Source organism: Vidua chalybeata, chromosome 1, assembly GCF_026979565.1.
Source record: "Vidua chalybeata isolate OUT-0048 chromosome 1, bVidCha1 merged haplotype, whole genome shotgun sequence".
NCBI classification, from domain to species: Eukaryota; Metazoa; Chordata; class Aves; order Passeriformes; family Viduidae; genus Vidua; species Vidua chalybeata.
This window is the reverse complement of record NC_071530.1, coordinates 24138194-24282372: the sequence shown is the minus strand read 5'-3', so window position 1 is coordinate 24282372 and position 144179 is coordinate 24138194. Positions and strand designations below refer to the sequence as shown.

Here is a 144179-nt window from a genome sequence, read left to right as displayed (position 1 = left end):
AAGCAGACTTATCTTAGAGCAAGACTATCACATAATCAAATATTTCTCTGTTCTGTCTAATCTGGTCTAGACCAGAAGAAAATCAAGGACTCAAGGAGAAATTAACATAGCTCCATGCTAAGGAATCAGAATGCTCTATATATGTGATATAAAGAACTTCCCTAAGGATGAAGGAAGTTTTGAGAAGATAATCTGATAATTCTATGAGACACTTTATGTGTGCTTTTCACCAGCTTTTCAGGAACTGTACAATTAGCCTTTTTTTTTAATCACACAATTTTTCACCCATTCCTAAAATTTGTGTACTGACAAAAGACAAAAAAAAGTGCTAGACAATGAGTCATCACACAGAGGCAAAGATTAGTGATGACAACCTATGCAAATGGCACTATGAACCTTCTGTAATGAGAGGCTGATGAATGATAACATCACAGAAAAAATAAACTTGTTGATTTATTCCTTACATTAAGGTAACACCTGTGAGCTGTAAAACCATGACCCCACTGTGTTCAGCACATAGTAAAGACTCCCATCTTTGGTCCAGAATGCCTTGTATCAGTGATATCTCATAAGGGCTTCAATGCTGTCAATAAGCCTGGCTTGTATCACCCCAGGTGTCTTACTACTGATCTTTCATCTTTTTCTTCAGCAGTCATGATGAAACTGTTCAGCAACAGGTATCAGGTATCAAAAATGCTCTAGGCATTATCTATTATATTACCTGCAATCTACATAAATTACTTATAATAGGTATCATAGGTATGAGTGACACCTAACATCCTCACTATATCAGTAATTTGCCATTGAAAGGCAACATAATGGTTGTATAAAATACATGTACATCCTTATGTATGTATCCTCATGTAACACCCCTTCTGAAAGCTGTCATGCAGGGAACTGTAGAATTGTGGACTAAGATGAATATTTGAAATTCAGCTCTGAAGAGACAGAAAAAACACATAAGCTCTGATTCCATGACACTTGTTAGGGAGAAAAAACCCCCACAACCCCAAATACTAAAAATCAAGCAGAGGACTGTGTTAATGAAGAACACTTTTCAAATTAAAAGGTAAACACTGATCCTCAAAGTCTCACCTAAGCAACTGGCTCAGCTTGTTTTGAACAGAAGCCTCTCAGCCCAAAAGGAGACAAACAGGAAAGGGTCTGGAAACCATAAAATTAGCTCTCCTGAAACACTAAGGACCAGCTTCTATTTATTGTTTGAGGAACAATTTGACATTCAGTATTCTTGTAATAAGAAGTTACTGACCTGCAACACTTAACTACTGTGCCTGAAGCTCTCCATGGGACGCTGAGGAAACAAGAATCACACAGCTGGAGAGCTGCAGTCACTGCCAGAGCACAAAGGGGAACTCAGCTTAAAATGAGATGACAGAAAAAATGAAGCCAGGAGTACAACTTCAGAATGGAAAGACTTCCTGGAAAAGCTGAAATACAAAATCCAGTTGGACGTTAACAGTGCTGCTTCAAAATTGTGAAAGTTGAGCTGTTCACAAGAGACACTTCACTTGTTTGAGTAATGCAGTGTGAGATGTAATGTCACTGATTCTCATCTCATGGGCTCCAGCATAAAGAAAACTGCCTGATGGAGAAACTGAATAATTTTCAATATAAGGTTTAATAATTCAAGCAAAAGTTATCACCTAGAAGGACACAATTTCATTTGTTTTCCTCACAATTAAAAAAGAACAGGTGTAAGAGCAGTCAGGAAAACACCTGTCTGCTACAACTGGGAAAATTAGAAGGTGAGGCTGTTTTCAAGTCACTCAAGACAAAAAGCAGATCTCAGGCATTCAAGAGAATACTAGCGATAAGTGATTTAAAATTTTCCAGTAGAAGATAAAAGCAACAAGAAGGAAAACACAATGGAAAAATACTCAATGGGTTGGCAAGTGGAAACTTGCAAAGATTAGAAATGAGTGTGGGTTTATTTGAGAAAAGTGTACTATTCAAGGTAAGATACATAAGACTTTTTTTCTCTAGAGAAATAGAGGTATAACAGGCAGACCAATATCAGGGCTAACAGAGATGGAAGTGGAAGAGAAAGCCATTGGTTCTTCCCAAGACTACCCCAGTTACCAGGATTGTCCATGAAGGGAAGAATTAGACCTTCAAGATAGAGGATGTACTTGTCTTGGAGTGCAATATAATGAGACCAAGCTGTGACAATGACAGATACATACACAAATTGTGCTCTGGGAATTTACAAAGAGAAATCAAACTACATTCAATTGTGAATATGACACATTAGGAACCAAAAGGTATTTATCACTGTAATAAAAAAAACTGCTTCCAGACTTCCAAGGCCCTTCATGACTTCGAACTCTTTGATTAAACTGAAAAGTTTTCATCTGTGACCTCTGCCCTCAAAGTAGAGCTTACAGAACTCAGTGTGTGGTCCTCTCCAGGAGTCATAGAGTGAAGGGCTCTGAGGACACAGAGTACTTGCTTCCCTATTTATTTTGGTTTTTAATTCAAGCCTTTGTAATAAGTCTGCCACCATTTTTCCTGAACAGATTTTTTTTTCTTCACCAGGAACTGGGCCTTAAAACAGAAATTCTGGAAATATGTCCTGCTTTTGACTGAAGCATACCTCAAATGTACTCTTAATAATAACCCATAATATGTACTCTCTAAATATAAGAATATAGTAATGTGATAAAGTATGGCATATACTTCTCATGGCTTATTCCTAAATGGAATAGTCTCTTTTTGGTGTCTGAAGCCTTTTTTTTTAAGAGCTGTCATCTACATATCCTTTAAGTCCCTTGATGTAAGATAACAACAGTGGCATTGTCTTCCCATTCTTCCTTAATCCTTACAGGGTTTTTCACTTTTGTAACAAAATTTAGCCCCTAATAAACTAAAATATTACTACTTCTACATTCCATATAGATTTTTATGTATTCATACCAATATGTATGCAGTACCTAAATTAGCCTGCATAAGGTGTTTGTCTTTTCAGTCTCTTCTCAGAGGTACAAACTTTTTCCTTTTCAACTAATTATTCATTTATTTATTTTGATAGAGAAGGGGAAAAAAACACTTTAATTGTGTCCTGGTTTCAGCTAGGGTAGAGTTACTTTCTTCTCAATAGCTGTTACAGTGCTGTGTTTTGGATTTAGATTGAGAATGGTGTTGAAAGCACACTGATGTTTTTTTTTTTTTTTTGCTGTCATGTTTATCGTAAATCAAGGATTTTTTTTTGTGTCTCATGCTCTGCCAATGAGGAGATGTGGAAAAGAAGCTGGGAGGGAGCATAGCTGGAACAGGTGACCCAAGCTGACCAAAGGGATATTCCACAGCATAGAAAGTCATGCCCAGTATATAAACTAGGAGGAGTTGCCTGGAAGGGCAACTGATCTGGATTTGGGAAGGGGTGTCTGGCATCTGTCAGTGGGTGGTGAGTGAATTCATTGTGCATCACTTGTTTTTTCCTTTTTCATTTTAATTATTATAAAAATTTACAGTTGTTACAGTATTTTAATCATTGAACTGTGTGTGGTGCTTAAATTCCATCTGGGCTTAAATCCCAATAAATGGCCATAAATTGCCTGGGAACACCACTCTATCTTAGACAAGAACAAATCTGTCAGACATTTTTCCATGTGTAATAGATATGCTATTATTGCAAAGAGTTAATGCTGATTCGCCCTATGACTGATGTTACACGGAAAGTTACAGTGTTCTGCTGTGACCTTATAATATAACAAAGCTTTCAATTGACACACCAAGAGTGGCAGACAACTTAAAAATCATCATGCCTCTCATTATGTTCTGTTCCAAGCTTTCTTAATTGTTTCATCAAATGCCCAATACTTGTATAACAAGAAAAAACTGTCCTCCCAATGAAAAGTACATGGAATAGCAGTTCTTATCAGATACAGGTGGAGGCAAAGTAGTCATAACAATACACCAAGGCTATTACACAAGGCTGTGTAATAAACTAAGGCATCCATAGGCTGCAAAGTAAAATAAAACTGAATTAAATAATAATTGACACATGACAAAGCTGCCCAAGATGTCTTAGGGAAAGTGGAAGAGAGTATTTCAGAGCTTAAATATTTCAGTCAAGAGCACAGAAAAACTCTTGTAATATATATTTGACAGTTGTCAGACACTTCATTCTTGGTCCAATGAATCTCCTGACATCCTGTTGACGTGCTTAGGCCATGATCTGTGCGTATGCCTCAGAAAGCTGGCACAGTGCTATTCGTGTGCAGCTCATCGGTCTCACAGCACACACCAGAGACATCTCCCTCATCACACCTCTTACAGCAGGGTGGGCTATTTTGCTAAAATCCTGTCCTTTGGACATCAGGCTTTTCAGGCACAATCTTACAGAATGACAGAGGACACCAGCCTGAGGCAGGACAGTCGGTAATTTCAATGTCTCATTAATTAGAGCTTTAACTTGGCTATGAGGGTGGGCCTAATTGTACATAGTGGCAAAAATGAGGCAGTAATTCATTGGACTACATTAACATGAGCCCAAAAGACATCAGGAAGGGAGTAGAGAGTCCAGTCTCCCTACTAGAGTCGCAGGCTCAACTTTTCTCATCTCATAGTAGGTGCTAAAAGAGTTTACCTAATTGTCTTTCTTGACTATAAACTGAGCTTAGCATGATTAGCTTAGATGGAAAGTATTATACCTAAAGTTAAGCAAGATGAAAGCCACTCCTAGTTTCAGAGCTCAAGAAACTTGGTGCCTGATCTATGCTTAAAACAATAATGTTTGCTTCAAACCCACATGCCTTCCCCTTTTCTACAGCCATGCACACTTACATTATTTGCTGAGTGGACATCCTCAGCTCCAAGTTCTCATAAACATCCAAATCTTCTCCCTGGAAGGTATTCAAAATACTCTGATTACCTTTCGTAATAATAATAAAAAAAAACTCCAAAGACAAGACAGGGTGGAAATTCTGATCTCAGTGTCTCAAGAAGCAGAGAAAACCCTTGAATGATTCTAACAGCTGTTAGAAATGTTAAAAGCAAAATAGACAAGGAGCTATTTTCAGCGGTAAAAACAAACCCATGGCTACTATGCAGTTCTGTAGTTGAAAGTTTCAAAGACCCAACAGCCTGAAAAAGAGATGTTTTCCAAACATCTAAACTGAATAAACTTTTATTCAAAAAATCCCTGCTGAAGCTTGTCGGTGAATAAACCACAATTTACCTTGTTACATTGTATAAGTTTGTCTTTGCGTAAACTGCCATTTAAGGTGACTGTGATTGTCATTCTGGCAATCTCCTGCTCCATCCTCTAATGTATCTTGCTCTTTAACAGCCAGAATTTTTTAAAGTTAATTTTACATTTAATTATCAGTCTAATGTTAATATATTCCTGTAGCAATGCTGCAGTCATTATTGCAAAGTATATTTTAAAAAGAAAACCTATTTCCTAAATACGTAATGATCTACCACCCTTTTAAATTATTTCTATTATTAGGCAGCCTTTGCCTTTATGATTTGTTTTACTAACCATGCTTTGCTTCCACTGCAACTTCTCGAGCAGTTGCCAGAGTTTTGTGAAAAGCTAAAACAAATGTGTATTCCAAATCCCTACTGGTGAAGGATTTCTAACATTTTGTGCCATGTAATTCTCAAAGCAGAAAGTTCTGACAGTGTTTCTTTTTCCATGTCTTTTTTTCTTTGAGAATTGTTCTGTGACTTTGTCTTACACTACAAACAGTATGAGGAGGTTAGGAATTCCTTTCTACGTTCCAAACTCACTCCACACACCAGTTTTCATCCTGATCCAATTACGTTGCTGCTTAAAATTCAGCATATTTTTAAGCATTATTGCTATACTGGGATGACTTTGACTATTGTCTCTGTATACCTGTGTAATACTTCCCACACTTTTTAAGCCTGTTCAATTTTTTAAAAAATCTTCTCTCAGATAAAAGGCAGGGGAAGTTTTCTCATGATGGCATAAAAATCTTTTCTTTAAAGACAGTGAAAAAGAGGATTCAGTCAAACATCTTGGTTCCTAAGTTAAAAATGAATTAAAGAAAATATGTTGCTTGTTTTAAAGATTTCTTTTAAGCAATTTCTCTTTCCAAAAGTAGGATTTAAAAAAAAAAAATATATCCAAGTTCTGACTTCAGCTCAGCCATATAGCATGCAATATATTCATGAATTGCCTTATCACTTGAGAATTAGGTTATGCTTCCCTAGCTAGTTTTAAAAGCAGCAATTCTGAAAGTCATAACTCTTTCATATTCTATATTTATTTTGAATAGATGTCTATAAGTAGAGCTTGCTCTGATTCTTTATAATTATTGGACCTGATCCCAGATACCTGAATAGAGTCAGATGTAACTTTGACTTGCTGTCGGTCTTAAAAAAAATGATGATTAATATTTATAAACTGAAATATTAGAGATGCTGATGTTAAAAAATGCAAATATAGATTATAATTAAAGTACATCCAAGTACAGTGACTTTCAAATACATGAATGTTTCTTGCTTCTAGCAGAAATTTCTGGGGTTATTCACCATAATTAGTACTCAGTGACAGCAGAGTAGCACAGTGTACTCTGAGAGCTGATGTAAGGTCAGGAGTGATCCCATTGAAGCTGAAGAAAGCAAGGATTACATGATGTCCCTTTGAAGAAGGAGCACGGTAAGATTCCATACACTCAGACTCTTGTATTTCTAAGTCACCTATTAGCAAATTAAAAGTCCCCATTCCTACTAGAAAGCCCGGTAGAGAAGCCCCGTAGAGAATGGTTTGTTAGTCCAAGGCAACCCAGTTCAAGAATCATTACTGACTAATCTTACCCATTCATTAAAAGAAGTTTTCAGAGCACATAGCAAAAGGTAGGTAGCTTTTTAAAAGTGACAGTGTCAGGGGTTGTACACCTATAATAACAGAAAGCTGCTGGTCTTTATTGCTATTTGCTATGTTTCCCAGGAGATTTTAGAAAAGCTAAAGACACTGATAATGCATCCACTCCTCTGTGTATTAGGAAAAGAGGAGGGCTGGCTGGAATAAACAAGTCTGAGATTCCAGAAGAATAAATTAACAGTTTTTCATCAGAAAGACTGTTGCAAACTGTCATTACAGAATGAGGCTTGAAAATATTAATTTCAGCCATTCAAAATGACAGTGACCTCCCTTTCCTGGAGACTGCCTTCTGTTTCCTTCCATACAGCCAAGAACACCTGCAGCCTTGGCAGCCTTGTTCAAATCCTCTTGGGCTGCCACTTCAGACTTTTTGCTCTGGGGAAGGGCTGTCTTGAATGCTAAGGCTGGCTCTACACTATATAGCAGCCTGCTTCCTGAAGCTTCACTGGGCTCCTGGGGAAAAGTAAAAGGAAACATCATAATGCTGCAGAATATGCATAATCCAATAGAAAATAATTTAATTGGAATGCTCTTAATCAGCTTTAATTACAAGTCCCTAGAGTACATTACAACACAACCACAGAGCTAATTTTATTAAACCCTTGGTATTTCTGGGTGAAATGTACTATTACTAGGCTATACTAATTGAAGCCCAGGCAAAAGAATCTGGAACCACTACAGAAACATCCACAGGAATATGTAATTCTTCTGTATGAAATGGGGTTTAACCAGATTCTCGCCTAATCCTGTGTTGACTTTTACTACTGAGTGAAAGCCACCTGTGAAAGTAGATGACAATGACTTGTGAGATGTAATAGGAAGCCAAGTACTCCTCAAAGCAGAAGGAATTCAACCCTTCTCTGAGCATCTGGCCCAGTAGGATCAGCAGATCTGTATTCTCTCTTTACCTTCAGTCACATCCCCAGTCAGTCTTCACATCTCTTCTGCTTGTAGAGGCCCCATGGTTTTGAGGAAATGCTAATTTTTTTCACTCTTCATAATTGCTTTGTTCCTGAGGAGCTTCATTCACAGTCATCTCCTGCTGCAACATGCCCAGCAGTGAAACTTGAACACATACTTTGCCATTAGGACTCCTTTATTGTAGTGTGTGTCTGTGCGCACCTGTGCAGTAAAAATAGGCAAATAGGACCTGGCAATGCTTTAAAAAGCAGATATGGAAAGAGAAATGGGCACAAATTTCCACAGCATCAGAGTCTGCAGTTTTGCTTCTCACACTGTTTTCCCTAGGTCATCAGCTCAAAATAGTTGCTCTCTGCCCTTTTCACCCTACCTGTGGGCAATCAGCAATACTACTTTTGCAGAAAGAGGCATCTCTGAGCCTCTGTGAAAAGTGGAAATCCTAGGAAACAGCAGGATATTTCCCAGGCATGAAAACTACCTTTTTTTTTCTATGGGAAATAGAACCAGAGTAATGGTGGTAAACACAGGAACTCATTGGAAAGGCTGAATTCAACTTATGCTGGAAAATGGAAAGAAAACTGATAAATTGGACTTTTCCAATAAGTATTGTCAGAAAACTAACAACTGCAGCACATAAATGTGGAAATGAGATTTAACTGAATAGCCCCATATTCTCTGAAAGTGCTCAGTACCACATCTCCTTGCTGTTGTAGTGTACAGCTACGCAAACTGAGCAAAAAGGCTTTGTGAATTTGAAATGGGAGTTTCTGTTTCCTAAACCTAAACCTGGAGTTTCTATTCTGTATTTTTATGTGTATTCAACCTTCCCCCTGAAGTTATTCCCATTGGATTTTACCTATAATGTATTCATACTGGGAATTGTTCTATTGGTTTCACCTTATCTCTTATTTTCCCCTATATAACCTGTAACTCAACCCCTGATCATTGTCACTTGTACGTGCGGCGATCAGGCAAATACAACCTACTTTGGACTGCACAACAAGTGTCCAATCTCTTGAGTCTCTTTATCCCGGTCTTGCTCGCGCTCTCTAAACAGCTCTGTCCGTATCAAATGAACCAACAAAGGTGTTTGTTGCTTCTCTCTGGCTGCTCCCGGAAGCGCCTGGCCAGAGCCCTGGGAAAGAGGAGCCAGGCGAAAACAAGGAGGTCGGAGAGAAAAGAAGCAACACTTGCCAGATGTTCCAAACAAAGCTCAAGTCTTCAGGTAAAATAAGCATTTGAATGTAGAAAGACCAGGCACAAAGGAAAGTAGGAAACCCAAAACACGCACAAAAACCAGTTTATTAGGTGTCCAGAGGGAAAGAGTTGTTTTTTCATATTAAATTGGGTTGGCTTCCTGCTGCCAGGTTAGGGGGTCATGCAGTATTATGGAGAGATAGGGAATTAAACAGTAGATGCAATGCATGCTTTAAGTCTAGTTCTTTTAGACCTGCCTGAAAGCAGCCCTCTGTTCTCATTTTGCGTCTTTGGCTGCAGGTTTGTTTAGCCTCTGGGGAAACAAAGAGATTGCATTATGTATAATTAAATGAAGTATAGCAGAGTCAGTACTGCAGCAAGGTCCTGATCCAGAGCTAATGAGAAGCTAACTAAATTAAACCAAATAAGTTTGGAAACAATACTCATAATACAATTATTGCATTTTAAATATGAAAGGGAAAACTGCACCATGGGGAAGGGATTATAACACTGGTAGTGAATGCAATAAGATTTCAGACAATGGTACCTGTTAAACCATTGGATCTTGGATAACTGTTCACAGCACCCATATTTGAAATGGCAATATTTCACAAGATAGACCAATATCCAAGGGGGACTGTTTTCAGGCAGCCTGAACACATGGAGAAAACATACACAGATGTTTTATTAATAAGAGAAAGAATAAAAGCATGGTGTGGTCTCCTCACATCATGTATTATTAGCATGGGCTGCTGCCTCTGTGGACCTGATGACATCTCAGCTTTAAAAATGATACATCTAGAATTTTTCCCCACCCCCAGTGCTTTATTAATGAGATTCTCTATTTAACCATTTTCAGATAGAACAGGCATAAAATTCTAATCAGCTGTATACTGAACCAAGTTACTCTGTGTTATTGACCTTGATTTTACTTTGCAGATGAAGTGCATGTGTTTTGTTCCAGCATTGAAGCTGTGGTGAAAGCATCATCGGTCAGCTACTGGAAAACTCAAAACTTTGCTATATAAAGACCAGACTAACACAGTTTATGGTGCTATTAACAGCAAGGACAAATCAGACACTACCTTCAGTTTCCACTAAAAAGTAGATTTTTCTCCTCGGCTGAACTTTAAATAAAAGCTGATGTCACACTTCACAAAGGTCTAAGTGGGAGGTTCTTCTTGCAATCAAGGTTATCAGTAGTAGAGTTGTGTTTCAAATGAAACTAAATACTGGAGGACAAAGAAGATAAAATCCAGAAAACTAGCCCAGTTATACTCTATATTTTATCACATAGTGCAAATTTTGATGTCAAGGAAAAAAAATCAGTTCCAGTATAGACATAATTCTGAATTCCACTGTGCTCAAATTATATCCACAGCAGATGTATCACTGGCCAAAATATTAGATTTACTGCAGTCTGCCTCCACCCACTCTCCAGCTAGATGTTTCTTCTGCAAAATGAAACAAAGAATGTAACACGGCAGAACGAAATTATATTCCAGTGGGGAAGATGTTACATGCTTGTTTGGGATAGTTCAACTCAATGAACACTCAAGGCAATTAAGAATCTAATATTCAAGATATATTTGACCACTGTACAAACTTATTTTGCCACAGTATATGTAAATACTTTTTAAACTACTAAACAGAACCTTTTTGAGAAGTGTTTTCTTGTTTTCTGTCAGAAGAGTGGTTCATTTCAAGACTTTCTCCACCAACATAAATCCCCCTTTTCCGCTTACATAGTCAACACTATTAACTTTTTCTTGTTCTGCTTGATGGTTAGGAGTCAAGGAAATGAAATCAAACACAGGAACAATTCATTTTACTAGGACACAAAGTATGAAGTGCCAGTCTCCGGTATTCAAGTGGTATTGGCGTGATGCATTAAAGCAAAGTGTTTGGGAGAGAAAGAGGAATTCTAGTCTCAAGTCCTCATCCACTTTTAAGCAGAAAATTCAGAGAGCAGTCCCCAGGTTTCTGGCATGCCTGGACACAAAGTGGGCTGCTGAGAATCCAGCAGCAGCCTCCTGGCTCCCTCTGCCACCTCCAGACATTGCAGCATATACATTTCTGTGATGTTCACATTCCAGCTGTGCACTGATTCCAGGCCTGCTATAACAATTTAGGATTTGATCTTGAATTGTTAGAAGCAAATGTTTTCCATTGGATGGAGGCTTCATCGGGCAGCAATGAAACATTAATACAGAGGTTAAAAATGATCCTTGGAACTTTATGTGCTGTTAACTTCACTTGAGGCTGAATAACCTCAGGGACAAATACAAATGTCACTTAGGAAGCATGTTTAAAATAAGGCACAGTAACAAATGAAATGCGGTGTCTAAAATATGAACAAGTTTAATTCAGATGTTTCTCTCCATTAAATCCATGCTATTCAGCTTTCCAGTTAGCTACTTTTATACCTTGGCACCATAGAAAGGCCTATATTTTTGTATTCCCTAAAGCTGCACAGAATCTGGATGGATAGAGCAAATGCTATATGCTTCAAAATTACTAACTCATGCTTCCTAAGATATATAGTATGAGACCACTACATGAATATAATCATTCACTTCTCTGAGATTTATTGTAAGCTGTCAGAAATAGTATCTCAAAGTCAAAGACGACTTATACTTACTCCAAGTCTTCATATAAAAAATCTTCTACCAAGTATACTGGTAGGTTTCTTATCATTATGAATGGACAAAAATTGCATTTCAGAGATCCCAGCATTTTAGAATCATTAGATAAATTAGGCAACAGAAGAACCTGTCCTGTCAAAGACAGAAAAATATCTGGAAGTTATCCTTCTTCAGAGCCAACAGGAGCTCCTTTCAGAGTGTTCCTCCTCTCCCCCATCCCAAATAGCATCAGATACTCCTCAGTGTCAGGCCCCCAAAACAAACTTTCCAAGAACCTCCTGAGTAGCCCGGAAATTGGTTTACTTACCTAGGACTGATTCAAGTCACCAATGCCCTTCAGGTACAGAATTAAGCCTGAATCTCCTATAAATGTCAAGTTGTTGGCAGTTACAAGTAGCAGTTTTTTGATCAAGCTTCTTAGAGGCTATATAGAGGGGGAAAAATTGTAATGTAATGATTACTACACTTATTTTGAAACATGATGTTAAGAGATACCTAATTAAAATATAGCTGTCAATTACCTTTGTAGGCATTACATAATCATTTGATGTAGCAGTTCTTTAAGATAAATACTCTTGAAAATATTCCTGAGAAGATAAATATTAACTGCTCCTGTTAAAAACATCCAACATGCATATCACCAGGAGGGTTCTCTGGATAACTGTAAAATAATAAGCATTGTAAGATTTTCTTTATTCTGAGACAGTTCACTCTGTTGGCTGTACTATGAAGCACCTGGGAAGCTGAAACATTGAAACAGAACCAGTCTCATAGGCCTGTATTACTTTTCTCTGCAGATGTCTTCTGGAAGGAAATGATTTCTGCAGTGAGAACAGCTGTCCCCATCTTGGAGAAGCATACCTTGGAATGCTCTAACACACGACAGAAGACAGTCTTCACGTGTCTTTGTACTAACTAGTTTCCCTCTAAATTCAGTTTTCCTAGAATGATGCAGTGGAAGAGGCCAGAGAAACTTCATACAGCTGAGGTCCTCTTTTATACTTCATTGCAGTGCAAAACAGCTCAATGTGCTGGCACCAAGCCACAGTCCACATTCAAATTAAAGAGAATTTCTCTGCAAGACAGAAGTATCCCTTTTATGCTTACTTATTTCCTTCAGCTCAACTTCTACAGAAACGTTGCAACTCAAGACTGATGTGGAAACATTAAAACTCAAGTACAGTTTCTGGATAAATGCTCATGTTTTGTAATGTTCTCTTTGAGAATCTTATGCTGAATCACAGGAAGTGTTGCTAGAATAGAGCAATACACCACCAGAAGGCACACTGGACCCAGAGCTTTCTTAGAAAGCTTACAAGCACAGGATTTAACACATGAAGAAAGGTGCAAATATCACTAAGATGAGAGAGAGGCAAGGAGAGGGAAGATAGATCTGTACAGGCAACTATCAACAGAGACGACTGAACAGTTTCAGGACCTGTCTGGCTTCTTTGAGTCTAAAGTTAGACTCTTCATTAATCTGTAATAATTTAATGTGAGATGCAGTTTTCCAACTACAGCAGACTTTCCTTTAAGGACAGGAGTTCATTACAGAACCACAGGATCAAGGAATGGGTAAGGCTGGAAGTGACCACAGTGGGCATATGGTTCAATCTCTCTGCTCTAGCAGGGTGTCATGGTTTGACCCTGGCACAATGCCTGTGCCCCCATGAAAATGCACCTTTCCCAAATGAGTGCTGTGAGATGCAATCAGGAACAGAGCAGAGCAGGCTCAAGCTTAAAAAGAAAGGGAAAAAATATATTAAGCTACTACTACTATAATAAAAGACAGAATTCGGAATGAAAACCTTCCAAAACACTCCTCCTCCCCCCACCCAATTTCCAACAAAACACAGTGAGAAAACCCTGGATTCCTGATCATGTTACCACCCTTCACGTAACCAATTCTTAGTTCATCAAGGGAGAGAGGAGTCTCTCCTGTACCACAGACCCCCAGGAAACACAACTGCAACCCTTCTGTGTTTCCATGCCACACATGGCAACCGCCCGGAGAAAATCTGCCAGTGTGACACTCTCCTTTCCATGTCACAGTGCCCTCACCACCCTGCATGGACAGACTGCTCATAGGGCTCCTTTAAGGACGCTTTGCCACGGATCAAAAGAACAACAGTTCAGGTTCTCATTTTGGGACCACAGTCCCCCCCATTTTCCTCCTCCTCTGGGGCTGAGGGTCTCAAGAACAGAGATCATCTTCTTCCTGAAGACAGAGGGCACCACCACACCCTCCTCAGCTTTTCTCTGTTCACTCCATTCCTGTGCTGGTAGTTGCTGAAGCAGGTCTCTTGGCCCACCATTGCATCCCCCTAAAAATGCAGTCTCTGTTGCAGGAGAAATTAGTTCAGTGTATGGCTAACAAGAAAAGTCCAGCCAAAAGCCACTCCATCATCTCCCCCCACCTAGGAATCTTTTCCCCATCTTCTTCTGACATCTCAGGTCCCAGACTATCTCTTTTCTCTTCCAAATCAAGGAGAAGTAGTGTTTTGCAAAGCTTTCTTTTCCCAGGAAATGCTTAAAAGTCTCAGACTCCCAGGACGGCTGAAATCTCTGCCCAGAACTCCAACTCCCACGGCTGGGCACCTTCCCCCCTCCACCTCCTTCTCCTCTGCCTGTGTACTGCTGGCACAGTCTCTGTCTCTTTCACTCTCGCTCCCTTGTGGGGGGACAAAGACATCTCTGTCTCTCTCCACCCTTCCATCTGCAGGAGCCGGCCTGGTTCCAGTCCCTTCACACCCTGGCCTACCTCTCCCAGGCCATGTGCCTTCTCCAGCCCCACCCAGCTTGTGGCTGGGCAGGGGAGGTCTGCACTGCACTCTGACCTGAACCAAAAGAGAGTGTTCCCCTGAGCGTTCTCTGCTTTTAACCCCCTGTGTTCTCAGAGGTGTGTCCATGCCTTCAGTGATCACTCCAAGTGCCAATATCCAAACCTGACCACTGATTGGTTTGACCCCAACTTCCTGAGAAAATTCCCTTCCATGTCAAACCATGGCACAGAGTCGTGCTAGAACACAAGGCACAGGACTGTGTATAGATGGTTCTTGAATATCTCCAGTGAGGGAGACTCCACAACATTTCTGGACAACATATTCCTGTGCGTGGTCACCTGCACAGTAAAGAAGTTCTTCCTAATGCTCAGGTGGACCTTCCTGTGCATCAGTTTCTACCTGTTGCCTCTTGTCCTCTTGCCTGGCACCAGAGAAGAGCCTGGTCCATCCTCTTGACACCCTCCCTTCCAATACTGATAGACATGGATGAGATCTCATCTTGTCAAAGCTGAACAGACTCAGTTCCCTCAGCCTTTCCTCATAAGAAAAAGGCTCCTGTCCCTTAATCATCTTTGCTGCCTTCTGCTCAACCCGCCCCAGCAGCTCAATGTCCCCTTTCTACTGAGGAGCCCAGAACTGGACACAGCACTCCAGGTGTGGCCACACTAGGGCTGAGCAGGGGGAAGGGATCACTTTCCTTGACCTGTTGTCAATGCTTTTCCTAGTGAACAGCAGGACACCATTGGCCTCCTTGGCCACAAGGGTGCTGCTGGATCATGGACAGCTTCTTGTTCACCAGGACTCCCATGTCCTTCTCCACAGAGCTGAAGTACAACAACGTAACTCAGTTAATTATACTCTTTGACTGAAGTAGATTTGGCCTATTATGAAAGGTTTAAAAGCATGGGTGTTAGCAGCTACTGCTCACCATTAGATGTTTCCTTTATGCAACAGGAGAATTACCTGTTCCTTTAAAGTATGGTGGGCACCATACCTGCCCACTCCCCACTTTTCTCCTGCTCTATATGTGTTACGACTTATTTAAGGGCTTGTTACTTGACTTGATTTCATTTGAAACTATGTGTTGAGAATCATTAAAATTAACATTAATAAAGTTTTTTCTTCAAACAAGAGAACTTCAGTACAGATCAACTTTGGATCTGTTTCATGACTAAACCTGTGCTTTATTGTGTGCAAGGGATACATTTCATGGACTAGCATTATTCCAGAGCATCTAGGCAGTCCATGTGTAATGGAATGCTACAGCAAGAGCTCTTCAAATAAAATATACATTGAAGCTCTCATTGGTCACAACCAGTAGCAGCATTTAACAAATGCTCCAGAGAAGAGCATTTATTTAAGCAGATCTGCAATATAGATGCAGACCCAGGAGGATAATGCTGTCCTGAGTGGAGACAGAAGATCCTTACAGGGACTCCTCAGTGCTTTGTAGAACTTGCACCTCTGATTCTTCCTTTTGCCTTTCCCCTACTTCCTAATAAAAACTGCAAAAAACTTCTTTAGAAAGATTGCTACAGAAAGTATTGAAAAATGGGAACTTCATTATCAAAAACAGGCAAATTGAATCCAATGGGCAAAAGCTGCAGAGTACTAAGTACCCAATAACATGAGATGAATCAACCTTTTCCCATGAGCTGAGAGAAAACTGAGGAAAGGCCCTTTGCAGAGGTTACACAAATATGCTCCTACACAAAAAGCACTTACTCATTCAAGATACATGGTTTGGTAGATAACAAGACATTACCATACATAATTATCACTTGCATGCTCAAGTGCCTATTTGTTTAGGCAGTCATTACACACACAGAAATAATTTGCCTACATGCAACTGAAATCCTGTTATCTTTGCTCTTATTTGTGGAGTATTTCAGATATTTATTTGCTTAAATTTCTGTGAGGAATCTTAAACAAACATTCACTGTTTTGTAAGAAGCATAAGATTAAAATACCAATTTTCTTTTGAATTATTTCGCTTAAGACTCTGAATGGTTTATAATTTCTAAGATGCCTCAGCTGATACATGTCAGAAAGCATTAAAAAAAACACAAATCAAGACAAAACAAAACAAAACAAATAAAACAACAACCCCTTCCCCCCCAGTATTCTGTCACCTCTAGCACATAACTGAAGGGATGAAGGATCATTACACTATTAACTGATCAGGAACTTACCACAAGAGCATGTAGTTGTAATTCACAAGCAGAAATGACTTTAAACTGAGAGAAGGTAGATTTAGAAAAGATATTAGGAAGAAATTTTTCCCTGTGAGGGTGGTAAGACCCTGGAACAGGTTGTCCAGGGAAGTTTTGGATCCCGAATCCCTGGAAGTATTCAAGGACAGTTTTGATGGGGCTCAGAGCAACCTGGTCTAATGAAATGTGAAATGCTCATGATTCTATGTCAATTAAGAAACAACTTCTCAGGATGTGACTGAAGTAGAGTATATGGAATTTTGGACTGCAGCTGTGTATTTATGTTCTGCTGAGTTTACAAATACAGTAGTGCTCCACTATAAAAATACTACAGTTAGTCTTTAAATTTGGCATCACAACTATTTTGTTGTTCTACAGTGCAGCTAGGAAGAAAACAGCTATTTAAATTCAAGAAAGAGTTGAACCAGTAAAACAAGGCAAGTTAAACATATTTTTAGCCACTAGCAGAGTGACACTTCATGTCCTTCTAGTTCCTGATGGGGTCAAAACTTCCACAAGAGAATCCACTGCACTTGCATAAGGTCCACAGCTCGTGCTGCTCTTAGCTACCCAACAATGGATATTGGTATTTTTGTTTAGAGCAGCTAAGGAACATATTCTGCTCCTTAAGTGGCCTCTGCTAGCATTGCTTACACCATTAGTATATATATAAAGCAGTTCTAGAATTAGAAATACTGTAATGACTTTCATGACACCTAAGGTTTAAGAATTAGGTGAGGAAACAGAGCACTACTTTTGTACTCGCAGGTCGGGAATATGGATTTTCTTTATGGGTTATTTATTTTGCTGCACGACTGCTCGTCCCCTTTTGTCTTTTGATTGATCTATTAGATCTGGAATATTTTTAAACTTTTTTGGAGAATCAAGTTTTGTGAGTACCAAGACCTTCTCTTCAAGTCCTATACTTTGCAACCAATAGAACACATATCTATATAATGTTGACTGAAAAAAAGTAATTTTACCATAAAATGGTGTTTACTGATGCAAAGTAAGCCATCAGTGATTCTGCACACTCCTAATGGGCCTGCCTTGCCCAGATGCTGAGCACCTTAATCTGTTAGCTATGCTTTCAGTGCTTGGCATATAAAAACCAAAATAGACCAGGTGTTTCTACTCTAAATAGACACTAACAGCTTTGTCAACCATCAATGAATCTCAAGGGTGTTTTATCCTGATGTCATTAGATTTTGTCTCAATTGGCAGTAAAATTGAGGACTTTCTGGTGAAATATACTTGGGCCATTGTTTTGAAAGCTTATGGAAATAGACAGCCACAGGGGACTGTTTCCCAGAGACATTTGAATTGTTTCTCTTAAACAGTTTGGAGGAAACTGTTAATCTCAGTAGCTTTTTCCCACTTCTGGCTACAGTGTGATCATGAACTCTGCAAATAGTCAGTTACAATTGCCTTGCCAAAATATGTTTTGACATTTGAACTGCTTCATTGCTTGAACTTCTCTTTTCTTTGTCTTACAGGCGATAGAACGAACCTGAGAGCGATCTCTGGAAAGTGCAGTTCAGATGAAACAACTGCTGAGAGCACAATCAACCTAATGCTTTTAGTTGAGGTTGCATTTGTTACAGAGTGGTGAGCACAATGAAAAATCATTTCTTCATGTAGGTTTCAAGCAAGGCACCTTTAAAAAGCTAGAAAAGCCAGATGATGACTTGCAGCAATCCATGCTTCAGCATAGAAGGGGGAAGCACAGAAAAAAACCACATTCTGATAAACAAGCAAGAAGTTATTTTGTCAAGTAGAGGCTTGTCTACAAGAGTGTTAATGAGAAGTGGGTAAGTACAAGATGATGAAGTTCTGCTCTCACAGGAGCCTGTGGGAAGTCTTGAATTTGGATTTGTAGTTTCTGATATTGACTGGACTGAATTGTGAATTGTAGCTGTAACTGTGCTAACTGTAAAACTCATCATGGTGAGACTTTTTCATATTTGACAGAACACCAAATATTATGAAAATTAATATATTTTGAAGTAGGAACTCTTTAATTATAGTTTTACATTGTTGCGTGCTGAGAAGAAATGACAGCTGAAGAAACAGCAAAATTGTTTACACGAACAGTTAAGTACTACTAAAAATTACTATGGAGATGCAAAACATTGCTTCCTTAATATGAGCTCAGTAGGCTATACATACCATTCTTCAGAAAAATAAAAACATTCCATTTACCAGCTCTGCAAGGTCAGCCACAGGCCATACTGTCCAATACTGGCACAAAACCTACAACAATTAATTTTCAGCACAGTACATAAATGAGCTGATCTAAGTACAAGCTGATTTCAAGGATTCCAAATTGACATTAGCCTCTGTGATCCTCTGGATTTGAAGAAAACATAGTGATGTTTTGTTATGAGCTCTTTAGCAAAAGAACACACATGGTCTTTCACATGTAGAACATACTCCAACACACTTAGAGATCTTAAAAAAAGCAACCTATTTATTTCCAACTCTAAGTATTTTTTAAATGAAAAATGGATCCATGAAAGCTGATGCACTTTGCTAAAAGTATTTAATTCTAGTAAAATAATAAAAACATTGGAAGAGATGTTTTGAGGTCATCAAATACATAATTTCTGAGATTTCTGTAAACCAGAATTCAGCTATTTTAGGTTTCAAACAGTTGTTTCTTCTGTAAGTCAGACTATAATTACAACTTACTTAAGAACAAGGTAAAAAGGTTAAGCATTACATGAGGCAACAGTTTTTTGACCCCAAATCATTTTTTTCCTGCCTCTCAGTTCTGGAAACCCTTATGCATCTCTGCCTCCAAAATGAGAAAAGGAATATAAAAAAAAGCAAATTTCCCTCTTTAAGACCAGGTCTGTTCTGCTTCCTTAAATGTCACTGTGGAAATGCTTACCCTTCACCAGTCTGTATCCAGGGGTGCTTTAAGAACCATTTTCTACTTGCACCAGTGGCTCTGCTTCTCTAATTTATCCCTTCCTCTATCTATCTAGGTTCCTGGTCAATACAAGCTTCTGCCACATCTCCTGGATTTCCCATAGCCTTAATTAACCTTTTATTTATTTCCTTCTGGCTTGCAAAGTATCCAGGACTTCATAATTACACTCAGGTTTAAAAAGAGCCAGAGTCTACATGTTTTCTAGCTGATGGCTGGGAGGGTAAGCACAAAGCAAATGTTGAAGAACATGATAGAGGACGGTGAAATCCTGCAGTATACCAGGAACACCAAATCAAAGTAAGGCCACATGTATTGCTCTGTCTTGACTAACAACAGAGGAAATCACTTTCCCCTTGAGTTCTCCCCAGAATAATTCATCAGCTTCTTGCTTTGCTAATGTGTTTATAGACACTACATAGAGCTGAGTCAGCCATGGTCCCACTGCTAATCTTGAGGATTACTCATGGGTTTGAAATCAACAGCAGAAGATTCTCTTATGTATCATGAACTTTTCCTTTACACATTAATCACTTAACAATCATCTAATTAGGCCCCAAACCACAGTGGATTCACAGCCATTGTTGATTAGAGCAAATGAAATCAGATCTTTTCTTTGCTTGCTGAGGGCATGCATGTCTCACTGCAGGCACACCTCTGCATGCCTGAATTATCATGGGGTGTACGTTTCTAAGCCACGTTTTATTTTTTATTCATATCTAGTTGAGGTTAACAAAGGAAGACTTTCAGCAAAAAAGAACAGAGAAAGACTTTATGAAAAGGCAGCAAACAGAATTAAGCCTCATTAGCAACCTTCAGTTGAATTCTTCACCCTATATTCAGTATTCACTTTATTGTTTTTACTGGAATCTTAAGACATGAAAGCATATAAAATTAATGTCTTTCAGTTTTATTAAAGAATGCACAAATTATGCTTAAGCAGTCCAGAAAAAATATCTGGTTTGAAGTAGTCCTTTTTCCCTAATCACAGATAATTCAGCTTATTTGGTAAAAGATGGGAACTCTCTGTTTCTGAATTTTATGCTATTTTTTTTCTCTGTGACATTTTAAATAGGCCTGAATAAGTGATTTGTGCATTATGTGCCTTAACTTACTGCATCCATAGAACTTGTACCAGATACTGTAAGTAATATTCCACCAACACACTACTTGGACATACTGCAGACATTAATCAGGTTATAAAGCTGGAAACCACTCTTTACTTCAGGCTACATCAGAACGTCATGAACACTGAAAGTGTGAGTCCAGATTTTGTATGATTTTTGTTTACACCATACTCTAGAGTCAGAATTGACATCAACTAGTAGTCAGCTGAATCTAGTGCAGACTGCAAGTTATGAAATTTGGCAACAATTCATTTGTCCTATATCCCATACTGTTTTCTGGTAATAGAGAGGGAAGCAGTACACCTAGGAGGGGAAAAAAATACAGAAAGAAAACTAAAATAAAACAGGGTTAAGGCTTCACCTTCAGCCCTGGAAACTCCCAGCTACAAACAGCTGTCTTAGTTTTAGACACTTGGAAACTGTCGGGAGACTAACCACTTCTCACACATTCCTGTGACCAAAGAAGAGCAATCATAACACAGTCACCAGATAACCACAACATTGCTGCCTCTGATCACTGAACAGGTAAGGCTGGAAGGGACCAAATCACAGAGCAGGTGAGGAACCCCAGCATAAGTTTGGTAACTTAGTAAACTTAGCACTTCTAGACTTACACCATATTACTTCTTGTGAGTTCTTCAAGCCTTGCATTTTTCCTCTCTAGAGCAACTATTCAAAAAAAAAGCAGAACCATGTGGCTCTTTACATGTATTTAATTTACCTGCTGTTAGCTCCTAACAACTTGCTAATAGACCCACCTTGGAAATCATAAGCACATTGATGAGAAAGTAAATAAGCTCAGTAATCACAAACATGCACCACAATACTCAAAGGAAAATCACAGGCTATTTTATGGATTCATAAAACATACACATGGACAAAATCCCAAACTCCCAAAAGCTGGACTATATTTTAATGGTTTCTCATTTAAGTTAAATAACAACAATTTCTTTTTCTATAAAAATAAAAATCAGCTCCTGTAACCATCTGGTATTTCTACAACATTTTAAATCTACAGGAGGATGTTTCTATAATAGTACTATTCATTTAGAGTCAGTCACATGGCAGAAAACAAAAGCACTACCTCTATGAGGTTTTCCAATGCCTCTCTGTTTCTGAAAATAAGACATCTCTTTTGAAAGTGAAGGCTCCCCATATGGTAGCTTAACAGCAGATTTTTTTAAACATAGTTACATGAAGAATGATTTTTTAATAGCTATTTTCACATTTTTCTTCACAAGTGTCATACCTTTAGAACTTCCCTTACCCAAAGGTACAAACATTTATCAGAGAAAAAAAAACTTCTGAGTCAAACTTTACTTAAAATTTATTATATGCCCACAGATTTTGGAAGGTGTTCAAGATCACAATATAGAGAGCTGCCAAATTTGAAATATATTATTTGGTGAGAAGGAAGTGGAAAAAAGTGGTGGATTCAACCAAATTAGTAAATGTTATTCTCTTTCAGTGGCTGATAGAAAGATGTATTGTTTTTATGGAGTATATTTCTGACTTTGTGAGAAGATACAGTGTTCTTGATCCCAATTAGGATTTTTTTTTTTTTTGCATTCAAACTTTGAGGTATTGTACTCTTCAAAGCATCTATTTTGCTTGTTTTTTATTAATGAGGTCTCAAGCCCTGAGACATTGAAGACAGCCATTTTTTAATTACAGTGAATTGCTGATATATACCCCAAATTGGAATGAAGACTATGTATGAGGTGACTTCTACATCTAGAAGGTTTCTTCAGTGTGACTAAGGTTTCACCCTTCCAGCAAATCACTTTTTCATAACTGAAATCTCCTGTCTTCTTAATGATTATTCCCTATGTTTGATTCAGCCTATTAAAAGTCAGAATACCAAAAATGATACCTGTAGTCTATAAGCAAAAACTTTGTCAATATCAACAGGAATTGCTAAGAGAAAAGTGGGAGGATGGAACCTTTTTGTGAGCTCATTAGCTAATATTTTCAAACTACTGATGAAGCAATGATATTTTAGTAAATAAAATCACACTTATTGGTAAACATGTCCAGAAATCATTCGAAGGACAAAAACACACAGAGGCAGGGAAAAAAAAAAAAGTAATTACATTAGAATCACTGTAAAACCTACAACTGGTAATATGAGATTAAGTATTCCATATAGCAGTCAAAAGAATTAGCCACATCAGGGCTGCTTGTCACATTGGCTGCTTGTCAAAAGTCTAATGTGTCTGATCTCTAAATTGAAAAATCCTGAGGAGGTCAGCCTTGTCCAAGCAGAAATGCTTCTGAAACTGAGTAGAATGACTTAAGAGCCTAGAGGACTGGGGGCTTAGGAGTTTAAGTGTGTGCATTATGAGAGAGAAGCTGTGGAGAGGTTCTTTGACAGCTAAATATTGCCTAAATCCTTCTTTCAGTTGTACATGTTGTTTTTTGTTATATCCCTTATTAAACTTTTTTTTTCCCTACCACAATGCAGAAATACCAGGGTTTCTTGCATTATTCACACAATGTGAAGGAAATTATTAGGACTGCAAGATGTTTCAGACATAGCTGCAACCTATCCTATGTAAGGACTAAAGATGAACCAATTCACCGCATAGCAGCTCCAGCCTTCCAAGCACCTGCAGGCTCAGACGCTCACGTCAATGTGTGATGATGCATAAGCAATGCTGTGTGCAGTAAACTTGATGGTCACTCTGAGCAGACATTTAACACTCTACAAAATATTTGAAAAAGGCCTCAAAAGTAGTGAACCCTAGATAAATAAGGTATAATTTACATTTACAGCTGAGAAAAGCAGTGATCTTTCTGACAAAGTATTTGTAAACATTTACTTAGATACTCATATATGAAATACATATGTCCTTCTATGTTGTAGTGTGTTTTGTTTGAAGTTCACGTCTGCCCCCGTTCTCCTCCTTAATTCCCTCCTCTCTCAAGCTGCCAATCTTCCCCAGGTCCTCCCTAACCCTCTCCATTTCAAGTTGTCAGTCCTCCCTTTCCCCACCCCTTTTCTCCAGAATGTTCCTTGTCAATCCTCCCTATCCCTACCCTTCCTTCCAGAGTGTTCCCTGTCTATTTTGTTATAGTCGACACCCTATTTGTTACTTTGTATTATTCCACTCCCCTACTTCTCCTGATAGGTTTATAATAGTTTATTCCCACCTTAGAACACTCCTCAGCTTTACCCTCATTGGTTAATGTTCCTGTACCCCTCCTCCTGAGTTACTGTATAAAATTTCTGTTCACCCCCCGCCCAAGTCTTGTCTTGGGGCTCCATCTTGTCCATCCCATAAATACACTCTGGTTTCCCCCAAGACCTGTGTCTTCGTTATCTGTCCTTGCGCTGAACCTGCCGATAGCTGGGATTGCAGAACTCGCAGGGGGACGGTCGCACCCCTGCACTCGCCGCCCAGCACACCCCGTGACGGCGCGCTGCAACACTTCTACATTCTTCCTGTGTTCTGAGATGGCACAGATTAATTGCCCTTGAATGCTGAAGTCTGACATCAAGAAGCAATACTGCAATAGTTCTGTAAATCACAGAAGAGAGATTTGCAGCCTGGGCCCTGAGCAGATACAAATAATAAATCAGCTATGATTCCTGGATTTATTGGACAAACACTGAACAGACATTGAAAAACCACACAATGTAAATGAACACAAACCCCCAATATTTAGTGGACTCAAACAACATATCTCTGATGTGTAAAATAGTGAGATATTAAATATTAATAGAGGAAAGAAAAGGTATTTCCCTTTTGACTCGGCAGCAGTAAAAATAAACTTTATTCAGCATAAATGAGAAGATTAACTTTTTCACTCCTCTGTCTAGGGTAGTACAATCTATGTTTATAATTACTTCTGTCTGTAGATTTTTAGGACTCTTTAGCACACTTGTAGTTCCACATCCTTTCAACTCTCCATAGGTAAATATATGACCTTTGAGGTGCTCGTTTTCATAAACAATTATTGTTGCCTTTCCCTTATGGAATACTGACTAGAAAGAGATTTTTCATGGTTTTGTTAATTCTCTTTTAATCATTCATAAAACTACTTCAGAATATTATTAATAAAATTCAATTTTTATTTATTCAAGTACCAGTTTGGAGCTTTTCCCTCATTTTAAATGCATCTGTCAAACTAAATTATATTCCTTAGTTTTTTGTGAGTGACCTGACAACAGCCCCAGAAACACTTTTCACTTGCTGGACATACAGCCATGCATATGTTGGTTTGCAGACTGCTTGAATGTATAGGTCACACATATAGGAATACAAGCAACCCTTTTTTGTCTGAGCACAGAAATTGCTCCCAGAGCCTCCGCTATGGTTCCTGTGCAGTCATGGTTGCACCCTCACTGCTGCTGCTGGGTCCAGCATTGCCTTCTCCTGCTTTTTGTGAGTCATTCTGCAGCACTTAGCTATCACTTCTGAATGTGTGTGACAGCTCAAGAGATTACACTTGTGCAATTTCGAAGACTAGTATATTCATAACTAACTGAGAGCATAGCCCTTAATGAGTTAAATTATATGGTCAGTGCTGACACAACCACAGGATACTCCACCTCACCCCCTAATCTTTGGACTGGGGGGTACTGCACCAGTTCTGCCAGTTTATTTCATAGGAGGCATGTGAGTTTTCATCAAGATTTTTACTTCTAACACTTCCACTGACCATGTGGATCTTTGCGGTGCATGGATCTTTGAGAGTCAGCAGATGGCAATTAAACAGTTGTTTATGGGAGATAACAGACATGTCCCTGCTAAGATAGTATACAGACAGTATAAAAGGTCCAAATCTGTCAAGTGAAAGAAAAGGTGCTCTAATTCTGTGCTAAGAAACAAACAGCCTAACAGCTGGACTTCCCCTCTCAATGTGCCATTATTAAATGACAAACCCAACTGACATAGTCTATGAAAAGCAGAAAATAAACTACATACAATAGAATTGTATATTAAGGGCTATTTATTTTTTCATATTGAAGAAATTCTCTGCCCTACAATCAGTGTTATTTCTTGATGCTGTCATAAATTGCTGCTAAATAAGTTTTTGATTGTCATATTTGTCTGGTGTAATAGATGTGTGCAAGCTTTCTATTTTTTGCCATATTGACTAATACAGACTCAGTATTAAGAAAGCTGTTTAGTATCTCAGATTAAGTGTTTTCTAAAAAATAGATAAAGCATCCAGCAAAAACCAAGTGAAAAGTAGAGCATTTGAAATGAAGCAGTGAATTCTGTCAGCAAACTGCTGTGTGTTTGATAAAATGGCTGGACTGGAAATATAATTGAAAACTCAAATAAAAAATAGAACTGCTTATGAAATTCCTCAGCAGATTTCTCCCAGTGAAACATATAAAACACAGTAGGAGGCAAATATTAAACTTCAGACATAACTGAACCATTCCAGTGTGTTCACTTGAGATTCCAGGATTCTCAACCCAGACTCTCAGGTCTGCTCTGTACAGCAGTCTAATCACTGTGTATTTCATAGCTCTCAAGTAGTCAACAGTGTCCTTGAAGCTTTCTCAAAAATGCTAAGCCTGCTTTCAGAGTGCTTGTAAGAGTCATTAAGAGACACAAGATAATAATTATCTCCATCCTTGGAGACATTCAATACCCTTCTGGACATTGTCCTGGCAGCCTTCTGGCTGTGAGTCTGTTTGAGCACGGGGTTGGGCCAACTGACTTCCAGAGGTCCCTTCCAATTTTCGATACTTAGGCAAATTTAACATTACCAATAACTTGTAGTACTTGATGCAGTATATCAGCTTATCTGGGAACTTTTCATATTGAAGATAAGAAATGCATCAACATGACATTTTAACAGTGAACTAACAACTTCTTTAAAAGGCTCACAAAAATGTTAGAAGATAAATATTTTATGAAATAATAACTATGAAGCAGCACTGGCTTAGCAAGACTTCTGTAATTGTCAACTTCTAAACTAGCTATGGTTTGCTATTTTTATGTATCTTGACAGAAACTATAATTCATTTAACAAAGTTCTCAGCTTTTCTGAATCAATAGTTTAAAAGAATGAGTAAATCTTTCAAGAAGGCATCTAGGACAGAGTCCTCTATTCCTCACAGAAGAGAAACGTGTCTGTTAGAATTGAGGAAGGTGTATAATTTCATCTATACTATTACATATGTACAAGCTAAATACTAATACTTGGATCTGCTTCACATCAGACATATTTCTTATCCTCTTTTGGATCCTCTTTCAGCTATTTTTTTCATTTCAGGATCAAAATTCTGTGCTCTTTAGGGTCTTAATACCTTTTGGGTCAGAAATTCCACCCAAGTTGTATAACACAGTCTAAATAAAAACTGTCCAAGAAGCAACAATTGCAGATTTTAGTGAGGTAAATCTACTGAAAGACATTGAGTAATAACACCTTACATGACAGTATGTGAGAAATTAATAATCAATGACTAAAGCAAATTCAGAGCAGACACTCATTATAAGTCTTTAATAGAATAGATAAAATAGCAAATATTAGCAAATATTCAGGACTATTGAAGGAAGAAAGAAGATTTGCATTTCTATTTGCCAGTCTACCAGCTTTCAAATAATTCAAAGTGAAAGTTTTCAAGGATTTTTTTTATTTCTTTCCAAATCTTTATAAGAGCCAGCTACCACTAAGGAGCATGAAACATTAAAGTTATTAATTTTAAGTCTATTTCCATTTGCAGTAGGGTTTTTCCAATCACTGAGGACCTATTTAGAAGTGTGATTCTTTTTACTTGAGAGGAAATGCTCTGAGAATGAAAAAAATACTTCACAAGAAAAGAGGGTACTTAGAAGAGATGTCCTTCTCCATCCTTGGCACTCCTGAAAATGTTAGCAAGGTCTCCTTTCCTGCCTCTGGTGGAACTCAGCTGATTCTCCAAGTCATACTTTTCAATGCTTCCCAACATCCCCAAGTTATTTCTTGTACTTCCAATCTTGTACACTGTGGTTCAGGTTAATTTGCATAAACTATTTCCATTTTTGGGACATATTTATAAAGTCATTTACATAGCTGACAACTGCATTTCAGTGAAAGATTCAGAATGTGGCTTTTGATCTCCTGCTAATTGAGGTTAGAAAGGCATTACTGATGTAAAAATAATAATGATACCCTGCAACTCAGTACAAACCTACTAATAAATCAGCTGTGGAAAGAAAATAATCTTTTCAAATCCATTAAATGTCATTTAAAATCCTCGTTAGTATTCCATTAAATAAAATCTTAACTGTCGGTGCATTATGGTCTCCTAGAAAGAGGTTTAATTGTTTTGCTGATGATTCACAGTATGTGTAAACAGTTTTATTTGACTTCAAGGTAATATTCTCCAGAGTCTTAGGAAAAAAAGAGCTCTTAAATGATTGAAGGCAGTGAGTTGCACTATTTTAAAAGCCTTGGTTAGAATTGATTACTATCTAAAATCATATAAGAGATGCCTGAAAACCAGTTTTGTACAAACCAGTTCATTAAAAAACATCAAAGTTAAGATGTAACAACTCATCTAATTAAACTCTTAGCAAAAGACACCCCTAAAGGAACACATTCTCATTTTCAGCTGCCTACAATATTCACATCCCTTACGTGTGAGTGTCCAGCAGGATTCAAAATCTTTTGAGAATTCTGTTGGGTAGGAACAGTTGAATATCTCAGCTCCCTCAGAACATCTACAAAGCATAATTTCCTTGCTCTTGTATTTGTACTAACTATGCACAAGCCTTTAAGTAATTTCCACCCCTCCACATATTTTCTTCTAGTCTAAAGAGATCTCGCTCCCTTCTTCCTCATCACTTCTCTAGGACAGGAGTCTAATCCCAGGAGCCCCCACTGACACTGGACACTGCATTCTGTCCCTGAATCCATTTGAACACAAGCCCTAGCTAATTGCTGTCGAATTTGAAAAGGCTTCTGGCCTTATTCTTCATTGCTCACAGGGAAGCTTGGAGTAAACTACGTCAGGCAGCTCCCAAGGTCCCTCTCTTGCCCCTTCCTTCTCTCTCTGTTTCTTGGGATCAGCACCAAGGCTGCTGCCTGACTTGGCCAAAAGTGGAGACAACAGGTGTGCTCATCCCAGCAGCCTTGCCATGAGCACCTGAGCAGCTGATGCTGAAGAAGCTCAGCCTGAAACATGAGAGAAATGTGCAGCTCTTCTGTCTTCAGTTCTCCTCCTGTAGAAAGCCCTTGCACCTGTCAGCACATCATGGTGCAGGGATCCTTCTGAATGCTGCTGGCTGCTCCCCTCCCTGCTGACAGTGCCATAAGGGAGAGATTAATTTCCTCTTTGTGACAATCACTGGGTGGGGGATGCAGGAAAGGTCAGGAGAAAGCTTTGAAAAAAATCAATTAATAGTATACAATAGAACAAATCTGCTTTTTAACTGTCTTCATCTAAATTTTCAAAAATTCTTATGAATTTGTTAAATGGTGATTGATATCAAATATTTCTTTATAATTCCTAAAATGAGCTTTTGCTCCATAAATTATGTGATTCCTAAGAATAAATTCTTATTATCAGTAAGGGCACACAGAGAATTTGCATCTATTCCATAATAAAACATGACCTTGAAGAGCCTCACACAAAAGCTTTTTGTATATGGCTGTTTGGTGATGTGTGTGAACATGATTTTGCAAACTTGTCTGCACATTCTGTGTCTTTTTCATAAGACTGGAAATTAGGGTGCAACAACATCAAAACAAAGTGTATAGCTTCTTTTATCAAATTTACATTATTTCTAGCCAAAAAAATTTCTACTTTATTATAAAGACTTTTATATAAAATATATATTTTATATACTATGTTATATTAATGTATTTCTATTCAGTTTGCACTTCTATATGTTTTTTCCTCCAAATGGCTTCCATGTGGCATAAATCTAATGCTCGCAGTATTAGATAGTAGTCTATCTATCCTAGATAGATTATCTATCCTGGATAGTAGGATAGAAGGATAGTAGGATAGAATACTCCAGAGGTTATAACCATGGAGGTTATAAGAGTTATAAGGCATCTAGGAGAGCTGTTGTGCCTTTCTATAAAACATACAAGATGAACCATATAATCTGACTCTATTGTAATACAAAAAAGGGTCATTCCTCTCCCACTGACTCTGAGGAAGGAATTATGTCTCCCTACAGATCTCCATAATAGATGAGGTAATTGTTTCTACTGCAACACAAATAGTGGACATTATTCTTTCACTGACTATGAATAACATTTTTCTTTCCTAAGCCCCATTTCAAGGTATTAGAGCATATTAGTAAAAATGATTAAATAAACCTCTTAACATTGTTGGCAAGAAATTAACATTTTAGTGACAGGGAAAAAGAGGAACAGAGATGTTTTTGGCTCCATCCCAGAATTTATGTTGCAAGCTTAGAATCCAATCATCCTCCCTCTCCATCCTGCATATCACATTCCAGGAACATTTTCTGAGCTGTCATTTGCACTTTGTCCTGCAAGAGAAATGAGGAAATACTGCCCCTTTCCCAGCAGCAGCATGTGGGAGTCTCACTTCTCATGTACCACCATGTTAGCAGGCACAAACCTAGAATTAGAGTCAGACCTGCTCTCCTGGCAGGTCACCAAGATTTTCTTGGAGACTTGGCCCAGGATATTTTGTGTTTCCTATGATTAATGAAGACCATGAGTCATATCCAAGAGAGGTGGATTTGGTGCCACATGCGCATGCACATTGACTTGCACACACATGACACAGGCTGGATATGTCACACTTACATCAAACTGCACACCAGCAGTGGCTCCAGTCCTCCTGTCTGACATCTGGCACAGGATGAGCTGACCTGTATGTGCCAAGCAAATGCTAGGCACAAGAACCAGGTGCCTCAGACCTGCCTTTTTTTGCTGTCTGGTTTTGCTGGTTTTTCCAGGCTTCTTTCTGTTACTAATTTCTTAAGAACTGTAGTCTCTGAGAAAGGCCTGCAGCAATTTGGACAATGTTCTCAGGCATGTGGTGTAATTCTTGGGAATCCTTGTCCTTGTGGGACCTGTCCTTGTGGGACCCTTTTAATTCAGGATATTCTGTGATTAATATACACTCAGTCACATTGTCGTTGGTCATGATTTGTCAAGATACAGAAAACTGCATCTTGTAAAACAGGATCATGTGGCCAGAATCATCCCTACTTTTGCTGTGGTCTGTGATCTATGCTGACCTATGAAAGAGGAATGTGGTGTAAAGTTTATACTGCTGACACCAGTGAGCAGGAAGCCATCAGAGGAAATTTTGAAGCCAGATCCATGACCATGTATCCTGTCAGGAAATAGGGATTCTAACAGGGGTACTAGTATACTTCATTTAGTAATTCCTAAAGTATAGCTTTTACACATATATGGAATACATAACTTAAAAGACAGTCATATTGAATAACAACTTTTAATGAACGAGGTTATCCTAGTAATCTCATTTAAAGAAAAATTATAACTAAAGATTGATGAATATGGAATTCAGATATGCTGTCTACATTTTCTTTTACACCAGTGGGGTATATAGACATTCAGCATTGCTCTAGTAAACTAATATTTGTATTTTAACTCTGTCAATTTCCAACAGAAGTACAAGAAATTAGCATTTGGAGTCAATTCAGAAACATCACTCTGAGTAGAGTTTGTTGTGTCTAGTGTCCTCTCCATCCTTCCAGGAAAATATATTCTCTAGAAACCACCAGCCTGACTCCTCTGATTCAGGATTTCAGGGAAGAGACTTGGATAACAGGGTCCAGTTAAATAGTTGGATTCTAAGTAAAAGGACTCAAAAATACCAACCTATATTTACTCGGCTATGAATAAATACAAATTACTCAAGGATTATCTGAGCAGCAGGGATATCAAATGGTGTTAACTAGGGTGGACAAACTGAATAAGGTCTCCTTGGCAAAGCATAAAAGGGAAGGAAAAAGTGTTTAAGAGTCATGCTTAATGTGTCACACATCAAACAGTAGGGAATGGAGTTCCAGCAGAACAAGGCCAGCACTGAGGGTAAAAGACACAAGAGCAGCCCAGTAGACTTCGAGCTGTAAGCCAGGACCCAATCCATAAGAAAGCACCAGCTGGTGGACCTTGAACCAAGGGGCAACCCACCACTGGATATGGGCTGGTGGACCTCAAGCCATTCACAATAGGATGCAGGTTTTGTGCACTTGAACTGGGGATAAATGGGGTAGAAACCTTTGACCCCATCCCTAGACCTTTTGCCTAACACGGTCCCTAAAGTGACAGAGGGTAGTGGCTATTGTCCAAGTACAGGTTTCTGAGTACAGTTGGTGTCAGTGTAGATGTGGTGCATGTGGTGGCATAGATGTGTAGAATATAATTTAATTTGAGCTCATAAATCATCTCCTTTTTGACCACACAAGTGATGATGACTTTTCAAGTTATTTTCAAGTAAATATTACTTCTGTTAGTGAATGGTCTGCAGGAGATGGAATCGTTCTTCATGGATGTAGCATACAATAGAACCTAAGTTTGATTTTAGCTACATTTACAGAAAACCATGAAGAGAAACTATGACTTTTAATTCTGAAACATAGTGCACTTTCTGCACTATAATTACTTCAGGCTTTGACCCCATGCCATAAAAAATGATGTAATTTTTTTAAAAATTTCATTTGAAGTTAGATATTGTGCTCAGATTTTCAGTAAGTTAAAACAGCTTTCTCTTAGAAGTGCATTGATGCATCTTTGTGGAGAACAATGTTACACTTTCTTCCAGTTTGCTACACTGCATCAAACAAACAATATAAATACAGAAATTACATATGTATTCTTGTGGCCCAGCATAGCGCTATGCAGAAACACACAAGAAAACTCAGAATGAGCCACCATGGGACAGGAAGTCACATCTTCCCATTAGCACTGTGCTCTGTCCAGCTCAGATAATTAACCCAGCTGCTGCAGTCCATGCAGCAGCCTAAGAAAATGATCTTTATAAAGGTGCTTTGAATGGGCAATTTGCTTATAATGGTCTTTCTGGAAAACAGATGGCTTGCAAGAGCTTTTGCAGATTTATGTTCAGGCATTAGCTTCTCTAATTATTCATCAAATAAATTGGTTTGTGCATAATTTGTTGACTCGTGAGGAGACTAAAGAGAGTTCTCTTAGGGATGAAGTACATGATGGTTTGTTTTTTCCTTCTTAAGTAATTCTTCAGTGGCCAAACACAATAGTAGAACAAAGCTAGCTCTAATATCCAGGAATCTTGATTCACGTTCTCAGTTCTGCCTTGGTGGACAAAAAACCAAGCATGATGTCTGCTCCATTTGTCTTGAAAATATCCCATAGGGAAGTGCTCTGCAAGTCTGCAAAATAGCGCTCCCTTCACTGAAATTCATCGTGCTCAAAGTCTCTGCTTTTATTGAATTCTCTGCTTTAACTGGTGAAAGCCTTTCCCACATATTTGAAAGGTCAAAATAAACAACACAAATCATCAAATTACTAGTTAATTGCATCTTATGGAGGATTGGGACTGTGTGCTCCATTCATTTTTTCTACTAAAATGAAAAATTACTTTGACTTCCACTTTTTATTTTAAATGTATTAGTCCTCCTCTTTAGACATTACAGTTATTAATGCTCAGGCTTCTGCCATGGCTCTGAATTCTTATCACTCACTCAGCTGATATTGTTACCCTGTCAAAGCTGACATCAGAAATGGTACCTTAATATTAGAGAAAGAAGTCATGACTGGAATTATTCATAGATTACACAGCATACACTACTTGGGAGATAAATAATCAGCAGAGGTGTTTTTTTTTTAATAAAATTTTATAGCCTGATCCAAAGTCAATACAAAAATTCTCCATGACTTCAGTAAATTTTGATTCTAGCCCTATGTAATGAAATTTAGGAGGGAGACAGCAGTTATGTCCATAACCTCTCTTCTTTATTTTGATGTAATTTAACAGCACTGACAAGAAATTTATAAAAATACAGCAGAGATTTCTGGGTGTGTTCCCTGCAGAATCAAACAGGAGTCAGAGCAGTTTACAATACTAAAAAGCAACTGAAGGAGAGAATAAGAATAATCACAGTATTTTGCAACTAGGTAAATTATAATTAAATTATATGGTGCATGAGCTAATATAAAGCTCAATGCTTCCTTAATACAACTTATATCAAAGTGAGAAGAAAGATGTCTTCACTGCTACAAATTTTAAAAGTGTTGTAAAGGTGAAAAGGACCATACTTTCTCACTAGACACTTCTGCTGATGGAACTACAGATATTGTTTCTCTTTCCCCCAGGTGGTTCTTCACTGATGATGTGTGTCTGAAAAACCAAGCTTCCTGAGGGACCTCTATTATGACTGTAAAATGGAGATGGTACTGAAATCAGGAACAAGAAAATAGTGTGGAAAGTGTTCCATCACAACTTTATATAAATACAAACTGGAAATTTTGCTCTAAGCATATTTCCTGAATTGTAAAATGTTCTGATAGGTTTATGTGATTTTTCAACCTGTAATCATACACATATGCAAAGCTATGAGATACGAAGTCTTTATAGCTACAAAGTGTATGGAAAGCTTAGGATGACTAGGCAGGGATAAATACGATTACATATATTCAAGGAAGCTCCTCCGATTCCCAGCAACAAGGTTTTATAAAAGATAACAGGAGTTCTCAGAATCTCATCCATGTAGATATCTTCTTGGTTATCTTCTAAAAACAAAAGAAGGCTATTTTGGCAGATACTTTGTAACTGTCTTATTAAAATAATATAATAAAAAAATAGAATACAAAATGATATTAAATGCGTCCAAACCTTATTCCAGAAGGAAGGTGCCAGCTATGATGGAATTGCTTTAAGACCAGAAAGAGCCATGGTTCTCTTTGGCAGTATTTAATAAAGTTTTGAATCATCATGATGGGTGACACCAACAGGTTTGTTGGTACTTGCAGTGATTTACATATGGTCTCATGATTAAAGAATTTGTGATGACTGCACACACTATTCCTCTGGTGACTTGGGTGGTTAATTCTTTTCTTTTCAAGCTGGATGGCAGTGAGCAGTAGACTCCTTCAGCCATTTAAAGTCTTACAGAATGTGTGGTTTCACACAGTATTTGATTTTCTTGACGGCATTATTTGGAGAATACAACCAGGAAGAACAAGGCTTGTGACATACTAAGCCCACTATCAGTTTTGTCAGCTTAACAACATGGGAGCAAAGTCCTAAATTATTTGACTGGGTTTGTTGGAACAGAGCATTTTGAGAGTTCTCATTTGCTAAATAGTCTTAGAACAAACCAAGATATTAATTGGCAAGGATACTGATGAAATATGCTGACATTACTCTTTTTTGAAGATACTGAAGCTTACTAAAATAGTCTGTTGCCTTGTGCTGCTTCTCTGTCAATAATGTCTTAGTTTTATTAAGAAAAGCCAGCTGCTACTTAATTGCACAATGGATCAAGGTTTAATTGCCAAGCAGTTTTTTTAAATAATTGAAGCTTACTGCTTAACAAAACATTGATTGAAATATTTGATACTAAACATTATATTGTGTGATATCTGCTTTTCAACTTGCTAATGATGCCTGTGACTAGTCATGCTGTTTTCACAATCTATAATTGTTGAAAGTAGTAAGTTAATAATGAAGACTGTAAAAACCTGTTTCTAAATGTGTAAAAGCGCTGAAATTCTTGTTACTTATTTAATTAATTGATTAAAATCATGTAATTATTATATCATGTTAGTAAGAGTCATGGGTTTTCAGTTGTATATTGGAAGACTGATTTTACAGGATGTTCAAATCAGATAATCAGATTCTCTGTGTTTGTTTTTGTTTGTTTGCTTGTTTTATTGCTTTTGCAGTGGAGTCATGGACTAATCCACTAATAAAATCTGTGGGCTGTTTGCTCTATAAATGTATCCATCTAGTTTAATTTGAGTCAGTAAAGAGAACCAGTAGAAGTCAGTAAAGAGTCAGTAAAAGTGGTAGCAGTGATAGGACAGCTGGTAGGACATGTGGAATGCTCTTCCTATAAAAGACATAATTTCTGTTTTTTTAATGAGTAAATTGTTCACTAACATTTTGGGGAAAGGTGACTGACATGCACATTGCCTCGGCAGGGTCTCTGACAATGACACACCTGCAGCAGGCTACTACTAAAAGACTGTAAAAGCATTGACAAGACAGATAAGCTTGTAGGCTTTATTTATTTTTTTTAACATGCTTTTTCTCTTCCTGTATGTTGTCACTGGTAAACCAAACATTGATGAGTCTCTCATTTAAAACCACTTGCTGACTACTCATTTAGGCTTCCTGGCAGGAAGAACTGCAGATGCCACAGAGCAGCTGCAGCCACACCTGCTAGCTACCCATGCACAGCTGCTTTGCAAGGCTGAGGAGTTCAGGGCACAGTCTCCACGTAGGGAGCTGCCAGGGAATGGGCCAGAAAGCCAGCAGCAGTACAGTTAATCACATCAACAGAAAAATTGTATTTATTTCACAGATGTGTTCTGTGAAATGATTAACATGAATACAAGCTGTTCCATGGAAATGTAACATAAACATAGCAAATGTTAATGACACCCAGTTGACCTCTGTGTGCAGCCTCTGCTGTGAGGCGGAATCGCGATTTCCTTATTGTAATGCCAGGAGATCTACAGAATTAACTTTCCTATGAGGTACTTCCAGTGTATGAAAAACCATAAATTCAGTATAACTAAAATGGATTTGAAACATTAATCATGTCAGTATCATTTTCATGCTTTGCTGTAAGAAACTGTGGAATTAAATGTGATATTTATAAATCACATATAGACTCAAGATGTTATTTCACAACATCATAAGGAGATTGTATATCTATACACTATCTATACACATCTATGTGAGTTGTGAACACCTTACATGTGGTTAATTGGGATTTTATTTTGCAGAAAATGTAAGTAAAAATGAAAAATGAGCCTCTTAACATGAATTATAACTACAATCCTTGTCAAGAGATATACATTTTACCTAGTTGTGTATAAATCCATGTTTACTGAAAAATTGAAAATAAGTCATGTGGGAACGAAAAAGGTGACACATAATATGCAAATATTGTAAAGACAAATCTTCTCATATAGCACTCTCACCAAATGCAATAATTTTCTTGCATAATGTATGAAAACAAAAATGTAAATAAAATTACACTTAACAAAGAGAGAGAGTCAGGCTAGCTGCTATGAAAAGACATTTCCTAAAACTTCAGTTTTAACTTTCTAATTACTTGTTGCATAGATTGTCACATTACACCTTCTTCAAAAATTGTGATGATGAGGATATTGCTCCTAACAGAGTCCTAGTTCAAATCTGAAGCACTCAGGAAGGAGGTTTTCTCAGAATCTGTTCATTTTTCTGTAAATTTTGCAAATCTCAGTTTTGCTGCTCTAAGCAGGTAATCCTTTAAGAGACCTCTTTACACCAGCAAGGTAAAAAATGGGCAGACTGTGAACTTCAGGTTGTTTTACCTCAAAGGGCTAAATCTTTGAGCTTCAATCTGGTGATAGCACTTCTCCCATCTTTGAAACAACTGATGCATTTCCCTGAACTGCTGTAAATCAAGTCTCAGGTTATCAATAATGGCAGCTAGCAAGTTCCTGTAAGAATTGCTGAGTTCCAGACAGAATCCCATGGAGATTAGCTTCACAGTGAGCACTACAGGGAACAGCTCTGCAGCTCATTTCTTCTCCTTGGCCTTCTCTTCTGTTTTAGATGAGCAAATGATGCTGTACTTGAAATTTTTGATAAACTGCTTAAATTATCAAAAATTAAATAAATAGTAATTTTCTGCATTAACTAACTTTAATTTTGTAATGTTGTTTGAGACATAGGCATCCAAGGGTGATCATCCAATAAATCAGCAGCTTCTCAATATCTGTCCAGAACTTGGACAGATACAAGACTAAGGTCTCAAATGCACTTCCACAAATGCAGAGGAAAGAAATGCTGCAAGTATTTGTGGGTTTATTCACTGGAGACTTGGGATGTCTTACAGCAATTACTCAGGTCAGCAGGATGCCAGCAGGATGCCATGGGCCTTCTTATTGACCAGAACTATTTTATTCTTCCTTCTACAACTCTGCCTGCCTAGGTGAAGACTCCTGCAAGCTCACTGAAGAAGGAGCTGTGGTCTGTATTTACATACCTTGTACAATGCAAGTAGGTGCTGGTCCAATAATGAGTCCTAGTTCCTACCAGAAGACAAACACCAGAGCAATTAATGAAAAGGCAGCCTGTTGTAGTTGGAAAGGCAATTCAGCTTCTTTGGTCCAGTGGATACCACGTGAAATAGAAAATTCTGAATGAACTCAGTGGTGTTTGCTTTACATTGGAGTACTCGTAAATCCTTCTGGTATCATCCTGGCAAATAAATTCAATTCACTGGTGTAGAGTGAGACACATTTTTCATATAAGCTAAAAAAACCCCATGTGTGCTAAAGCATTGCAAGGGGTTAAAGAATGAAGGAGAAATTGTCTTTGAAAACAAAATTTAAATCATTCAATAACAATGTAATCTTCAAGTTTCCAGTCTAAGTTTCTGTATGCTGCAGTGGCACGCTTGTTACTTCTAAATAAACAGTGGAGGGAAAAAAAAAAAAAAAAAAAAAAAAGAAGTGAAAAGCTCCTCTTAGCACTTAATTTTAATTTTCTTGGCATTCTGTTACTGCCCTCGGCCGGGACTACAGCCCCCAGCAGCCCTCGCGCGGCTCCGTCGCGCCCCGGGCGCGCACCCAGCGGGCCGCGCGCGCAGCGCTGTCGTGGCGCTCGCGGGTGAGGGGTGCGGGGCTGCCGCGCCAGAGGCCGCCGTGTGCCCGCGCTCCCGGCCTCCTCCTCAGCCTCCTCTTCTTCCTCCTCCTCCTCGTCCCTCTCCTCCCGCGGCAGCTTAGGGTAGAGCCATGAGGCGCGCGGGGCTGGGTAAGCGCGGCGGCGGGGCCGGGCAGGGCCTCGACATGGTCCGGGCCCGGCCCCTGTCAGGGCTGGTGGGGAGCGGGAGGCGTGAGGGGAGCTGTGCCCTGGGTGCAGGGTTGTGGCAGTGCTCGGGAGCTTTGGCGGGGAAAGGCCGTCACCCCTGCCTCCGCCTCTCCTTCTGGCCTAGCTGGATTTACGGAACAGCGCTAGGGTTTGTGATTTGTCATAGAATCATACGATTTGGTTTGGAGGTGACTAAAAAGACCATCTAGGTCCAACCCCCCCACTTCCCCCCCCCTTCCCCCCATTCCGTGACACCTTCCTCTCGACCAGGTTGCTCAGAGGCCTATCCAGCCTGTCTTTGAACGGTTCCAGGGATGGGGCATCCACAACTTCTTTGGGCAGCCTGTTCCAGTGCCTCAGCACCCTCATAGTAAAGCATTATTTTCTAATATTGCATTTAAACCTACTGTCTTTCTATTTGAACCCGTTTCCCTTGTTGTGCCACTACATGCTCTTGTAAATAGTCTTGCCCCATTTAGTTGTGCTGTTGTTTAGTTGTTCTAATACCATGTTAGTTTGAGCTGTGTTCCCATGGATTGGCAGATTTGTTGTTCTTCTGTCAAGTCCTTTCCAAATTCAGAAATTGTTCGTTTGGGTTTTTTTAAGTACTTCTCTATGTTTTCCTGCGATGTTTAGTTAGGGAGTAAAAGACCAAGAATTCCAACTGTTACAAATTTATTACAGATAAAATCTGGTGCAAATTGAGAAATCCTTGCAGAGTTCCTGCTGAGTGTTTTGAGCAGTTTAGGCCTCATTTTTCAGCCAGCAGTCATGTTGATGACTAGAAGGAAACTTTGAACTCCCACGTTGTGTTCTACAACCACGTGGGTGCTGTGACGGCACTGTAAAGCTCAGGAGATGTTTACACCTCTGAAATGTATGACTGAGCTCTGGGGCTTCCTCCTAGAAAGTATTTAGGGCTAAACCAGGTGTGTCTGACACTACCCCAGATTTTCTTCTACACTTCAGCTTTGTATTGTGCAGTAGTGTTTTCATGAACTAAAACAAGTCGTGGGAACACTTCTTAGTGAATCAAGAGAGGTATGAGGAAGTGTATCATTAAGAAGTGGGCATTTGACAGTGCTTAGGTCTTCAGTCCTTTCCTTTGTCAGACTGAGGCTCCCTCTGGGTTGGAGTGGAGGCCACCCAGCTGTGTGCTGTTTCTGAAGAGGGGATGAATGTTTATGCAAGCAGTTCTGAAGGAAGCGTGCCTCCTGACTGTTGTGTTTACAGGTGATGGAGCAGCTGCAGGGAGCTATGGCTATACCAACAGTGGCTACAGCGTTTATGAAGAAGAGAACGACAGGTTAACAGAAAGTCTGCGTACAAAAGTCAGCGCCATTAAATCGGTACGTGTTTAACTGCAGCGGTGTCGCCACAGTCAGTAAATTCAGTTTCATTAATCAGGGAAGCAGTAGACTTAGTTTAAACCAGAAATTTACAACTGTGATGTGTTAACCTGGTTGGATGTCAGGTGACTGACTGCCAAAGTTGCTCTATCACTCCTTGGGTGGATGGACAAGGGAGGAAAAAGCACAATGAAAGGTTCATGCATCAAGATAAGGGCAGGGAGAGATCACTCACCAATTACCATCATGAGCAAAACAGACTCAGCTTGGGGAAATGGATGTATTGACAGTCAAATCAGTAGGGTAATGAGAAATAAAAGACTTAAAATGCCTTGCCACTACCTTTCCCTTTTTCCTGGGCTCAACTTCACTCCCAATTTTCTCTACTTCTTAACCCTCAGTGGTGCAGGGGAATGGGAAATGGGAGTTTCAGTCAAAAAAATTGTGACATGAAAACAACTCTTAGAAATAGCATGCTAATATCCTCTGAAGGAAAAGTTTGATATTCTTAGATTCTGATTCCTTTCAGAGATTGAGGACTTCTTACAAACAAGTCTAACTGAAAGACAGCTCTGAGATTAAAGTTGTGTGGATTTCTTGTTCTTAAAAGTTTAAAGTATTATAAAGCACATTCCAGTGAATTTTTTAGGCCTGAACTCACTCAAAGTCTTAGTGCTATTACTGTTGCTTAAAATTCGTTTAGTCTCAAAGAGAAATTAAACAGGTTTAGAATAAGAATGTGGAACAAGTTAAGGGGTAAAAAAAAGCTTTTACCTTTGTTACCAAATTTAGTTTGTTGTCTCCTGCTGTGGTATGTTACTTTTCAAAATCCATGTATGTCAACAGAGCAATTCATGGTTCCCCAAGGAGCCCTTTCTGGAGTTGTATCTTTTAGTGCAATGGGATAATCTTGGCATATGGAATAGCCTTCATATAATCTTCCAAGAAGCCTCATGTAAAATCAGTTTCACTCTTGATTGAAATGCATCAGTACCAGATAACGAGATTCAAGTTTTGACATGTGAAAACAAATGGGTTTTGGCTAATCCAAAGCATGGGGGCCTGGAGTGTGTTTCCCTGCAACCCGGGAGTTGAGCAGGTTGTTCAAGGCCAGTGTGCTGATAACAGAGGAATGGCTGCTAAGAGTCGGGCTCAGTGTCAGTTCTCCCCTGTTTAACCCCAGAGCTGCTTTAAGCCAAGGCTCTTTTGGCTGGCTCCCACCTTTGTGATGTTGCAGCTGCAGCTGAGCCTGGTCTCATACCTCTCTGATTCCAACCCTGACCTGACTTCACTTTCTGGCTTGACCTGGGACCTGTCTCAGGCTTCTGCCCAGGCTGTTGTTGGTCTTGGTCACTGTCTCAGGACTGGCTGTTGTGCAGCTTTCCTCCTTCTGTTCTGTGACACAAAGCAGAGAAGGGCTACACAAGTTCACTGAAGAAAGTCCTGTTTATAGCACAGCAGCAGCTTGTCAAAAGAGATGTGTTTGCAGGTTACAAGTGTCAACTCCAGCAACACTTTAAGTCAAACCAATGCTCATGGTTCTCTCTACTGTTTGCCAGCACTTTTGACACTTGTTCCAGGAAATGGGTAATTGCTACTTCAGACTTGACTAGATCTTGAGTTTTTAAAGTCTGTGCAATAATTCAAGTATGACATTATCTGGAAAAGGGGAAGAGGAGCATCGAGTACTTCCTGTGACTCTTTAGACTCTAGTCAGATGAAAAATCTTTTATTTCCTTAAGGGTTACTGATAGAATACTGTGCATGTTATTTTGGTTTTTGAAAATACCAGGTATTGCTTTCACTGGGGAAAATGCTAGTCATGTATTTTTGACTGGGTTCTATAGTCTATGTATTAACTAATTATTCATATTTAATACTTTTCTGGTTTTGTTTTTGTGTGTTTTTTTTTTTTTTTTATAGCTTTCCATTGAAATTGGAACAGAAGTTAAAAACCAGAATAAAATGTTATCAGAAATGGTAAGTATTGAATAACTAGCTTTCTTTAATTATAGGTCAGGATTAGAAGTTAATAATGTAAAGAAAGCATCCTGTCTTTTAGTATGGACATTGATATTAAAATGTTGGCAGCTTATTGTTGACTGTAACATGTGACTGATTTGTAAGCAGTATCAGTATTTCTGTTCAAAAAGATAAGATGTGCAAATACGTTACTCTTAAGGCACAATCAAGATCATTATGCTTCAGATAGGAGTATAGGTTCTCAATCAGCAAATGTCATTAGAAAGGTACTTCTATATTCAATTGTATTCAAGAATAGAGAAAGGAAGCAAAAACTAAGGAAATCAGAAATGCCTTTTTTGCTTACACTTTGCTTTGCCTTGAGGTAATAATAACAGTGAATAAATGGGTGAAAGTTTTTCATGGTTAATTTTTGCCTCTAAAATAATTTTAGTTTTGGAAACTTAGAAAAAACAGAGAAAACTATATTTAGTGAGCTGTAAGGGTATTTCTTTCTCAGAGTAACATGTTTTTTGCTCTTTTGTTTGCTTGGTTGTTTCTTTTTTTTTTAATGTAGGAGAATGATTTTGACTCTACGGGTGGACTGCTAGGTGCAACTATGGGCAGACTGAGAACACTCTCCAGAGGAAGCCAGACAAAGCTATTGTGCTACATGATGCTCTTTTCATTATTTGTTTTTTTTGTAATATACTGGATTATTAAACTGAGGTGATGCATGTTACCTCTGGTTGACATTGTATAATTTCAACTGTAGTCTTAGTTAATGAAGACATTGTTTTCAAGTGGCACATTTTATGGATAAAACAGTGAAATTGTTGTAAATTGCATTAACAATTAATGCGAAGTTATATATAGTTTTCTTAATGTATCAGAGTTTTTCCATCATCCCCTGTTTTGGGGGGATTATTTGTAAATATGCAGAAACAGCTAGCATAGCGGGATGGATTTTTTTAGGGGAAAATAGTTTTTAGAATTGATTGAAAAAATTCAAAGAACAGTGGTTATTTGAAAATGAAATAATTGCAGAATTTTGAGGCTTTCTTTTTCATTCTGCTTTTCATTCTGGGCCATGCTCTAAATTAGAGCTCCAGTTTCAGGAGTATAGTAATTTCAGTTACAGGAGCACAAAGAATATGTGGATCTTTCTAAATAGATCTTACCTGTAGAGTTTTAAAGGCTGGCCTGAAGCTAGCAAATGTAATAGTGGTACCCCTAAAAATTACTTTTGTGGTTAGATCTGATAATGTTTAAGTAACTTTAACTGCGTGTTTTGGCAAGAAGTTACTTAAAACTAGATTTTTTTAGTTTTAATTTAAATGTGACAGATCATGTTTACACATCTACTATTTTAAGCAAATGCCTTTCATCATTGGGACCAACCAATATGGACACAGTACAAATGTTTTCTTTATATTTAAAGTATTTAAAACTGAAATGATTCAATTGAATCACTTGAACTTTTACCATTAGTATGTTTACTTTTCAATTAGTGATAGTCCCTAAATCTACAGTGCATGATGTCTGAAATACAATGGCAGATATTTTGAATTTTATATTAAAGCATATTATGATGCATTTGTTGGAGGTGCAGTCACATTAAGGTACTTTATTTTGAAGACCTAGTTTTGGCTCACCAAGTAGTTTCTAATCACTGAGTCTATTATGTTGCTGAGTTTAACATTCAAAAAATTTTAAGTTTGCTAGATATTGAAATTGTATCTACAATTTTTGAAAAATTTTTTAAGAAATACCCTATGATGTGTTACCATTAATGACCAATTATGAATTTACAAATAAAGTGTCCTGTAGTATTATCATAGCTAGTGTTGTTTATGCACATTTTTTTCTACTGTAGAATACCAGTATATTTTTTTGAAATTGTGCTGTTTTTAAGGGGTAATTTTTATTGTTTTAATCAATAGTACTGGCTGCATCTTCCAACTTAAATGGCTTTTTTAGGAAGACTTTAAGTAATTATGCACAGTTTACATATTAATGCGTTTATTTTTAATATTTTTCTTAATAATTATGCCCACAACATGGTACATTTCTGCTGAAGTTCAGGCCTTCACAAGCTTCAGATACACTTAAACAGTTGTTTGTAGAATTCTACAAATGAAAATTTAACATTACTCCCATCACCAAAAGTTCATCACAGAGTGGAGTACCAATCCAAATTGATACGGATTTGGCAAAGATGAGAGCTAATTTTAACGATTGCTTGCTAAACGTGAAAGATAGGGAAGTAAGGCACTGTTCTGGGGTTTCATTATGGCAGGGAATAATTTGTGCCATAATTGTTCATCTTGAAAGCAAAGCTATACTGAAATGAGATGAAGCTACGTAGCTTCCATTCATATGGACGTTCTGTTTCATAATTGTCAGCTTAGATGCTGTGAAGGGTAGATAAAGCTTGATTAAAGAATATATTTTTTTCTGTGTGCTTAGCCCGGGTCATTGGAAAACGTAGGTAACTCACTGAAAAAATGGAAGGAAGGGGGCTGCAAGCTTTCAGTGTGCTTCATATCAACAAAAATTTGACACTGGAAAACACAGAGTGGTAATGGCGAAAGACCTTTACGTGCATTCTGATGGCAAAATTACTGATCTGTTTTCTGCTCGAAGCGTACTGGCTGCTTGTCACCTTCAGTGTGCAGCACAAGTCATGCTCTTGTTTTCTTAATTTTCAAGGAAGAGTGCAGATACATCACTTTCTTGGAAGTATGTCCATGTATTTGCATATGATGGAAAGCATGGTTTCGTCTGTGCCACCTCCTATTGACATCAATCTCAAGTCCCTGCAGAAATACAAAGGGTAGATTTAAACATTTGAATGCTGTTCTGATGGTGCTGTGCTGGACAGCTTGCCCAGAACTACTTACACATTGCATACGAAAACCACGTGCCACTGGCTCCTGGGCAGGTGGTCTGTGATGCTTCCCACAACTCCCCTGCTGGTCCTGTCCCAGACCTGTGGGTGCCTAAGCTGCAGTTGAACTGTAGGAGGATAGGGAGCTTTTCCAGGGCCAGCAGAAAAAAGCATTGCAGCAGTTGAATTTGCTTAACTGTGGTAAAAGAGTCGACCAGCACATGAGGTATTGGAGAATTGCACAGAAATGGTACAACTTCCATTCAAGGTTTTTAACCAGTCCAGGTTTTCCTAATGACTATGTAAGATCTGGTAAAAGCCTTATTAGCATTATATAGTAATGCTATACATGTTACATAGTATAATGTTGCAAGTAGTGTTGTATAGTATTCTGGTGTGGTTTCATGTAGTATTATAGAGCTTCTGTGCTTTAAAAATTAATGGCTGCTTCAAGAATATTTACTCTTTATTTGATATTTCTAATTACACTCATTTAAAACCTGCCATAACTGTCACTAAGTCATCCCTAACAGTATTGCCTAAGTTCCCTGTGCTAGCCAGAATGCTAACTACTGCAGCCTCGAGCAATTTTACTCACAAATATTTTACCTCAGGGGAGAAGAATAAAACACCGCCAATAAAACTACCAGAACAATTCTAAATTACCTCTACTTAGTAAGTAGATTCTACTTAGTAAGAAGATTCCCCACCTTCCTATGGACCTTGCTGAAGGCAGCAGACCAGGAACAGTGGTAGGTTGCTTGTTCTTAGTGCTGCGGTGCTATCTGCTTCGTCAAGCTGCAGAAAACCCCTGCCAATGCTCAGCATTTGGCATCTTCACTGTAGCAACAGCAAGTAACTAATCCTCAGAACTCCTCTGTGATGTCAGTAGAAATCCTCTCTCTGCAGCAGGAATCCTGGACACATGGGGCTTGTTTATATGAAATTATAAATAGGCAGTGCTAAGATCTGGCTTTGGTGGTTGTGTGTGACAGACAAGTCAGGCTGTCACATCTAAAGATACATCTCAAAAAACCAGAACACCTTTCGTATGTTTTGTGCTTGTGTGTATCTTTACAAATTTGCTGATTATATTTTTGTCTCTATGGGTGAGATAAGGAATATTTCTTACAGAATCTACAGCCAGGTGCTGATCTCTCCTCTGGGGAGACAGGACAGAAAGCATCCCCCTAATTTAAATGGATTAAGATGACAGAAGACACGAATTATTTTAATCCAGCAGCCCTCTTCTGGGAAGGAAACTTGCTTTCATCATAAGAAAACGAAACCACAGGATTAACTATCCTGCCAGAAACTCTATAAGGAAGCTGGGAAAGAGCTTCACATAGTGAAGTCAGCTTCTATATCAGTTATTTAATGTATGCTTATACTTATCTTATACTAATAATGCATCATTAATACAGCACGTAAATATTTCAATATATATATAAATATTGGAATATGATTGCTTTTGTAAGGGACATTGTTAGGCTACTGCTGTAAAGGCTTTTAATCTGGCACAGTAACATTTTGCTTTTGATTTCTGCATTACTGTTTTGTTGCCACGTGACAGAGCAGCACATCCTGAACTACCTGCAGGCCTGCTGAGGTGAGCACCAACCTGTGGTGGCAGCTTCCCCCTGACCAAGGACTATGAGGAACCAGCCTGCAGCACACCAGGCAGTTTGTGAATGTGTCATTTTGAGGGACCAAACCTCCAGCTACTTGTTGAACGTCATTGAATGTTGTTTTCTTTAGAGAGTGGGAGTTAACCTGAGGAAGGTGAAAAATCCAACTTATGTTTTATCCCTGTAAAACATTCCCTGTGAAGAGTTTCCTTACATTCAGGAAATCCCACGTGTCTGAAATACTCACTGTAGATTATAAGACTTCACTCAGCCAAATCAAGGGACATAAATGGTAATTAATCCATTTTTTAATGAATAAAAAAATTGATCCATGTTTTAATGAATAAAAGCAAAAAATTCTTCAATGTCATGTTAAAAAACTGCACTTAGGAGGGAGGGTGAGGAGCCATTCCCACCCACCAAACTCAGTCCAGGTGATTAATAACTTATAGTTAGTTAGCAACAGGAAAAAAAAAAAGCCCTCCACGCTGTCAAATTGTGTTTCCTATCTCCATAGAAACCATGTCATACAGCCTTCAGAAGTGTGTCAAGCATTGCTTGAAGGAGAAAAAACAAGCTCCCTTTAATCTTAGACTACCCTCATTTGAAGGATATGAGATAACAAAATTGTTCAGATGATTAGGAACCCTCTAATTTACAGCATGAAAATGTATTTCTGAATAGTGTCATCCAAAATAGACTGCAGTTTAACATTCCTTTGTTGTCTGGTGTTGACCCCTCTGCACCCTGAGTGACATTTGGACCTTAGCACAAGCTAAGCCATGTCTATTACCCTGCCCCTAAAACTTTTGGTCCCAGTTTTCCTGAAAATCAGGGCTGGTCCTTATCCCAGTCTGAGCTCTCCCTTGTATGTGATTTCCCCAGCCATAATGCAGGAACAGGTACCCATTCACAGCACAGGCAAAGTTTTAAGTCTTGAAATGTGCTATATGCAGCTCATGGCACACTAAATGTCTGTAGCTTCAATCTGGTAAAATGTGATCGTGTTTGCAGTTGTGCCTTCCAGTACCATTTATTACCTACAGCTGAGAAGCTGGGCCTGCGCTGGGAGCTGCTCTACAGCTACATTTTCCTCTGGAAAACCATATGGAATTGGATTGAAGCCCTTTCTGCTCCCAAACAAGCTGAGAGGAGCCTGCTGCACTATCTATGATGCAGGTGTCTTCACAAAGCTTCAAACTTCCTGCCAAAATAAACTAAGAAATTTTTTTTTTCCCTTTTCTGGCAGTGATCAGTGCCAGTTAGGCAAGGGGAAGAAAGTGAATTTTGGTGATTTAAGCCCTGGTTTCCCCTAGTAGCCTGGCATTATGGCAGCAGTCCCTCAGAGATGCTATTCTCTGCTTCCCTGGTTAGAAGGCCATTGGTAAAAAACCTTACCAAGGTTTGCATGGCTCAGAGTATCACTGCTTCCCTGGTCATTTATACACTGCTTCTTTTCAGCACAAACTGCACTTGATTACAAAACCTTTACCCTTTTTTTCTCCTAACTCACGATTTTAGGTTTTAACTATTTTGAGGTTTTATTACTGACAAGAATTTTCTCCAAAAAAGAAAAAAAAAGGTACTGATGAACCCTCAAGCCACAATATTTTGTGACATCTTCCATCTTCAGACTCAGCTAGATTACCTATAGGCTGTCCAAATTAAGGAGAATCTGAAGGTGGCTTTGTTCTAGAGAGAAGAGTTTGAGGTGGTGCCACTCAGTGCAGCAGATCTCTGACCAGGCTGGCACAGTCCACAGCCGTGCCTGCCAGTTCCCATGACCCTGTTCCTTCCCCCTCAGGGACATTCTGTAGGCCAAGATGAGGGAATGGGCATCACCTTGGCCTGCTCTGAGCATAAAGCAGAGTGTCAAGAATAGCTCTAAAGTCATCACTGCACAGTTACCTGCCTTGATTTGCTGTCTTAAAGGTAGATGTCATGTGCTTCATCTCCTAAATTCCTTCTCATCAAAGTCAAACAAAGTGGTAGACAGGCATCTGTCTCAAAGCCTCTGCAGAAAAAGGTGGAAACTGCAGATTTTGTTTCACAGATGACAGGAATTGGTATTAAGTCTTGTCTCAGCAGTTAGCTACAGACTTCAAATTGTTTTTGTCAGCAGAAATGGTTAGGTTTCATTTTGTTTGGTACAACCATAAATTACTATATTGAAATAAACTGATTAAACTCCCCAGTTGTCTGGACTCACTCACGTTTAGACATGCTTTGTAAAGAATGAAACTATAAAAAATGAAATAAAAAAATGAAACTGAATGAAGTATTTGAACTAACTTTTTAAACGTGAAGAAAAAAAAAATCTAGATGGAAATACATTACTTATTAAAAAATCACTTAAAATTATACTGAAGTTTGTTTTTTAACTATCCTCAGTTACAAATAGACCTTCATATTGCAATAACCACACGACAGTTGAGGAGAAAAATGAAAATGTTTCTTCTGCAGCTATACATTTGCAATGCTACTTACACTTCTATTTCACATGAGTAGTCAATGTTTTTCACTACTGCTTTCTTTTACAATGTAGCAAATAAAGAAATGATAGCACTCTCCCCATCACACTCCACTGGAGAAAAACTTGCAGTAAGAACTGGAAGCAGTTAGATATGGTGTTTAGCAGTTAATAACAATCTTAATTAAAAATAAACCTGACAAACCAAACTCTTTTAAGAAAACCGCATAAGGTCTTCCTAAAACAATTAAGTGCACATAATTACTATTAAGATATATGGATCACTACCTGAAATTTTTTAAAAACTCATGAAATCTGAAAAATTGCAATAAACTTGATACTAAAAGGTTTCTTTCCTCTATCTCTTATAACCTGGGTTTTTCATATAGATGATGGGTTTGTTCAATAATGGATTTTTGCCAAGTCTCGATGTCTTTAAGGCCTTTCAGACAGAGGAGAGAAAAATAAACAAGAATGACTCCAGGCTAGTTCTTTCCTTCTCCAGAATCCTGCTATTAGGGTACCGTTCGGAAAGTTCACTCTTTATGGGATTTATATTGGCTTGTATTTTTCTACGAAACCATTTGATATTTGGGCTCTAAGCTTTTTTTTTTTTTTAACCTATTCTCCTTATTAGAATCTGTACAAGCAAGACATTTACATATATAAAATCAACCCAGTATAGATACCTACATGGTGAAGCAGCTCTCTTCATGCTTTCTAGAGAATAGGTACTTAAGAAATGCCAGTTATTCTACAAAGTTCAAAATGTTACTAATTAAATGACAGATACGAATAAAATAAGTTGGCAGTTTTGTGCTGTTTCTGTTTATGATCTCTAACTGACCCTAACAAGTAAAATTCAGAGACTTCATGCACTAACTATGCGTTGTGCTGTATGTTCTTTGAGGAGTGAGTAACAGTCCAATGTGTCAAAGACTAACCTACATCTCTTTGGGAACTTCATAAAGATTATGCTACAAAAATGTTTGTACATTAGGACTAGATGTCCTGCTGTGCAATTATACTGCTGCTACTGGACAAACATCACAGTGACGTGAATGGTTACTCAGACTGCTGTACTAAAAAGAACGGCTTTAGGGAAGTTGCTGCTTTGCTTATTGTTACAGATTAACAAGATTCTATCTTGAACGTGTAATCATTTATTTAGATAAAACTCTCCTTTTCCCTTCCTGGACCTTTGGTTACTCAATGGTGGAATTTTACTGATTCATAGAAAATTTCAGAGTATAAATATCACACTGTCTTTAGCCTCATTTATGACAGTGTTTGTTTCAGAGGTAGAAAGATATATTTCTTTAGCCAGCTGGCTGTGTACACCAACAGGAAACACTCTGAATTTCTTCTAAGGAAAAATGTGACTGTGCTGGTATACTTGGAAACCACTCTGAAATCCAAACAGAAAAGCCCTGCTCACAGTTAGCACTGCTATACTGGGCTAGGAAATATTAAACAAAGCTATGTAAAAACATGTACACATTAAGCTGTACAGACTACATAATTTACAGTAAGTGCTGCGAAGACAGGGATTCATTTTATTCAGAGTGCCTACTGCAGTAGCTCTCAACATCTCCATCACCAGTGATGGTTGTTTAAATAAGGCTGTGGAAAAAATAACTAAGGAAAACCATCATATTGACAGCTGGCTTAAAACTACCATCATATAGCAGTCTGTACCTTTGTAAGAAAAATTTCAGGAGTCCACTTGTCAAAAATATTGAGGATCTCTTGGCTTACTGCAATAGCATTCTTGTTCATAAAATACTATTAAAAATAGAAAAAGTAACTCAACCTACCTAAGAAGAAACAAGATTTTTGCAGGTTTTCTCAAGTGTTCTGCTCTCACTTTACACAGGCACATTTATCAAAACTTTCAACTAACTGATCTGGCTAACTTTGGAGTAGGTATTATCTATGTAAGTGCTGAAAAGAAAGCTGTTACTGCAAGTGAATCCAAGGTCAGTTTTGATCCTTGTATAGAATATAAGACACTGAGGCCAGATACCAAGAAAACTGTTTCCTTAAGGAGAATTTTGCTCTAAGTAGATAGAGACTAAGATTTGAAGGGACTTCAATTAATTTGCAAAAAGGCCTCTGTACCATTTTAATGATATAACAACTTTCTGGAAGCAATTACATCTCTTGTATGTCTCACATGGTATCTAGTGTTGACTAAACGGGTGGAGACTGCTATCAGAACAGACTACTGCAGAAGCCAAGTGGGGAACTCCAGTTTCACACATATCCGGGGAAAAAGATAAAGCCAATTATCATTCATTTTAGAAGAAAGCTTCTGGTTTTATTTCTGTTCTTGTAATTAAGATTACAAGCACAAAAAGCAAAGAGAAAAAAGTCACTGCTGGTAGCTCTCAATTTCCCCCCTCTTTTTCCTACTCTGTGGCAGATACCAGAGGACCATCATGAAAATACTGAGTTTTCCTCTTTCATTTGATATTTAAGCTAACCTGTGGGCAGTTCAAACTTCCTAACTGTAATGCAAAGCCAAGATTTGGCTGTGTTCTGACACATGTCTACCCAAAGTTAATCGCACTGGGTGTCCTTGCATCCACAATCCACTCCAGTGACATGTTATGAAGCGGAACAAGACTATTCACACTGGTGAGAATCTTTTCAAGTAGGTGATTGTTTAACAGGACATTTAAGAGGCTAAATTTCAGTTAAAGCCACTTTGTATTTTCATCACTCCCTTACCTGTAAAACCTGCTCACAAGAACTTCACTGGTGAATCCCATTCCTCCCCAAAACTGGAGACAGCTATCAGTCACTTCACGGGTCAGACGACCTGCCTTTAGTTTAGCCATGGAAGCAAATTTTGTCACATCGTTGCCTTCTACATAAAGAGCTAATAAAAAAATAAGAGATAAAAAAGCAGTCACCCTGGAAGTCACCTATCCATGTTCCTTTAGCCTGACAAGAGTTTTTGCACGAAGAGAAGCACATCTGGGAAGCAGATGTGGGAGCTCACCTACGGTGCGGTGCAGCAGCGAACGCAGGAGCTCCACTTCGGTTGCCAGCTCGGCCAGGCGGAAGTGCACGGTTTGGTTGTGCAGGACAGGCTGGCCAAACACCTTCCGCTGCCCTGTGTAGTCAATAGTTTCTTGTATAATAGTTTCCATTGGTGTCAGGGCTGGAAGAAACAAAGCACAGAACAAGACATCATTTTAGCCAGATCTGTTTAGCTTCTTGTTGAAAAAGAAGGTTTTTTTCACATTGTACAACCAACACATTAGATTTTTTAAAGGAAATTGTTCTGTACACTCAGTTTGGGGTGAAGCTTCAATTCTGACAAAAGTCTGGTACTTCCTTGTACCTTGAAGACATCTACCTCACTTGAGCCTTAAACTGCCAAAACCTGGAAGAGAGGGAAGAGAAGTGGGTAGGAAAGAGGGAGAGCATAGAAAGCAGTACCAACATGATGTGGTAAACTTTATGCTTACTGTCTCATTTAGCTAGCAAAAGCTTGTAGCAACTATTACTTTCCATGCTACCTGTGCCCTGAAGGTTTGCTAAAATCCTGGAAAAAAATCTGAAGGCTGACAGTGTAGTGTGCTTGGTGAGGAAGGCTGCAGAAATGTAAATTGAAGGAAGCCTTCAGAGAGAAGGCAGAAACCTGTTCTGAGATCAAGGAACAAAATAGACTGCTTATTACATCTGCAGTCTGTGATCCCAGCATAGAGAAGAAAAAATTCACATCCACTTTAAAAAAGCATTAAATAATTCTCCTAATGGAAACAGAATGAAAATAGGATACTGCTGTAAAACAGGTGAGAGGGGCAGCAAACAATGCCTTAAAGCAGAGCTAGTTTGCTGCTGCTTTTTGTATAAACTGAGATGTATACCACTTTAAACAAGAAAAAAAGGCGAAAGTTTCTTTTCCGAGGCAAACCAGCCTTGAAGTGAATGACTAAGCTATCAGTCTCTTGCAGTATAGCTGGGATAACAGCAGATACAGAATGTGTGGAGAATTTTGTTTGGCAAATATGGACTCATGTTACTATGACAAGCAGCAGGGCATGATTTCCTAAATCTATCTGTATGAGAAGGGCCACATTTTCTCTTTTCAAAATGTGCATATCTACATCCATTTGTATTTAAAGTCTAAACCACAAAACTATGAATACGAAATGCAAAATAAACCCAAGCCTTGGACTAGTATGAAATCCCTTTTCCTACCTGACAGTTACTCACATGATAGTCCCTTGCAGGAGCCTGGTGTGGTTCCACATACCTTTTTGCTTTGTTTTCAAGATCACTGCTATTTAAATTTCATCTCTGTACTACTCTCCTGTGTAGACTCTGCATCCCACCAATTCCCCCTGCCATGATCATTCACCATAATTTCCACAGAGCACCACTTTTCACATGATGTCTCCACATTCCATAGGGTGATCAGCTTTTCTCATTACCTAAATATTGTCCCCTCCTTTATTATACAACTAACCTCAATGCTTATTATTCAGAAGAGCATATACAGTAATGTCCTCATTTCTTCTGTGTTAACACACTATGCTGTCACCCAAATTCTGGCTTTCTGGACAGAAAAATAAATTTCTGTTTTCAGAAACGTCTCTTGAATAGAAATACTGTCCTTCCAAAGGACAATGTCACACAACACTGTAGCATGTATAACAGTTACTTTTTTACTTGTATGTCTATGGTCTCCAGCTTGAGAAATGTAAAGAAAGAGCAAGGAGTATCCAGGTACCACTTGTCCCTTTCCCTCAGACTGAAATCTGGGAAGAATACAGCAAAGTCTGAGCTGCTAGGTGGGAAACTGAACAGTACATGCCAGTGCTAGGAGAGCAGAAGGGAGGTGGAAGGGATAAAGATGAGGGATTAATCTTGTGTTGGTCTGTCAGTGCAAGGTGCTCCAGCACGGCTTGTGTGGTTCCCAGCATCCAGCACCAGGGAAAGAGGACTGGGAAACAGCAAAGAGGAGGAGGCAGGAGCAAGATCAGGTGGGAAGAAACAAGACAGAAACTGTTTAGGTCCTGCTTGCAAAAGGTCTAAAGATCATGAAGGAACTTTGGCCAAACTCTGCTCAAGCTGTAACCACACATCATGGCTCAGACTGGGGTTCTGGGAAAACTGCTCTTACAGTGTCCACCTCTCCAATTCACTGCCACCTTCCTGCCCCTGCTGATCCATCCTCCTATTTCCTTTGCTGCCATTACTGCCCTTCTTCTTATTTCAGGAACCATCATTTGCACACAGAAACAAACAGAGGAATCTAAGGACTGTCCTGGGCTGCCTCAAAAGAGGCCATCAGGTCAAGGGTCGTGATTCTCTCCCTCTACTCTGTTCTCCCAAGACCCCATCTGGAATACTGCATGCAGCTCTGGAGCCCACAATACAAAACAGCCATTGATCTGTTGCAGTGAGTCCAGTGGAGGGTCCTGAAGATGATTAAAGGGCTGGAGCACATCTCCCATGAGGACAGGCTAAGAGTGTTGGGGTTGTTCAGCCTAGAGCAGTGCAGGCTGTGGGGAGGCCTTGTTGCAGCCTTTTGGTATATAAAGGGAGCTTATAAGAAAGATGGGGACAGAGTTTTTACCAGACCCTGTAGTATCAGGACAAGGGGGACATGTTCAAGGCCAGGATGGATGGGCTTTGAGCAACCTGGTTTAGTGAAATGCGTCCCTGCACATGGTGGAGGGGTTGGATGTGATGAACTTTAAAGGTCCCTTCCCAAACCATTCTGTGATGCTGATGACAGGTACTCAGAGCTCTGAGCACAGCTCTAACGTGGCAAAACTTGGCTGTGCAGCAAACAGCACCAAAACACAGCACATCATGAATACCATGACAGCCAACAGCCGTGTTCAACAAGATAACAGCACACAACACTTTGCCACTCATATGAATTCAGAGAAATGCCATTCATAATAGGGAACCCCCCTCTTTTTCTGAGTATTTGTTTCCTTTTCTTATACAATGTTCCCCACATCCTCAGACAAACTTAGCCCCATGGGTTTCAACTGACAGCACATTCAGGAAATGTCACTCTAGGGCAGCCTAAGCAACGCGTGGCCTACCACACAGCTGAGAATTGTGAAAGCACTTGAAGTTGCCAAATGTAGAATAATCTTTTCCTCGTATCTCCATCCAACTTATATTATTCCACTTGAAATTTCTGCTCACTGTAAAGACACTTTGTCTTGTTGCTGTTTCCTCCCAAAAGAAAAGGAATTAATATATTTTTCTTAGGTTGTGATTGATCACTCTCTAATGAAACGAACAGTGAGCTTTAAGCTGAGCAATCTGATTCTTAAGCATGTGTGTTGCCCATGCAAAAGGATCTGTCATCCTGCTTACTGGCCATGACTCAGTGGTGCTCATAAAACTGAAGTTGCAGGAGCAAATTGATGTCATTAGAAAAGTGCCATTCTGCTCTCACATGCACACTGAACTCCCTCTTTGTCTCTGAGCTAAGCAATTCACAACACAACTGTTTGCTTTTTTTGCCATAGCAACATTCTTTTCCTGTGATCAGTGCAACAGGCCCTCAAAGTGTTTACCAAGTGTCACAACACAGGAGACACGTGGCACCTTTTTTGTTTCAATGAAACAAGAAACACAGTGACTTTGACCAATGCCTTTGATGATATGTCACTCAGAAGAAGAGACCACACCTGGGAGCAAATTTTGCAATTCTAGGAAGTTAGTTTTCTATTTGTATTTTAAACCTGTTTGACTGAAAATAGATTTTAAAAGGAAAACAAAAAAAAAAGCGAAGAAAGATACTGGCCACAAAGAAAATAATTAATAAACAAAAAGAAGTCTAGAGCATGTGATACTTGAAACTAACAATACATAACCCCCCGCCAAACAAAGAGAAACAGAACAAAAAAACCACAAACACAAAAAAAAAAAAAAAAAAAAAACACCCAGAAAGGAAAACCAGAGAAGAATGGCAGTCAACTGCCTTTTCCAAGTTAAAGGAAGCAGTGAAAGTGAGGATCCCAGGACTGGTCCCTAAAGCATTTAAAAGCAGACTGATGATTTTCAATGTCACAGATATGAACTGGGAGGGAACAGAAATGTCCGACTGAGGGGTAGAAGTGAAGACCAGGATAAAACATGCAGACCTAATCCTAAAACTACTGAAGGCACTTAGTTTCACACATCTGAGCCTTCACCTGAGCAGTCATGGTTGAACATATGTGAAACTATTTACAGGACTGGAAGTTAACAACTCTAGATGCTGTGATACAACAAACTGCACCCATCGAGTACTGGGCTCCCTTCTGAACACTGATTTCTCCTTTTCTTGTTTACAATTGGAGATCTCTGAAGTTTGCAGCTTGGCCCAAACCATGGGTCTTGTCCCTGCTGCCAGTGCTTTTATGCATTTTATATCAGATAGTTGGAAAAAAGCAAACCCAAAGGGTCCAGCAAGGTTTACACAGTAGCTACTGCAGAAGGCAGCTCCCTCTCCTTGGTGAGCTCCTAGACTCTTCCTCCCTGCTGGCCCCTGCCTGGCCAGGAGGCAAGGAGAAGTGCCCTTCCCAGGCTGCTCATCCAGGGCAAGGGTTCACCTGCTCCTGCTGCGTTGTTTTGGACAAAAAAAAGGAATTGAAACCTGGTGTTCCAGTTCCTGGCAGAGCACAGCGACAGCCAGGCAGTTGTGCAAGACTGGACAGTACCGAGCTGCCCGTGGTTTTAGCAGGAGTGATCTAACCTGCCAGGCTTTGTGTATTGATGCTGTCAGTGCGCGTCACTTTTGCCTGGGGCATGACTAATGCTGCCGACTGCTGTGCTGCCTGGAGAGCCTCACTGCGGCCCAGAGCTTCTTATGCTTTGTTTAATTTAGACTTCAAACTGAGCATAAAAATGCACAATGCACATCCTTGCAGTCTGTATACACCTCAATTAAAGCAGAAGCAGTGGTAGGATCACAACTCCTGCTTGCCTGAGTCTGCAGTGACATCCTTGGCAAGTGTAACCTCCTGTCCTTTGCTAAAACTACTCTCACATGTACTATTTATCTCAAGCTGAACTAAGAACTTTGTCTCAATAAACTATTTTTTTAAAAGGCATTTGAACTCCAAAATATTTGGTCTGGGATGAACCCAAAGCAGTGAGTGCTTTTTTTATTTGTTCACTGAATCAAAACACCACTTCTTAGAATGCTCAATTCCCCAGCCACACACAGTGACAGACAGGGAATGCACAGGAGCATGAATACAATGACATTACTTAGACAACCCTGGAATCTAAAGAGGACCAATCTACTTGCAGTGAACCACATTATATTTAACTAGAAGAACCAAACACTGAGAGGTAGGGAGAAAGTTTGCAGGCTGAAAGTAGACAATTCAGACTTGGATCCAGTTTCCTGGAATATCCAGAATCCATGTAACCCAAATACATGGATTTGAGTACAGCCTCAGTTCTGAGTAACTTAAATTCTGTGACGACATAATTTCAGGGAAATGAATGTACCACTTATGTCCAAAGTGTACAGAGGTAAAACATCTGCAGAACAAAGCTTTGACATCCTGCAGGAGCCACTTAACTTTACACAGCTAATAAGTTAATTTTCTAAAATCCATGATCAGCATCATAATGCACTGTACTACAGGAAAAATCAGCATACTTCTCTTTCATGCTGATATTTTGATAGCCTTTGCACTATATTTGTAATAGACATAACATGATGCCATATTTTATTACCAGCAGAGTAGCACCAAGAAAAAGAAACAAGGCCAAAAGAGCCTCTGCAATGGCTCACAAACTATTTTCTGAATCAGGCTTTTCTACAAAAAAAAAGGAATTTTTCTACAGAAAGAGAGTATCGTCTGTATCCAGGCTATGATGGATTTAAAAAACAGATCCTAAAAGGTCATTGCAACTTACAAGAAAAGAAAAGTGCTGTTAGTCATGCCAAGAGTGACCCCTGTGTCCCTGCCTGGCGGCAGAAGCATGAACAATGACTTACCAGTGGCTACTCCCCACAGCCGCTCTTCTTGGAATTGCAACATCTGGTATGTAAAACCCTTTCCTTCCTCACCGATGAGGTTCTTGCAGGGGACTCTTACATCTTCAAAAAAGATCTGAGCTGTGTCTGATGACCTCATACCTAGTTTGTCTATCTTTTTAGCGACATGAATGCCTGAAGAGAAAGGCGTATGAGAAAGGCCACAAAAAATAGAAGCACTATGAATAAATACACTGTTTTCAGAAAGAGAAGTCTGCAGATGTGCATGTATGTTCCAAGACAACAGTAAACCTACCTTTAGGAAAATCATAATAGTATCCTGGAGTAAAATGGCCCAAATCCTATTTTAAAAGGGTTTTCCACTTTACTAAACCAGCAAATCAGAAACATTAAATGTAAAAGTCCGACTTTTCATTATGTCCCCAAATAATGAATATTTACTAGTCGTAATAATCTGGCTCCACACAGATCTTCAAACAATGCAATATTTGTTTATGTTTGATTTTTATTTAGCATTATAATAAAATGCTGAAATTCAATTTGGCAATATTTGCTGAGTGCCTGCACTGCTATGAAACAGTACACAAATATTCAGTAAGGACAAAACCAGAGCTATATTTTAAGCTGCAGCTAAGAGTATTTCTCCTGGATATCCTCTTCCTTCCCTCTCTTCATTTATCCTCCCCTTCCTAGCCTACACTGATTTTTTCTGGTACAGTGATCACTCTGAGTTTTCATGTATGTATGTTTGTGAGGAGGGTTTGCTTCCCCACAGACCTCTCTACATAGCACTGACTCTGACCCCACGTGCATTGGTCTGTTAAAGATGAACCTGGTTCATTCAGGTCTGGCCACATAAGGGTTCAGCTACCTCATCACTACCTCATCACAGGACTCCTTCCTGTTGTTTGTTTTTTCATAGCTACCAGTTCTTCCTTGCTGTTGTTCAGATGCAAGCATAGCTAACCCCTGTGCCATGAGAATTTAACAGGCATCCACTGTTTTCTCATGGCATTTCTCCTGTTTTCAGCTTTTATCTCCCTGTTGATCTGGAGCTAATTCAAATATTCAGGGTGAAAGTCAAGAATGTTTCAAAAGCAAAAGGAGGACAACAACCAGGCATAAGGATTTGTGCATAACAAGTTAATTACATCTGACAAGTCTGTATGTGCAGCAAAACAGTCCTCCAACTCAGCATATGTATCTTTGCCAGAAAACCACTACTTTACTACTCACGTACACGTTATTCCAACCAGCTTTGTGATGAGGAGGTATTCTATTGTTATTTTCCTCTTTATGCTTTTTCAACCCTCTACTACTCTTTGGCATGGCTCAGTAGAAGCTGGTTGGTCACCACACAGATTGTTCTGGTCCTTCTGTACTTGTTCGTGTCTTGCTATTCTTCACAGCTTTCAGAAAACATGTCTTCCTGAACTATACAGACATCTCACCCTTTACTCACAGGAGGCCTTCAGACATATGAAAATTACTTTGGTTTTGTAGGCAGAAGAAGTTGGCAGTCATTTCCTTAAAATTTACTCTCTCTGGCTGCACTAAATAAGGTTATGGAAATTTTCATCTCTTCACAGAGATGAAATACTGACAGTATTTACAAATGCCAAGACTTCTCTGAGAGCAATGTTCACATAGACTTCCACAAGTTCCACTCAAGATTTTTTCTCCACTAACCAATCTGTAAACAGATTATGTATTAGGAAGACTTGCTTTGATATATGATCAATGCAGGAATAAAATCAGGACAGAGGTATAAAAATTCTTGACTTTTGAATTGAAAATTATCCAGCAATTTGTACTCAGTCAGCCAAAAAAACATTTGTGGTTTATTTCCATATTAAAAACAGAGCTAAATAACCACACTGGGAAACTTAGAAGCCCAGATGAAATCTGGAACATTGTTTCCCATTGGAATACTGCTATTTGGTTTCCGTGTGAGTTGCAGAGATCATGTATGGTCTAAAGCCAACTGGCTTTATGCAATCACTGCTCCTCACCCATTTGAAGATGCACTTACTGCCCTTGTTAGTGGGTGGTTTAAAAGGACTCTCCTCAGGAAAGCACAACTGCTGCCAGTTCATTATTATATTGCTAAATCAATCCCATTGTTTACTTCCCAGATCCACATACAGCAACCACTATTGAAGAAAGCTCTTACAGGCTTAGTTAGTGAGCTAAATGTGCTGATGATTTCTACCTGTAATTCTTCTGGATTGGGTTGTGTGTTCAATTTTCCTGGGTCCAGCAGCATCCCCCTTTGTCATGCCCTACCAGCTTCATTTGCTCTTAATTCATGGTTCTCACCCACAAGGAGACCAAGCTGCATCAGTCTCTTCTGAGGCTAGCACATGGTTTACATCATGGAAGACAATCATACATAATCATCTCTTTGGCCACTATGGGGGCATCAAAATCTCCCTTCATGTAATTATCTTCCTTCTCTTCCTAAGGGGTACTACAAATGAAAAATTACCAGCAGAAGTAGAAATTCTTGGCCTAGATAACTCCTGGTGTTCATCTGTATTAAACAAATTACACACAATAACTCACAAATCTGAATTTAACAAGGCCAAGCACCTGACTTATTAAAATCACTGTAACAGCCATTTGAGCTACTTGAACCAGTATCATTGAGATGGATTGCTATTTCTCTGACTGGGCAGTTCTTCCCAAGTGTCTTTGATTTTTCATTTTCTCCCATTCCTCCAGCCTTCTGACAATCTCTTTTATTTCCTGGATTCTATCTTGAGAGAAAGGCAGTTGCTGTCTCCTGACACCATTTAGTGCCATTACAAATGGAAACAGACACATTTTAAATTGCAATCCAAGAAACACACTCTTTCTCTTTTCATGGTTGCTCTTCTCCTTATTAACTCCTCCTTGCAATTTGCTCTAGAGCTATCTGAGGACTCAGAGGACAAACCAGAGGGCAAAATAGTTACCATATCAGGGCTGCAAGCCATTTGTCTATATACCTTACACACAGACATTTTGCAACTTGCTAGATTCTCTTTCATTATATGAAAAATTCAGCTGCTTTTTTAAGACATTGTTATTGTATGAGAAGTATTCACCTAATTTGGATATCTATTGTGGATCCATGGTGCTGTTATCCAAACTTCCTTTATGAGAGATGTATTCAGCAGTGTCTGTCAAATCTAGACCATGATTTGCTTCAGCCCAGATTAGAGTGTCTATTTAGAAGAAGCAAATCCTACTTTGTCTATCCAATAAACTATCAATTGTTGAAATTAATAATTCATTTTCAAACTTGGAATCTTTTTCTCTCTCTTTTTTTTTCCTCACCACACTATATAAATACAAAACAACTTAGATTTTTAGCAAAAATACACCACAAATCCTTCCTTACCCAGCCATATAGGCTGGTGCCTGCAGAGGTGAGTCAGATATAACACATTTGCTCTCCATTGGGGTTGTTTTTGAGCTTTGACACACATACATCCACAGACATTTGAGAGTGCATCATTCCGTGATGTCCTCCAGACGCTTCCCGTACAGCCTTGGTCTGCCGCCCTCCATGGAGCACAATCTTTAGCAGACAGACATCCTTAGGATGTATCAAGACAGATGAGCTTCCTGAAAAATCTCACTTCTGATATGACTCACCCACAGAGCACAATCAACAGTCTTAATACTTCATTTCAAAGAGGTCGCCAATCTTGGCACTGTGACCCCTTTGGAGATAAATGTGTGTATCAGCACAGAAGAATTAAAACATGCATTTTGAGGAGAACAAATTTTGTTCCTAGGAAGACTTCTACACTTCTGCACATCAGAATAAGGTGTCTCAGACAATTTTTCTGCTCTACATCTATTTAATGCAGGTAAAGAAAGTCTGTGTGTAGGCTGTGATATCCAACATCTCCCCTCTCCTAGAGCTATGACAACTCGTGTCTTTTTGGAATAAGCCAAGTAGCTCAAAACTTGACTCTAAGTCAATTTTTGTGTATTTTATGTGCCACCAACTCTGGGTCAGCTGCTTTGTTGTTTTAGGAAGATTGATCTCAGAGAAGTACTGCATTTGCATTCTGACCCTTCCATGAAAAATCACAAGAAGGACTTCATTCATTTATCAGCAGATGGCTGACAAGTGAATTTACCTGGAAATTCAGAGCAATTCTGGCTGCAAGTTACATGTTTGCTCATCACTTCTCAATAAGGATGAAGTTCACAACTAGTGAAGCAGCTCAGATCTGTCTTCCATGAGCTCCCATTCTTGCAAGCCTATCTTGCATGAGCAGAGGTTCACTCCGTTCGCTCAGAACCTGCTTGATTCCCAAGGCAACTTACTTGTTTGACTTACTCCACACTTAAATTCATTTAAAAGACATTCCCTTAAGAAGCCCTCATCATCCTCTTTTGCAACACTGGAGAGCTGGGTTTTATTCTAATCCATTAAGTGAACATAGAGACATTCACTTTACTGCTACGATGGTGTTCCTACATGTGAAATGCCAATAATGGCACATGCTTTGTGTGTAAAATACTCAGAATTGAATGAACAAAAAAGCCCTGAGTATAAATATCTTGTATATAAATACATTAATATACATTATTCTAGATTTAATAACTATTAAATTGTATTAAATGGTTTATTTGCATAAAATGAACATTAATTAAAATTAAGTATTAAATATACTTTATATTATACAGTGCATAAATTAATATGTTGCATTTTTTAAACATTAAAATGAGTCAAAACTGAAAAGGTTTAAAAACTTTTGAACAGGTGTCAAAACTGCAAAAAATCCCCACCAGCACAATTTTAACTGCATCCTCTCTGGATGATGTTCTTTATGCATATAGCACTCTGCACTTGCAGATTACTCAGGAACAGACACTGTGTGGATGGCTACCACTGAAACTGGCAGCCTTAGCTCAGGAAGTATTTCTTCCATGTCTTCACCTGAATTGCTCGTCTTATTCAAAACTAAATCCCTGCTTCCAGGATATTTGAATCTTTCACTCCAGCCCACATTTAACTCTTAGACTATTTTTATAATTTAACTGGTAATAGTGCCCTGGTGAAAGGATCCCTTTGCAGAGCACAGCCATGAAACACTCTGAATATGCCTGCAATTCTCTTCAGCAAGCCCACCAGGCTTGAGAGGTATTTCCCAGGTTTGAAATCTCTAAACTCTTTATCCTTTTACTTTCATATGGCTATGAATCATTGCCATGAAAATGTATCTGAACAACTTCTCTAAATATATTTTTGGTTAAACACCTTTCCTTCCTGTATTAGGCATATAAAAAACACCGATAAAATCAAATGAGAAGACAAAGAGTTCTGTGTTATTACCAGGTAGATTCATTGGCAGACATATGAGAGATTTATTTAGATGGGGAGGTCCTTCGCTGGTGTTTGCCAGGAGGCACATCCAGTCTGCCTGGCTCCCAGACGTGATCCACATCTTACCACCATTTATGACATATTCATCGCCCTTTTTCACAGCTGTTGTCTTGATATCTATTTCAAAACACAGGAAATGAAGGGTTATTCTTGTGAAGGAGAGGTATATTGGTCCAGGTATGACTGGCAGGGTCACTGCCTTGCTCTCAGACAGAAAACTATTTGGTTCTTTCTCATACCCCCCAGTCCTATAACCCTTCCAGGCCATAAGGCAAAACAGTCTGGAAAACTCTTGGAAGGCAAGCCAGGGAAACAGGACCACTTCTCCCATATTCCTTTAGGTGGAGTCTTCATCCCAGTGGATGAGAGCAGAAAACTTCCTCGGTAAATGTGGTGGTCAAAAACTTGGGAGAGAAGCATCTCACTGTGAGGTGATCTATTAAGAGTTTCACTTACTGTGTACCTTAGTCCTGAGGAGGCCATTAATTCCAGAGTCATGACTGAAACAAACACAAGCCTCGGTATCTGTGAATGCATAAACATAAACCAACATGCACTTCCTGCATGCTCTTGGTCACCGTGCTGCAATACGGTCAAAGCTGCTAAACTACTGAAGGCCAAGTCTGAATGCACTGAGTATCTGGACATGAAGGAGCTCTAAACACCTGCTATTTATATACCCTGGCAAAAAAAAATCTTATTTTCATCTGCAACAGTTCACATCATGCTGCAAACAGCCCTAACTGCAACAGACAGCCAGAGAGAATCATTAGTTATTATTTATCCTCCAGCAGAGCTTCCAAAGGGCTCCCTTCTTTTCTCTGCAATTGAACTTCTCTGACAAGAACCCCAGCTGATGAAGACTCTCCAACAGCTGTAAGCAGGTGATGGTATAAGAGAACCCAACCACACTCCCAATAGCACCTGTGAATCTAACAAGACTATGAAATCCATGCAAGACCATCCACTGAAGGGGGATCATAGAGGGGAGAGATCCGTCGATCTTGGAGGGTAGGAGTCAGACACCAAGTGGAGTGGGCAGGCATGTTTAAGTCATCTGGTTACACTTTCATACACAATCACCTCAGTCTGCACATGCATGTTCTTCCCTAAGGCTCTAAATATAAACCAAAAGCAAACCCAAGTATCTGATCTTCATTTAGGAGATAAACAGGGACTGAGGTCAGCATGGCTGGAAATTTGTCTTGTTAATGAAGGTACAGGAGAAAAATGATGGGAGAAAATTATATAAGGTATAAAATAAGGAAGCATGGGATATAGCTATGGCTAAAGGAATGTAAGCAAGGGAAAGATATGGTAATCATGTGGATAAAACCAGCAGACACAGTGGAATTCACCCAATAAAAAGACTGTGGCAAATCTGTCCAAGGGACTTGATATGAAATCTGTATAATAATGAATGCCAAAAAGTTTAAGTAGTCTAAAGTACTGGCACTCATAATACATGGACACAGACATTGGACACTCATATACATGGAGACTAAATAATAAATGAAGGATGCACAAGAGCTGGAATAAGAAGTATGACTGTACTGAAACGGTAAGATGGGAGCATACACAGTGATTTACATCACACATCCCTTTGTTATAGAACAGCTACTAAAGAGATTAGATAGAAGTCCCATAGAAGGTCTGCAAAGGAACAACGAGCACTGTAATGTTACCACAAATGTAAATAGTTCTTGCAGACACGGCGTCACAGGGGCCTAACCACCCAAATACAGATCAAAGAACAAATGCCTTACTAATGAGAATGTTCAGGCACTCCAGATTCAATTGTTCAGTTTGCTTCAAACACTTGGGAAACAACTATTTTAAATGATCTTATGAATAATTGATTCTCTTTAATCAGAGATGATTAATAAAGATGATCAAATAGATACATAATATATAATATGTTTAAAATATAGCGGGCTTTGAAAACCTACTTAACAATTTACTATGGTCAAGTAGACTCAGGAATATGGCTATGAAGATAATTTGGAATATTTGGCTAATTATTTTCCCTGACAGGGCATATGTCTGGGAAAAGGCTACTTCAGTGGGTGCTCCATAACTCATTTTTGCAGGCACATGCCACTGACTCTTACAACCAGCATTTCCTGAGGAGCCCTTCTAGGGAAGAGCACAAGGAATCACCAGAGGTGAATGATACAGCTGATGCTATACAAGCAGCCAGGGCTGGTCACATCACTGTTCAAATCACACCTACTCAAGCCTCAATTTTCTTCTCCACTGCACTCGAGTCCAGCCATGCACTTAAATTGATTTGACTAAAGGTAAGGTTGGCTTCAACTTTTAAGGTCAGTATTACAGTCAAAGATAGGCAACACACATCCTTAAAGTAAAATATGAAAAACACATATCTGAAATTTACATCATCAGCACAGGAAATAAAAGACAACCCAAAACTTTAAAGAAATACCTTCATGTCTAACTGAATGAATAATCACTTCAAATATCAGGAAATTACTTGCAGGAAATGAACAAGATTAATCATACAAGTAAGCTACAATTTGGAGGTTAGAATATAAGTACTGGAGCAGGTTGAACTAAGTTAAATCTTTTTGATGAAAATCAACAAAATTAAAGAAGATTGTGGTGGCAAACAAAACTGTTTTAACCACAGAAATGAAAATAGGATAGGAAAAAAAATAAGGCATATAGAGGATACTTCATAAAAATATTTCACAAGAGATTACAGACAGAATCACAATTTGGTTGACAAAGCGAAACAAGAAAGACTATATAGAAACTGAAATTAGTGAAAACACAGGTTGCTGGTTTTGGCGATCTGCACGACCTCAAAATACTTTTGGAAATAAAAAAAGAATTCAATTTACCCATGGTATCTTATTTAAACCCAACCTGATTTATTATGAAATAGGATTTTCTAGAGAAAAATCCTATTGGACCCAAGCAAGTGAAATTAACACTACTAGGTAACTGTGAGTTAAAATTTGAAAAGATAAGAATTAGGACAAAAGTGGAAATGTGCATAAGGAACTTGGCAAAGCAAAAATTGCATCAGGTTACATAAAAAGAAGAAGTTCTGATGTGTAGGGAGAGTACTGGTTAAGCCCCTCCTTGGATATCAGCCTCTGGACAAAACCTACTGAATATTTGCATTAGTGTTCTTTAAAATTATAGGAATACACTAATTAAATTTGTATGTGACACATACTTGGGAGACATCACCAGCTCAGACAACTGAAGTATGGCCCAGCAAGAAAGGAATGATCTCAAATGTTCAAATTCAACATGGCAAGTACAAGCACTCAGACACAAAGTAGTAAAAGTGATTGCTAAGTCCTGCAATGTTTCAATAGCAAACTGGTAATGAGGATGATCCATAGTTAATCACAGGATACACAAGTCTGCAAGCTGTTGTGTAACATCATGTATTGGAGAGTAATACTTCTACCAGGGCTGGAAATGTATTTGTGCCATTATAGACACCATGTGAAATTCTGGGGTTTTATGCTCAGAAAAGACAGCCTCAATCCAGAAAAGCAGAAAGGCTGGATTCCACTGAGACAAAATGGAGCAAGATATTTATGTTGAAGAGGTAGACAAACAGCATTACTAGCTGCAGATACCTGAACATAACCTGAAGAAAGTGGATGTGTTTTCCATGATGTGTTCTTGTATATACCCACAGACTACATTCGATAAATTGTGGAATCGGAGTGAGATAGAATGAGACAATTTCATTCAAACTGACACAAATGTTTATGCTATGTAGTACCATTATCATGAAATTAAAGACACTTTCTGTATCATCTGTACTGTTCTGCTTTTTCTTCTCAAGCCAACTCTCTGCTAGTTTTGGTGCATGTGGTCACTACTGTGGACAATATAAAACAACTACACTTGAAAGCAGACAGGTGTTCCTTCAAATTGACATGAATTTTGTATTAGACTAATATACACAGTCCTTTTTATTACGTTGAATTTTGAATAAATTAGTTTAAGGCACATTTCAGTTCTCATGTAAACATTGTTTTTGTCTTCTATGTTCATACCACTTTCAGCAATTTTGGAACTGCAGGGAAAAATGTTAGAGATACCTTACTCTGTGTCATTCTTCAGTTTAAAATATACTGGCTCACATGGCAGAAACACGTCCCCAACCTTCACATGTGAACAGTTGCTATGCCCCTTCACTTCTCTTAGGGAGACAAACATCCCAATAGCATCAGTAAAGAAAGGAAGCACCAAGTGCAGTTTCAAACACCTCAGTCTGCTTTACAGCTTGGCCATCTGGAGATGGTGCAGAATGGTACAACTCAGAACACAAACTATTGTTGCTCATACCTAAGTTCTCCATTTAATTGCCCTTCAGAAGCACTGTAAGCTGGATTTGGCATTTATATCATGGATAAAATCTTCCAGGACAGGGGAAAAAGTATTTTCATTTCATCCTGCAGTGTGTCTCCAAGCTGCAGCATAGGTTCAGTAGATAATCCTCTTTGATTCCAAATTGGTTTTTAACTGCATTCATCTAAGTGTATCACACCACTTTAACTAGATGATAAACAAGATGCTGTTGAAGGAATATTTATGTTACTTATTATCTGGAACACTGAATCAAAAAAAAATTAAATTCCTATTTAGAATTTTCTGATAATTTTCCTAATTAAACTAGAGAGGCATTTATTAAAATAAATGATGTTGTATTTATTACATTAACAAAATTCAAATTTATAATTACTTTAATAAATAAATTATTAAGTGCTATTATAAGATGTATTATTTAAATCTTAATAATATTTCAATTATAACAAGCAATAATGTTGTTTAAATTATATTGAAATTTAATATTTTATATTTATTACTTATAATAATTAAGTATTATTAATAAGTACTCTTTAATAAACATGTCTATTAGAATTATGGAATTTTTCTTATGAACAAATTCAATTAACGCAGAAAGGAAAACAGCAATAAATTATGCAGAAAGATTTAGTCCCATTATTTCATTATCCACAGTAACGTTCTTGAAATCTGTCTGCTGCACCCTTGCTCAATCACTGGATGTTTATCTATTAGCCTTGAAAAAACAACAGAAGTTTGGTCATGGAGATGGATATAGGACTCCTCAGATAAAAAATGTCTGTCATACTTGGCAAGTTTGTCTGCAGAAAGATGTCTCAGTAATTTGTAAGAACACAATGTGGTCAACTTGGCCATGCTCTGTCCAACAACTAAACCTCTAAAAGTAATCACTTATCACTCCCTTTTCCATTTCATCATCAAAGGAAACATTTTCTTTTTCTACTGTGTCTGTTTTGATTTAATTTTTCAAATTTTCTACTGGCTCAGGCACTTCAGAATAATAGTTTCATTTGTCCTGGTTTCTAAACACATTCTTGCACTAAACCAAGAAAAAGAGTTGCATGCAAAGTAACTAAATCATAAAGACAATAGACTGGACATTGCAAATTCTTCATTAGCTCTAAATAAAGCAATCACCAATTGAGAGATATTTTTGCTTCACAGGAATGACAGAAGGGGCTGAGGTGAAATAAGGATGAACAAGAGGAAATAATTGTGAAAGTGATGCTGTCATTTTTAGAACAGAGAGGTTCTGTAGTTTTCCCCCACTCAGTGGAGAGGTCATTGTCAAGGCAGCCCAAGTTCTAATCCAGCTGAACAGGTTATGTTCCCTGTCAGTACATCTAGAGCTGCACGAGTGAAGGTGGCTGTGCAGCTGATGAGGTGTGGAGTGCTCCTGACAGCAGTGAGCCTGGACAGAGCAGGACAGCACTAGAAGAAAACTGGGGCCAGCATAAAAGCTGCATTTATCTGTTGTGCTCAGCCTATACAAGGTTACTCCATTGATTCACCTGACAGAAATGTTAAAATTGATTGCTTTTGGATGCCTGAGAAGTATGTGTTAGGTTCCTGGAATATTACTTTTTGCCCTCACCACACCAGACTTTCCTTCCTTTTGTTACTTACAAAGGACAAGGGCAAAGTAAAGAGTCAGGAAAAACAGATCCTTTCCATTAAAACATGAGGCTGTCTAAAACTGACAGTTTGCTAGGTTAACTTACTTGCAACATCTGACCCAGCTCCAGCTTCACTGATTCCCAAGCAAGCCACAAAATCACCAGCTATAGTTGGTACAAGGAACTGTTTTTTCAACTCATGAGAACCAAACCTGCAATATAACAATAAACATATAACAATATAACAAAATATAACAATATAACAAAAAAGATAGACTATTAAAACCCTATGGAGGTAAATTTTATTCAGAAGTTAGTTACAGATTTTGTTCTACCCACACAGAGATCAGAGATCAATTTTCCTATGACTAGGTAAAAACTGTCCCACAGCCAAAACATAGAATAGATACCCTCCAAAGCTGTGATTCAGTCTTTGCCAGAAGTGCAGTCACAATAATTTAAAAGAAGCTTTAAAAAGTATTCAGGTATCTTACTCCTACAGAAATGTGTGCTCTAGATGCACAAAATCTCTCTTCGTGACTGTGGCTTTAAAAGTTCCATATGTAAATAAACATAACCCCTGAGGATTCCTCTCAATGCTCCTGCACTACTCTGCAGCCATCAGGATGGAGGACCTGCTCTCTGTTTATCTTCTGGCTTTTGCACCATCTCTTTGCCAGGTTTTAGTGGTGACTGAAAACTTTTGACATATGATGGCCACCATCTGCAAATACCTGTATTTAAATTATTTATATTTCACATCTACATCTAAATCATGCAGACAAATCCATTAATGCTTCTTCCAGCTGTTCTTTTTATCTCCACAAAAATAAAAAGGGAAACAGCAAACTGTTGATGGTATTTTAACACAAAAATTTCCCTTGGCTGTATTTAAATTCAGTTAAGAGGCACATGCTGTTTTTCTGTTGTTTAGAAAACTGTATCCGTTCAAAATATGCTACATCTCATTTCATGCTTGATTTTGTCCTAATTAAAATTCACTTATTTCTTCTTTTCAGTGTGAATGGTGAGTTCATGGTCTAGTTTTCTTTCTTGTGCAACTGAAAAATTCCTTGGGTCATGAAATGTCTTACATGTCCAGGAATCCATAAATTCAAGTTCCTCCTCAGCCTCCTCTTTGTTGTGAGGCTTCCCAGGTCATCATCAGCACTCGCCTCCTTAGGCTCACTGAGGCCTCCTTCTAAAACCTTGTCCCAGTACTTCCAAAGGAGTGGTGCCATTCAAGCCAAGACTAAGTCATCCCCTCCAACCAACCCTGGCACAAAGGCCATGGGAGAGGAAGAGAACAGAGTGGGATCTGGCAGACACTTCCACTGGCTGCACACAAGGACTCAATTCCTAGTCCTGTCCCTGCTGAAATCACAGCAGCAATCCCAAATAAATACAAGTAGCAAGTTTGGAGGGCCTACTCCTTCCTCTAGCATACTGGAACAAAGTTCCCATGTCTGTTAGGCAGCATACTTTGTTTTTTAATTTTCCATGGGGCATGATCAAGTATGGCTAGCTGCACATTCACCAGTCAAAAAAAAACCCAAACAGCCCAACCAACAACATGGACAATCAGATTATGAGAGCAGATAGTGGTGAATTTTGGCAATGCTTTCTAATGCTTGAAACTTTGCTAACCTTTAGCATTTCAACAGAGGATTTTCATAGCAAGAACTTTGCTTAGAATAATATTTTTGATGTCTTTCTTTGTTTTGAGTTCCAGAAAACAGTTCAGATATTTCAAAAAATGTGGTTGTAGAAGATGCTATTTTGCAATTAAAAAAAAAATTAGTTGGGCAACACTATCTTCAGAAGATGGCGGGTCTCCATGCCTTGCAGGAGACAACTAGCTTCTTGCTGAGCTGCTAGCTTTTGTGTCAAAAATATGTCACTTTTGTAAAATTCTACCCATCTTAAATGCATCCCAGAAAAATCTCAGGTTTGCACAAATGCAATACCCACTTCTTCCTAGTTTAACAGCTCCAGAATTAGAAAACTCTGTTTTCAAGGAGATCATGCTCTTGACTCAAGACAGACACGACCATGTCTGCCTTCTGGTTGGGGCCATACCCCAGAGGATAGTTTCCTATGTGATTACCTGCGCAGCCTTAGCATCACCATAAAATATATTTCTATGCATTTGAGTATCCACACACACACACAAGTCTACAGTCAATGAATCTTGTTGATCCTATGCAACACAAAAATCCCAACTATGAGATTCTGACACACTGACTTGCATGAAAGTGGTTCATCTTTTCTTGCTCCATACTTTGTAACTAACATTGGTGGAATGTCATGAAAACAAAGACAGAAATTCCAGTGGTATGCAATCTTGTAATTAGAGGGTAAAGGAAAAGTAAAACCATGGCAAAATAGAGATGTAACACTTCTGCGATCCACACAGTTCTGTTTATATTTTCTAATTGTCAGCTGCAGCTTCTCTGCTTTACAGCAAACAATAAATCAGATAGTAAAACCAACTTTTTTGATATTAATTCCCAGCTATGCTGTTAACAAGGGTGGAGAAAGAATCAGTGATGAAATAGAAAAGCACTCTCTTCCCACTAAATAATAATCATTATCCTTACTATTTGCCTATGAACAACAGGGCGGGTGGGGGGGGTGGCAGGGAGGAAGTAAAGTTCACTGCCCACTGGTGAGATAAGCAGCTCTAAACTGATCTGGTACCACTACAGATGTGACACCCTTCAGGTATGTCTATAAGCTCTGGGAAATGCATATCATTCACTGCCTCAGCTAGTGGCTACTTTCTCCATTCTATTTGTAAACAAGCAAGGGCAGTATTATATCTGAATGCATTTGAAAGACCTGGCAGAAAGTTATGTTCCAAATCATCAAAGGTCAGATCACTGTGGACAAAGCATTTTCTATTTAGTTCTTAAATTTAGAAAGTCTTACTGCTTCACTTAGGGGACTCTGGGAATTACAGGAATCACATTCATGGAGTTTGTTTGTAGGTATACTCAACATGTGCTGGATGAATGCTGAACAAAGCCCAAAGTTATGAACGCCAACAAAGAGCTACAGAGGCTTTTTTAGGGGTTGATAGTTGATTCCCACATTATTGTTTGATTTGTGCAACAATGCATAATCAAGATGCAAAATCTGACTTATGTCTACAAACGTGTTTAGAATCCTCACAGTACACAGATACTTTTTAAGAAGCCATCCAGGACATGGGTGCCATTTGAATCCATGACCCAGGACAAGCAGTCCTGGGCGTGGTGGGGTCTTCCCAATACGCAGCATGAGGTAAAAATGCACGCAGGCAAAATTTCCTGTAGCTTTCTCTTTTCATTACCAGGTTTCACTGGGGGGGGTGGGGCATTGTACTGTATAAATAGCCAGTGGGATTGGCTCAGCAGTGGAGGAAAAATTCAACAATGCAGATACAAATTCAATTAAAGATTTCATCATGTTAACAACAATTTCACTCTTCTTTTCCAAGAACTTCCACTTTAGGATTTCACTAGCACAAATATGCATAACTTCACTGTTTTACTACAGCAGAACAGAGTAACAGAAGGCCAAAAAACTGCAATGGAACAAAATCCCATTTTCTTTTACCCACAGATTTTCTTTAAACCCCTGAATAAAGGGCTGTCATGGGGGCAAGGTAGCACTGTCTGAAGTCTTTTAAAATACTATTCTTATTCTCAGTTGGACTATAGCTAAGCCACTGTTGCAAGAGCCATACTGTACTCCATGCATTTAGCAAGCTTTTGGTGCATTACACAAAGGAGAAGAAAACTTTAAGAAAAAATTGTTATAGATGAGGCCTCTGAAGTCACACATACAGCAGGATAAGCAGATGTCAAAGGAATGAAGCTTATATTCCAGACTCTACAGTAGATTTACAGGCGTTTCCATTCAGAAAAGGAAAAAAAAGTCAACAATCCCCTGAAAATTATCAAAAAATCCCTAAAATGTTCTTCTGAGTAAAACTTCCCTTCTTGTTTATCTGTTTAGTGCAGAGAAATTCCTGATTTCAACATAATTATTAGAATTTAATTCCCACCCTCATCTTCCAGAATTTTAGGTGCATCCATATTCCAGGGGCAAACTGCTGGATCACCCAATTGCCCCACTCTAGTTTTAAGAACTGCTGTTATGACAGAGTATCTGCAAAACTCCTACATCAAGAAATTGGTAACTGTCACTTTTATTGAGGGAATAAAAAACCACAACAAATCAGATTATGAAAATGTAGGAGCCTGATTGATAGTAAGTGATTCAAATGGGAACACTGATATAGTGGATGAGAAAAAGAAAAAATATTAATTGCCTAGCATGGGCATGTTTAGGAAGCATGATATTTGTGCTACGACTTTAGGACTGACACCTTGCAAAGCTGGAAAAAGAGCAAGTAAATTATAAAGCAGAATTAGACTGATCCTAATCATTACAAGTAAATGCATCTTTAGTATTACTGCACTTGGATATAATAAAAAAGACAGACAGGAAAAATTGGATTCTGGAATTACATTTTTTTAATTGGTTGTGGTACCAAGATTTTGTGTTTGTAAACATATTATCTATTACTCAACAAGGTTTATGTTTTAACATATAATTAATATAACTCTAGCATTTAAAAAAAATGAGAAAGTGTTTTCTCCTCTAAAGCAAACTGAGAGAAGTGGAAAGTAGGTTCTTTCCTCAGGCATTACTGAGTAGCAACTAGACAGTAAATCTACACAGTATTGTTTTTTTCTACTCATGACAATTGGGTTTTAGGCTAAACCAAACTTTCTGAAAGTTACCTTGTAAGAGCAGGGGTAGCCATGCCAGCTTGCACTCCAATAGCCATGGGAATACCTCCACAATGGATATTTCCCAGCTCTTCTGCCACTGCAATATTATAGGAGAAGTCCAAACCCATGCCACCATATTCTGAGGAAAAAACAAATCTATTATTCTCATACTCTAGACTGGCATAAGCAACAAGAAAAACAACAACAACAACAAAAAAAGATGTTGCTACTGCAAGGACTTGCCAGCTGTAATTTAACTGCTAATTTTTAAGTATTTGACAATTACCAACTCCCTTTCACAAAAGCAATACCACATTATTCTCTACAATATTGAGAATTGAATTGAGAATGACACCTGCTCTAATTATCTATGTGCACATCGGGTCACTTCTGAGTATCCTAAGTAGCCTCATTACTTTTACTGGAAATAGAAGGAAGAAGTGACATGCTGTTGTAAATGATACCAGAAGGTAAAATTATTCTTTCCAACAGCAAGGTCATATGAACAAATCACACCACAAGGTAATAAGTGCTTTTATTTCCCCATGATAACTCCTGACAGCCGCTCTCATCACACAATGCAATCATCTTTCTCAGACACAGCAGTCAAGTCAGCACGGAGCGCGACCACACGCAGGTCGTGTTTCTATTCTAAATTACTGCTGTAGCTCAAAATTCATGTTAGACACAACCGCAGTACTGAATGCGTTTATTCCACACCCTGCACCCGGTCTGTGCAGTGATTAAAGCACTCTGTTCCCAGGGAGCTGACAACCAGGGGTGCTGGTCTGGTGCCAGCACAGCCCATTGCTGCCCCTCTCCCCTCAGCATTCCAATCTGCAAATTCAATTAAAGAAGAAATTATTCTTCACCTCATTCCCATGCCCAGTGCTGATAAACCCACTACATAGTGAAGCACAGAAAAAGGCTACATTGCTATGATGGATGAGGTAATTTTTAGCTGTATAAAATAGCTTATAGTCCAAAGGAAATATGGTGAGAAAGTGAAGGTTAAGGTTGCTACCTGACGTCATTAGTTGACTGAGCAGCTTTGATTAGATAATGCTGCCTCTTTTTTTTTTCTCTTAGATCCTTTGAAGACCAGCTAAGGAAATTTCAAATAAATAGATAAAACCCTCACCCCTCACACACACAATAAGGGGCAGATGACCCTCGTCTGTTTTCACTTGCTGACCTCAAACACCGAGTACACTCTTCATTGACCTGCTCTGAAGTTTTCAAAAAACACCATTAAATAAAGGTCAAAACATCACAGTGCATATAAACATGGAGCTTTGCATGCTATCATCTGTTTCCTAAACCACAAAAACTATCTTTTTGCATCCTTTCTTTGCTGAAAGGAAAAACACAATAGGAAAGTTTCCAAAAAACATTTCTCCTTAGGTCATACTGAATAGTTTAGACTGACAGAATTAAATAACTGCTACTTTTTCCAAACTTGTGCTTGAAAATAATGTTTCTTAAAAATATACACAAAATTAAAGCTCCTACTAGGAGCTTAAGCAGTATAATGAAACATATCAGCAACATGGAAATGTGTTTAACATAACAGATAATCTAATTTTCTTGCCTTCACACAGCCCCCATCAATAAATAAATGCTCTGAGTAGCAGTAAGGAATCTATGTGCACAATGATAGAGAATGTCTTTCTGAGCCCCAAATTCTTGATCAAGGTGGAGATTGATTTGTCAGTGCTGTTTGTGCCATTTTATCCCTGGTAATTCAGGTAACTTAGGCCGTGGCTAAAAACAGTTTTGTCCCATCTCTTTGGAGAGCTGGCCCTCCACACTGAGCCAGTGGTGTCACACACACAGCATCAGCAGGCAGTGCTGGCTACAAGCACCAAAGAAATATCCTTTTTTCCTCAGTTCCTAGTGGCAGCCTGGTGCTGGCAGACACACTGCCAGCACTCCAGGCAGCGATTTTGGGGCTGGTCCGAGCACATTTCCCTGCATGTCATGGGACTCAGCTCTTAATCTGAGACAAAATCATCAACCAGTCTTATTTCCATCTGCTTCAGTGATGATGATAAAAGTTTTATGAAATTAATGTTCAGTTTTTATTTGGAACAGAACTTGGGAATAACTCTTTTTGGAAGAGGGAAGAACTTTTTAAAATAATTGTTATTTGCAAAAAAGGCAATATGCTGGTGGTAGTAGGTTTGTATTCACCAGTCTCATCAACAAACACCACTTTCTGGAAGTACCTGTACTATGATTTAATGCTAATAGGTCAATTAAATTTTAATTCAGAAGAGCAAACACCAGGCCTAACATAGGAGTGAAAATTCTGGTGAAATTTTTGGTGAAAAATCCATAGTGAAAGAAACCAAATCAATTCCATATTTGATTGCTTTACAAAACATACAAACAAACACACACAGAATCTCAAAAAATAAACAGCAAAAAACCCACACCAAAAAAAATCCACATCAAGAATAACAAACTATATTTAAATATTTACAAGTAAAATATTTCTGGGGAAGGTAAATATTTCATGCTACTTTAAAATGAGATGAGGGACCTTTAGAGAATTATTTGGCTACATTACCATTTTTAATTTGTAAGAAAATTAAAAGAACAAAGCACAAAGTAGATTAAACTAGGCAGAAAGTCTAATGCACTATTGCTTTTATAGCTGAAAACAGGTAGAAAGAGGCAACTCAGCTATATTCAAATTGTTACAGTTTTAATGATAATAGCACAACTTCCAGCTGTTAAATGGCCTCATACAACATCTTATCCATTGTCGGATTTCAAGTTCTTTTACAAAGCAATTAAAATATAAGGCCCAAAGCAGAAAGCACAGAAACATACAAATAAATAAAGATTCTGCACTGCAGCCCATGGGCAGGACCCAAGCTGCAGGAAGGAAAAAGTGTGAGGAGGAAGGAAGAGCAGGGAGGATGTGCTATGGACTGACTGCAACCTCCCATCCCCATCCTGCTGTGCCGCTCGGGCTGGGAGTGAGGTAGATGAGTCAGGAATGAAGAATGGAAGATGAACCTGGGAAGAAGGGGGACAGGATGTTGGAACATCTTGTTTTAATTTGCCTTTGCTTCTCACTACACAAATATACTTTAACTGGCAGGAAATTAAAATAATTTTCCCCCAGACAAGTCTGCTTTTGACTGTGATGGTAACTGGTGGCCAGTCTCCCTGACTTTCCTTGACAGCCAGGCCTTGGTATTCTATTTTCTGCCCTGTCCTGTTGAAGAGGGGGAGTGAGTTAGTGGTTGGCCAAGATGAACCCACCACACCATGGTCAGTATATTAACCTACTCCTTTAAATTGGCTCTCTGCTTTTCTACTAATCACCACCATCATATTATTTGAACACTCCCAACCCACAAAACCTCCTTATTTTATACAGACCAGCAAATTTTTACATGTCATATTTGTAGATCCAGGCAGTAGAGTAGGAATCCAAAAGAACACAGTGAATCTTAAAAAACATTGGTTTTAAAAGATGCAAGTGTATATTCTACTAAATCTGACAATTTAGGGTATCAGGAGTTTTACATATGAATTTAGGGCAGACGGCACAGACGATGCCCAAAACTACAAATAAAAGAGCAAGACATGATCTCCAGGTGCAACATGTCAAAACAGAAGCACTGCTGAGAAGACCAGTTGGAAAAACAAAGACAAAGTCTATGAAAAGGGAGTCATAAAGGCAAGCAAGAAGCTGAAGTCTTCCATATAATCATTTCACTTTTGTGAAGACCGGAGCATTTCTTGCCACTTGTTCAAGATCCCTGTTCAAATATGACTCTGTTCCATGATAAGACAGGCTTGATGTCTCTAGTCAAAAATCTGTAAGAGTTTACAAGTGTCTCTATTTGGAATTTGTTTCTGAACCGCACCTAGTAGATATTAGTGAGAATGACAGTATCTGTGGTGAAAAGGATCTGTAAGTGAATTGAAGCAAGGTGAAATAGGTGGTCCTCAAAATGTTTTAAGAATGTAAGTGAGCCTGGATAAAGGAATGGTGATAACACAATGCAGAATGTATCCAGAAGTCCATTTTAAATGCTTATATTTATATAATTTATCTTGTTTGTTTACGTACTTTCCAAAGTTTCAATGAAGTGTATCTACACCAAAGAAAATCACTTATTATTATTTTTACTATGGGCATTTACCTCAGTGCAAGAAAAATAATCAAATATGTGCTTTCATATTTGTCACAGACAAATAAAACATGAATCCAATCCCAGTTTGAAGATAGGTCTGAGAGACTACTGTATTTGATACTACGATGACAAAGCTAATTGCCAGTTTTCATCACAGCTTACAATTTTAAATCAACAGAAGCAAAATTTAATTGTTCAAACCTTATTCACCTACCATAAATATGGTTCAAGAATTTCAGCTCCAGAGAAGTACAAAGAATCTTGAATCTACATAACTGCAAATGTCATCAGGTAGGACAGTACAGAAATCCATATCATAATTCCTTTCCTCTGCTTTCTATTGAAGGAATTTAAAGAATTACCAAGGGTGTACTCTCTGTCTTGTGCAATTTCCCATAAATCCATTATGAAAAGTTGAGACTACTGAAGTTCAGAAAACATCTCCTGCCTTCTTGGTTGTTTGCTTCTGGCTGAGTGTAGAGGAAAAAACCTCTCATTAAGAGTAACAGAAAAACTGTGAGTCCACTTTAGTCTTGTTGAGATTAAGACATAAGTATTTTTTTTGGCTAATTTCCCCCCCCCCCCAGACCAATTCACAAAAAAACAATCAAAATGAAATAACAAATTAAAAAAAAACTTACAAAGAAAAAAACTCCAGACACAAATAAACCATTGTAACAGATGCAAAGTTTTTTTAACAGATTAGCTTAGTAAGAGAGACCAAACTCCCCTAGTTTTAATGAAATTTTGTCCCAAACCAGGAAAAATTATAGTGCTTGTCATGGTTGGACACTGGCGCAATGATTTTGTTTGCTTGATCCCAGAAAGATTGCAGTCACCTTTCAGTACTTGCTCTCTCACAGATACCACTTAATCCAAAAATTTCAAGACAGGTAAGGACTTACTCTGCTAACCAAACTTCTAGTATTGCTCATGATCTAGTAGTCCTTGGGAAAGGAAAAAGGAAAAATATGGATTGGCTTCTCATTACTTTTCAAGCACTCATGGTTAGCAGCACAAGTACAATCCCAAGAGCAAATAACAACGCAAAATGTGCATTCCTGCAAAACTCCTTCTGTATTCAGTATTATTCTGTACTGTATTCTGTATTCTGTTCCTTCTTGCTACAGACGTCATCACGGTTGCCACCACAGAAACTAAATTCACTGAGATAAATAAGGTTATTGGGTCTGTATGGGACTGTTTTAGATTAAGACAGATCTACACTATAAAATAACGGAGAAACTTCTCACACAGTGTAAAGATAAAAACTCTCCTATAATACCAGCACAAAATACCACATAGGAACTTGGCAGTTCCTGCCACTGAGCAGATAAATGCACCACACAGACCTGGCCCCAGCTAGGGACAGCATGGACACCTTTAAAAAGGGTTCAAAGCTGCATAGGACACTTTAAAAAGCCAGAGCAGTATATTCTAAATGACCAAGTTGCCAACACCTGCACTTGCTACCCTCTGATTTCTAAAACATCCCTCAAAAATTTGTAGAGTTTTCCTCCTTTTCTAAGTGGTTATGAAGAATCACCCAGTGACATTGAGTTAGAAATCACATTTGCATAAAACTTCAAACTCAGAAGGTTATCAGAGCTCTTAAAAACAATATCACACAAACCCCCAAAATTGTGTACAAACAATGTTATGGGGAAGGAAAAGCTAAGCTGCCCAGTACAATAGAATAAAATGTACACATGTCAACATAAGAAATATTAACAATGTAAAAGATGCAGTAGCTAAAAAATAAAAGAGGAAAAAGAATATCCAAAGTGCACACAGCCCCAGGCACCAGCTATTGCATCAGCTCCAAGCCAGAGAAAAACTTTAAGCAATCCCTGGTCACAGACTCCTCAGTTGTCTTCTGCCTGGAGTTTTAAATGGAGCTTATTCTCCCCCCACTCAGCTCTGATCCAACATCTGTTCCAAAGAATTGGAATTTAATCGAAATAGCTTACAGCTTTTTCTTTAAGGTTAAAGAGCACAGATCTCAGTTATTGTACATTTGTACATTTGAAAATGTCAGTCAAACTAAATGCCACAGCATAAAGAAAATGAAATAAACACCAAACACACAGAAAAATGAAGTCAAGAAGTATAAAGGCTGAATATCACCCTTCCTGAGCTTCAGTGGAAAAGCCATGTTACTTCTCATTGGGATTCTCTTTGGGCAAGCTCATAAACAAATCATAGAATGAATTTCAAGGATATCACCTTTGCAACCTGCCTGCCGCTTGAGATCAGTCAACCAGCAAAGCTGCCAGCCTCCTTACATACATTGCTACCAGCAGGCTACCAGCCTGCTCTAAGCTTTGCTTGTGGATGCTCAAGTATCCAGCAGTGATTGCTTGCTCTCTCCAGCTTAAAGGTGGCCGCCTTTCTGATGATCAAGCCACCATTGCATCAAATCCTTCAACAACATGTGTCCACTGAAGTCCTCCTGACACAACCATAAGTCAGCCCTCAGAGGCACTAACATCTGTCATCAGCATCTGTGAGCCCCATGTAAAATGCGCTCTTCTTCCCAAGAAAATGTCTGAACAGCTGCTCAGCTACCTTTAACATAGTTGTTCACTTTGAACAGGTAATAATTAGTCCCACACCTGTACAAGGATGAAGCAGGTACATCACCTTTATGTGGTGCTGGTGCTTCTATTCAGGACTCATCCTCTCACATGAACCACCACAAATTCCTACAAAGTTTATGTTACTCTGCATCATGGCAAATTTTCTTCCAGTAGTATCTTAAGTATGAATGCACAAATAGATACTATAAGGAATATACAGTAATGCACAGACATTGAACCATACATAAGTCAACAGGGAAAGAAAATGGGAATTGACTTATCAATGGGTAACTGACCGAGATACCCCAAAGAACATACCCCAGTTTAAGCACAACAGAGAGAAGAGATGAGTAACAGCACTGAATACAAGTATGTACATTTGTAAAGAGTTTTTAAAAGCTGGATGAAAAGGAGTCACTCTACTCGGTTTTGGAGCACTCTATGAGCAAAAAGCAGACTTACTGCTTTCATTTCTTTCAGGCATCCAATTACTTTCATTTCTTTAAGGTAGCAGGATATACAGTCAATATTAAAAACATCATTCTGTTTCTTCTGAGTTCTGAATAAATAAATAATTAAACTGAGAAGCAATACTCAGTGATTTAAGGATCACAGATTTATTACAGTTGCTACTTATTAAAATTTCTATGCTAAGGTTTAATACAAAGGCTAAATATTTATCAACTGAAAGCTGTGTTTAATTTTCTTCCCTAGAAGATCTTTTATTCCAGTCCAAGCTAATAAATAGCTTGTTGGAAATTCACATTAGTCTGACATGAAAACTTTAGACACTTAATATGTCACACCCAAAGACATAAATTTTACTAGATCATACTTTCCAAAAATTGGAATCTACAAACGGAATTATAAATTGAGAATTGAAATTTTGGGTATGGGGGAAATAACTTAAAAAATGTTACTTTTCAATAACTTTAAAAAAAACCAAAAATAATTTCAGCATGTGTGCAGTGAATAATGAAATAAGCTTTGGACATGCTTTGGAGCTAGCCTGGCAAGCACAGGGGTTTTAGTTCAGTAGCAGCAAACTTGGAACAGAAGTGCACTGCAGGAGGTTTCCACAGGAATTCCTGATCAGCACAGACTTAAAGGAGTAAATCAATTTCCAGTGGCTGACTTCTTAAGTCCTTGAGATGTTGGGTTAGATACTGAGAGAAAGGTAACATGCCATCCTAGAATGCCTGCCACATTGCAAGTTAGCATAGTCCCAGCACAGCCCCAGCCAACAGATTATTAAAGAGACATCTATCAAGTAATGCTGCAGCCAGAAGCACACCCTCTGTCTTTATAAATTCTCTTCTGCTGGCAACATCTGCATCTGCACGCTGACACAGCCTTCAGCGTGGGCAGGGCTGGGATCACCAGTTCCACAGCTCCTTGTCTCTGGCAGCCCCCAACCACTCACTCTGCGGGACAGCCCATCGTGCTGCTGGAGCATCTCCAGAGGTTTCAGCTCCCAAGTACAGCAGAAACCAAAGGACACCATCTTCTGTGTTTGTGATTGTTGAGAAACCTGACTGGTTTTGAAACTGCTTTCTGTTAGCAAAAGCAAAGCAATAAAGAGTATTTCTAGATCTGAGCAATGGATTATGGTGAGCTCTTCGAGACAAAACCCAAATTTGCAGTTTTCCAGGAAAGGCAATGGGTTTGATCTCAAATGGGGAACAAAAGTGAAAAATGAAGCAATCTGAGTATTTTTATAACATTAAATTGTATGCTTCTGTCAGGTGACCTTTGTTTTATGTAAAGACACATAAAGGAAAGATGACAATAAAAACCACTTCTGGGGTAAAAATGAACAGAACAATGTCTTTCCCTTCATTTTCTCCAATGAAGTCAATATTTCAGTAAAACTGATATGTTTCCATGCTTTCTCTATTCTTGATAATTTTAATGGAGAAAAAATTTCATTGACAACTTTTATTTGGTTTAAGGAATGTGGATAAATGTTTTAAACCATATTCTAGAGCTGGAAATACCTGTCTCATTTCTCATTTTTGCCTACAATTCTGTGGGCATTCTTCTCCTTAAGATTTGTCAGCCAGACCGTATCATGAAACAGATTATTCCTCTCTGTTTGTAGAAGAGCTGACACAACAGGATTCTGATCTGAACTGCTATCTCCAGTGTGAAATATGCTACTCTACTATTTTATTTATGCTAACATTGGAGGTGTGCCTTGTATGTGCTACTGGCCAAAAATGAAAGGATTTTCAGTATAGTGCAAGCATACCACAAATAAAATTCCCCATTCAAGATTATTTTCTTCTAAAGAACCTTCTACTCAGAGTGTTACATTATTTCTATAAGCATTTCATCACACAATGTTGTCTCCTCCAAGAAATTATTATTGATCAGAATTATCTTTTTCTTCTTACAGATTTGGTTCTGAAATCAGTAACAAATTAGCTCGCAAACCAATGAAAACCAGTTGTTCCAAGGGGGAATAACAGCACCCTGCTGGAGGCTAGATAAAATTATAATACAGTTTACAATTAAAATCACATCAAAGTGCCTATTACACAATTGCCAGTGTGACACACTGGGGTCCATAACATACCTAGGGATTAATGGGGGGCAAAAGGGAACAATGACATGGCTAAAGGCATTTGTAGAAGACTGAGATGAGTTCAGAAAAATAACAAAACCTCCTCCCCAGAATATCCCTGTCACCTGCCCTGATTCCCAATCCTACCTGAATTATAATTAATGATCCTAAGAATTCATGCACCCAGTAGTTAAGAAGCCTTTTACTATACAGTTTAGCTGTAATTTTTTACAACAGAAATAGAATATAGATTTAGCCATAGCAAATTAAAGTCTACAGTAAGGATGCATTTGCACCACTTGCTATTTAAACACTTAAGACTAAAGTCAGACCTCTCCCAGTTATGAATATTTACAAACCATTCAGGAACCCAAGAAGGGTTCACTACTCATCTCAGTAATTTACTTTTTTATAAGTAGCTACACAATAAATTTTATTTCAAATTCTTGCTCTCAAAATATCACTCTAGAGTTACATAGCAATAAATGTGTATTTCATATTCAACATACTGAATATGTGGTCACATAGTAAATTTGTAAAGGCATTAAATTTCATTTCTTTCTTCAAGAAATTCTGAAAGGCAAATTACATTAAATCAACACATGTATTGTATTGTTATGGGATGTCCCTGAAACTGAATTTAAAATATTTATATTTTAAAATAAAAGAAGCAAAACAATTTTTATTGAGGGAAAAAACTCCACCTTCTTAATATAAATTCAGAAATTATTCCAGGAGATATTTAAAAAATAATCTTAGAAGTATTAGCTAATACCTGAATTATTATCTTTATGGCTCAATAATCTAGCCAATAACACACCTTCCTTTCAAATTAAAACAAACAAACAACAACAAACCAGGGAGGCTGGAGTCCCCTCCACCTTCCACTCCCAAGGACACAGACTTTCAGAGTCATCATGCTTTTCCTATCTCTACCACACATCTACACATAGACAAAAAGTGGGGATGATGGGGGAGGGAAAAGCAGCCTTTTCATGCAGGAAAAAGCTTCTGTCAAAACTACATATTACTACTAATTTTTTTAATTGGTCTTGTATGAAGGACTTTCCATTAGATCCATCTAATTGCTAAGAATTTTTAAAGCACTTGCAACCATCCATCAGACACCTGGTTTATACAGTGTTATGTGTACTGTTTCTAAATGAGTAACTGAAATATCTGAAATAAAAAATAAATACCATGCAATTTATTGGCAAGTAATGTAAGAATCTCCAGAAACAAAACTCACAATCAGAAAATTATTTTAATATATTAAAGCTCCTTGTCATGTTTTTGAGTTACATAACTTTCCATCTCATAAGAGGGACTATTTTAGAAGGACACTCAATAGTCACAAACTATTTGCCTAATTTTCACATGCATCCATCTATCACCGCAGGCTTCTGTGGCCATGAGACCCCAGTGGGTAGCACAGGCCTGTAAGAAAGGGAACTGAGGAGTATTTTATTAGCATAGGCACTTTTTATCACAGTTAGCCATCTCACTGTGCAGCCACTGTAAGATTGCTGATGAATCCTTTGTTTCATGTGGTCTCCTGGACTTTTCTGTTCAGAGAGAGAAATATTTTCCATCACCTCTGTGTTACTCTTAAACAACATCTCCAAAGAGCTTGCTGATAAGCTTTCCAGTATTTCAGAGGCACCCTAAAGAGATGCTGGGATAAATTAGTTTCCTCATTTATGGGCAGCACATGACATGGGAGGTGGCTGAGGCTGCAGGGATCATCCTAATGACACACAAAGAGCCCAATGCTGCTGGACCCTTGTAGTTCCCCTGCAGCTGAGACACTGTGGGCTTTCCATGCTGCACAGCAGAGGCACCAGATATGCAGATGTCTGTCCTGGAATGGTTCTGGCTTAAAATGCATTTCCAGCACACATCTTGTATCTCACAGTCATGCAAAAATACAGCATGGTCAACATCTCTGAGTACCCTTAGTCTGGTGGAGACAGCAAGCCCACACTGATTCAGACTGTCTTTATAAACTGCCCAAGAGCCAGGGCAGCTGTTCAAGGGTGCAAAAAACTTTTTCATCAGCATGATCAAAGTGCAGTGTGAGATGCTGAAGAAACAAAGTGATATATAAGCATCTGTAATGTGACCCATTCTGAAGCTTCTGCTGTGTCTCGGACACAAAATTATAATAAATGTATTACAATTTATAAGCTTCATGATCCTTACACATCCTTTCGGTGCTGCATTATTATAATCCTTTTCCTCCTTAAGAACTATCTGCTAACTCATTATGATTAATCTAGTGCATAGCATCTCTTAGCATCAGGTAGTCCCAAACTGAGTGATTCTGGCAACAGCAAATTAACGGTGAGCAAAGCAGCAGTGACTGTGCCTCCTTTTTCCCAACTACATAATTCTACAGAACCATAAAGAATGAGAAAACCCACACCAAAGACATCAATTTATGCTAAACTCTCACCCTATGTTTAAAATAGTTGAGGAAATGACAAATACATTGTTCATTGAATACTGAACACTAAAAATTAGCAATAAGACCATGTTATACATCGTTGAAACAACGAAAGCTTACATGAACAATTCCTTACTTGTAAAGCTGGAATTCTCTTTCCATTAAAAAAAAACAAACCAAACCAAACAACCAAACAACCAAAAAACGACAACAACAACAAAAAAGGGCGGGGGAAGTGAGATAAGCTTTTCTGTCTGGAAAAGATCACAGCATCTTCTAGGCTACGGCCTCATCACTTCAAGTGACATAAAACAAGTAAAACATGAATTAATGCATATCTTCTATCTAAAAAAACTCCAATGCAGAAGCAAAGGAAAAAAACTCATTTATGCAAACATGGTATAACTGTAATGACTGAGCTTCTGTTTTTCTTACACCACTAAGCGTCAATAAAGAATTGTTTCTTGTTTGAAATCTTTCTCAAACTGTGGTTAATCTTGTTTTCTAAATTTTGTAGTAGCACTGATAAAGCATGAACTGAGAACAATTAACTAAAGCAAGACATGAAAAATGCAGCAAATACAAATTCATCTAAATAGCATGCTAAAAGACAGACCTTAGGAATTACACTTTCAAACCATGACACTATTCTCTGCATTTTAAGGAGGTCTACATGAAAGACTAGATACATATTCCTGTTGTACAGATTTTTCTTACGTGTTAGAAGTATTGCCATGGAAAGAAACAGAAAATCCCACAAAAGAACCCCCAGTCTTTTACCATTTTAGGGAAATTGCTGTTTGGAAGCTTTGCTGCTGCAGACTGAGGTTACCCACACTAATGTTTTACCACTGGAAAATGTCTTCCACTTGCAATTTACTCTGTGAGATTTGGCTTTCTTCTGACTTTGTGTTGGAGTGGTTAGCGCTGTTGGAGTTCTGTTTAATCTTGCCCTGCAGTTGAAAAAGTGTGTGCAGTCTGTCAGCTTCCAGAAAATTTGAGGCTTCCAGAAAACTTTAAGTAAAAGAGAAGAACTAGCAAGTTTTACTGTGATGGAACAAAGAGATATAAGAAACTGGTTACTCTTATTTGAAGATGAATATGCTTGAGTGATCTAAAAACAAACCTCGATATGATTTTTGTTTGTTTTTCATCTCTCAGTGTATTCTTCCATGCCAGTTTTCCAGGGCTAAGATGTGTCTTCAGACAAAACTCATTCTCTAGTTTGTGTTTTCTAGTCTAACCTGGGGTGAAAGTGCTCCCTAATTTCTGCCTCAATGAAAAGTCTTTATCAGTGTAAATGCAGCTTTGGGCACTGTGCTTCACTCAGTCCTGTTTCTTATGCTAATGAAGATTTATTGTCTTTATCCCACATTCAGGATGTTTTTGGAATATTTTAGCAAGATGAATAGGCATTATTGATCTGATTGTTTAGTTGATTACAAACACAGAAAAGATGGAAGAATCCAAACCACATTCATACAGATTTTACAGCAGGATCAGAAGATGTCTTTGTTTAGCCTGCCAGCAACGGAAAATGTGCTGCAACAAGGTTCTATAAAAACTAATCATATTGGAATTTAATTATTCCAAATGTTTCCCTGTTGACTCAATTTTTTTTTTAATCTGACCTCTAGCTAAGTTTCTCAACTGCTGTAAACAACAGACACAGTGCTGTGCTCTGCCAGCTACTAAGCAAAAAGCCCTCACCTCCCCACACTGCCTTGCTGCCTCCCCATGTCTGGATGGTCAGATTTCACTTAGAAATACAAGGCACTATCTGCTATCAGGTCTTTCCTGCTAAGGAAGAGACAGGCCAAGCAGTTGTACTTCTTATCTTTCATTTACCCATTTATCTACCTTCATTTTCTTATCTCCTTGCATAAGCACAGAAGCATTTTAAACATCTTCAAAATAAATGGCCAGTGAGGCAAAAAAGCCATGGTATTGTACTATGAAATGTCTTTTAAAATATGTTACTACTTACTGAAAAGATGATTTTTTTTCCCCATAATGATGACAGCAGGATTTAAAAAGCTAGTAAAAGACATGGAGGAGGATGGTGTGGAAGGACAAAGTAATTTAGAAGTAGTGCATTGCCTGCTATTTACTATTATGATGTTTTTGGTCTCTATGACAAAGTAGATGCTACAAGATAACTAACACAAGTATAAAGAGTAAGTCTCTTGATACACAAGTTATGGGATTTTGTCACAGTCTCAAAGAAGCCAAAGGAGAAAAAAAAAAAAAAAAAAAAAAGAAACCCTGAAGCTGAGAGTAGTATAATTAATTAACAAAGAACACAACGAAGGAACAATTTCAGGGAAGTGCATGGAAAGGAAGACAGACTTCTGCGGAGAGTGATGCTCACCATTGCAAAAAACAAGGGAGAAGGAAGTTTAACAATAAAAATATTTTGTTTTTAAACCTAATTCAATGAAGCAAGGGACAGAAGGAAATATGAATCCTCACAACCAACTAGGTATGTGCTTTAACTGGAGATTCCTCCTGGAAAAAGCAAACAGTAAGAAAAAGCTTCTTTGGAGGCAGTTAGAGACTGGACAAACAACCCAACTCCACTCAGAGGAATTCAGCTTTAACAGACCAAGGTTTTTTATTGCCATCCCATAATCTTGTCTGGTATAAGAATGGCCTCCATGGAAATGGGCATGTACAGGACAAACCTGACAACTGGGTGAGGGCTCACAGCTCTACAGAGACTGCAGCCCCAAACAGGTAAAGGTTTGGGACTTTTACCAGCTGGGACTCTCATTTTCTTTATCCCACAGTGAGGACTGGTTTGAAGATAACAGACTATCTCTAAGTGTGAACCACTGCCCCATCTGCAAGCAGAAATCAGCAGGAGAAGGGTTTCTGACTCCTGGAGCAGCCATGGCTGTCACACCGTGGTGCTGCCAACAGCTGTGCTGCTATTCCAGCCTAAGCATAATTTGGCTGTTTGTTTCCCCATCCCCAATCACAATTGCCTGAAGCAATAGAGTTATGAAAAAGCCAGTACTAAAAAGTGGCAGATTGTTTTAAATTATACCACAGTGTACTTCACTGGTTATGCTACCTCCCTGTGGGTCCCCACTTTTAACTATTAGAAGGATACTTTTTAAAATCAATTTGTAAAATTTACACCAGCTCTTTAAGAACCTTTGTGGCACGAAAGTATGCTTCCACTTTAAAGCCCCCTTTTTTCTAATTCTAATGGCCAGTCTACACACTCCTTGTGATTGGTCACCAATCCCAACCATAATATGTCTGAATAATTTAAAACCAAACTAGATGTGTATGAAAAACTTCCTGTCCCAAGCCCAAATATATAGAAGTTTCATATTTGTCTGTTTAATACTCTATCTGGGTCTTTTACATAACAAAATAACAAAAGACATGGACAAAATTACCAATTTTGCTGGTTTGTTCCCCAAAATTTGCTTTAGAAGTCTTACCATGACATACACTCTAACTTCAGTGTGACTTAACAAGCTGTCTGGAGGGAGCAGCATGAAAGCTGAAGACTGATGGTTTCCTTACTTATCTTTTTCTGTTTACAGTTGAGATTATTTTCTCATTAGCATGATAAATGACTTCACATTTTTCACTTCTTTCAATGATGATATAAGCCAGGTTTATTTTACACAGACACAGAATAATTTTTTAAAAAAATAAATATATATGTGGTTGAAATATGTAGAGCAAATAATTTGCAGTCAGAAATGGTCTTTTTGCCTGTTTGCTAATAGACAACAAACTTATAAATGTGCTTGAAATTGTTTAATAAACACTTTTTCTGAACAAATGTATGGAGATTCTGAAGACAAACTGCCTATTAGGAATTGCAACCTGATTTTTTTTCCATTATTCATACTCTTGCACTGTTCACTGAAAAGAGACTTATTTATATCTGTCTTATCTATAAAGATGCTCTTAATGATGATTAAAGACTTGAGGATATGAAAAAGAAAGCCAAGAACCTCTACAGAAGGTCCCAGAGGACTGAGTCCCAGCTGCATATAGTCTCCATCAATACAGCTGGTATTACTTCACCAGTGAGGTTCCCAACTTTTGATGAAAAGTGATCATCTCAACGTTTCATTTTCTGGCAGCTTTTCAGTCTATATTTCTCATTTTCTTCCACTGTCCTAAACAGGTCCTCATTTCCTTGTTTATGCCAGACACTTACATTGTAACACATGACTCTAATCACTCCATAGCTCAACTAGAGAGCTCTTAAATTGTTCCTACAGATCAATCCTTTGAGCTTTCTTAATTTCTTCTTTGACCTCATTAGTTTGCCAAAACTTTCAGGCCAAGACATGCCCAGCTTCCATTCCAAATCTGTCTTCAATGTTAGTAAAATATGCAGTTAATTTAGTTTTTGTCCTAAGAGTTGTAGATGAAAATTCCCTGAAACACAGAAATGATTGATTTCCTCTTTTTTGAACTTTCACTGGTAATTACAGTGATGACCTCTGCAACACCAGTGGTAAACAGATGCAGAAAGAAAAGCAGCCTTGTAGCAAAGAGAAAGACGAAAACAAATATTTAAAATAAAGAATGGGATCAAGCATAGAGGATAACTGCAAAACTCTTAAAGCAGAATATGGTTCAGTACTACTTACTGAACTTAGGTCTTTCACTGAGAGAAGCAGTCTAGCACCACAGCAAAGTTATCCCAACAGTCAAACAAGAAGACCTCTCAAAAATGCCTTCCTGGCTGATTAACAGATGGGTAAAAAAATAAATCAAGGTCACAGACCAAATTGAACTAGGTAAAATACATGACTTCTCTCTAGCAGTATATAAAATGGTAATTTTTTAGTATTTTGTATTTGGGAAAAACAAAAGAATCATAGAAAACTAAGGTGAGTTAAAAAATTAAAAACTGATCTAAGTTTCTTTTTTTTTATTATTGCCAGTAGACATGGCATGTGCTAGGAAAAGGGCTCTGTTGTTTCTACAGTTTTAAAGAAAGTAACCACTGCTTTCCTAGCCAATAATGTATACTGCATTAATTCTAGATAAGAGTCTAAAAGACACCTTACTTAAGAATATTCTCAATTGCTACTTGGGATTTAGAGCAACCAAGTGCATGGAGATCCAGTTTTACCCCAAGTCATCTTACTGTCGTCCAGATATGAAGAGTGATAGAAACTGCAGTCATCCGTACTACTACAGACTCAAGTCGTTCAGTCTGCAGCTCCTCATGAATATTCTCATGAAAATAAGATACACTTCATCTCCTATGTGTTTCAGGAGACAGCTTCTTTCATTCCCTCCTGCAATGGGAGGTTGGGAGGCAAGCATGCAAGCAGGCACAGTTTTGATGTCAGTGTGAAGAACACTGAAAATCCCAGAACACAACTGTGATTTACAGCAGCTGAGGGTCTCTGAAAATACAGGGCACCTGCAGCAACTTATTTGGAACACCTATTGTGTTGTAAACACACAGAAATAAATCTTGCTAGTATTTTCTTATCAGTTACTGCTGCACTGGCTTTAATCAGGCAGAAGTGGGGTTCATGCTGCCATTTGAACAAATGATGGACAGAAAAATCTAATTCCCATTTTGCTGCATGACCAGACCCCACAGCTGCATGGTGGTTTCAGACAGGCTCCCTGCTCTGCCATCCACACCTTTTGCTGCCTGGAAGGGTTACAGGTCTGTGCAAAAACAACTAGAAAACAACAACTAGACAACACCACCACCACAGCAATGCTTCCATGCCTGCAAGTCCACTGCTAACAAGTCACATCCAACCACTCAGCAAGATGTAACACTAAAGTCTCAGGTGAGAACCAAGGTACCAGCAGGAAAAATGGACAGCATTGCTTTGGAAAATGTAAAAAAAAAAAATTCTTTTTTATTCTTCTAAGAGTGAGATCTAAGCCTCTGTGTCTTTACTGAAGTAACAAAGAGACTCAGGTATATGCTTCTTATGACAACTTGAGACTGCTTAAGAAATGTTCATACAAAACCACAAGAGTTATGAAGCATGAGCAAGCTTCCTCAATTCAATCAAACTGGCAAGTTTACAAATTCCAGTAACACATTTCATGACACATTTATTGCAAGCTTACAGTAATGCCCATCTGCCCAGAAGCAGGAATGGAAAACTTAAGAGTTTGTAATGCTTCACTGAAATTTCACTTGCTGATTAACAAATGAGCATCTCCAACTAGCAGTATGTCTACTTCAGGACATTGAACCTCTGAAAAATAAGACCTCCTGTACAGACTTCCGTATCTGTAAATTCAGTCAGGAAAGAGTCTCAGAAAAATATAATGTTCCACAAGCAATATAATTATTTCACCCTTTAAAATTATGGCAAAATAAAAATTGTTCATTAATTTCAAGACTGGAAAATGCATACGTCTGGATGATGCTCTTAGGGTTTAGTTTTTAGATAGTCCTGAGAGGGGCAGGGAGCTGAACCCTATGGTACTTGTGGGTCCCTTCTGACTCGAGACATTCTGTGACTCTGTGGTGTGTCACAACGTGCATATGCACTCACAAACATGCATGTCCCATAAAACACACAGGTGGTATGCACATCTCTCACCAGCAACATGCCTTGCCACTCTGACTCACGTTTCAGACATGACTGAACACCACTGCTTGGGGCTGACCTGGTTCTCCCCGCAGGACAAATGCCCAGCACAACACTGAGGTTGTTATGCCACTCCCCTGTTCCCTCTTTCAGAGGACAAAAGGGGTACAGAGAAAGCTGGAGAGATTTGCCTAAGTCTGCTCAGCCACACCTGAGATTCAGCCTTGACATAAAAATGCACCCAGTGTCTTCACATGGACTGATCTCCTACCATCTGCAGGTTTGGGTAATTAATAGTCAGGGAATTGGTCTAATTAGTTTCAAATTAAATATTTTCAAAACTGACTGAGAATTAGTGAGTAAGCCATGCTAATTAAATATTGAAGGAATAAGTGAAAATAAGCATCAGGAGAGGTGTCTCTGTGCCCTACTCCCAGTGCACAAAGGATTTAAGAGCATTTACTAGAACTCATTATTTGGATTTGTGAGCTTCTGCTTGACCCCTGATTTTTCTTCAACATATCAAGGCTGTGTAAAATATGTATAAATGCAAGGCACAGCTTTGAAAATGGATTTATAAAGATTTTCTTAGAAAAACTAAACCAGTGAAGGCTTTGATAATATATCCAAAAGAAGAACAAAATACACTTAACAATAATAATGTACCATCTCAAAGCTATACATAAACACTCTATTACCAGCATACAAAACATATAGTAAAAAAGGACTCCTGCAAAAACAGTATAGTAATTCTTCTCACAAATACCTGAATATACGCAACATTGCATTAGGCCACAAGTGTAGAGTGATGAAAAATGAATCAGGTGGGTAATCTGACAACAAACAGAGAAACAGTGGGGATAAATACCTCAGTGAAAGTGGAATATGGAATGGAATTTTTTTTCTATAAATATTGATGGCATCAGTGATGATCACTACTCTGCCTGGTGACCCAGCAAACAAAAAATAATTAGATTGTGGTATTTTTTGCCATCATGTAGAAGGAAATCCTGTCCAGGTGCTCTGTTCCCCCTGTTCTGTCTCAGGCTTTGCACCACCAGCTCCCCTCTCCAGACCCTCAGGCTGCAGCCAGGAGAAAGGCTGGGGTGTATGGGGTAAGCAGCTCCAAATGCAGCTGCCCCAGCTGGGCCAAGGGAGCAGGCAGCTTCAGCTCACACCACATTTCTTTTCTTGGTGGCACACATTCTTGTCTCTCTCCTCTCACCCATTAAGGACTTTCTCAGACACTCAGGAACTGGTTATCTTTGGGACCTCAAATTAATCTGGCTAAGCTTCGTAATATCCCAAAGTATTAAGGGAAACTGAGCTCTTAATAAAGTAAGAGTTTTTTTCAGAAACCAACCCAAACCACATCACAGCTTCATAAAAACAGCTTTCAGTGTCCCCCCCTTGCTTCCAAAGACCACTGCTGCAGACCAGGTAGAATTGGTGTTATTTCATCACAGGTATCCCTCTGCCCAAACTTTAAAAACTGTTCTGTTCTGGACAAGAAAGGGGGCATGGTGACATCTGCCCATCCCCTGGGTGACATCTCCATGAATGGCTCAGGGAGCTTCCCTTTATTACAGAGCAGTTGCATTAGATGTCTCCTGCCCTTTAATCCAGGCCTTATTAAAGTCAGTGAGCTGCCTCTAAAATCACTGCAAGCAGTACTTGCCACCTGTCTCACCATTCCCTTGCTGTGCATTGCAACAGTGCAGTCATTCTGGGAGACAGGCAGGTCTGCAGCAGAGACACACCCAGCACAGACTGGCTGGTCTGGTCACATGGTTCCAGGTAGTTTGAAGGCTTTATTAGAAACCAACAAGGAAAGATGTTCTAAGGAGGCAAGCAAAGAGGAAGCATATTTATCATATTATTTCCTTTCTCTCATTACAATCCCAGTTTTCAAAAAACTAAAAATTGCAAATATGTCCCCAATTCTCATTGGCGTTCAATAGAGCCAAAACCCAATAACTAGTACTCAGGCATTTTATTACACAGAGGTTATTTAAAGACAGGTGATATTTGCCCCATAGCAGCTAAAAAGACACAGGCAAGCAACAGGGATGCTATATTCAATTATCCAAGTCTCAGCCAGCAGCCCGACTGTTGAAAATACTGTTGCATGAAGAAGATGCATGTTGACATACAGTTTTCACAGAGGATCAAGTTAAAACCAATCTTGACTAGAATCCCTCCAGTTTTGATTGTGCTTTTTATTAACCAGCTTCACAAACATAGTGAGTTCAAAGCCTGTGTTGAACGTGGGTGTTTTCATCTGGCCCTGGGCTTCAGAATGACTTTGTATCATTGAGATATTTTTTACTCTAAATTATGCCCTGACTGGTTGCAATCTGTTACTTATTGAAATTGCAGCTGACCATTAAAAATGTATTTGCGGCATTCCTCAGATTCTCCAGATTCAGCTGAAATAAAACCATCCCTGCAAGTGGTTTCACAGCACGATACCTGAACAGCAAGAATATTTTCTACTGTGTTCTTAAAACATTCACCTATTTTCTGAAATTTACCACTCTCACAACAAAAAAACCAAACAACCTTGACTCAAAAACATCACAGACAAGAGTGGGAAGGGTTAAAAGTTGAGTAGGGATGTTGGGAGATGCTGGAGGTAAACACTTCTCCACAAGGTTCATATGTTGGGATCTTTCAAATCTTGGACTACAGTAACTCCCTTGGGATTGTCCAAGAGCAAGCACAAACCATCCTGATCAGAAATCTCCTGTCTTCCACATTCATCACAGCTACCTAAACTCCAAAATTTAGGGTTTATTTTCTGGCTCTGCTCCAGATTTTGCCATCTCTGCATTTCAGCTCCCAGCTGTGAAGCCTGGCTCCAGGTGGGCACCCACCATCCACCCAGCATCGTGGACCTGGTTACACGGGTGGCCTCTAATAACCCCGCAAGTGTAGCTCTTGCAACAGGTTGGTGGTTTGTTTGGTTTTGGTTTTTTTTGTTGTTGCTGTTGTTTTGGGGAGTTTTTTTATGGGGTTTTTTTTGGTTTTCTTTTAATAAGTTGCTATAATTAGAGATAAAAAGGAAACATATAAGGGCTTGTACCCCTCCAAAGACAGGGATAATTGCAAAACACAATTCTTACTTCATCGCTCTCTATTTCAAATTTTGCAAATTTAGCCACAGACATAACGGTGGCCATGTTATGTTTTGATTTTTCCTCTTATTTGCTGCCTAATTTTCTTATTTCTTTTTAAACAATACATCAAATAAATGACAATCCTTTTCTTTGCAAGCTTTTGTTTACATTTGTATGCCTGTGAAATTAACTATGCAGGATCATAGAATGTTTTGGCTTGACTTTTAAATGTCATCTAGTTCAACCCCTCCTGTGCTGAGTATGGACTCCTTCAACTAGATCAGACCTCCATCTAATCTGACCTTGAATGTTCCACAGAAGGGACATCTATCACCTCTCTGAGCAATCTGTTCCAGAGCTTCAGCACCTTGATTATAAAAGATGTTTTCCTTATACCTAATCTGAATCTACCCTCTTCTAATTTAAAACCATTACTACCTGTACTATCACTACAGGCCTTGCCAAAGAGCTTGTCCCCACCTTTCTTATAAACTCCCTTAAAGTACTGAAAGACTGCAGCAAGGTCTCTCTGGAGTCTTCTCCAGGCTGAACAGCGCCATCCCTCTCAGCCTTTCCTCATTGAAGAGGTGCTCTGTCCTTCTGATCATCTTCATGACCCTCCTCCGGACTCACTCCAACAGGCTCAAATCTTTCCTGTGCTGAGGACCCCAGGGCTGGATGCAGCACTGCAGGTGGGGTCTCACAAGGGCAGAGGAGAGGGGCACAATCACCTCCCTTGACCTGCTGGCCACATTGCTTTCTATGCAGCCCAGGATACTTTTGGCTTTCTGGGCTATGAGTGCACATTTGCCAGGTCACGTCCAGCTTTTCATCCACCAGTACCCCCAACTGCAGTGTTGTTCTCTGCAAGGCTACTCTCATATTTACAGCTTGTGGATATTTGCGACTCAGAGAGAACTTGGATATTGTTCCATTTCACCTTTTCTCACCAAGCTTTGTTATGACCAGAGATTAATGATTTCAATCCCTTTATTACTGTTCAGCAGAACTTATATTTAAATTTCCTTTCACCCCAAACTTACTTAGTATGCTTCAACAACTACCTTTAAAGATACTCCCTTACAAGAAATTAAACTCCAAAGCTTTGTGATTATTTTTTGAGTGTTTTCAGTTCAAACTTAGTATTAAATTAAAAGCTGTTTCATAATGTTAAAAAGAATGTTCTGTACAATAATCTGCCTTCTGATGGTAATTTTCTATAATTAATGTCACCTTTCCATGCAACCTTTTATGTTCTAAAGTTTATTCTGTACTCCCACATGGAAAATTAGATCATTCAGCATGTGGAGGCATTTACAGAATACAGCTCACAATTACCCATTGAATAAATAAAATAGTGAAATGAAGGGAAAATTATTTTAAAATATCAGCTATTTTTTTCTTTCAAGCACTACCAGTGTCTTCATTCAAATGACAGGAAAGGAGATGATGGTAGCCACTGTGAGAGACCACCACCCTTCACATGTCCTGCTTCATCTCTCATCAGGACATGCAAAGTCTCTGCTGGAGGTTTTTTCCACATTTCATTACAGACAAGCTAATTACAGAGCTTGCTGGAGTGGTAGGAGAAGGGAGCAGGTTCAAGCCCCAGATCTCCCAGCCATGTCCATGCACCCACTCTCTATTCAGCTTCTCCTGACTAAATCCATCTGTGGAAGACTGTGCACACCACGAACACAGATCTACCCAAATCTGGGCAAAATATTTTAAAGCCATGCTGGACTATCCACAGAACTCAGCATGAATCCCAGAGAGCTTGAAACTATGACAGAAGACCTGAGGATGCCTCCTGAATACTCATCATGCAGGCACAAGGTACAACATAGAATGTGTCCCCCCACTCCACCTTCCCCACTTTGCTGTGCATTTTTCCTTGCAGAAACCACACTATGCTATAGATCTAGACAGTGGTTGCTGCAAAGGTAAAAATCTCCTATAATGTCATCATCTTAGTTTTTGCATCTTAGATTGTTTCAAAGTCTGCTGTCTGAAACCTGGGAGCAATTAAAACCTGTCAAACCTTTAGCAAGATCAAAGTTGGAAGATTTTTCTAATCCTCTGCATTTACATGTTTTATGTTTCAGACACCTAACTAAACTACTTGAAAAATATCTTTAGAGAAAGTCCAATTCATTATCTTCCACTGTTTTTCCAGGTTCCTAACAGAAAATGGATATTTTCCCTCCCTTCCCTGATTTAGCAGGTTGCACCACAGAATTGGTGCAGTGGCCAGATTCTGATCCATCTCAAAGATGATACTCTGAAATCCCTGGAGCTGCTTATGGGTTACACAATGCAATGACTTTACAGGCCAGGCCAGTTCTTGCACAATCATTTTGCAGAAGCATGTTCAGTGGGCACCTCCAAAACTCAGGATTCCTCCAGTTTTAAATGTGCCATACAGCAGAACTTATAGCATCTTTCATGTACATTAAAGATCTGCTGGTGACTAAGCTGATGATGAAGCAAACTTTTCAAAGACCAAAATACTCATCTATCTTCTGGGAGAGAAGAAACTGGATTCTCAGTAACAAGAAATAAATGCAAAAATGGAATAAAATGAAATTAGTATCTTGAAAATAGTTACAAAGTTCTGCCGGAAGGAGCAAAACATTTCCTGTCAAAATGAGTTGCATGTTAAGAATTTTCCTCCTGGTGTTTGTTTCCTCTTGTAGTCTCCTCTTTCCACATCCTCCTCTGGGGCTATAGGATCTGATGACACACAGTCTCAGCCTGGGCAGAGATAGAGGAAGGGATTCCCAACATTGTGTTGTAAGGACATAGGGTTAAAATGCAGGAAACTGCCTTTATTCTTGAGAGAATCAAGTTTATCTGGGCATCTCATTAGTGTGGTGCCAGGGAGTCCAGGTGAGACCTGTCCAAAGGTAAAAAGTGCATAATTGCTTCCTTTATAGGTCCAGCAGCCCACAGGCTTTACAGGAACAACCAGAACGTACAGCTTATGCAACTTTTCCCATGCAGAAGCATGTAAAAGAATAATACAATCCACAAAGAGGTCAGAGGATGCAGCATGATCAGCTCAAATACCCCCCAGAATACAAAGATGCCAAAATCTCTTCTGAAATGCAGCACTGCTACAAATATCAGCTGCCATAACTATTTTCTTTTAATAATGCAGAACCTGACATGTGCAGAATATGAATTAGTGTAAGGCTTTAAAATAAATAAATAGAAATTTTACATGGTTCCTTTTTGTTCTTCCAAACAACCCCAAGCATAGTGTGACTGTCCAACCAGAAAAACTGTCCTCCCTCCATGGTGTCAAAGGACCTGGTTCAAAGCAAAATAAAAAACAGCTTTAGTGTGATTTTTTTTTTTTTTTATAATCATGTGCCAAGTATGACAGCAGCCTTGTGCACAGGAAGCATCTGGACACCCTGGAAAGAATTTCCTGACCAGCTTTGAGTGACAAACTGAACTAACAGCTCTTTTACACCAGCTACACAAGAGCAAATTGCTCCCATGCTATCGCTCTTGGAGGGGGGGGGGAAAGGGGGGTGGGGGGGAAAGACCCCCACATTATTCTACCTAAAACAAGCAAACAATCAAAGCCCAAAAAAACAGAAAAATGGATTCATAGGCTTTCTTCATTACTTTTTCACAAAATATTTTTATTGCCTTCAGTCCTTCAAAGTCAGTTAAAATAGAAGCAGCAAATAGAAGTTGTTAGGGCAGCTACACAAGGACCCACCAGAATCCTCTCAAGAGGGAAAAAAAGCAAGAAGAAAGAGATGAGGCTCAGTGGGAAACACAAGTAGATACAGGTGGGTGAAAACAGTTGGTAAGATTTAGAAAATAAATACAGATAACAATGACCTGCAAAAAACATGTTCACAACCATTCCAACATACAAAGGTGGAGAAAAGTACAAAAATTACCTTGGCAGTTTTGGGTTAATGGTTGGACTTGATGATCTAAGAGGTCTTTTCCAAACTTTATGGTTCTGTGACTACTTAAAGGCTTCCTTTCTTGGGCTGTGGAAGGATCCTGAACAAGTCAAAATATGTATTGTGAATGTTTTTGCCAGGCTTAGACTCCAGCACACAGAGAAGTGCTAGATGTGCTATTCAGGGGGAATTTGGTGAGGCCGCAGAGTACAAGAAGTTGTGAAATGGTGTATTCACCTGCTACGTGAGCAGCTGATGATCAGAAATACAATTACTCTCTACTACAGATACTGTAGTAACTGTGGATGGTGCCACCATCTGTATATTTATTTAACATTCTCTGGATTCTGTTAAATTTTGCTCCTTGTGATTTCTGTGGAATGAGTTTCACAGGTTATACATAATGTAAAAAGGAAAAAAAGTTGCTTTCAGAAGGCTTGTTACTCACTGATCTTCTGCTCTCCAGAGAGACCCCTGTTCTTGAATAATAAAGCAAGAGTGAGAACAGTCCCATTCATTTCCTCTGACACACAATATAGGAAACAAAAGAAATGCTCACTAAAGTCACCTTCAAAGAATTTTAAAGCATTCAATGACGCCACAAAAAATTCAGATACCTTCCCCTGCGATACACATTCATGGAAATTTTTCATTAATTCTATCTTTGTTCCCTCTTTCATGTGTACAAGTGAAGCTGATTTGTAAGTGGTTGAGGCTCTGGGCAAGTGCCCATTTTCTGCCAGTTCTCAGGCTCAAGGGAAGTGCATGTACACAGGTCATGCTGTTCCAAAGGTCCCACACAAGAAGTTCTGCCCTCCTCCAGAGTCATGCCACGTTCCTGGCTCCTGCTGCCCAGCACTGAAGGTATCTCCCAGAGCAGGCAAGACCACAGAGAGAGTTTGTAGTCTTATGGAAAACTATAGCTACTGCACTAGAGATAACAGAAATCAGCAATTCTAGACCACCCAGGAAAGGCACAAAGAGAACAAACAGACACATTCTTCAGGAAATAGATTGTCCTGCAATAAGTACTTTGTTTATCACAAATGGCCTCCCATGCGTCTGCTTAAGAAATAAAACAAAGAAAAACAACCAGAAAAAAACCCTGACACTGAGGTCTTACTTCAAAAGTTTTTCTGTAAAACAGAAAACTTCAGTTAAATTTCAATTATGTACAATTCTAGTGATTGGAAGAACACTTTTCTTATCACTTTGTCTTTCACAGTTGGTCCACACTTCAAATGTGTACTGACATGTAAGAGGTGCATTTATACTTTCAGAAAGCTTTTAAATCATGCCATTTATGTATAGGACAGATGTCAAGAATCTTGAGACAGGGAAAAGACAGTTATATGTAAATAGACATATTGGTAATACCCAGGTTATTTTAGTATAACCTCATTTATTGGCCAAGCTTTGTCAAGAGACAGTCTTGCTCTTTGATCTACAGAAGTAAAGAATAAACAAGACTCCTCTAATAAAAACTTCCTGAACAGTATGTCTTGATAATGTCTCAATCCCTATATTCTTTTCAGTTGATATATTATTTCATATTTCTTTAATATGTTTCTTTAACTGTTCTCTTCAGTGTGCATTCTTCTCTTATTCACAATTTAAAAATCCAGAACATCAGATTTTTAGCAGACGTATCTCTTTGAAAATCCCCAAGCCCAACAATTTCCTACAAAACTGGAGGAAAGTCAAGCACAATAGAGGACAGACTCTTCTGCACAACCAGAATAGAACAGGTGCAGAACAGGGCCAGAACAGTGACAGCTACTTGCAACACTCTCATCTCAGATTCTAAGTGCTCCAAGTCAGATTCAAGACGCCGCGTGAGTCTGACAGTTTGTGCAAAGCCTGTGATTCACAGAAGTGAATTTGGCATGGCAGGTCTGCTGTGAGAGAAATGTGTGTCAAGAGCTCAAGCATTAATTGTACATACATAAGTGAGCATTTGCTCCCAGTTAGATGCTTCTAACTTTCTCTAGGAAAGAGACATTTTAAATTATCTTCTCAATATAATTTTGACATAACCTGTACACATGCCAGATTTCAGAAATTCCTAAGTCTGACCCCTAAGATACTGTTACTAGCACACCTGAACTGCATGAAGTACTGCTGTGTTCTGCATTACAAGCCACAAGTGTGAGGATTTGCCTTATCTGAAGCACAAAAGCAGAATCCCAGGAACTAATCTGATCCCTCTGTCAAAGGAAGATTATCTCTTCTGCAAAGACTGGGTGTCCTTCAGTAAGCCAGTTGTCTGCTGGCTGCTATCAATAGCTGAACAAGCTATTCACAGAGGGACCACTGCATTTCCCTACCAGCCATGAAGAAAAGAAGCACAACCATTTCCCAAGTCAGGTTCACAGTTAAAGAAAAACCAAAGATAAACTCAAGTGCTCATTTCCCTGTCTGATCAGAAATACCTGATGATGTGTGAAATGCAGCAAACTGTCCCCCCCCCCCCACTTACAATTTTCAATTGAATTTCATCATGCACTTGCAAGATACTAGATGGGACTTGAATAGTTAGCATTTCACAACACTGGAGGAGGGGGAAAAAAGTCTCAACCACACAGAACTCAGGTGTATACATACATACAAAACCCTGTTTTCCTGAGATTTAAATTCAATCCACCAAATTAGAAGGTCTAATAAGCACCTGAAATTGCTCATACTGATCTGATTAAGGTCTCCAAACCCCTGCCACACATCACAAATTTTGTCATCAAGATCCAAATAAAGCAGTGACTGATTTGTTCTACTGTTTTTTGGAGGCCTATCAAAATTATTCCTTGATTGCAAAACAGGTATAAATTATAGCTGGTAAACACTTGAGAGTGCTGATTTATCACTTCATTGGTGTCTGAAAACATGGCCCAAAGGCTTCTCTTGCAAACATTTACAGTGCAGCTACTATTTATTAATGATTATTGAACTCTTTTGTAAGTGGAAAAAAGATCAAGTAGTCAATTCAGCTGACTATACTTAAATCTACTAAACCAAGAACAAGCACTGCAGCTGATCCATTACTGCCATATAGGAACAGTTTGGGGTAAATTAATTCACTTCTGACAAAAATATCCCTCCTAGTTCTACCCACAGAAGTACCTAAACATCTTCCATTTACTTTCTAAGTTTCCATCAAATCCTGTTTCACCTGAACTACTAAATCCCTTTCTAGTTATTGCTCCTCCCAGGTCCTTCTAGGCTCATTCTGTAGTACATTAACAAGGCCTAGTATTACAGAAAGGGAAAAAATAACCCCATACACTATTTCCAAGTGACCCTCCATGCCCAAACTCTCACAAGGTCATTTTACCAGAGAAATGTATACTTGCAAAGAAAACAACAGAATTAACCTTAGAGGATAGTATAGATCTATACCCCTCTCCACACTCAACACAGAGACACTTGTAATAAACAGGCTTTCTGAAGGAAATTTGGCATTTTCCAATTGCCATGCAATCAATCACTTGAAACATTATTTTTGTTTTATTAGATGCTTCTCTGTCTGAAGTAACAAGAAGGTACTAATTATTACTTACTCCAGTCCTGAATCTGGTATTTGTACCCCAGAAATATGGGGTATTTCCCCCATAGGGGAAGGGGATAGACAGTGTCCTGAACTACACTTTCCCATCGTTGTGCAAATCATACCATAGTTACTTAATTTTCCTGAAATGTATAAGAACATATTTTCTATGCTCACTGCTAGGTGTCTGACAGTAATAAATTAAGGCTACTATTTGGACAAACTTGTCATAATTATTTCAAGATGCCAACGCATTCCACTAAATATTCCTACAGTACTGCCAGTGTAAACACTAATGAAATACCCAGAGCAGGCATCATTATCACTCATGTTTCACAGTGATGCCATGTGAATATGCAGGAGAGCAAACATTGCCCTCCCACAAACCCTTCTCTCCCATCCTTTACAGGATTCCTGTGCTTTTACATCAGCTGATAAAACAACTTTTAATCATCTGCATTGGCATATGCAGGCACTCAGTACATTTTGAGCCTGCATTTTTGGCAACACATCCTAAAATTTAGCAACAGCCAAGGCTTTGATTCATAAACCATAAGATCACAAACAACCACACAGATATTTTCCACTTTTAATCCAGTATCTCATCTAATCTGCACATAGAACAGTTCAAAGAATATGTCTTGCCCACTTCCCCTAGCAAAACAGACAATAGCAAACTACCAAGACTGGTTAAATATTTCTGCTGCCTGCCCTAATATTCTCTGCCCTTAGTTTTGGGACTGGCAGTAGCTCAATAACTCAGAATTGTATAATTTATGAAGAAATACACAGTAAACATAAATGAAGAATAATAAGTATATAGGGATGTTGTTTTTTCCTTCTAAATCCTGAATGAAGTAATTTTGTAAAACACATTTTGCATAAAGCAAAAAGACACTTTTTATGCATAAATGATCTTCACTTTTCACCATGTATTTTACTAGTAGGAAGAATCTTGCAATGTAACAGGACACAAACTTTTTCCTAAGGAAAACTAACATATGCACTATTTTTGAGTCATGTAAAGAATACCAGAGGAGAGAAATGGTTCAAAGAGAAGACTTTTTCTCTGGCAGAGAACTAACCAGACAGTAAGTTAAATCTACTGATGGTCTTAAAAATTCTCCAGTTATGGGTGCATGTCTGAGCTTTGCCCACAGTGTTTACATGACCTCCAATGAACATCCTAAACTACAGCCAATATTCACTAGAACCAACTACTGTGTAAACAACTGTGAAAAAATATACAGGAAAAGCTTTGTCAAGTAGCCTGCAACTGCATACAGTGGGAATTGATGGAGCTTTTGCAATACAAATAGTGCCCCAAATCAGTTCTCCACACAGAGAAAGTTTCCAGTGATAAAGGACACATGTAAGGCACGTTCTTTTAAAAACCTGACTCCCATGAAGCAGGTCATTGTTCATAAAGGCAATGGTGTTTACACAGGAAAAAGTCCACTTTCAACAAATCTGAAATCCCACAGATGTTTCCTTCTATCTAAGCAAAACAAGTTTGTAACCCATTTCTGCCCAATCAGAAAGCTTCAAAATTATTTCTGCAGGAAAAAACCTCTCCATACTTGACAGAATGATCTTGGAAAACAAATTCAATAAAACTTGTATTTCAAAATTGCAACTATTACTAAAGTGAATTAACTTTTAAAAAAATCAGTGTTCTTTAAAGAGAATGTTTTATGATCTGGATTTGAAGAGATGCAACATGATTTTGGTTTGCGAAAGAGAAAGTAGGGCAGACTGTTAACTCACAAGTGCTCTGCATTGCAATTAGTCTCCTCAAATCAATTTAACCTCCCTTCTTCTGCAACACCCCTCCCAAGTTCCTGGCTGCTCTCGGCTTCTTCAAATCACATAAGACTTCTCTTCCTCTGAAAACAGCAACTAAATAACAGAAGTGACTAAGCAGAGTATAAAAGTGGATTTTTAAACTTTTATTTTACAGTATACACTAATCATATAACAAGCCTAAGCACTTTGTAGAAGCATGGAAGACAAAGAATTTCAGGCTTTGCCTAAGTTGTGCAGTTGAGACTGTGCTGTTACACACCTTACTTTGACTTACCAGCAGGAAAAAGTTTCAGGACTTTCAGGATGTACCTGGTGGCATTACACCCTTACTGAGCAAAGCTGGATCTGGTGACATCCTGTTGCACAACTGAATGCTGCAAAGACAGCATCTTCCAAGGAGTTGGTGCACTTTCTGTGCCCAACAATACTGAACTGAGATGAAGCACAGGTTTCTGAGGATTTTATCAATTTTTATACATTTTATAAAATGTAGCTGTAGAGGTCAAACAAATTACATTAACAGCATACACATCAAAGCCAAAGTTAAAATAGTCTTAAACATGACTATGACAAGTGTAATCATTGTATGCAACCTTCTGTGCCACCTTTACCTCCACGAGTCCCTTCTTCACTGGATTTCACTCCAGTTATTTCTTGTCCAGCTATTTTGTGAGCATTATATAAAGTTCCCACCTCTGTAATGTTTTATGTGCAGCACCTTCAGCATTGAGGTTCCTTACCCCAGTTGAAGCCTCTGCATGCCTTGAGATGAATATAAGAAGGCAGAACTGAAATCTGGAAGCCATGCAATGCCCCTTTATTACAACCAACATGAATATCAGCAATGCAGAGAGACCCACTGAGATGCAATTCAACTCTGCCTATCAAACAATTATAGCAGAAAGTAGAAGTGGTTTTCTCTCTCCTCCAGTAATCCTACTTGTCCTTTAAATAGATCTTAAGCATAATCTTGAACTGTCAGCATTTCTGTAAAGAAATACCAGCTCAGACCTAATTGGATTTGTCAGACAATCCCAGCCCAACAGCTCTCTGAGATCTAGCAGCTGAACAGCTGTGGGACAATCTTCCACATTATAATATAAGAATATGAGTTCATTTCAAGAGGGAGTATTTCCTCTGAAATTAAGTGATAAAAAGACATAATTTGTTGCACAGAACCCTGTGCCTTAGCAACATCATGATGTGGTGTGGCATAGCTGAGGTTGTGTGAGCTGCCCCATGTAGAAAATTATCTGCAGTTAATTGTTCAAATACTTTGGGCTGCTCTGAATGTAGGAAAATGGGGGTAAAAAAATTACCAAGAATTCTGACTTGAACATGTAACAGCAGCATTTGAAAAGAAAATAAGTATATATTATATTACATATAAACAAAAAAAAAAAAAAAAAAACAACAAAAAAAAAAAAAGCAGAATATATATCTTAGCTGAAGAGCAGAAATACTTCATATTCCTCTAGACTTTTTGTGTCACCTACATATATAAACATGCACAAAAAACTTTCTCTCTGTCTCATCACCCTCTTGTTCTGTTCAGGCTTCTGTGGGCTGGAATAATGCATTTAAAAGACAATCTAGGGGATAATGGCCTAAAGGCCACCCTGAACTCATCCTTTCAAACGATGGAGAGGTTGCATGTTCATGAATTACAATATGCCAAATCTTAAAATGCTTCCAATGCCTACAAATTGTGGTTTCTTTAATGAAGATCTGGATTCTTTCATATGTATCTGGATGCAGAAGAAAAGTTCTTATTCAGATTTTATGTTGAAAATTGAAGTGATGTTTATTTCACTAATTTTAAAATAACTGTCATACAGGTTTTAACATTTGTATTTAGAAGAATAACAACTTAAGTACATCAACAATGCTATTTTTTGTATTTGCAGAGCTGGTAACCAGCATGTATGTGACTGAGGGATATAAGGAAACTTTGCACTGAATTCCAACCCATGCTTTGACCTGGGGCAAAAGCGAATTAATCTATTGAGTCTATTATTATTAATAGTCAGGAGTTATACACTCACCTACCTGTTGGCTTATCCACACCAAGGAATCCAGCCTGTCCCAGAATTTTAAACACTTTATGTGCTGGGAACTGTCCTTCTTCTTCCCACTTATCCACAAAGGGATTAATCTCCTTGTCAATGATCTAGATTTGGAAAACAAATTATACAAGTTATAAACACAGGGATCCTACACAAAAACTTTTGACTACTTTCACCTAAAAACTGTAATTCAAGAAGAAAAAGAAAAAACAATCTACAAGGAAAAGCCCACTAATTCTCTTACTTCCTGTTGGATATCCTTATTTTCCACTCACTCACAACATTACAACAAATGTAATGAGGCAAATGTAAATAATTCTTTTAGCAATTACTACTAGAACAGGCCATCAGGGCTAGTTTAAGTATCTCCAAGGTCTATGAAAATGGCTGTTTCCCCCATTATTACCTTTTTGGGTACAGTCTCTAGAATGGGACAGGAAGGGAAATCTGGATTATCCTCAAAAGAACCTTGTCAAAAAAAGGTTGATCTGTTCTTGATGACCATCCACAATACCAAGAAAGTCAAGTAGAAGAGATTAATTTCCTTTCCCTTTGCCTGAAACACTCTCAAGGAAGTTGGTGCTGTTTGGGGCATATCTGTATTTAGACTTCCCCACAAGTTTGACAGAACATGTACTGGAAAAGTATGACCTTCTTCCAGAATGGATAATATTCCAAATCTAGTCCCTGAGCAACCCTTGACTGTGCTACTGCTAGTGTTGCACACCTTCCAAAAGTCAGTGCCCTAAGCTGCCCGACTACAGTCCTTACTCTGTTCAGGTTGCATTTTTCCCTTCCCTTTGCAAGCAAAACACATCTACAGTACATGCAGCAACACTTTCAGGTTTCAGGGCAAAAGAGCTGGATGTTTCACTCTACAAAGTCCCAGATCTCCATGGCCTTGGGAAAGGAGCAAAGTGGGCAGCCTGCAGGTGTGTTCTTGCTGCCTACCAGCTCACCATGATGCAACTCTACCCACCTCTGCAGCCCAAACCAGGCCTTGCCACAGGCTGCTTCTGCCGTGCAGCCAAGGGCACCACATACCTCAGTCAGCCTCACAAGGGGGTCCAAATGGGAAACATCCTCCCCCCAGACTAAACCCTACCAAAACAAACACCAGTTCCCAACAGAAAGGTAACGCTTTAACCTGTGACCATGATTTAATTACTATGCTATATCATGAAGAGAGAATTTGTTATTTCAAAACTTACTCCTCTTAGTCTTCTTTCCCCACTAAATAAACAAGTCCTGTGGTGCTAACTATTTCTTGAGCTGAAAATAGAATCCTCTCCCTCCATGACTGCTGTGTTCTTGAGACCCTGCGAAACCTTCTTCCAAACTATGTATTTATTGCACATTCTTTGGAGAATTTCAGCCCATATATGGCTGCTTTCTGCCTACCAGTTGGCCACAGAAATAAGCATACTTGAATGCTGGTAATAGGAAAATCACTTTTTCACTTCTCTCACCAAATTCTGAGAAATTCGTATACTGAATGTTCAATTCATTCAGCAATTATTATCTCTCTCCTACTGTTATATTGATTAACACAGGCCTAATGATCAATAATTTAAAAATACTTGGCAGAACCCTATTTAGGAGAGCTCACATTTCTCTTCTGTACTGCCATATCCCATATGCTCAGATCCTACAATGCCGACCCTCAATGTTGAAGGTGGTGAAACACCTTTTTGGCTGTAATAGCATCTGGCAATGTTCATTGGATAACACCCAGGGGAATACCTGAAAGAGCATACAAAAAGTTATTCCAGTATTTTGATGGATCTTAGCAAAAATATGTGGTGAATATACTAATATAGAGTTTTGTTTGTTGTAGCTGGTACCGGGCCAAGTTTTTTGTAGCCTACATACAAAGCTACCTTTGAAGTTAAGCAGATTCTGAATGACTAAGCCATGATTTCTGCAGGTTTGCTCCTGTGTATTTGAGCAAAACTCAAATTGCTTAATAGAACTGACTTATTACCAGCTGAGGTTTGCCACATTGAGTAAAACAAGATCTTCCTTGCATGACACAACAATTAAACCCCCAATGACAACCTCACTGCACAAACCATAACTTGTATATGGCTTTAAAGAAATTTTTTTAAAAATCACAGTCCAGATACTGATATCCACAGTCTCTTCTTAGCTATTGGACCATTCACTATGGTTTTGCAGGAACACCTTCCCTTGTACAACCTCATAGAAACATAAGCCAACTTCCTGAAGAACTTTAGTACTCCTCAACTGGCAGGTGCTTCAGCACTGATTGCTGGGTATTGTCATCCCTTCCTAAAAAAGCTAATTGAAAAAAGGAGGGGTATTTTTAAAGGGTCAAGCCAGCAGTAACTGAATGATCATAAAATTAAACATTTGCTTAAAATCTTGCTGAAGACAGGTCAAATAATGCTTTGTACTTACCCATCTGATTTGTCCCTTCCCTTGGCTTTAGCTATTTCCTCACATTTGTGCCCCCAGAAAAATATTTTACACTTGAACTGCAGGCACATATTATGTAGACACCTTAAATTAAATCCTAAGGTACCCATGCAGTGTTTGGCAATTATACAAAAGCAAGCTTTCAGCAGTATGTGAGCAGCTAGTTTGCTTATTTATATATGCTTTATCATGAGAAGCATGGAAATCATGGATGCCAACATTTAGACTTTCATCACCAGAATACCTACTATAACAAGATCTAAAACTTCAGCAGTAGAAATATTTAGCACTGCGTACTACAGATGTCATCTGACAGATACTCCCAGCCACAAAAGAAATCTTTCCACCTGATCTAGATTGCTAAATCTTCATAGCAATTGCAATGTAAAGTTGATTAAGGAGCCATATAACTTTCCCACTTGCTGAAGTACCAGTATACCACAACAAAAACTGTTATTTTTTGTTGTGGTATATTGGGCACAGTAAGTCTTATATGCAGAACTGGTGTTTTTCTCAAGCTACTTCTCCAAACACTAAAGATGCAAACTTAAAGGACTAGGCTCTGGAGGCAGCCTTGGTTTAGCCTGCGTCCCAGCATGAGCTCCAGCTGCTCTCTGGGAAGCCTCCAAAAATGGCCTCAGAGCTGTTATCAGCTGTGAATTATTAAAAACACTCTGGATACTTGCCCAATCGGAAATGGATCAAGCCAATAAATTTACTTCATGTTGAACGATGGTAAGAAAAATAAGTGTTTTCATTAGAAACTGTCTTGACAAGGTTGTGTGAAAACAGCACCTGTAGCTTCCTGCTTAGGACTGGGGAAATGCCATGGCAGGGTTGGAGAGGGGACAGAGACATAAATTCAGATTTTTTTAGAAACAGGTAATTTTAATTTTTCTTCAGAAAAGAACAATGAAAATATTCCCCCAAATCACTGCAATAGTTTTGACTATTTTCCACTGAAACTTAGTATATTATTTAAATGAGAACAGTAACAAAAATGTATTAGGCTGATACTCAGTATTTTGTGTTGATAATGTATCAGCAACTACCTAGAAACATTAGCAATTGCCATTTAATTCTGCATTCTAAAAATAAATGCATTCTACAACAGCAGAAACTGTAATTGAATTAATTTAGGTACTAAAAGTATGTACAGATGTCCTTTATAACAATTAAAAATTAGTTTTCTTTATTCACCAGGATGTTTACCTTCTATCATGCAATTCAGAAATTAAAGACCACACCAGTTCTACACAATACCTCTTCTAAGTACTCCTTGTAAGACTGCACAGTGTACAGTTTCAGCACACTGTTAGCAAGATGATGAATTTTAAAACAATAAACTAAATTCTTAAAAAATTATACAATTTTTTACTACAGCTTCCTATGAGTCATACCTCAGCTGAGATTAGACTAAATTACTAAAGAAAATATATCTAAGAAAAAGGTATTTTTTATTAAGAAGATTAAATGGAGTCTATGGAGCCAGGATTAGATTAGATGTTAGGAAGAAATTCTTTACACAGAAGGTGGTAAAACACTGAACAGATTGCCCAGAGAAGTTGTGGATGCCTTGTCCCTGGAAATGTTCAAGGTCAGGTTGAAAGGGGCCTTGAGAAACCTGATCTAGTGACCAGCATCCCTGCCCATGGCAGGGGGGCTGCAAATAGATGATATTTAAGGTCTAATCTAATCCAAACCATTCTATGATTCTATGATTTTATGACATAACTGTTCCATATTGTGTTAGAAGCAGCATTTTTTTTTCTCTTTAAATCAAGTTACACCAATTGAACTTAGCTCTATTAATATAATAAGCGAAGATGACACAGATAATAGGATCTTTAATATAAAAAGCAAATAAATAAACAACAAACCCCTAATGACAGCTCTTGAGCAGTTATACCTAGACATTAATGCAACAATGACTTGAACAAGAGGTAATAAAACAGAGATTCCTTTGGTTTCCGTATCAGCAACAAATAAAGCAAATAATTAACAGCCTTCAAAACAACATTTGTCCTTCAGTTTTAATCAAAACCACAAGGAGCAACGACTGCACAGTGAGACAACTCAGCATTGTAGCAACACTATGCTGAGGTCAAGGTTGTTCTTCAGAACGATGCAAGGCAAAGCTGAGGTGGGCCACACATTGGTGCTACCAAACCCGGACACCAAAACCCACCCCAGGGGTGCAAGACAGCCAGGACCCCACTGGCAAGCTCCTGACTGGCCACATGTGCAGCCTGGGCAGGTCTCCCCAGGAGGACCTAGGGAAGGCTTTCCATGATGATATGGGGTTGAACTGAAAAAGCTCCATTTAAAAGTAGACATCCATTTCATGACCCTGTGAAAAACATATGGAAGAAAAAAGTCCTAAGTCCAAAGAGCAGCTGCTCACTTCCCACATGTTAATCTCCATCTTGGTTCCCCCTCAATGAGTTCCACCTCAATGAGTTTCTCAGAATATATTACTTATTTCTTCTCACTCCTGGGCTTGGAGGTCACAGCCCTCCTTGACTCTCTCAAGACTCTTCCAAAGCCCTAAATAAAGTTTGATGGACAATCCTTTGCCAGTAGTATTCTTCAGAAAGGTAGGGAAAGGCCACAGTGAAGTACACTGAGGTGTGGAAACACATTCAGGACAGAACTAGGGAGAATATAGGTGCGTGAGAGAAGCAGGTCAGCTCCTTGTAGCTGCTCCCTGCTAGAGAGGCTGTGGAGAGACTGAGCCTCTGACATGGCAGCTCACTGGTGAGCATGTCTAGGGCACGCAGTAGGCAAATCCATGTCCTGCTCTCCCTCCTGCATTTATGAAGTCCCTCCAGCACTGGCAGGATCGATGGCAGTGCTGTGCTTCCAGCCCCCACGACACGGGCTAGGAGACCCTAGCAGGAGCCAGGAGCTGCCCACGTGCCTGGATCACCCGGCACAGTGGTGGAGAGCCTGACCTGACAGGCTTGGTGCCCCAGCAGAAGAGGCAATCTTTCAGTCTGTAATGACATTGGGTGCAGAAGCAGAGGCAGTATGTGACTTAAACACCACAGCAGGCTAAAAATAACCCCATTAAACAACTATGATTTAACCACACAGCAGCCAGAAAATGTTCTCTGTAGTGCTAACCTTGCCTGCTCATACAAAGTTATTTAGTGCATTTTCTTCTGGCAAGCAAAATCCATTATTACAAGCTTGCCTGTGGTCTGCAGTAATCTAGAGAGTGAAGCTGCAGCCTACTCCTTCCTCTTTCAGGATGCACCACCAGTACAGGGCAAAGGTCTTCAGGAAGTTTTGCAGGACTGTTTTCTGGGGATTATTTTCTTTGTGGGTGGGGGTTTTTGGGGGGTTGTTTGGGATTTTTTTATTGGTTTGGGGTTTTTTTTCATACTAATTGAAACAAGGGGGATAGCCCTAATTCATCCTATAAAAACATACATTATTATTAGTTAGGAGCTCACCTAGGAGATCTATGTAAAATATAACTCACTGCTATGTAAGAAGTCATGTCAAGATAGCAAATGTCCCAGATGCTGCCAAAACCCTTCTCTGCTTTACAGACAAGTCTCCTCTTGCCCACAGTATAGAAAATTTGGCATTTGGATACAATATGCATCTCTTACTCAATATTCCCAGTTGGCTACCCAGTCAAATACATCATGTGACACTCCTGGGCAAATGATCAGCTACAAGAATTGTCAGTGAAAATTTTTCCCTATTTGCATATGGGATTTGAGGCTGGGCCTCAATGATGATATGGAAACTTCTGTACCCTGAGCTGTCATCAGACTGTTTCTGGAAAAAAGCCAAGAAAACATTTTCCATGATGATATGGGGTTGAACTGAAAAAGATGTCAGTAGACATCCATATTGTGACCCTGTGAAAAATGTGGCAGAAAAAAAGTCCTAGAAGTAGAATATCCTGATAATTAAAATAAAGAACAAAAATGAAATAATTTAGACTAAAGTTTTTCAAACATCTGATTTCCCCAGCTTTTCATACATGTCATATGCAGAAGCCAATGATTCTACTTGGTGCCTGCAGGACGAAGTGTACCCCACACAGAGAAAATAACCTACTGGATGAAGAGGACACTTCAAGCCAGCTAGAATGTATCACTGAGAAGAAAAAAAAAGTGGGTTTCTCCAATGCTGTTGCACATAGCTGTGGCCAGAACTGACCTTCCAGAGAAGCTTCCAACGGATTTTAAACTAATATTGAGTAGGCTTATATAAGGAAAAAACCCAGGAAATGTTCCTAATAGCTGGAAAATATAAGGCGTAAATGGGAAATACATACAGTTAAAACTGATTAATCAGAGCACAACAATTCCTTTTCATACCTTCAGTTAAGCTGTGCCACAGGCAACAAAGTAATCTGCAATCTGCTACTGCACTGGGTACCAAAGACTGCAGTGATCAGCAAATACGGGAACAAACAGTTACTAAATGCAATTTTCCCTTTCTCAGAGGAAAAAAAAATAGTGGAGGGAAAAATACTATAATGTAAGAGTTGGCAGTTTCTCATTGTGTAATAAAGAATACCTGTCCTCATGTATTTTTACAAAATCTGATTTTCCATGGAAAAAAAGCATGCACTTTATAAGTATGTGTGTGCCTGGTCTATTCATTTGTCGGTATCTAGACATGCTTCTGTTTAAATCATTGTGTTTCTTCCTTTTCACTGCAACACAGTTCCTTGCAACAAACCTAATAGATAAAGCAAGGCTGATTACTCATAAATTTGAATACTGATTATCTTTTGGTCCCATACATTTGGCTACAGTTTTTACTTTGGGAAACCAAAAAATCCAAACCCTGAATCAACTACAAAGTTTTTGCCAACACTTATTAAAATCTTAAAATGCTAAAAGTTTACCAGGGAGTGCAGAAGCACATTCTGCCCTCCACCCTATGCAGCTGGCACATCTGGGAGCCTCACTGCTGAAAAAGAGAGGGCACACATCATCACCATACTAACAAAATTAAAGGTCCAGCCCACTGCCCTGGAGCTGAGCCCTGCTCAACCATTTCCTGAGGAATGAGAGGCTACAAGGCAGCTCCAGCTGGGAAGGAACACACATTATCCCAGCCAACACCTTCTCCCTCTTTATGTCATTTTTCCAAAGACATTTGCAAAAGTAATTCCTGCTGTGCAGACCTGAGTGTCTCGGCAGTCCCTGCACACTCACAAATTCAACCACTTCAACTGCCCTACCCAAGAGTATGGCAGAAAAGGGAGGATCCCAAAATTTGTGAAAAAGCGAGTGCTGAGGGCACAGCTATTCCTAGGATCTGAGAGCAGATGCTTTTAAACAGGGTAATCCTATAAGACCAAAAATGTGTAGTGTGCCAATCTAGGCACTGATGTGGGACAAGCCCGTTGGATGACAGGGAGCTCTGGCCACTGGAATAGTATCCAGGCTACTTGTGTCGAGTTATGAAATATACATATCTATTTCATATTTATGTATATGAAATATAGATATCGAGTTATGCAAGATACAGGACTGAGCAAGTGACCGTCTTTTCTTACTCCTGCAAATCATGCTTTCAACACAGAGATGCTGATGAGATAGAGCGTAATGTCCACCAGAGGCTGGCATATTGGGGCTGGGGTCCTCCTTCTGACTCTGGGTTACATCCCTGGAGACCCAAAACAAGTTCTCTCACTGCATCTGAACTGTCAGACAAAACCTGTATCAACCCCAGTTCTTTGCTCAGTCATAAAATGGTTATTAAGACACAATTTTAGTTATCATAAATGCATAACTGTATTGCCTAATCAAATGTGGCAATGATAAAGAAATATAATAGCTAGATCTGAGACATAAAAATATCCACTAGGCACACTCCTATTAAACTGTTCACTGAGAAGTCTAACTAGACACAGTGGAAATTCGTTCTAACATTGATATGAGGGAGGAAGAAAAAATCCAGCGTTAGAACACAATTCAATCGCAATGTCAGCTCTACTCTGACACCAAGTAACAAATAGGAGCGCTGATTACAAAATTGCCTTAATTGCACTTTTCTACACACTGAAGCATTTGTACAGAAAGTGACATTTTTCCTATTATGAGAAAAAGCTTTTTACAGAGCTTGCTTAAATAAACTGAACCTCTTTTTTTTTTTTTTCTCTGTCCCGTTCTCCTACACTGATTTAAAAGCACTTCTTGGTAGGGCACTAGTAGGTGTACTTGATGGTCTCCCATATTACAGTGGTGTATCCCAGCTGCCTCTTCCAATAACAACAAAATTCAATAATGAAAATTTCCTCTCTGATAAATTGCTACCAAAAATTCTTGGTACCAGCAAGAGAATTAGCCCCTAAATGTTTGTGTGATGTTCCTGTCAGACAAAAGATGAAAAAGACTACTGCAATACCCCAGAATCTGGGATATATTTTGCTTCCCTTAGACAGATGGGCAGTCAGTGCAGAATCTGTGAGCCTTACCAGTGTCACATCTGTTTTCTTCCTGAAGCTTTTAACTCAGGTGTACAATAAATTAGGTTTTAAAATTACAGATGCCAGTCATGTATTGTTCAGATTCAGCTATATGTTTTCTCTCTTGCAACTTAGTGAGAAACTGGCATTTAAGTGATTCTTTCTAATACCAACAAGTTATTACTTCACCATCCTGTGGCAGGGGTTTATGTTTTCTTACAACAATAAAAAAAAAAAAACTCCATCCAACGTGCTCCAATAATAGTTAATAGTGGTCACCTTTCATTATTTTGCAGGTAGTCAGAAAAAGCCATATTATTTTGATGGAAAATTTACAGAAATTTTACCAGAAAGTTAAAGGAAATGTCAATATTAAATTCAGATCCTGCATATTCTAATATGAAGATACATTAACTTCTGCAAAAATATATAGATATATATTAATAAACAGAAACGCATGACATATAAGCCAAGAGTGGCAAACAATATAGTAGTGTCCTTTGGTGGAGGCTCATTGTCACAGGGGAAATTCTCATCCTACAGACACACAGCACAGTGTAACTATGCCCAGTCACCACTGGGCACAAAATGAAATGTTATTTTTATTACATGAAACTCTAGCAAAATATATGTCAAATTTCACAATTTCCCAAAGTTTCTTACTACTCTGGGAGAGAAAGTAGTGCTCTTTGCCAGAGAAAAAGACAAATAGGCAGCCCATATACATTCTATATGTATATGAATATCGTTAGACATGCATACATGGAATAAATTAAACCTTTTTTCTTCAAATCAGTTATACTAATTACTGAAACAAGCTGTAGGATATCAGTGTACTGCAAGCATTGTTCAACAAGTTCAGGAAAAGTTACGTTTTCAATTTCCAAGAGGAAGGGTGGTGACCTATAAAGTTGTAAAGGAAACCACTCACAGGATTATTTCAATACCCTTGCTAAAAACAGCCCCTGGAATTAGAAGAGTCTCTTCCTCATCCTGCTCAGAACAATTGGGACATTATAGATCATTTAAAGCACGTTAAAAAACTAAAAAATAAAATTAATGCAAACAAACAAAAAAAGTACTTCTCACTCATGGAATTGCACTGCTCATTTCTGATTTCTTTGGTACTTGCATCTGGATTTAGCTACTGGAAAGGGTGCCCCAGAATATATATAACAGGTATAGTTAAAATGTGCTTCAGATACTGAATGGTCATTTTCTCCCAAAGACTTTGGGGACACTTTTCAATTTATCCTAAAGTCACTGGGGAAAGGCTTAACTTAAGACAAAACAAACAGTGATTGCCAGACGCTTTGTGTGAACAACATCAGACTGGATTTGACATAGTGATTTTTCTTTTTTTACAATATGATCAGAGCAAATCTAAAATAAGCACTATATAAGCATTTTTTTTTAATGGAGGACAATGAAAAAAGCAGGTTGATATTGCCTACTATGATTTATTTTACAATATATTCTCATAGGGTTTTATGTGATAAATGTAGCATCACTTTCCCTCTTAGCCCATGATGAAATTATCTGCATTGAACCCAGCAAGGTAGAGCATACTGTTATCTGCACTTCAGTAGGCATGGTGGGCATAAAAAACAAGGGAGGGGAAAGTTTTATTTAAAAAAAGCATTGTGTCACACAGCAGAGCAGCAAACACTGCACTAGCAAACACTAACATAGCTACTTCCCCTGTCCTCAATAAATACATAGCTGCAAATACTTGAGATACAAAACAGTGTGTGCCTTAACCTACCCATGACAGAGAAGCGGGACTTGAAATCACTCGCTTCTTTGTCATGGATAGCAGGAGATCACCTCTTTTACAAGGTCTGGCATTGTCCTCTGCATTTCAGGACACTAATTTTTTATTAATGCAGTTGTTGTCCCTGGGCATGTAATGAGGAGCAGCGTGCCAGGGAACAAACAGGTTCATTGGGCAGATAGCTCTGCAGATACACAGATATATGAAGGCTATCTCCAGACAGATTCAGCACAAATTTGACACAATGGTATTAGCCACAAAATTCTACACTATTAATCCAGGTGAAGGAGGAGGATTCATTTCCAGCTTCTGGTTCTTTCTGTATCATCTTATTTCTGCTTTGCAAAGAGTCGAGGAATATAGAGTAATGAAACTAATTTACTAAGAAAGTGTCAGCTCATGCATCTCTTTTCCTTCTTGCTCGGGTTTCTTTTTTATAGCACAGAAGATACATCCCCTTCTCCCAAAACTCAGTGATAACAGACCTCAGTGATAGAAAATCTGATTAATTACACTGGGTTTGGGATATTTTAACACTGGAAGTGTGAAAGTTTAAAATAATCAAACCTAAGATAAATATCACTTCATTCAGAAGTAATTCCACTATCTTTTGTCCACAGTGGACTGGAGGAGAGATGAAATTTGGAAATAATTAATTTATTCAGGGAAATGCAAGATTCTGCAAGTAATTTTTAAAAGCACCCATAGGACAGCATAGCTCCAAACTCACATGAAAGTACCTGGCAATCCAGAGCATACCGTTTTTAAAAAACTACAGCAGAGCACTGCATGACCAGCTAGAATTTGGAAACTTGCCTACAATCTGAAACTTATCCTTATATTCCTTTCCCCTGAACCCATTGTATGTTTGTTCTTATGTGGTGGCCACAATAATGGTGTTTGGCCCTTGCAGCAGGTACTGAACACCAGCACTTTTCTCAGCAGTTCATAGGTTAAAGGTGGATGTCTCTTTTCCACTGGTGCTCAGCCTCACAGTGGGCACCACACCAGGGCTCCCTACAGCCAAACCAGCTGATTCTCTGGCTTTGGCAGGTGCCGTGAACAGTACCACGGAGATTTGCAGGTGGCACTGACCTTGCTGACGGGAATACACAAAGTCCTCCAGCACAACTGTCACTTGCAGCTTGCCATTTGGCATTCAATTTACACGCTACGTTACCAGAAGCGCCCCGTTTCCTCTTGATTTATGATTCAGTTTTGCAGGAGGCTCCCACTGTGTGTTCATCGTGCTCCTCTAGAACGGGGGCAGTGCCCGGTGGGCTCTGCTCTGCAGGACCCGAGCCCCCGCTCCGCCCAGGCCAGCACACACCGGGCAGGGCTCTGCCACCCGGCGGGTCACACGCACGCAGGGAACACACGGTTCCGTTTCTGGCCTTGCCAGAGGGAAGTTTACTTATTTAAGCACACCCCGAGCCGTCCTGTCGGCTCGCTGCCCTTGCCCTGGTTCGCTCCCCGCACGGGGCGGCGCGGCCGGGTGTCCCGCGGTCCCGCCGCTCCCCGGTCCCCCCTCGGTACCTTCCGGAGGGCCTCCCGCAAGTCGCGGTGCTGCGGGGTGTCCCCGGCGTGCCGCACCCCCGAGCTGCGGCCGCGCAGCGCCGAGCCCAGGCGCGCCCAGCGCCCGCCGCCCCGCAGCGCCATGGCCGCCGCCGGTCCCGCCGCCGGGCAAAGGCCGGGGCAGCCGCCGTGCCCCGGCAGCCGGACCGGGGAGCCCGGCAGCCCCCGCCCCACCCCGTCCCTCCTCCCGCTCCTCTCGCCCCTGCAGCAAGTCACGGCAGCTCTCGGGTTACGGGCAGGTTTCTTTAATGCCAACGAACAGCCAGGAAGCGACCGACAAGCGGGTGGCGAGCGGGCCCCGCGCAGCGACACGGGCCGGCCACGGCGGGGAGCGGGGCACAGCCGGCCCTGCCCAGCGCCCGGCGCGGGGCTCGGCAGCTTTCGCGTGGGTTTCTGTATTTTTCTAGGGACAAATAGAAAATAAAAAGAAATCCGCTCCTGTGCTCGTTCGACACGAACCGACGGCGGTGGGGACACGCTAGTTACTCCCTAGGTTACGGGAGGAATGTCTGCTCCAGGGGCAGGCGCGGGGTTCCATCTCCTAAGCGATGACACAGCCTCCCTTCTCCTTGAAGGGGTTCTTGTCCTCGGGAACCCCCTTCACCAGCGGGTCCTCTCCCGAACGCTCCTCGATGTAGTTCTTGATCTCTTCGGAGCACTTGGACACCTCGAGGGAAAGGACAGAAGAGTAGCGGCGTTACGGTCGTGGGAAATGCTCATTAGAGGAGAAAACCCGTGAATTTACATTCTCTCTCATTCCCTTCCCACTAAGCATAAAATATCTGGCCAAAGAGCACAAAGCACGTGCATACTCAGTTTCCTTCCTCTCTTTCCACAGCCTGATATTGACAGAACATGTGAGTGTCTCTGACAATGTAAATGCCACTCCGAACAGCTATCGCTGCATAGTTAAACTTGCGTTTGTAATTAGCCAATCTAGTTTTATTAAGCTGTGGATCACACTCTCCCTCAGCACCAGCATGACTTATGGTCAATATAATTTCAGGGTCAGAAACTTTCAATTCAGTTTCAAAGTATTTATGGCTTTATGTGTTTTTCACAAACAAAACACTCAGCAATGATTTTTCAGTAGTAATACCAATTCTTACTTTGCAGTTCTGCTATAGCAATGATGCATCTTGAATGAGAGTCTAACTAGGAAAGACAATTTATTTACTGGTTACCTGGGGTTATTTCAAACAATGGTTAATAAAAGAGCCTATTGTGTCATGAGATCATAACACTTCCAATAGCATTCATACCAAATTAGCACTGATGTAGATAAGCTTGCACAGAACCCACCTATGAAGAGGAAGCATGTTTAGTTTCTGTTCACTGACACAGAAGCACATGCAGCACATGTGGTAGTGGTGTCTGTGGAGTCTGAGAGTGCACAAGTGAACAAGCTCCTGAGGTTCTTTGTGCACATACATTTCTTGCTCCCTGTGTCAGGATAAACTGTCCCTAGATGCCCAAATACCTGACATGCCTGAGGACACACTCCTGCTCTGTCCCTACCTCCTCCCTTCCTACCCGCAGGCCCTGCAGTGGTACAGCTGTGCAGAGTCAGCAGCAGGAATCAGCTGTTGGTCAGGCCACTAGATGATTAGTATTTCTAATTTAAGGCCCCTTGCCTCTTCTGTTAATTATATTTTATTTCAAAGGTAAAACTACAACAAGAGAACCAATGAATTCAATTGCTGTATCACAAATGACAGAGCGTGGCCTGTGCAAAATTAAGCTTTAAGCCATCAGAAAGAACAGAGTTAATTCCCAATTAAACAGTGCATAAAATAAGATCTAGCTGCCTTAGAGCAAAGAAGAAGCTGGATGTAAAAATCCCATTACATGTGTCTTGTTCTTCTGTGCCTTGCAAACTTTGTTCATTCAAATTGGAGCACCCAACACCATGGTAAAGTTGCACGCCAAAGTATATGAAGGACCAGGGTTTGTTTTACTTCAGTCAGCACTGCCATAATCACTTTCACTTATAAGGAAAAAAGCCTGCTTAAATACACATTTAGAAATTTTTATTCATTCCAAAGGCCACTTCCTTTTTATTTCATAAAGTTGTTAGTGGGGGTCAAGAAAATTTTGGCTCACGTTTTTATTTTGGTACCAACAGTAATGTGGTCTCTGCATTTCTCAATCCCTATAACACCCATACAGGTACCAGGGGACTGTGGCAACTACAACACCGATTTCATTCTCACAGGGAAACTTCTGTTACAATGCACTGGTAAAATTAAGTATGCTTCACTACAGGAAAAATGAAAAATAGACATTTTCCTAAAGTGATCAGGGTTTTGATTTATTTAAAAAATGTAGACAAGTATTTAAAATTATTATTATTTCCAAAACTTTATATCCTGCAGAGTGTATTTCAGTTGTCTAAGAATCATCTCCAAGAGATGATACCGGTATCAACACTAGTTGGATGCTGAGCCCTCAATACTGCTGGAGCTTTAGACTATACTGTAACATCTACTATCACTGATACCTAACTCACAGCTAAAACATAACTCCGGCATTCTTATTTCCTGGGCTAAAACCTAGACCTTCAATGTAATCAACATGACTAATGTTACCAATTGCCACATACAAATGTATTATTGGTCCTTGAAGGATTTATTTACGTGTAATTTGCCTTCGCTGGCGTGCAGAATAAAAAAAAAAAAATTAGTTTCGTCGTGGAGCAAGATCAGTTCTGGACATCTTTCGTCTACAGAAAATGTACAAAACCATAAACCTTTAAGGGGAAAGTACTGGTGGGAAGGAACAATCGGTGTAAATATCTAAATGTCTGGGCTGGGTGGGTCACGTCTCGGCACGGGCGGTGCTTTGGCTCCTGCCCGCCCGCCCGGGCACGGCACAGCACGAGAAGCGGGGCGGGGGCGCGGGCGGCCGAGACCCGGCTGCGGGCCAAGGCAGGGTGTAGTGCCGCGACAGGGCTCCCCTGGCTTCCCAGGGGAGGACCACCCCTCCCCTAGCACCAGCATGTTCCAGTGCGTTCTGCATATAGAAGAGGGGAACAGAGCACGACGTACTCCTCCCTCGCCTGGCAAGGCGGTCTTGTGCCAGCCTTGGGCGCCAGGGACTCACAGGGAGGGGAAGTTAAGGGGTGCCAAATCCACAGGGAACAGCCGCGGCGGGCAGGCCGTGCCAGTCCCTCGGGGCGCTTTAACCCAGGGATGGTGCGCTCCTTCCTCCGGGCTCCACAAGCACCCCGGGAAGGACCGGCGCTCCTACGCGGTGTTAGCGGCGCTGTGCCAACAGCGCCGTCCCCGGCCCCCGACCCAAAGTGGTGGCAGGACCCGTCGGTGCAAACCGCGGCCGTCCCAAAACAGCCGGGGCTCTACAGACGAGCGGCTCGCACAGCCCCGCCGCCCCTGCCGCGCCCGGCCCCGCCGCCCGGGGAGGAACGGGCTTGCTCCCCGCTCCACACCCCGCTCCACACCCGGCGCCGGGCAGCTCCGGGCCCCTTCTCCGCGCCCGCTCACCGGCTGCCTTTCCAGCTTCACTTCTTTCCGGAGCTGCTCCACTTCCATTTTCAGTTTGTCCTTCTCGCTCAGGTCCTCGATGTTGATGGCTGGCATCGTCTACACTACCGAAGCGCGCAGGGAGTTAGGACAAAAGGTTACGTCTGGGCTGCGAGGCCGCCGGGGCCGCAGCCCCCGGGCGGTGGCGGGGCTGTGGGACGGCCGCCCCCGGCCCGCCCCCGGGCTCACTCACACGCTGCCGTCCGAGTTGCCCCGCTGCTCGGCGGCGGCCGCTTCCTCTCCGGCGCGCCTGCACCCCTTCCCCGCGCCGCTCTAGCCTTTAAACCTGCACGCTAATCCCCCCTAACCGGATTAGAGCCCGGCCCGGCCCCGCTGCCGGGGCGTTGACACGGGCCCTGCCAGCACAGGGAGGTCCGGCCGTCCCAGCAGGAGCCGGGAGCTGGAAGACCCTCCTGTGCTGACCTCCCTGGCCTCACCCTCTACAACTCCAGTGCGGAGCAAGAGCAGCGAGGTCGGCTGGGGCTTTTGGCCCAGCAGTGAGATCTTTCTCCCCAACACCTTCTCCTCATGCACCTCCCGGCCATAGAAATGACTCATGCTCTGTGCCACCAGCATCCTCGGGCTCTGTGTTCTTCTGCCCAGCTGGTAAGGCAGAAGCAGGTGGTGTGCATGGGTACATTCCTCAATACTTGTGCATTACAACTACAGATGAACTGGACTAAGGTAAAGAGGGGAAGAAACCCCATATAAGGTGCCTCAACAGGTGGCCAGCCCATCAGTGGCAGACAGTGCAGCTTTTTGGTAGGTATGTCTGCAAAGCAGAATTGCAACACTGCATAAGAGGGTTATTGTGCTTGGCTTGCACAAGGGTCTCTGAACACATGGAGTTATGACAGGTGTTGAGGTGGAGTACTCAACATAAGGGAAGGGATGCATTCAGAAGATGCAAGGAGTTAGGAAATTCTCCTGTGGTTGCATATGGTTTTGAGGTCTAGATCCCAAGTAGGTTTCTATGCTTTTAGAAACCAAGTGGTCCCTCCATGCATGTTTGTACAGAACCTAGCATCTCTCATCCTAGCAGCTGCTTTCCTACAATAGCAATGGAAGCACAATTCAGGACCCCTGAGACTGAACATAGCTACAGGCCATTAAAATGGGCTTGCAGTCCTACTGTTATCTGCACTTCAAAGATCTTTATAGGCAGTTAGCCCTCCCTCTTTCCTCCTCTGTTTTTTTTTTTCCCATTAAACACACTCATTTCTCCTCTTCTCCCTACTCACCAGATGTAAGCAGCTGTCAGCAGCATGTAAGATTTACATCTTCTCCAGCACTGCTCCTATAGTGCCCTTGGGGTTTGTATTAGTTTAACTTTAGCCAGTTCACTAAAATCAGTTTCTCTTCCTCCCCCTATGGCTACTACCTTCCCCTCCCCAGCTGGTGGTATGCACTTTCCACACTCCCATAACCTACACTGACAGCTGCATTCCCAAACCCCACCAGCTGCTGGTCGTGGGCCAGTCTAAACAGGTGGAAGGAGCTGGCTGGCCAGCGTCTCAGAACAGCCTGGGCTGTTGGTGAGAGCAGAAACATTGTAGTGTGGAGAGGCAGAGAGCATGTGATGTGGTGGAGGCAGGCATAGGGTGCAGGAGTGAGCTGAAGGTGGGCTCTGGCACACCACTGACACGGTTGGGATGGGAAGAATTTGGTACCCAGAGCTCTGCAATGGAAAGCTTTCACTGACCTGTCTGCTGACATGACTAGCTCTGCAGATGGCAGCCAGTAATGGACTTTCTACCACTCGCTGTGTTAACTTTTACTGTGGTTCATATATTTTTACAGATATTTATCTAAGTTAAAGCAAAGGAGAAGTTGAATACCAGCATTGATGGATAGGTGGCTTTAAATCAGACTTTGAGTTCTATGTGTCTGTGCACAGAGGAAATGGAAAATATTGAAAATGATGTTTGCATTACAGCATTCAATTTGCTGCTGTTGTTTAAAGTGGTATTTACATTTCTTTCTTTGCAATTCCAAAAAATGTGATGAAAACTAAAGGACATCAGTCTAGGACAACAAATTAAAGAACATCATATTAAAACCACTTTAGTTTCCCAATATTAGAAAGATGACCTTTTGCTTTCTTTTGGAAATAGAAAAAGTATGTGGGGTTTTTTTCTGTTTGTTGGTTCTTTTCTTCTGGAGGGACATAAGCTTTGATATAGCTGCTGTGCCTAATATGCTGAACAAAATCCCTAAAAATGAGGACACCCATTAGTAACAGTTGTAGGTATAAGAATCTAAAGCATGGCAGATACATCCCATTGTGGTGCACCAGGGTTTATTTTCTTGTCACTAAAGCACCCACTTATACTTCGGCTACTGGAGATTCTGAAAAAAGGAACAGTTCTGAAAAAGGAGGGAAAGAGGTGCCATTCATACCCTTTCAGAAGTCATGTAGGTGGAGGGATTAGACTTGCTCCTTTCTTGCCTTTATGAAAAATAAAACTATGTCAGGAAACTAGATTGTAGTCCTCCACGACATAAGGAAAGCACAGAAGCCATGGAGAGAAAGTCAGTTCAAGTAATCAGGATGCTCTGAAGTGCCTCCTGCTTACAGCCTGTATAGACTGTGTCGTCTTTCCTGCAGGCCACAGATTTCCAGAGCCCTGTATTGCAACCCATCGAGGGCAGTGCCTGCCTGCAGGACTGCAGCCCAATGTCACTGTAAAGGGAGCAGAGAAGAACAATAGGAGATCAGATTATTTTGTCGTTATCTATCTACACGCCTAATATACAGCCACTCTTATCTCTCTTACTATATTCGATCTGGGGTAAACACTAATTAATGCAATGTGTCTAATAGATTAGAGAGGGAAAGTATGCTGTATGCTGCTCACCCCCTCCTCCCACAGATCACACCTCATTGCCTGGTGCAGTTACAATCTGTAGAATAAACCGGGTCATGATATTTCCTGAAATCCATCCCTCTTTGCACTGCTAGACTTGTTATTCATTCGGCCTCTCAGGTTTCCCCAGAGTCCAAGCCCTCTGACGATGCCTCATTTTCTCAAGTTCATCAGCGGTTTTAAACTACGAAGGTAAACTAATGCCGCGCGGCTGTCTCGGCGGCACTCGCTAAGCAGCCTCTACTCCATCCGGCTGGATCAGGACCTGCAGCAGGATCGGCGTTTGATTTTCGGCATCCCACCGTCCTCGACCCAGAGCTTCCGAAAAGGGAGCGGCCTCGGCGGGGCGGGGAAGGCGACTATGATGGGGGAAGAGAGGGAGGCTTTCGCTGAGTGACCTGTCCCGGATTTCGCCGTGATTTACAGGAAACGTTCTTTGAGCATCATCCCGTAACGTGAGTAGGGCGGGGAGTGGACCCCAGCCAGCTCGCCGCAGCCCCGGGGCGGAGGCCCCCGGGCTATGGGCGGCGCAGCCCTGCGGGGAGGCAGCTCCGGCGGTGCCCCCCGCCCGGTCCCCGCTGCTCCCCGCGGCGGGGCGGGGCAGGGCGGGGGCTGTCCGCGCCCCCGGACTCCCGCATCGCGCAGCCTTCCGCGCCCCGGTGACGGCCGGATCAGCGGCGACCTCCTGCCCTGCTGAATCAGACCTTCTCCTCCCACCACCTGCGCAAGGAGGCGGCCCGGGGAAGCCGCCTCGGTGCATATAAAGCGCTGCCGTCGGAGGGGAGGCGCCGCTCGCTCCCGGGACCCCGCTGCCACCCGCCCGCCATGGCCACCGGCCGCCGCCTGCCGCTCCCCGCGCTGCTGCTGCCGCTGGTCTGCGCCGCGCTGGCCCAGCGCCCTCTCACAGGTAGGAGCGGGGCCTCGGTGGGACCCCGCGGGGCCGCCCCCGCCGGCGCGGTGGCCTCAGCCCCGGTGGTTGCTGTCTCCGCAGAAAAGCAGCGCGCCTGCCTGCTGCCCCCCGACGAGGGGCCCTGCCGCGCCCTGGTGCCGCGCTGGTACTACGACCGACACACGCAGAGCTGCCAGGAGTTCACCTACGGGGGCTGTTACGGCAACGCCAACAACTTCCTCACCTTCGACGACTGCGAGAAGAGCTGCTGGACCATCAAGAGTGAGTCCAGGGACCGGCAGTGCCCCGGGGTGGCGGGGGGCTGGAGGGGATACACCGGGGAGGCTGCTTGGCTTTGCGGGACGCTTTGCATCTACCCGATATATCATAGAATCTTAGAATCATAGAGTTGTTTAGGTTGGAAAAGACCTTTAAGATGATCGAGTCTAACTGATGACCCTCCTGCTTGTTACGGCTTCTTGCTGATGAAAAAAAAAATAAATTTAGGCAGAAAATACAGAATGAGTTGACCAGAGATGATGTGTGGAATTTATCTATTAGTATTTTAAATGTGATTTAATATTGCACTTACTTGCTAATTAATGCATTGGATTCCTCCAGTAAAAAGCACGTGGGACAAACTGGGGCATGCCTGCAACTGAAGTAATACCATTTTGCCTCCACTACCATGTTGTTCTGTATGTGAAGCATGAAGGGCTGGCTTTACAGATGATGAAATTATTTTTTCTGCAGAAGTGCCCAAATTATGCCGGATGGAGGCTGATGGAGGACCTTGCAGGAGTTATCTAAGAAGATATGCCTTTAACTTGAGCTCGATGAGATGTGAGGAATTCATCTATGGTGGCTGTTATGGAAATGGCAACAACTTCAGAGATTTGCAGTCTTGTGTGGACCACTGTCTGCCAGAAAAAAGTAACGGTTGTTCCAAATTTTTAATAAAATAGATGGTGTGAAAGTGATATGAAGATGATACTTCATTTGCTATTTTCCTCTGAATACCCATGCAGTGGTGTTTTTGAAGACTTGTGTAAAGCAGATGTTTATATTGTCCACTTTAATTTTAATATGTTGTCTTAGCTGTTACTGGAAGAACAAAACTGCTGAGATCTTAAATAGACCCACAGCTATATCCAATCAATTTCTTGTCTTCTAGAGAGCTGTACAGGTATATTTGAAGAGAAATAATAAGGTTTAAGATCTTTGTTGAGGAAGATGTGTCAGAGATTGTGGCAGTCACATTCAGGGAAGTGGTAGTGTAATGTAAAGCAGAAGCACCTTTCTAAAATTCAGATGAGAATTTTAGAGAGATGGTGGTAGGCGGCTCAGGTTTTTGGCCCTCAACAGCTCTGCTTCTAACAGAAGTGTTTTGCCTGATGTGATTCTTCACTGTCTCTCCATTTGAGCTTTAAATAAGATTGGTGGCAATTATGAGCAGGTGACTATAACTAAGTTTTGACGTGAACATAAGGTTAATATCTAGTTCAAGATAGGCTCTTTGAAGATCTACCAGAATGTATAAAAGCTGCCACTGCCTGAAGCATTATTAGTGCTTGATGACATTTATTTGTGGCTGATGACAGATTATCAGCATTTTCTTAGGTGAAAGCTGAATTATTTCTATTGCACATACAATGAGTTGATAAAGGGGCTACAGCAGAAAAAAATTGTTGAGGCAAAAAGAAACATGCTCTTGAGGAAAGTTGTTGGATTTGTACTTTTTGCTGCAAGCAGAATTTGCTGGGAAAATTATAGCAAAGTTGTACCTTTTTTTTTTCTCTATAGAGGTTGTTCCACTGAAATTATTGCTATATTCCATATATACAGAATAAGATTGCATAAAAATCTTCGCTGTCATATGTATAGCACCACAAATGGGGGAAGCTGATGAATTTCACTTACGGGATCTAATCCTGTTTTCTAGGATGGTCTGTTGCTTTCTCAAATTCACAGTTCCCAGGAATAAGATGTAGAAAATCACTGAAGTCATCAGTAATAGTGTCAGTTCAAGGGGAAAAAGAGCTGTTTAGACACAAAATTTATTTCAGGATTAATTTTAAGAAGCCATGTACAGAGATTACATTTATGTAATTTTTCTCACTCTCTCTCCTTGTTTTTCCTTTGTTCTTTTTTCCCAAGCTGGCCCCTTGCTATGCTATAGCCCAAAGGATGAAGGATTGTGTTCCTCTTCTGTGCCTCGCTATTACTATGACACCAAGACTAAATCATGTAAAGAGTTCAGATATACTGGCTGTGGTGGAAATGCCAACAACTTTGTCACTGAAATGGATTGCTACAATGTCTGTAGAAATGGTAAGGGTCTTTTGGTTTTGGGGTTTTTTGGGGTTTTTTTTTTTTTTTTTGTTTTTTTGTATTTTGTCAGTCACAAGCATTTTAAGCAATTCATATAACAGTAACAAGTGTTCATAGTGTTCTTTTACTCACCTTGGCTTGCTACAGGGGTATGCTTTTTGCATTTTGGACTCTTACGTTTTTAAGGGCAGGGAAAATTGAAAGGCAATGCTAAATCCTTCTGGCAAGATCAGTGTGATGTGACGTGCTTACACCATATTTGAATGAAGTGTAGAGGAGGGCACACAAAATAGACTAAGCCTACTTCCTAGAGCCCACAAGGAATCACTCTTTAAACTGTTCAGTATCTCTATGACCACTAATTAAGATATCCTTTCATTCTGGACAGTTTTAAATGGGATTAAAGTCAGTTGTGAAATCAATTTACTGTTTTCCTTTGCATTTTCAGAAGTTACCATCCTTCCTCAATTCCCTGTTGCCTACTCACATTTCCTATTCTCATTACTAAAGATTTCTGCCTCATCAGTTGTGCTGTGTCAGCTGTTTCTCTGGCTGTGGGGGGAAAGCTTGGAATGATAATTGATTTTTCCTAATGTTTTTATTCAAATCAGCTACTGGCTGTGGTTGTGAATCAAAACAGTTGTGCTTTTATTTGCAGTCATATTGCAGCTATTGCAAATTTTAATACTCTAGTTTAATTAATTTGATATGAAAATAAATGAGAGAGATAGAGAAAAGCATAATTGTATGTTATTGCCCAGAAAACGTAGGAAGCAGACATTGCACACAGTATTTTAAAAATAGATACTAATGGGAAAAATATTTAAGACTGTATCAGGCATGTACATTGCATTTGGGAAAAAGAAAAAGGAAAAACTAAAAAGCGGCTCTTTTAAACATAACATGCAGAAGATCTGAGTACTTCAGTATTGAAGTTGTATAGTCAGAAGCCTTATGCTGGGAGATGATTCTTCAGTTCTGGGCTGGAAATCCAGGGCAGGGGCAAGGATTGTACCCTGAGCACAGTCCTCAGAAATAAAAATATTGCCTGCCAGTTAGTCATGATAGTAATGTTTCTGTGGATAACAAGTCTGAGTGTGTCTCTGCCATCCTATTACGAGAGAGTCTGTAATAGTATCTGAGATGCTTGTGATTATCTAATTTGCATCCATTACTACCTGTGAAGTGGTCGAGCCAGGCTCCAGTGTGGAGTGTGCAGGGAGAGGAGGACGGAAATTGCTTCTTCAGCGTCTCACCTCCATACTGCCCCTGCCCACACCCAGCCAGATTCACCTGGGGGTTCTCTCTTCCTCACTTCTTTTTTTCTTTTCCTCTTTTGTTTTTTTTTGTGTGTATGTGTGGAAGAAAGAGGTAAGGAGATGCTGTCTGTCTTGTAACTAGAGCACCAAATAGCCACATGTGAAGTATCAGTTACAAGCTTTTTCATCAACTCGGGGAATTCACAGTTCAGTAAGGCTTGGTACAGCTGAAGACCAAAGTTAAGGGCATAATTAGTGCTGATTAATGTTGTGCTATGCATGTGCATTTCTATAGCTTGGGAGTGCACAGCAACATTAAGCAAATAATTCAGGCAGCTTAAGCCACTCCTCCTCTCCTGCTTCCCTTATTTCCTCCTCAGCAGCTTTCATGTTACTTTTGGAGTCTCAAGGTGAATTCAGTTGACCTTACCTCTGCAAATATACAACTGTTTGTTAAACTGATCTATCGTGTTTTGAGTGAAAAGGTTTGTGATTAAATTAATCTTTAAAAGTTTATATTGGAAAAGAAAGCAAATGCATTGGGGTTACAGCAAAAGAATTGGGAACTGGCCACAGTGGCTCTGCGTGCTGGTAAATAGGTAGCATAAAGACAAAGATTTTTAGTCAAGATTGCAGAATACTTGTTTTCTGAATTGCTTTCAAAGGCTGCATGAATTGTGTGAGAGTATGTCTGGCGTTAGCTCTGACTGTCTTAGGCCACTCTGCAGCTTCTGTGAGTTTCGTGCACAAACTCAAATAATTTTATCTTTACATCTCCCACAGGCACTGGCTATATTTTAACCTTTGCCCCACTGTTCAGAGAAATGTAAGAATAGGTTGAGTTTTTTTTGTTTCTGTGTGGTTTTTTTTGTTTGGTTGTTGGGGTTTTTTTTTGGGTTTTTTTTTTTTTTTTTTTTTTTTTTGTTTTGTTTTGTTTTGTTTTTGTTTTTGTTTTTTTTTTTTTGTTAATAGAGGGCAGTGTATTTAGTTCCATTCTGCTGTAACTGCAGGACACTTAGATAAGGCTTTGATGCCTGTTCAGGAAAAGAGCAGCAAAGTAGGATTCCAGTGCCAAAGGTGAACACACTGATGACCTTACAGTGTGACAATAGGGAATGCAGAACACATGTTACAGTTTCTGGTATGTTTGTTATTATTGGACAGTGAACAGTGTAACATGAACAAAACTCAAAAAATAACAAGTAGTAACAGTTTTGTCATTCAGTTTCCCTAACTGCTTCCTTTGTTTTGTTAGCAGGAAATCAGAAACCGAGTATCAACAAGCCAACAAATGTATCCCGCAGAAAAATAGTGAGAAAACTGAAGAAAAAATCTCAGATATATAACCTGAAGTCTTAAAGCTGATGTGCACTTGGATGTTTGAAACACTTTTTGTCAATTCCACTTTCTTCTTTTGTAAGATATTTTTCACAAAGTTTTATACTGACATAGTTCTGTCTTTCAGAGCTGCTTTTTATGCAATTTACTTTTTTATAAGGAACTGCACTTAATAGAAGAATGAACCGAAGTTTGGTTCTTCTGCTATGTTGTCTTTGCAATACTATTTTGGAAAGACTTGTTTAAATTTCCATGTTTTTATGGGGGGAATGTTACTACTGCCTTGGGAGAATATTTCAGCTGTTGCAAATCAATTAAAATTTGAAAAATCAAATGTCTGTTATTATAACTAAGAAGAGTCCAACACTGAAAATCTACTATGGATTTTTAGTTTTTTTTTTTTTTTTATCCTCTGCTTGCTAAAGAAAAGGAACTTTTCACAAGTGTGTTCAGAGGTTTACTGCCCTGCCATTTACATACTTTGGCCCTATCATTTAAATAGATTGTCATTTACAGTTAACGTTCATATTAAAAGCTTTCCAAAGCCTTCATAAGAGTGAAAGAAGTATAAATTTAAATGCAGCTCATCCCACAGAAGAGAATTTGGAATAGGGGTGCCTTGATAAACACTGAAAAGGCAATGAATAAGCAGGTTGAGTATTAAAATAAAAATGTAGCCATTACTTTTTCATGACATTTGAAATTTTTCTTAAGTTACTCCAGATCCTCATATGGCATTAATCAGCATAGTTTTACTGATTTTAATGGAACTATGCTGATTACATCTGCAGAAGATTTTGATATTTGTGATAATGTAGTGGCTGTTGAAGCAGAGCAGCAGAAGTTTCTGCAAATTTCATCTACAAAAGAGTAATCCCTCTTTTGAGGCACTTTTATATTTCTTATGGTAGGTTATGCCTATGGTGATACTTTTGCACATTCTTTTATATTTTGTATTTTAGTCATGTCTGAATTTCAGTTAACTTCACCTACAATATTTTCTAAATATAAATTCATAAGTAATGTTAATAAAATGTTTTTTTGTGGAAAAAAAAGCTTGTTCTGTCATTATCCTGAATGAGTTGTATAGGCCAATATGTGTACTGGAACCTATAATTTCTTAATTATGACTCTAACAGAGTTTAGTTGTCTCTTCAATTATTTCCTTACACTGAGGTCTTTATTTGAAGAAAGCAAATAAATTGCATTGATGTTAATCATCCCCAGCAGTTTTGCAGCTCAGCTGGCTTTCTTGAAAGAGCTGCTCTCAAAGGGGTGCTTAGTTTAGCTTATTGTCTGCTGCTGGGTCTCCTGTTCAATGTTGCACTATCTGAATAGCTTTTGTGTGGGTAACAAGCTATTTGTTTGAAATTACACTGGCTTTCAGTTAGAATAATTCAGATGTGTGCTTTAAACCTATTTTGGAGAGGGAACATGATGGGCAAACTAGTCAAGATCTGATTTTCTTACTGATGTTTCTCTCACTGCCGGATTTTTGATTACAGCAGTTCTCTGCTTGCCATTGTCTTTATATCACTCCATTTCTGGTTCTTGGTCTCAAAACCCCTTTTTATTTTAATCATCTCTTGCTCAGTGCAGATGAATGAGGACACTGTGGCAGACAATTGCAGGTAACTAGTGACACAGTTTTGAGTTCTTGTCCCATGTCAAACCTCTTGGTAACCAGCCTTCAAACAGAAAGGGACCAGTATAAACTCCCTGGGGGAGCCAGGGCACAATACCTATGGACATTCCCCATATCCCTTCCTGTTGGTTGTGAACTTTGGCTGTGTTGTTTAGAGCAGCAGCCCAGAATGTCCTTTGAATATCTTCATACCTAACACTAACGTTTAGGGCTGTGTTTGTTTTGTGTTTTGACCATGGCTTATAAAAACATAAGCCTGTTTAGGAAGTCAAAGTTCAATTTAAATACAATTTATAACTGTAAAAAATGGCTATCTTTTAACAGCAACACCATGGGGTATATATTATCTTTGCAATCATGTTTGAGAAATTACTATTGCTTCTTATCTCTCTGTGTCTTTGACTTTCATTGGAGTATCTTTGGATGGGATACAAAAGTGGACCTAGAATTTAGAGAGCCCCAAATCTGAGAGCAGCTCCACTTTTGTTTTTGATCCAGAATTGCGTGCCTTGAGTAATGCAACACCCTGCTCATGTCCTGGAAAGGATCCAAGAGTTTGCCACTCATCTGTTCATGCCAACTCAGGGGCTCAGCAGGAGCTGTCTTTGATGGACCAGAGTGCTGCAGTGACCACTGCAGCACCCTGTGTAATGCCGTGGTTCCAGGGGCACTTTCTTCACTTGCATAAAAACATAATTTAAAGCCTAAGGGCTTGCTGTTAAAGTACATAGTGAAATATCACAGGCTTGGGTTTTGATCCCTTATCTACCTGGTATCATATAGAAATTTAATAAACTGTGATTTTCACAGGGTTTCATAGTGAGCAGGCCATAGAGTATTCTGGAGGAGGTGGGGCAGGGAACAGAAATATTCGTGGAAGATTTTTTCAGTTCCTTATAGAAGCTGTTACATAAATTGTACCATATTTCCAGGTAAATGCCTTCACCTTTTTTTTTCTTTAAGCCACAAAGAATTTCAGCCATCACTGTGCTGCTCTGCTTTGTGTTCTTGGGTTACTCTAACATCCCTTCAGCCTACTGTGACTTTGACTAATCTAAACACTTGTCATCTAAAGCTCTTTATATGATTCATTACTTACTTCCTTTTTCAGTTTGCTGATGAAACAACACTGGCCCAAGGTTGGGCCAACTGTTAGTGTTTTGCCACTTTGAAAATTAATACAGTCCATACCATCCTGCAAATTAACTTTTATTATAGTAGCTAGTGTCCAGCATCTGGAATTGTGTGTCACATACAAATTTCTACAGCAGAGGAGGGAAGCAGTGATTATAATCAGTTGGGTTTGCATAGGCAAGCTGCCACTGAAACTCCTGACTAGTGATTTGCACAGGACAGTCATACCTGCCACTGAAAAGTAGTTGCTGGAATAAGCAGATTTTAATAAACTGCATTGCAACATCCTTGCTCTTTAACTTTCATTGTGACCTATAATTCCAGATCATTTCTTAGTAATATCTTGCAAAGAACTGTATAAAAATTATAAAAATGAAAATCTGCACTGATTCTTCATCATGTGACAGTACTCAAGGATTTGCTTTGTAAATTATTTCCAGAGTAGAAGATTGGCTTCATCTTTATATTCCAATGGAACTTTAAATGTCAAAAAGAGAAAAGGAAAAAAAAATCCGTGTGGAAACACATAAGATTGTTATTGATAAGCTACATGATCACAAGCAGAATTTTACCAGATATCATTTTAACACTGATTTGCCCCAATAAAGGGCTTTCTTACAATTCCATACTTTAGTGGTGAACTGACAGTGAGTTCAGCTTGTATGCCTGGATTCAGATTTCTGATTACGAGGAGCATTCCTGTTTCTCTGTCACTTCTCATCAGCTGAGGAGGTAGAAAACATGGAACTTTTTTTTAGAAAAAATAATTTTTTAGAAACAATGGCCAATGTTAAAAAAATATTAAAAACTTGTGGCTCAGATCAGAGGTGAGAGATTCTATCCTGAAGCTTGTAGTCAGCCATATGGCTGAGGGCAGCTGTTCTGACCCACACAGGAACAAGAATTCTGTTCTACTAGAGAAATATAGTCCAGATATGACTGCGTGAATCTGGAAGAAACATGCTGTGGATGTGCCAGAATTATTATACACTTACAGCAGTGTTATTGAAAGCAAAATCTATCTCATTTTCTTTCTAGCAAGAAAGACTATCACTTACAATAATTAGCAAAGAAATACATGTTTCTGTTGAAGTAAGCCTAACTTTTCAGTGTCTGGTGGTCCTGCACAGTAATATCTGTTATCTGATAAAATAGTTAATTGCTGAGGAGAAGGGGTGTTAATCATATACAGCCTAATGAACATCAGTGATATTTAAAAAGTAATCTATGTAAACAAGAAGCATAAAAGCATTAGCCACTGTTGTGATCATGAGCTGTGATTTCCAAATAAATTCCAGAGAAATGAGTGTTCCTGGCTTATGTGTGAGTTATTCATGAAAGAGAGATAGTTCAGGCAAGTTAAAGACTGGTCTGTGACATGTAGAACATTGTATCTATTATATGGGAATAAAAGTCACTTTTAATGAACGTTCCCTTTGTACTGGCAGCACTGACCATAATTTCAGATGTAAATGGACAAAACTGGTGCTCTTCCAGAGAAATCAGATTAGGTGCCTAACTGCTGTTGTGTGAAAGGTTTTAAATGCAATTGCTACTCAAAGCACATCACACTGTCTGACTCAGTGGGGCTAAACTTCGATCTAGTGAGCATACAGGAATTTTAAGCCTTATTATTTCTCAGGTCAGATCTTCACGAAAGGCCTTAATAAATTAACTACATGTTAAATACTTTACTATATCTACCAGCTGAATTACAATAGTTTTGCTCAGTGAGCTTTTTTGGAGGTTGGGCACAACTCTGGAAATTTGCACCAGCTTTTCTAAAATGGCAATGCCTGTTTACATTTTTTAAGGCTTCGAGTGAAATGCAGTAATAAAACTCATAGTATCTAATAAATGAATATGAAAACTGTTGTCTGTGAGATTTTTTTTCCTGTACATGGGAAGCAAGATAAAGAGGTTAGATTATACTAATAAAAGCTATTTAAAGAATCAAAAGAGTAGAGGGTGAATAATATACCACACAACCAAGTCAGAAGGAAGCTTTTCATCATCACAATAATTTTCAACAAGGAGAATCTTGATTTTTGGTGATGTTGAAAAAGAATATTTTATAGAAATGCCTCCAGTAGAAAGTAACACAACTTACAAGTCTTCCCCCCTCATTTTTTTTTAACTCTTAAAGTGGGAGGGAAGTCTAATGAGAAAAAAAGTAATGACAAATGGTATTTACTGCTCTCTCATGGATCCAGCCTGCTGCACTGGAGAATAAGGTGCCTGTAGAGTTTCCACTGTGCCAGCCAGAGGGACTCTACCACAATTTCAACAAGAGCTACAGTGAATGCAAAGACTTCAATAACCTCCTTTTAAGTGCAGAAACATGATCTTGCACAGAGCAGTGTTCCCCTGCAGCAACACACGCATCTGCTTTACCTGAGATCTACTTTACCAGTGTTCATCAGTGGGTGCAAACAAATAAACAAAGGCTAATCAAAAAGTTTCCAAACTTCATTTCAGTGCCCACAGAGTTGCTGGATGTGACTGCTTGATCTGGTGGGGCAACTAACTCATTGCTTTACTCCAAAATGTCTTTAAATAGGATAAGAACTAAAATTGTTGTGAAGCCTATTTTACAAAAACACTGGGAAATATCTGTTTTAATATTAAAGACAACCTAACCTTAATTAGGTTTTCTCAGGATTTGTTCCTTCCACCTTTGTCAAGACTTCTTTTAAAATCTAAAACAATATTCAGATAATTAGAGATCAGTTGATATTGAAGGAGGAATTTAGTATGGTTTAAATTCATCAGATAGTTTGGATACTCTTCTTTCCAATAGATAACACATGAGTAGACACCTAGGTGCCCCTTTGGTACTGGCAATTAAAATGAGTTCCTTAACTGGTTTCATAAGAGCAGTTTTGCATCCTTCTAGCGTGAATTAACCTAAGCAATACTCAAAGAAAACTGGGCAATATGAATCACATATGTTCTAATAAAACAAGTTTACTAAAAACTAAATGGGTCACTGAAGTAGTATTCACCTCCTTTTTATTTCCCAATTTTTTATTTTTTTATTTAATATGATACTGAAAAAAAAAATTACAGACTGTACTCTGCAGTAATGCAGATGGAAAGCTGCTCTTGAACTCCAGATATACCGTAAAAAAGTTATTTGCAAAACAGTTGCAATAGAGCTGACAGAGAATTATCCAACTCTTCATTGTCTCATTTTTGTAGAGACACCTGCAGTTTTTCTATCCCAAACAGACAGAAATATGCCTTTAAATATGACAGTGAGCACTTAGTAGCATTGAAGTTTGAGTTTTTTTTTTTTTTTTTCTCTCATTTTTGAGAAATCTGATTTCTCAAAATAGCTTCTGATTTCATCCCACAAAGTGTTAGGGAGGAGCATGCTGAGCCTCAGCTGCAGAGGGTGAGGCTTCAGATCTCAGAGACTCAAAATGTCCTCAAACTATTTATTGCTGAAACCCTGAGATCTGCAAAGAAGCCACTGACAAACAGTTCAAATGGCTTTCTGGAGAGAAAAGAGGTAGGACATACCTTAAGCACTTGACAAAGGTAAATCAGAGGAAAAGAAAATAGTTCCAGCTCTTGCATGCTCCCTCCTAATCACTAGAGACACTTTTACAAGTTCTGAAGCGATGATCATTCCTTGGCTAAGGAATCCTGGTTTGGAAGGAGGAGGGGAGAGCCTTTTTTGACTCATTGCACTTCCTTCTGCTTTGCCCTCTTGAACAGCCTCTGCCTGCATGATGTTCTTAAAAAAGCCAGGGACCACAGGACCTGACCATGTTCTCTGTGCTTATTAGCCACATGGTCTGAGCTCCTTTCACTCCAAATTTTCCTATGAATGGGAGTGACTGTCCCAAGTGAAGAGTAACATAATGCTGGAAATGCAAATAAGTTTTCTGAGGACATCACTGAAAAACTAAGGATATAACTGAGTTCATCCACACTTCTGGGCACCCAGGGCACTTAGGATTGCCATTACCTGGGGAAATCCCTATTCCCAGTGCAAGTCACAGCCTATGCTAGAAGTATGACTTTGATTTGGGGAGAACATCTGTCCCAGTGCCGTGCAGGGCTAGGAGAGCTCACTGCCAGGGACATGAGCTGAGAGGTACAGAGCAAGAGGAGCAGGGCCTGAGCAGGGACACAGCCCTGGGTGCATCAGTCAGGATGGGGATGGGGAAGTGGCTTTGGGAAGAAGGAGACAGGAGTGAGCAGGGGCTCCCACCACATCACCTGACCTTGCTGGAATGTGGAGGCTGGTGACAGAGCCCTCCTTCCCTGCCCCTTCCAGCAAATCTATCCCCCTGTCTGTTCTGTACAGTATGCTCATATAAAAGCTGCATATTTTATTCCAAGGAACAACATTGATTTATATTCTTTGAGTGCTACATTGTAAACTTGTTGGTCATGTGGTCGTATTGCAGCACTATCACACACTAGCTAATGTACAAAAAGCAAAAGAAATTTAAAAATCAGCTGTCTGGACTTTCAGGTGGGAGCGTAGGGTATTAATGGAGTTTTGAAATGCATCACTTGTTGTACTCAGCAACAGCCTAAAAGGTAGTGTTTTTCACCATCAGACAACTGAAAACATAAAATAATGACAATTTTGTTTTCCAGCTGATGCAATAAATCTCAGCAGCAGTGAGAGCTCCATAAAACACGCTAAAGCATGATTTTGAGGCTTTTGGAACAGGTGGATGATGTGAAGAGAAATTGCAATGCATAACTAAATCCATATCTATCAGTGGTATGGGTTATTGGTAACATTCACTCACTATGGTTTGATAATGTCTCTTTCAGATGTTTGTATAGTCATGCTCTGATACATAATTAGGACTCAGTCTTCCTGTGTGTTATTTCTGCTAAATTTTCATTTAACTGTTATTTAATATTCAAGAAAAATGTTTATTTTCCTAATCAACAGGTATGGGACTCTGCCTTGACTCAGTGCATGACTTTATGGGATATGTTTGGGGTGTACAATGTCCCCTTTACTTGTAACGCAGATTTTGCAGTCTGTACTTTGGTCTCTTACATTTCTTCAGTTTTAGTGATGAAGAAGAATGAAAAGGAGGTTGTTGGTGAAGGAACTTCACAATCCTGTATCTGCACAGAGTGTTTGTATAGCTGAAGGTAAAAAACAGAAGGGATCAGGAAACAAAGACTGCATTTGCAAAGGTTTGATTTGTGTGATTTTAATAAGTGCATAGCTTTCTAACCCCTACTGATAGAGTTCCCAAGAATTTCCCAGGAGCTTTTTAAAAAGTGTCTAGGGCACCTTATCTCTGTCGTTGGACATTTATATCTATCTTTATTTATTAAGGTAAATACCTTTGAAAATCTGGTTCCACGTTTCATTTTCAAAGTGGTTGAAGACCAGGTGGTTCACAGTTCATGCTAAATGTCCTGCTCAGAATCGCACAACTTGGCATTGCTGAACATAAGACTCTTTTCTTGTGTGCCAAGGGCTAGGATCTCACCATGCAGTGCTCAGCAGGATGGATCACCATGAAAACAATGTGCATAATTCTACCCATTGGGTGGGCAGTTGTTTAGAATGGGAAAGCTGAAAACCAGGAAAATAAGTGGAAAGTGCACATATAAATGCCCAGCTTGGTGAATTGGCCAGAAATGGTCAGAGGCTGAGCCAGATCCCAGTCTCTGCTGCCTTCTGCTTTTGAATGTGAATTTGAGGCTGTGAATTTTGCAGTAATAGGAGTTGCCAAAATTTAATTGATTTGACTAAAGAAAAAAATATAAATTCCATAAATGCTGCAGTATGAGAAAGCAACACAAAATGTGAACCACTCCTGTTTTCATATTTGCAAACCAGAAACCCATCTGATATTTTGTGCAATCAAAACCACACCCTTTTCCATTCAGCTTTGATTTCTTAACAAGAAAGCTCCCATATCATTCCTCTTTCCATGGTTGCTGGTACTATCTACAGTTTCAGATAACATAAATGAAAACTGACTGTGCCAAAGTGATTATAATATTCATTTTTTAGCACAGTTATCATTTTCACATTTCTATTTTATGTGTTTTTGAGTTCTGAAGTGAATCATACATGGAAAAAAATAAAACACTTTATATTAAATCAGTCTCAGAATGCCAAGAAAAAACATCTACCGCACCCTGTGATTAATTCATTAATCCATCTTTCAAAACAAGCAATCTAATTAGCTTGCAAACAAGAACATGACGCACACGTGTCTCTTCAAACAGTGTTGACATACTGAATAGTTTGGATTCCTGCAATATACAGCCTTTACCTTGCTACTTCCAGTTCCAGTAAGATCCAGGACCAAAATGTTGTTGATATCCAAGTTTACTTGATGCACAGTATGGAATGAGCTTGTGGTCTGAGGCTGGGACACGAAGAACAGATCTTTTTGAAGAAAGTTGAAATTTCAAGTGCATCTAAGCGTCAGTCCTGAAATGAACAGAGCTGACTAAAAACATATGCAGATGTTCAAAGATCTGAGTGCTATTGTTTGGCCTCTTCATGAGATCTAAAACTCAACTGATGGCTCATGCCATAGACATGTATTTGCATACATGAAAGAGAAGGAGAATTGATGGAGGTAGACTGAAATTGCAACTGTCAGCTCAGTTAAGGGAGTGATACCACATCAAGAGGCTTTACAGTGCTGTATAAAGTAAGGGTGGTGGTTTCAGGGGGGAAGGTGGGACTGAAGCTGAATTTCATATGTGCCTTTCATCCAATTAAAAGGCAATCCAGAAAACCTACTGAATAAAACCATTACCATTCTATTAATAATGATGCAATTACATTAAAATATTTCTCAAAGATCAACCAGGATAAACAGGCTGGTTTTAATATCTTATTTTTTTGTCCTTAGGTAGCAGTTATTTTTACTTTCTCTGTGCTTATGTCTGACTCTGCTACTATGTCACTAAATCTCAGAAATGGGACTGAGATGAGCAAGTGGTAACCCTCAAAGTCTCTGCCATTTCACCCACAAGATCAGTCCTTTCAGCTAATGGACTGAATTAGTCCCTGTCATGATCCAACACAACTTCTTGTACTGACTTCTTGAATTTTGCTAACATTTTTGGCATAGACTGCAATATAACTGGAAATACATATATATATTTTTTGATGTTCAACACAAAAGAGAGAATTAAGTTGTTAGATATGTTGCTCAAGATTTTGTTTATTTCGGAAATCTGTAAGGAACACAATCAGTTTCTGAGACTTAAATTCACTCATTGACTACTGAAAAAACAGGACAGCTATAATCCTACAGCAAAGACAAGAAAGATGAATGACCTATCACATTCAGATATGTTTGACAATATGTCTTCTGTCACACCTCATGTTTGGTTAGCGGCTGGGATGGGTGAGGAGTAATGTGGGAAATTACACATACACCTCATGTGTTGTGAAATGGTTCTTGCGCTGGCTCCCTGCACCAGCTGAATCAGAAAGCTGATGGGGTGGCCTTGTAGCAGATTATGGGAAAGGCCAGAGATTTGGGTTCATGTGGATCCAGTCATGCTGGTAAAAGGGCAGGGAGGTTCACAAATGCATTGATGGTTGAGAATGACCAACATATGAGTAAACGGTGAACTGATGGAATTTCTCCTACAGAGGCCACACAGTAAGGAACTGGTTTGGAAGCAATCAAAGCACTCAATACATGTGAAATTCAGGCCTGGTAGGCAGTGCTGCTTCTTATAACCCCAAATTTCTGTCCTTTTGGGTAATCTCCAAGTTCCAAATATTTTCTTTTACTGCTGGCCTGGAACAAAAATAAAAGTATAAATATCAGATTTTAATGAAATATTGTTTTTATAAGATTGAAATGTATCAATTTTAGTAAAAGAAGAAAAGATGTTCTTGTATCATTTTTAGTAAAAGAATGTATCATTTTTAGTACAAGAAGAACAAGAGTAATCAAGTCTAACCAAAACATCCTTCATGTAAAGAAACAAAATGCATTGTTCCTTTCTGCCCTATAAAATGTGTGGAGTAGTATGTTCTCACTAAACAGCCAGTCTCACACAGACTGATATTTCTTAACAGAAAGTTTGTTTCTTTTGTCATGCTTTGACAAATCCAAGTCAGAGATTTCTTATATACCTTGCACGTACATAATTCCCATATCAATGAGAAGTTTTGGAAGCCTGGTAGATGAAAAGTTGGTATGTTCATTTGACTGAGAAGTCACAAAGAAATACAGGCAAACCCCAGTGTTTCATCTTTTGAAGGCAAGGCCTGGGAGTCCTTTCAGTGTGCTTATATGCCCACCGTAAATGTTTATCAGAGATGCTTAATCTAGAGAGAGGTGCCCTTTATCTGAGGCATTGGGGCTAAAGCTGAGTGGAAAGTGAACATAAAGAAAGTGTTTCCGCTTCTGAAGCTGTCCAGATCCTGCAGAGCCATATCATCCATCTCTGTGTTGTACCCCCAGGGCTTTCAGCCTGGACACACCAGCCCAGCCTTGCATGAAAGCACCAAGGCTGCTGCTGGTCTGCATGTCTTTAAAAACATTGTGAAGCTGCAGTTTCTTGACACCGCACATAAGCTCAGAAATTAACAGGAAAACTGAGGGCATCTCAGCACCCAGCACATGGCTAAGCCTCAAGGCACAGTCTCCCAAGTCATAAGTTGTCAGTTCTACTCACCATGCCCTGTGAACAATGGAGCTCCTTTCATGATCACATTTCACAAAGTTAGTGGAAATTGCCTGCAAGTTGGATCCTAAAGGACCTAACTGATTTGCCTAAAACACAACAGAAAGACTGGGATAGCAGGGAAACTAGAGTTTGGTTAATTCTGGTACCTAATGCCAAGAAAACCAGCTGTCAAATAGGCAGCTGGTTTTAGCATTAATACAGTCATGTACAGCCAGACCACAGCATGACCAAGGCAAGGCTGGGCCATCTGCAAAGAGAAAGATGGACATACTTTTAGTCTGTTTAGCCAAATATTTTATATATCAATGCAAATTTATTTTATATTTTGTTTTCTTCTTACATACAATTTTTCTGTTCCACATTTAATATTTGGATTCTTTCTCTTTAAACACAAAGGTTTGAAATCTTGTATAATGGAAAGCAAAGTTACAGCAGCAATATTCGACATAGGCAGATACCAGTGGGATTCTTCTCACACATTGACCCATTCCTGTATATCAAAACTGTTTCAAAAAATAAAATCTCACCAACTTTTTACAAGCTGCATGAACAGCCATGCTATTTTCCAAAGTTAAGACTGATCAGCAGTTTTTCTTGTTACACAATACTGTTCTTTTCCACTTAGATGAACAGCTTATTTGATGTTTTGTAAAAGACCTGGATGGTCCCTAAAATTTGTCATCTAAAAGACAGATGTATAGAGCACAAATTCTACTGAGGAATTTAGGAGTGTATACATTAATTCCCTTGTATTAATTTTTCTAATCACATAAAGTGGTTCTAGAAAGCTAAATGTGGGTAACAGGCTATTCCTGCTAAGTCATAATCTTAGGACTAAGCATTTATTTTTTCAAACTTAGGTTCATTATCATACTGTAGTCTAAAGAAGCTATTGTCTCCCATTTAGTTTACTACATAAATACTGTCTAGTTAGAGGTATTTGGAAGAAACATAGATGTTTCTTTCATTTCTGAAATTACATTTTCCTCTAAAGTTAAAACAGAAAGATTGGCTTACGGAGTGTTTGCAGTTAGCTGCTATTATACACTGCTGGTTTTATAGCCCACTATTTTATGATGTTCTGTAAAACTAACCCAGAAGCATCCCACATGTTCTAATTAGCCAAAATTCTAACTTTCCAGTCTTTTTTTTGAGGCAATACTCTTACTGAGATTCTTGGGAATGACATAGAATTTGGGTTTCAAACATTCCTAATTAATTTGATATTTCCATTTGCTTCATCAGTTTTAATTTCAGGCATACCCTGTTGCAACCAAATATGATGACAGCATCCTTCAGAAAACTGTACTAGCTTTGCTTCACTAGTTTGCTTCCCTAAAATTTTGCTTTGCGCTCTTGTACCCTTTGTAACTCAGCTCTTTTTTACTGCTTTTTACTATTGATAGACAGTA

At 39.4% G+C, this 144179-nt stretch overlaps 4 protein-coding genes across 6 annotated transcripts; 2 read left to right on the top strand and 2 right to left on the bottom strand.

Annotated features, from left to right (window-relative positions):
- Positions 1-38429: 38429 nt before the first annotated feature.
- Positions 38430-42722, top strand: BET1 (Bet1 golgi vesicular membrane trafficking protein). Its single transcript, XM_053964149.1, has 4 exons — positions 38430-38612; positions 39903-40018; positions 41942-41998; positions 42558-42722. The coding sequence occupies exons 1-4, from the start codon at positions 38594-38596 to the stop codon at positions 42711-42713; spliced, it is 348 nt and encodes a 115-aa protein (XP_053820124.1). The 5' UTR covers positions 38430-38593; the 3' UTR covers positions 42714-42722.
- A 1263-nt stretch (positions 42723-43985) lies between these two features.
- LOC128799602 (probable acyl-CoA dehydrogenase 6) lies at positions 43986-119183 on the bottom strand. The gene is made up of 9 exons (XM_053964134.1): positions 119060-119183; positions 106849-106969; positions 74109-74238; positions 69421-69527; positions 63290-63457; positions 57952-58125; positions 51976-52137; positions 51702-51852; positions 43986-44799 (listed from the first exon to the last, which is right to left on the bottom strand). Exons 1-9 carry the CDS (start codon positions 119180-119182, stop codon positions 44709-44711), a joined length of 1227 nt encoding a protein of 408 aa, XP_053820109.1. The 5' UTR covers position 119183; the 3' UTR covers positions 43986-44708.
- A 144-nt stretch (positions 119184-119327) lies between these two features.
- Positions 119328-122963, bottom strand: LOC128789769 (guanine nucleotide-binding protein G(I)/G(S)/G(O) subunit gamma-11). Of its 2 annotated transcripts, XM_053945957.1 has the most exons (3): positions 122831-122963; positions 122599-122702; positions 119328-119765 (listed from the first exon to the last, which is right to left on the bottom strand). In XM_053945957.1, exons 2-3 carry the CDS (start codon positions 122692-122694, stop codon positions 119640-119642), a joined length of 222 nt encoding a protein of 73 aa, XP_053801932.1. In that variant the 5' UTR covers positions 122695-122702; positions 122831-122963; the 3' UTR covers positions 119328-119639. The 2 variants fall into 2 exon arrangements, with proteins under 2 accessions (XP_053801932.1, XP_053801923.1); XM_053945948.1 differs by lacking the exon at positions 122831-122963 and having other exon boundaries at positions 122599-122823.
- Positions 122964-126104: 3141 nt separating this feature from the next.
- Positions 126105-131655, top strand: TFPI2 (tissue factor pathway inhibitor 2). 2 transcript variants are annotated; one of them, XM_053965754.1, is made up of 5 exons: positions 126105-126411; positions 126496-126675; positions 127147-127326; positions 128551-128724; positions 131242-131655. In XM_053965754.1, exons 1-5 carry the CDS (start codon positions 126330-126332, stop codon positions 131340-131342), a joined length of 717 nt encoding a protein of 238 aa, XP_053821729.1. In that variant the 5' UTR covers positions 126105-126329; the 3' UTR covers positions 131343-131655. The 2 variants fall into 2 exon arrangements, with proteins under 2 accessions (XP_053821729.1, XP_053821720.1); XM_053965745.1 differs by having other exon boundaries at positions 126111-126411; positions 131239-131655.
- The last annotated feature ends 12524 nt before the right edge of the window (positions 131656-144179 follow it).

Bases quoted from the DNA above. Each gene is read 5' to 3' on its own strand.
- BET1 (XM_053964149.1), top strand. The intron at 40,019-41,941 runs GTACGTGTTTAA...TTTTTTTTATAG, and splicing joins AAGTCAGCGCCATTAAATCG to CTTTCCATTGAAATTGGAAC. The intron at 41,999-42,557 runs GTAAGTATTGAA...TTTTTAATGTAG, and splicing joins ATAAAATGTTATCAGAAATG to GAGAATGATTTTGACTCTAC.
- LOC128799602 (XM_053964134.1), bottom strand. From the start codon at position 119,182: ATGGCGCTGCGGGGCGGCGGGCGCTGGGCGCGCCTGGGCTCGGCGCTG. The intron at 74,239-106,848 runs GTAGGTGAGTGT...TTTTTTCCTCAG, and splicing joins TGGTGTGGATAAGCCAACAG to AATATGGTGGCATGGGTTTG. The intron at 58,126-63,289 runs GTAATAACACAG...CTTTCTCTTCAG, and splicing joins TCTGCCAATGAATCTACCTG to GCATTCATGTCGCTAAAAAG.
- LOC128789769 (XM_053945957.1), bottom strand. From the start codon at position 122,694: ATGCCAGCCATCAACATCGAGGACCTGAGCGAGAAGGACAAACTGAAA. The intron at 119,766-122,598 runs GTGAGCGGGCGC...CTTTCCCTCGAG, and splicing joins TGAAGCTGGAAAGGCAGCCG to GTGTCCAAGTGCTCCGAAGA.
- TFPI2 (XM_053965745.1), top strand. From the start codon at position 126,330: ATGGCCACCGGCCGCCGCCTGCCGCTCCCCGCGCTGCTGCTGCCGCTG. The intron at 126,676-127,146 runs GTGAGTCCAGGG...TTTTTTCTGCAG, and splicing joins GAGCTGCTGGACCATCAAGA to AAGTGCCCAAATTATGCCGG. The intron at 127,327-128,550 runs GTAACGGTTGTT...TTTTTTCCCAAG, and splicing joins CCACTGTCTGCCAGAAAAAA to CTGGCCCCTTGCTATGCTAT.